The sequence below is a fragment of the Pteronotus mesoamericanus genome, unplaced genomic scaffold, assembly GCF_021234165.1.
Source record: "Pteronotus mesoamericanus isolate MK-2021 breed Mesoamerican mustached bat unplaced genomic scaffold, CSHL_Meso_final contig_1018, whole genome shotgun sequence".
Classification (NCBI taxonomy): Eukaryota; Metazoa; Chordata; class Mammalia; order Chiroptera; family Mormoopidae; genus Pteronotus; species Pteronotus mesoamericanus.
Window position 1 is genome coordinate 1,063,403 of NW_026555002.1, and position 138,928 is coordinate 1,202,330.

General features: G+C 59.2%; 1 protein-coding gene across 1 annotated transcript; it reads left to right on the forward strand.

Annotated features, from left to right (window-relative positions):
• The first annotated feature begins 4,673 nt into the window (after window positions 1-4,673).
• COL6A3 (collagen type VI alpha 3 chain) lies at window positions 4,674-75,196 on the forward strand. Its single transcript, XM_054571233.1, has 44 exons — window positions 4,674-4,873; window positions 16,177-16,294; window positions 17,700-18,317; window positions 22,848-23,450; window positions 26,798-27,382; window positions 29,075-29,674; window positions 30,862-31,434; window positions 32,764-33,366; window positions 35,253-35,861; window positions 37,237-37,851; window positions 38,706-39,305; window positions 39,921-40,258; window positions 40,849-40,927; window positions 41,811-41,956; window positions 43,462-43,554; window positions 44,079-44,132; window positions 44,990-45,061; window positions 45,763-45,789; window positions 45,897-45,941; window positions 46,059-46,112; window positions 46,568-46,630; window positions 47,217-47,282; window positions 47,710-47,763; window positions 50,057-50,092; window positions 50,704-50,766; window positions 51,435-51,497; window positions 52,748-52,810; window positions 53,518-53,580; window positions 55,102-55,152; window positions 55,352-55,387; window positions 55,833-55,895; window positions 56,933-56,995; window positions 58,016-58,048; window positions 58,132-58,168; window positions 58,269-58,280; window positions 58,372-58,865; window positions 60,283-60,379; window positions 61,031-61,729; window positions 63,017-63,119; window positions 65,121-65,466; window positions 66,644-66,902; window positions 68,162-68,260; window positions 74,040-74,204; window positions 74,960-75,196. Exons 2-44 carry the CDS (start codon window positions 16,207-16,209, stop codon window positions 74,998-75,000), a joined length of 9,471 nt encoding a protein of 3,156 aa, XP_054427208.1. The 5' UTR covers window positions 4,674-4,873; window positions 16,177-16,206; the 3' UTR covers window positions 75,001-75,196.
• The last annotated feature ends 63,732 nt before the right edge of the window (window positions 75,197-138,928 follow it).

Consider the following 138,928-nt stretch of genomic DNA (forward strand, 5'->3'; position numbering starts at 1 on the left):
CTGCCGGCGCACACGGGGCGGCCAGGGCCAGCCGGCTCGGCCCTTGTGTGTCGCGTGCGCACCCCGGGGGCTCTGCGGGCAGCTGGCAGCTCTCTGGAGAAGCACATGGTGAAGTTAGGGGAAGGGCTTTTCCTCTAGGAAGGGAAGCGCGGTCTAGACACATGACAGCACAGATGTCCCCGGCCGGCACTGCACGTTCCTTTGTAGCCAGCTGTGCTTCGGTAATTGGAGATGACGTGTCATTGAGCTTTAGACTCTCAGGAAATGGCTGCGACAGCATCCTTTGAGCAGTGGACGAGCCCAGTGTGGGGGCTGCAGCCGAACTGTGTACCAAGTGCAGGGCGGGGCAGGGGCAGCGAGCCCCCTCCCCCTCCAGCCTCGGCCCGAGGCCGGGCCGGGCGGGCAGTCAGGGGCCAGAGCGAGCAGCCTGTGGCTGGAGGTCAGGCCGAGGCCACCGCCGTGGATACAGCCTGACTCCCTGGGCCAGCGTGGGTCGGTCCTGATGTCGTCAGGACAGCAAACGCGCTCTGCAGATGAGGAAGGCTCACTCCTGGAAGCTGACTTGCCGCAGGCCCATGGTTTGTTAGTAGCAAGAAGGCCTTGTCCCCTCTTCCCACTGAAGGAGGCAGACAGCGGCCCCGGGGGGCTGAGGAGCCCCAGCTGCCCCCAGCTGCCCCCAGCTGCCCCCAGCTGCGGGCCGGAGGACCGCTCCGCTCCTTCGTGGCTGTGCTCGCACCCCTTCTCTTGAAATAGCAGGGTTGCTGCTTTGGAGCATTTCCCTGTAAGCTGGCTTTGGAATCTCACATACTGTGCCTCCCCCCTCCAAAGTAAGGTGCACCTCCAGCCTCACAACAAGCACCTCCGCGACCCTCACTGAAGACGCTGGCCCTGCTCCGGGCTCTGAAGGCGGAGCTCCGCTGGCAAGCCCCGCCCCAGCACTCCCCAGGCTCCGCCTCCTCGGGAACTTGACTTTCATCTCAGAGGCGGAAATGCGCCTCGACTTCCCTTGTCTGCCTCGCTCAGTGTTTCCTCAGCGCCGGCAAGTGTGTGAGCACTGGGGACTCCTGCACCCGATCGGCGAATGCAGGGCCACCCCTGGGTGATTCCGATGGGATATGCTCTCTGACCCTGCGCCCCAACTTTATTTATTTTTAAAAATATGTTTATTGATTTTAGGGAGAAAAGGAGAGAGAGAGAGAGAGAGAAACGTCGACAGGTTGCCTCCCGTACGCGTCCCGACCGGGACTTGGACCCGAAGCCTTTCGGTGGACAGCGTGATGCTCCAACCAGCTGAGCCGCACCCAGCTTTAGAACCCCCGCCCCCCGCCCCCAGGGGGATGCGCGGCCATTGCCCCTTCAGCCGACGCCACTGAGGAAACCGAAGTGCGGCTTTTCTTGTTTTAGGAATAGCATGATCTTTCAAGATTGGGGCATAATTATGGAGAACCGGGATTTTTCTTTACCCATAATGCTGTAGTCTTTGCATCTGCTTGTTATTTGCTGACGTTTTTGATGCCTGTTGGGAATATCCTTCCGGTCTCAAGCAGCATCCTTGGGGTGTGGCTGTGACCCCGAAAAACCATGTCCAGTGCGGGGAGCGGTGAGGCACCTCTTGCCTCATCCTGGGACTGTGAGCTTTGACTGGGGACCACGGTCACAGAGGTGGGCTCCCGGGTCCCATCCACTCCGTGAATGCTGCCAGAGCTTGTTATGGGGTGCTGGTTGTTAGGGTGACGGGGCCGGCGCCGTCGTCGGGGGCTGTTCCGGGGCGGATTGTTCCGGGTGTGGAGCGGCAAAGGTTTCGCCCGCGCGGACGTCGGGAAGCTCACTCCTGGACGCTGGCTGTGCATGCACAATCCCCGCCCCCCAGGGCGTCTGCAGCGGCTCTTCTGAAGACCCCACATGCGCACGGGGTCTCCGTCTCCACCGATGGGCCACGCACAAGGTCAGGTCGTGTGAGTCGTTCTACCTCCAGTGTCTTCTCTGTCAGCATCCGCTTCCCTTGGGGAAATGAAAGGAAAAGATGAAATTAGCGGAGAAAGCATTTCACATCTCTCCCAAAAATGAATCCAAACACTTCCACACTGTGTTCTGGTGCCGATGACACATTGCAACGCGCTGCGAGGGGCTGTTTCTACATCTGTCCCAGAGAAAGGGCGCAAAGGCGGGGAAACGCCTGTGCAGGCCCGAGCGAGGGGCGCATCCAACGCAGCCGCGCAGCCAGGCCCTGCTGCGGCCTGGTGGCCCCCTTCCTTCCTTCCCTCCCTCCCTTCCTTCCCTCCTTCCTTCCTCTGCCCAGCACAACCTTTCCGACCAGCACAGGCTTTCAGAACTGCAGGACCCCGAGGCTGTCGGAACGCGTGCGCCTGCATCAGCTGGGGTCCACGCAGGAGAGGTGGCCCCATCAGGCTGCTGCGAAGGGGTCCCCAGCCAGGAACTATCAGGGAGAGCCCGAGGGGCGGGCTGGGGGGCCGGGCCATCCCGGCTCGGCCCTCTGGCCCTTCCTGGGGGGCGGGGACCCGGCCGCGCGGCAGGGCCTGTGCTGAGGCCCATGTGCTCAGCCAAGGTCAGTCACAACTCCCTTTCAGCCGCCGGGAGCCAGTGGTCGGACCTGGGCTTTGGGCCCGGCCGCCGCCCCGCCCTCGCCCCCCCGCACTGGGGAAGCCAGAGCCGCCTATAGAACTCTGCCTACCCCACGTGGAGGTGTGGGGGCATCTCCAGGGGGCGCAGCTGGCTCCCAGGGCCACGGGCAGTTCTCCCCAAAGGGTGCAGCTGTGAGCTGTTGGTGGCCGACACCCACAGTGGCTGCTGCAGCGGGTGCCCCGGCCCGGGAAGCGGCCTGGGAGAGGCTCCCACTGGGCCTGCCAGCGTCGTGAAGACCAGTCAGGGCAGCAGAGGACTTGCTGGTGCCTCTGCCCACCTTCCCTACATCAAAGATGTGCACCTAAGGGAGATCCAAGCCCCCCAGAGGGCGCCTGGGAGACGGGAGGGAGACTTCCGAGCTGTGCAGAGGGAGACGAGAAATGCACAGAGCAAGTCACCCTCACACTGAAGGGGCACTGAGCCGAGAGGCCCTGAGGCCAATGAGGCCCCCCGGGTGGCCGGGCAGACCCAGGACCCTCGACGTCTGGGTCAGTGCTGACCGAAGTTGAGCCGGTGCCCCGGGGCCAGCGGGCGGAGAGGGGCGGGACATCGCAGGAAGGACCCCGCACCCCAGGAGCAAGCGAGGGAACCGCAGGAGCCCAGATGCTCTGTCGGGGGGCGCCAGGGAGGACACCGGAGGTGTGTCACCGAGGGCCACCCGCCTCGGCAGTTTCCAGAGCCACGGGAGGTGTTGGAGAGTCTGGGTCACCCATGAGCAGCGACCGTTAAATGCCACAGAGTGCGGTGCCCGGCTGAATCATCTCTCTCACTCACCCTGGTTCTGCGCCTGCGGAAGGGCTGCTCTCGGTGGTTGTAGATGCTGTCTTCCCACATCTCACACGGGGGACGTGGTGCCTCCTCGGAGCCTCCGCTCCTTTTCCCACTGACAGGTGCCGAGCAGGCCCACCACACTCCACCCGTCCCCTGGCCTGACATCCCGCGAGCCGAGCCCTAGGGGGCCCCGGGGCTGCGGGAGGGGCGGGGCCCGGACCCTCAGCGGCTGTCCTCCCTCATCCCTTGGGCCTGAAGGGGACGTTCCGCAGAAACGGAGGCCAAGTGTCCTTCAGGGGTCCCCTAATACTTCACACTGACCGGGTTGTGTGGGGGCCGCGGGACAGGGGAGCAGCAAGAAGCTGGGGGGTGTCCGAGGCCGACGCCCCGCTCTGAGCTCTGCTGCGGACCCAGGTTTTCCTCATCTGTAAAATGGGACCCTCCCCTCCCCTCACAGAAAACGACACGCATCCATCAGAAAGGACTTGGGGCGCTGCTGTGCATGACCCGCGAGAGAATGTGTATCGAAGGGCCGGGAACTGCGCAAAGCTTTGTAGAAACCTGAGTCCTTTCTCAAGGATCTTCTGGAATCTCTGAGCAGGCCAGCTGTATTTCCTTCCCCTTCGATGTGTCCCGGGACGGGGTCCCAGCCTCAGGCTCAGAATCACTACGTACAGAACCGCAAGAAGGAGGCAGTCTCCCGAGGCAGCCTCCCTCGCCCGGCTCTTCGCTGGCGAACAGAGCTTCGGTTAGTGGAAAGTCGGCGGGCGGGGGAGGGGGGGCGCTGTAATTGCAGTATTAATATTTGAAAGGGGAGGCTAATAGGAGGAGTCCCTATTCAGAAACTTCAAGAAGAAGCGGGCGGGCGTGGTGAGGGTGGAGGGGCGACTGCATTTCCTGTTTTCCTTTCCGACCAGCATTGGAAAACATCGCAGGAACGCTATGGAGACCCACGAAAAAATTCCAAAATTTATTCTCTCTGCCGCCGCTGGGGCCCAGCCCGAAAGGTGGCGCAGAGAAGGGGCGAGTTTCTTTTTCAAGGGTTGGGGTTTGCAGGAGCCCAGCCCCGTGCATGTCGGGCGAAGACAGTCCTCAGAGGGTGACCTCAGCAGCGGCAGGGGCCAGGCGGCCGGGCAGAGTCTGGTTTTCATTTACAGTGGGGGCCGGCCGGCCGTGGGGAGGGGCGGGAGGGGGAGGGGGAGGAGGAGGGGCTGGAGGAGGCCCTGACTGTAACCCTGGACCCCGGCCAGTGTGCAGCTCAATCTTCCACCGAAGGCGCTGCGCTCTCCTCTGCTCCAGCCTCCTGCAGGGACCGCCGGGGAGCGTTCCTCCTCCGCTCGGGTCCCCTCTCCTGCGGAAAGAAAGGGACGCGTCACCGGGAGCGGGAAAACCATGCGCCAGGTCCAGCGTCACTGAACGCAGAAGCCCAGGGACACCCACTTCTTCAGGTTTGCTCAGGGTGAGTGTGGCTTTCCCTCGTGGTCCCAAGCCTGCGCCCAAGGAGCAAAGGCTTTCGAGCGGGTGACCATGCCGAGGCGGCTCTCAGGGGTCCCGCCCTTAGGGTCCGTTTCCTTGGCAAGTTGCAGGTCTCCGGGAGATTCGGCTGAGTTTTCCTTCTCGGCCCGTGGCCGCTGGGCTTCCCTGACTCGGCCAAGGCCGTGGGCTGCCCACAGGGGTACCTGGGCTGCCCACGGGGGTACCTGGGCTGCCGCCGCGGGGCTCACAGTGCGCGGGACGCTGCCTGCTCCTTCCCAGACTCGGTGGGAGCTGCTTTGTTAGCAGGAGCGCCCTTGGGAGAATCAAAGAGCTACCTGCTGCCTGCTCCCTGGGGAGGCGTCTCTGAGTTCTCCCAGGTGCGCCAGGCGGGTTTTCCGCCACGGGCTTCGCACGGGGCGCGGCGCGTGGAGCACATCTGTGGCCTTTGGGGGGCTGTGGTGACTTGGGTGTCTAGACTCGGGGCCAAGCCATCGGGGCTTCATCTTTTCAGGAACCTCCGCTGAAGCCTTTGTCCCCTGGGATTGCTTAGAGGCTCTGCAGGGTCAGGCGAGGAGAACGCATCCGGGGTCTGGGCCGCACGCCCAGTGGATAAGGCAGGGGCCTCCGGGCCACGGGCGGCCTGCGCTGCCCGGATGGGGGCGGGCGCCAAGCTGGGAGGCCCAGGCTGCTCCCCGGCCGGGAGGGTGGGGCTCGGCCCTCTCGCCCAGGATGGAAAGTGTTCTCTGACAGTTGCCAGCCTGCCTTGGGGACCTCGTTCAAGGGCTTACTGTGTTAGGAAATCCGTGTGGGTTGGAGCGGGGTGGGGTCCTGGGCAGGGCCCCGTGGAGTGCTGGGGACTCCAAAAATGGGCCCTCCCCAGCCGGCCCAAGGGTTCGCGGCCGGCCTGCACCCCAGGCACCAGGCGCTCCGAGCACAGGGGAGTGCCCTGCGCCCAGCGGGGCTGCAAGACTGGCGCCCCTTCCCAGGCAGGTCCTCGAGGACGGTGGGGTCCGAGGGCTCCCAGCGTGCTCAGGGCTCAGAGGATAGATCATGCCCAAACAGGGGTCCCCCGGTCCCCCCGGGGACCTGCTCTTAACACTTCAGAGACAGATGGCTTTAACTCCAAGTGGTCTTTGTTTCTAGCCAAAGTTCCACTGAGAAGCGGTTGGCTCTTGGTCATTATTGGCGCTTCCGGGGCCTTTGTGGGCCACCGATCAGGGGCGGGGTGTCTGGGGGAGCCTCTGAGGCGCGGCCCCGCGGTTTTGAAGAGGAAGGACGGGGCGGTCCCAGATGCCGGCCGGCTTGCTGAGGCCACAGGGGCCGCAGGTGGCTGAGAGGCAGGGGAGCCCTGACCGGGCCGGAGGGGCTCCTGAGCTGAGGCGCCCCTCGGCGAGCAGCGCCGCCTGCTCCGTTCCCCCAGCGGTGGTCTGTTAGAAGTGGTGGGAAACCCGGCTGCGCCCCGAGTCCCTACCAGCGGGCGAAGAGAAACCTGCTGGGCAGGTGAGCCGGCCACAGTGACCGCGCGGCTCTGTGCTCTGGCCACGCGGGCAGCGCCCTCTCTCCGGCTGCCTTGCGTGGGCCTGCTGTGGAGGGTGCCGGTGCGGGGGGTGGTGGCGAGGGGCTCTGGCGGGAGTTCAAGACCTCAGCGTGGTCACGTGGCCTTGAGAGCTTCTTGGTTGAGAGGCACGTTTTCCCTCATGGGGTCCAGATCTCCTTCCCGGCTCCCGCTCCGGGCAGCGAGACAAGCGCCAGGAGGGCGTGAGACGTGGGGTGGGCTGGAGGGGACGACTTGGGGAGGGGCCAGGGCAGGGCGGTGCCGCGGGCCGCGCCGCCTGGTTCCCAGCGGGGACCTGGAGGGTGTGGCCGCCCTACCTTCTTGGGAGGTGACGGGGCAAGCCTCTGGGACATCTGTCCCAGGCTCTTCCGACTCTTCGGAGGGTGCGTGCGTGCGTGCCACCTCCCCACGCCTGTGGCCCTGCAGGGAGCGGGTCTGCGGCGCGTGCTCGCCTGTGGGTCTAGAGGGCATTTCTGATGGAAGAAAACCATCCCTCCTGCTGAGTAGGAATTATCCTTTGTCTGCACCCCCTTTATTTCCACGGTGGAGGACTCACCGTCTCTCCTTCTGTCACTGCAGTGTCTCTGTGCCTCACACCTTAGAACCTGACACGTAGGTGGTGACACAGTGGGAGGTGGCCCTCTAGTCACCTGTGGCTCCCTGGGGCTCCTCATCTGACCTCAGCTGGAGGCGGGGAGGCCGCCGCGCGCCCCCGCGCCGCCTCCGACGCCCGTCCCCTTAGGGAGCAGGCAGCGTCTTTGCCTTTGGGGGTCAGGTCTCCCCGCGCGGTGTTCGGGCAGCGGGGGAATGGAGCCTGGTCTTCACCAGCAGGGCGCGCCAGCACCCCTTTTCCTGAGAAATTCCACACGGGGGTCTAACATTCCACGGCAGGTCGTGGACCCTGTGGCCTGCGACTGTCCTGCCGGCGGGTCGGCTGCTTCGGCCAAAAGCTTCATGTGAAAATTGGCTCTTGTCACTGTTCTCCTCGGGAGGGTTTGCCGTCTCTCAGAGAAGAGTTGGACGCGAACTCGGACGTCCTTGCTGAGTGGGGCGTCGTGGCCCAGGTGGCTTCCCCGCGTGACCTGAGGGAGCAGAGACTTCCTGGTGTCACAGCCGGGGGCCCGCCCGGCAGGAGCTGTGGGCTGCTGCAGGAGCCACCTGACACGTACAGCATTTTATTAGGAGCTGTGGCCAAGGAGGGGAAAACCCCAGCGCTTCACATTTTAGAGCTGTAACAAGTTCCTGCAAATTCAGACAGCTTTGAACTAGATGTTTGCACATAGGGTTTCTCTCTTTCCAAAGTAAGAATTCTTGGGGTAATCCTACCCTTCGCAGAAAGGACGCCCTTTGTCCTCTCTGAACCTGGGGTAATGGCGGCTTCCCACTCAGCATGCCTGGCGTCCTGACTAATTTCCCTCAGAAATTAGTTATGTAAATGCTCAGAAATAGAACTTTTGAGACCTTCTGGTCTCACAGGTCTATTTGGGAAGGAGGTGAAATTTTGAGTTGGAGCCTTGTGGCTGAAAGTGCAGTTTGGTGTCCTTTCCTCTAGAGGGCGGTGTGTCCCCCCCAGCGCCAGAAAAAATCTCAAGGGGGCGCGGGAGCCCTTAGGGTGGGGTTTCCGGGTCTGCGAGGAGCGTGGGGGCTGCTGCCTCAGCAGAGCTGGGGAAGCTTCAGGAACCACTGAGAGGTGGTTCCAATATATAACTTTTAGAAAATGTGAACGCAGCATCCGAAGTAGATGTACATTTAGAATTTTTTTTCCCTAGCTCAGGCAGGAGCGTAGGGAGGTGAAACGAGGCTTTGAAAGGAGGCCTTCTGCAGGCGGACGCAACGTCACCCCAGGGCTCGAGCCGCGTGAGAGCGTCTAACGGGAGCGTTTGCCTGCACCCCCTAAGGAACGTTTGGCTTACCTGCAGGTGTTTCGGAACCAAAGCACGTTTGCACGTTCCTGCCACGCCCTACCTGGGCAGAAGTTTTGAAATTTATTTATTTTTTAATTTACATTGTGCAGCAATTTTATTTTATTTTTAAAGTCTATTTCATTGATGAGGCTATTACAGTTGTCCCAGTGTTCCCCCCTTCGCCTCCCTCTCCCTCGTAACCCGCCTCCCTCCAGCATTCCTCCCTTAGCTCATGTCCACGGGTTGTGCAAAGACGTTCTCTGGCTTCTCCCTCTCCTGCGCTGTTCCTAACCTCCCCCTATTTTGTACCTACCGGTGATGCTTCTTAATCCCCGCACCTTTCCCCTATTCTCCCCCTTCCCCCTTCCCGCTGAGAACCCTCCACGTGATCTCCATTTCTGTGATTTTGTTCCCGTTCTGCTTCTTTGCTGAGTTTGTTTTTTAGATTCCGTTGTTGATAATTGTGAATTTATTGCCATTTTAGTGTTCGTAGTTTTGCTCTTCTTTTTCTTGTATCGTTCCCTTTAACATTTCTTATAATAATGGCGTGGTGGGGCCGAACTCCTTTAGCTTTCCCTTGTCTGGGAAGCACCTCATCTGCCCTTCCATTCCAAACGGTCGCTTCGCTGGAGAGAGTGATCTGGTTGGAGGTCCTTGCGTTTCATCCCTTTGAACGCTTCTTGCCAGCCCCTTCTTGCCTGCGAAGTCCTTTTTGAGAAACCAGCCAACGGTCGTGCGAGAGCTGGTGGGATGTTAAGAGACGCTGACCCTCTAACTCAAACTTTTCATCACCTGCCCTTGCTAGTTCCTCCCCCTAGGCAACTGTTTGAACATCTTGTAAAGAACGCACACAAACGGCACTTGTGAATGTCGCACGTAAATAGTTGTTCATGAAAAGTAGATCGCGGACGGTCAGGCGCCGGGTCTCGGCTCTGCCGTCCTCTACGCCCGGTGAGCCCGTGTGCTCCACGGCAGGCGCTCGCGGTCCAGTGAGGGGACGCGAACGACCAACCATCGGCCCTTCGTTCCGGTCGGTGAGTATGGTTTCCGTCTGGCTATTTAAAATATCAGAAAACGACCGCCTTGGTGGGTGCTTTCTCCACCCCCTTGACACCTCAGATGATGCAAGGGTGCCTCAGTGGCCTGAGGTCACAGGGCTGGTGGCAAAGCCAAGTCCCACTTCCCCGGGTGCTCCCTCCTGCTGGCGTGTCCCCCGGCCAGGTGGCTGGGACCAGGGCAGCGAGGGGGCGCAGGTCTCTGGGAGGACAGCTTTGAGCGTCATGTGAAGAAAGGCCCTTCTTGGCATTGATCAGTCTTCTGTAGAGGAGCACATTTTAAGTTTATTTAGCAAAGAGGTAATTGTTAAAAAAAAAAAATCTGGAAAGGAAAAGGGAGAAGAAAAATAAGACAAATACGCAAAGTTCTGCCAAACCCTCTCCCAAAGGCAAATTGTTAGTCTTTTGAAGGGGTCTGGCTGCAGTTAGCAGAGCATAATCCAGCTGTTCTCCCAAAGCGAAGACTCCGGAAATGCAGAGAAACATTTTTGAGTCAGGAGAGGCCAGGGAAATAGCAGTGGACGTATCTCTGCCTCCCCCGCCCCTCCCCCGGTTTGCGCTATACATGCAGTTTCCATGGGTTCAGAGCGCGGAGAGCTGGCTGCCACGAGGAAGAGCTCACAGACTGGTTGAATTTCAAAATCCAAAACTGAACCGCAGCTGGACATGACTCAGGTCTCCAGGGAAGCCATTCCAGGAAACCGGTTTGTCTCCCTTCTGGAACCTTCATCAGTTGATTCAGCAGCTCGGGGCCAGAGCCAGCGCGGCTGGGCCCACAACGTGGAGTGGAGCTCTGTGCCGGGGTTGGTGGGGGTGGGGGGTGCAGCCAGGAACCTGCCAGGGGCCGGGGCCCAGGGGGGCGGCTGCAGAACCCCTGCCGTCGAGGTCCTCGGCCGCTGGCATATTTCACATGCAGGCGAGGCTCAGAGAGGCTCACGGGGCCGTGCCGAGGAGACCGGCCTGGGGTATTGTTCCCGGCTGCTACTCCTGGTCCAGAGTCAGGGATGTTTTATCAGGTGTTTCGACGCAATTATTGAAAAGGCTCATTTTAAATAAGTTTCTCTTCTAGATGTGGTCATGAATCAGGCCAGAAAACAAACCGAAATGTGTGATTTCCCTTAAGATGTGAGCATATTTTAGCCACCTTGCGAGACTGCATGATGGAGCACCGTGGTCTGGGGGAGGCCAGGAGCCCCCCAGTTCGGGGCCGGGAAAGGAAGTGAGGGGACAGTCACCAAGCCTTGATTCAGAGCCACCAGCATCCCGGGTCCCCGGGCTGGGATGCAACCGGGGCGGGTGCCATTGTTTGAAGCGTTTCTAAGGCAGCCCAACCTCCGTGTGCATCCGAACTAGCTCTGATGCTTCCACTCGGCAGTATAAATGCAGAAAGCCTTGTCCGGCCAGCCCGCGTGCCAGAGGGGAAACGGTTTTCACGTTCGCACGGCGGTATCGGGCTCTCTCAGCTTCTGCAGACACGGAGACTTCTGCTCAAAGGTCCTTGTCTTGGACCCTGGGGTGGAGTCTTTGAATGAATTTCCGAATACGTGGGCAGTGGCTCTGGAGGCTCTTGAAGCGGCCTTTATGGGAGAAGGAAGCTAAGCCCGTGTGCTCAGCACACCCTCCCGCGTGACCTCGTTCAGCGGGGAGGCTGCCTTGGAGGGGCGTCCCAGCCTCATTGTCTGGACGGCTCTCTTCCAGTCCCGGCTGCTAAACAGGGGTTGTTTTACTTGATGTTACCAGGAAGAGCTGAAGACTTGGGTCAGCCACTCAGTGTCCAGCAAGGACCCCAGAGAGTGGCCGCGAGGCTGGGCCAGAGCCCACAGGGTGAGAAGAGCCAGAAGTCTGCTTCACAGGAACCTCATTCAGAGTCTGGGCCAAACCCATCCCTGCTACAGACACACTCTTGTGGCTGATACTTTGTGTCCGGTGAATTTTCCTGGAGTGGAAGTGTGAGCTTCTCCTGTGTTTCTTTGAAGGGCTTTTTCTCAGGGTTGTCCCCAGTCATTTGCTTTCGAGGGTCCCCCCAAAGCTCTTCCAAATGACAACAACATATTAAGCCCTGCTCTCCTCCTAATGGGTGGCCCTCAAAAGCCCCCTCTTTGCTTCCTCCCCGGGGCTAAGAACGGGGCTCCTTGCGCAGGGTTCAGGCAGAAGGGGAAGAGGAGCCAGGAAAAGACAGAGGAGGAGGGGCCGCGAGCTCAGGGCGCCTCGGGGTTCCTGAAACGGGGCTGTCCACGTCACAGCAGGCGGCAGATCTCTGGGCCGTGGTCTCCAGCTCTCTCTGTAGCTCTGGGGTCTGCTGGGACAGCGAGGAGTTAACAGAAGTCCTGCCTGGCTTTCAAAGGCGGTGCTTGGAGGAGACCCCATCTAAATGACTTCAAAATGGGAGCTCTGGATGTACTTAAGCCTTTGTTTCCAAATTATTTCCTTGTGTGCGTGTGTGTGTGTGTGTGTGTGTGTGTGTCTTTCTTAAAAAAAGATTTCCAGACGTGGAAAATGAAAAAGGTTTTGAGTAGACTTCATGAAAACTAAATGCACAGCATTGCAAGACAGCTTGGGGAAGCCTTCGGGATGTGACCGAAGCGAAGGTCAAGGCGGACGGCTGCATTCAGCCCGCTTGGTAAGAGAGGTGTCTTCTTGAGTTTCAGGGCGCCTCGAATCCTTTTGAAAAGGAGACAGATTAACAAAAAGAACAATTCCTAGTGCTAAGCAGGAAGAATACAGATGTATTGAACTTCTGTTATTAAATCTGTTGCCTTTAGGACCGAGCCTGTGGCACGAAGCGGCACCCCAGCCCACCCCAGGGTCTCAAGCAGCCCATTTCCCCCCCATATTTGAAAGAGCAGCAGTGAACAAACGGATTCTGTTGACACTGAATCTGCGGTTTGTCACTATCAAAGAAGTCCATGGGGGGGTTCCCCGAGCGGGGCCAAGTCTGCCACAGCCGCCGAGGGCTCCATAGACGCCCCCACGGGCCCCGGAAACACAGACCTTTGTCAGGGCCCTGGGCGGGGCTCCGGCTCTGTGTGACTGGGTAGCCTTGGCCAAAGAACTTCCTCTCACCTGGTTTTAGCTTCCCAGCTGCGAAGGGGGGCGGGGCAGGCAGCCGTTGGGTTGTTGGCATGAAATCCCACCCAGCAGAGAGGAGCCCAGCAAATATTCCTCGTGTGTCGCCTCTGTTTCCGGGGGGGGGAGGGGCAGCATTGAGGGAGCGTAAACCGGGCGGGGGGGGGGCGGTGACTGCCTCCTTCCCCTAATTTAAAGGAGCAAGCCAGGCGACCACTTGGGATGGTGATGTTGACATCTTTTAATAATGTAAGTCAGCAGTGCCCAACCGTTTTGGCACCGGGGCCTCGTTTTGAGGGAGACGGGGTGCGGGGGCTGCAGGCAGTGGAGCTCAGGCGAGCGCAGCTGGCTGGCCCGCCCTGGGCGGGTGGGGGCAGAGACAGGAGGTGGCGCTCCAGGGAGCTTTTGGTGGCCCTGTTCCTAACCGGCCGCTGAGCGGTGCCGGTCCGGGGACCGGGGTTGGGGACCCCTGATCTAAAGGAGAGCATTTCTCCGAGTTACCAGGATCTTCAGTTCTAAAAATTAGTCTCCATGATGAGGTAAACGATAGACTAGATTTAACTGCAAACAAGAACGTGAACAAATAGTTCACGTGTGGGCTGCGAGTGGTCCCGCCCCACAGCCGGCGCCAGGGTGGGATGGGGGAAAGGTATGGTGGAGCCGACGGCGGTTCCCCCGCCCCCGCCCCCCGAGCCCGGTCACGTGAGCTCCTCGGTCACCGGCAGAGCCTGGACAGCGAATGAGTCAAAAGCGTCTCTCCGGTCCTTCCTTTTCAGAGCTGGAAGGCCTTCTCCCCACCCCTCTCTCCAATATCTGTGTAGATTTTGGAAAAAACCACTCCTGTGCATTGTATAGTTATTCCGTTCCTTTGTGACCCAATGGGAGGCACTTCGCTTAGGGAGTCGCTCCTTAAAGGCCAACTTCTCAGAAATAAAAATCTTTACCTATAATGTTCAACCAACTTCAGGTTCATTTCCCTTAGAAAACAGTTGCAGGAAGTGATGCCTTGGCACGACGTGGCCGATTTCACCTGAGCACGCTGCAGGTTTTCTTGCGCTGTGGCACCGACCGCAGAATTATTTTGGAACGCTGCTTAAAGTCCTGCATCTTGGCGTGGATGGACATTCACGCCAGCTGCACTGGACCCCATGGGAGACTTGCACCGAAGCGTTCGCTGAAGCGGCGGCGTTTACATAGGATGGGGAGCTAGAATCACAGGCGAACCCCAGGAAACAGCAGCCGCACGTACAGTTTTGCGTGCATTTGAGGGAGGCTGCCAGATATGGATTCCATGATAAAAAATGTTCTTGGCCGGCCCTGGCCGGTGTGACTCTGTTGGCTGCAGTGTTGGCCCGTAGCTGAAAGGTTGCTGGTTTGATTTCCAGGGAGGGCACATTCCTAGGTTGCGGGTTCAATCCCTGGTCGAGCACGTATGATCCTGGCTTTGGGTGCATATGGGAGCCAACTGGTTGACGTTTCTCTCTCCCTTACTCTCTTTTTAGAAACCATGAAAAAATGTCCTCAGGTGAGGACAAAAAAATATACTTGATCAACGATAATATTATAGGTTGTTTTGGAAAGGACAAGCTATAGTTCTAGAAAAGATCTAGTAAAATTTAGATCACGTGGACAGGCAATTTTCCCATTTTTTAGTAAGATGCTTTTTGCTAATAAAAATTCCAAAATTTAGTTTTAAAAGAAAGAATTAGGAAGCGCCTGTGCACCTTGTCCTCCCACCTGCGCTGAGGTGCGTGTCCTCAGCTATTGGGAGACAGACAGGTGTCACAGACATTGTACTTGCTTGCCTTTTTTTCCAAAAAAACCCTACCCAAACCCAAAACAATAAATAAATCCCCAGGAAGAGGTCAAGCAGAGTGGGGGGAAGGAAGGTATGAGAGGATAGAAAGGTCTGGAACCTCCTCCTTGTTTTGCTGGACCATTTCATGGGATGAGGGTTCCCTGGAACACACTTCGAGAAATGCCGGCAATGCCTACCCTGGAAGAAAATGGTGGTTAGAACTCACTTCCTATCCGTTCTGTGTTGGGCTTTGAACAAGCAGCCTGCTACCCAGCCTGCACAGGCCGCTGGTAAGAGGGGTGCTGTTGTTATTGCCCCCTGTTATGGATGAGGAGGCGGGGCCAGTGAAATGGCCCGCCCACGGTGGGCTGGGCTGGACCCAGGGGCCAGGCTGGCCGACTCCAAGCACACGCCTTTCCTCCTGCCCCTGGCTCCTTATTTCTTCCTAAAAACTCCAAATTCAGGTGGTCGAATTCGACTGACAAGTTGTCATAGAGTATAAAAATGTTTTTTTCTCTTATCGTCTTACAAACCTTCAGAGTCAGGGGCCCCTGGGAGGATCCAGGCGTCCCTTCAGAGAGGTGTGACGTAGGCCGATTGCTCTCTGAACCCCGATTTCTTCCTGATAAGCCCGGGGGTTGACAGGTGCCTAGAAAGACAATGGGAGGATACACGAGACACTTGGCAAAAAGCCACGCGCGGTGCGTTGTCAGTGCCAGGTACCGTTTGGTGTCATGATGTCAGAAAGAGAGGGTTGGTCACACCACAGGCGCAGGCCGATGTCCCTCCTCTCCCCTGGTGTGCCGCGCCCTCACCGGGGGTCCCCGGGCAGTCTGGGGAGACGTGAGGGGGGCCGTCGGGACACCAGGGCCAGCTCCTCATGTGTGGTGTTACTGCAAAGTGTGAGCGAAGGGCCCTGGTTCAGAAGTTACTCCGAGTTTCCTGACAGCGAGCGGTAAACCAAACACGGACCCTTCAACATGGGGGCTTCGGGGGGGTCCCAGGTCGTATACCTGTGACCCGGGAAAAAGTTGGGAGGAACCAGAGCCTTGGGCGAAGCCGGGGAGAAAAGCGGTGCAGCGTCGGATAGGGGGACATGAGCCTGGACAGAGGAGACCGGGCCCGCGTCCTGGAGGGGCCTTGCAGACGAGCCCCGGCTCCCGGGCTGACCTCGCCGACGGGGACCGGAGGGTGAAGAGGTGGCATGAAGGTCTGGTGCAGGTGGGGCTGTTTTCTGGCTTGGGGTGGGGACAGGATGAGTTGTTTGTGGGGACACAAGCGAGTGAGCCCCTCTGAGCACGCGTGGGGCGGGAAGTCTCGTCTGCAGCCACCAGCCGGTGCGTGGGTACGGGGACTGCGTGACCAGGCGGCCAGCCCTCGGGCCCGGCTCTCCGTCTCGTTGACTCAGGCGCCTGGGCGCGTCCGCTCTGAGACTGCAGGGGGCGCACAGCAGGTTTTTGTTGGAGGAAGTGCTGAATGTTCGTAGAGAATAAGGGGAAGGTTGGAAGGGGCGCGGGCCGCCATGGCTGCGTTTGCACGCACCGTGATCCGGGCCGAGCCCGCTCCCTCCCTGGCCTGGAGCTCTCGGGTGGGCTGCCCCCGGACGTGACGGCCGGGCCACGCTGGGTGTCACGGTCCCGCCACGGCCGTGCCCGCGGGTGCCGTTCCTCGGGGCTCTTCTCCCGGCTGCTGTTGCCTTGGCGGCACGCTGTCGCTGCCTGCGCCGGCGCGAGAGGAAGACAGGTGTCGATGCACAGTTCTCACCTGTGAATATGACCGCTCGATTCAAAGAGTCTCACTTATATGTTCAGTCAAAACGGTCTGTCATAGAAGGGGTGGCTCCTTCACCCCCTGGGCGGCCATCTCAGAGCCACACACGTGTCATTCTCTGCCTGTTTTCTTTTCCAGGTTCACACGTGGTGCTTAGACAAATCCAAAATGAGGAAGCATCGGCATTTGCCCCTGGTGGCCATCCTTTGCCTTTTGCTTTCAGGCCTTTCGTTGACTCACGCTCAACAGCAACGAGGTAAGGTCCAGAGATGTCTCTTAATGCTCCTTAGAGGGAACCGCGCTCTCCGCTTCCAGGTCTGAGGTGTCCCGCGGCCACCGGAGAGCTTGCAGCTGCGTTTGGGAGCCAGCTGAGCCGATCACTGCAGAGGGTCCGCCTGGTCCACCATGTTCTCAGGTGCTCGGTGCCCATGAGAGATGGCTCGCTTTCACTAGGACGTGGGTTTAATGTCTTGGAGTTGGTGCGCAGACGGTTGGTTTTTACACTGGGTGTGAGCAGAACTTTAGTACCATCTGAACAGCTTTCTGGCACCTATTGGTCTCTAAGCACTTAAAATCAGGAGAAGATATTATTTTCCTTGGAAATAAAACACAGTTCTGGACACAGAAACCTTTGTCATCTAGAATTGCCAAATCTTTCAGAAACTAGTTTCCCCAAACTATTTTAAAAAATGGATCCTAATGAACCCTGTTAAGAATCTGCTTGCAGAGTGTTAGAAAACCGAGAAATGCTTCATGCATGGTGAGTTCCAAGGGTGACTAGAGTGTCCTGTCCTTGGCCAAGAGAGCTGGGCCCCTGGCGGGGACCCTCCCACCCGGCCCGATAGTTGTTAGACGGCAGGCGGTGAGCGCCAGCTGGGGGAAGGGGGCCGCTGGTTGGGCACTGGGCCGGCGCGAGGTAAGTGGAGCCCGGGAGCCAGCCGCGGTCAGCCAGCTGGCCGCTGCTGCGGAACGGCCATCCCCGCCCCTCCGCCGCCCCAGCCTCCGGCTTCCACTGCTGAGCACCCACTGGATCCCTCTTTGCACCAGAGAAACTCTATCCAACACCGCTAACGGCTTTTCTGGCCCTGAAAAATATGTAGTAAGTTGTCAACGTACCTTTCTCCATGCTAAACAGTCTGAGAACCATGAGACTTTGCCTTTCTGGGCAGTAATGCGAGTCATCTTCACTTAAGGAAGCCTTCTTCGTTACATCTATTTTTCTTGAAATTACCCAAAGCCTTAGGTGAGTTAAGGTCAAGGAGCAGTCGCTTTCGCTGTTCCTTCTCGTCAGGGCCCTGGGTCCCGTCCGAAAACCACAGGGTGCACTTATAAAATGGTGCTTGGCCCCCTGCAGTAGGCTCTCCTTCTGGTCTGATCAGGTGGGTCTTGGGGTTCAAAGTTAAACGGCAGCGCGGGGGGTGTTCCCCCATTCCGGACCCTGCCCTTAACGGTGCGCAATCACGAGGATTGCGTGGGGACCTCGGGCCGCCGACCGGCGCCAGGAGCTCTGAGCCATGCGCCCCCGCCCCGCAGGTAAGCCGGCCCAGCTGCCCGTGTGGCCAGCGCGGTGCGCGCCCGGAGTTAGGCTAGGAGGGCTTAGCGCTGCTGGGACGCGACTGCCGGAACAGGAGGAAAATCTAAACCAATGTCTTTTTTTAAAGATGTCAAAAGTGGTGCCGCTGCCGATATAATATTTCTAGCGGATCCCTCTTGGAGCATTGGAAAGGACCGTTTCCAACTCGTCCGAGAGTTTCTGTGTGATGTTATAAAGTCTTTAGCGGTGGGAGAGAATGATTTCCGTTTTGCTCTGGCCCAGTTCGACGGCAACCCACATACCGAGTTCCTGTTAAACACGTACCGTTCCACACAAGAGGTCCTCTCCCACATTTCCAACATGTCTTACACTGGGGGAAGCAATCAGACCGGAAAAGGATTAGCACACGTAATGCAAAGCCACCTCACTGAGGCCGCTGGGAGCCGGGCCCGGGACGGAGTCCCTCAGGTTATCGTAGTGTTAACCGATGGACGCTCGGACCGCCGCCCCGTGCTGTCCTCCGCGGAGCTTAAGTCTGCTGACGTTAACGTCTTTGCGATTGGCGTCGAGGACGCGGACGAAGGAGCCTTAAGAGAAATAGCCAGCAAGCCGTTCCAAATGCATGTTTTCCACCTAGAGAATGCCACCTCACTTCATGACATAGTAGGCCACTTAGTGTCCTCTGTGCGCTCGTCCGTGGCTCCAGAAAGGCCTGGAGACACAGGGACCCTTAAAGACATCACAGGTAATGGCCACGCTATCACGCTGCTGCCCGCCTCGCGCTCCTTCGCAGATGAGCTTGGCGCCTGCTGGCCTGAGAGCGCCGCGCTGGCTGACCTGCGGCGGGGGGGCTGGGGAGAGATGGACGTTCACACGTTTAAAAACAAAGGTTTTCCTTCTCTCTAGCCTCCTTTTGAGAGGGAACAGTCACCCACATCCAAGAGAGTGTTTTTTTGAAACCATTACACTTGAACTCAAAAGAACACCACATCCCACAGAAGGCGCTTCTAGGGTCCTTAGGAAAGAAAGCCCCAGCGCGGCCATTCGTGGTCGCACTGGAGGGTCCTTCCTGGAAGGACGCGCGTGTCCGACAGCGCGGGGACGGGCGCCGAGAGCGCGCCCGCCTTGGTGTCCAGGGGAGAAACGGCGTGAGCTCCTTTCTCCTGCTCGATGGAGTTTATTTCAGAGACTGGGAGGAGTTAGGGTTGTAGGAAGCCTTAGGTGTGAAGCGCCCGGGTCTGCGGGGCAGGGAGGAGCCCAGACCCCGGTGCTGAATGCCGGCAAGGCCGACCCGGAAGGAGCCTGCCGAGGCCTGTGTGCAAAGCTAGTTCGCGCAGGGATTCTGAGCGACGCCCACGGTGAGGCGTCCTCGGCAGCGATGGGCGCGGGGAGGGGCCCCTTCTGCCCGGAAGCTCGTCCGGGGCGCCAGGTGCCAATGGCGAACGGAGGCTCTTAGGAGCCCGGGCCGGGAGCGAAGGTGGAATCGAGGGTCTCAGGGAGACAGACAGGCGCTCGTCTTCCGAGACGGAGGGCAGCGGGGAGGAAGGGAAGCCGGAGGCCCCGGGGTGAGGGGAGAGGACCCAGCGGGCCCGGGCAGGCAGAGCCTGAACCCACCCCCGGTGTTTCATTAGGTTGTTCATAACAACGGCTCCCCGACAGGCTCCCCGAGGCTTCGGCCTCGGTGGGGTGAGAGAGCTAAGGCCCGCCCCCCGATAGAGGGGGCGAGGGCAGGCTGGGTTACTTATGTTTCACACTGAAAAGCGTCCCCTCTTTCGAATGACATGCTTCTCTTCGGTGCGGGTGTCGATCCTGCCAGATCTCAGGAAGAGAGCGTGGCACCCCATACCACGCACTCCGGGCGACAAGGCCGTGACAAGAGGTCGGCTCTCCTGACCTCCGTGGGCTGCGTGTCCTCAGCATCAGTAATTCACTGAGCATCGCTTCTCTGAATGTAGGGAAAACAACTAATTCATGTCAAAAGTAATGCAGGGGATCAGTAGCGGACAGGATGTCTTTTCTTTAGTGATGTTTTGGCCAAATCAGGAAAAAGGGTGCGTGAGTTTGCCTCTGTGTTTAATCATTATATAGATGGACAGATAATTAGAATATGAATACTAAGTGAGCCTATCAGCCTAGGATGTTTCCAAGCCAGTGGTAAAACCTTTGTTTTTATGCTGAGAAGACATCTCCGTCTTCTAGAGTCTGTGCCGCTAGCAGCGCGGGGTGGACTGTTAACCCATTTACGCTGCCTTTCCTGATTAACTCCACTCGGCAGTTGATCTGGAACCATGTCCCGCTGCATGTTCCACAGAAAAAACAGTAATAACCCTCTGCTTATGGTTTTTGGGGAAAGGCAGTTCCGATAGAGAGTAATTCTACTGAGTCAGGGTGACTTCTTCCTACCACCTGTCCACCATGTAGCTTTTCTCCATAAATATATACATATATTTATTCTGATGTAAATATATATATATTTATGTAAATAAACATGTATATTTATGTAAATAAACATATATTTATGTAAATAAATATATGTATAAACGTTAGTGATCACCACTGTTCTAAATGAACTCTACTCAATCTCTGAAAGTTGTGTTTTTTAAAATCCCTTTTATAAATGGGTGTAAGACACAAAAGCTTTAAACTAAAGCAAAAGCTAACGGTGACCTATAGTCAGTGAGGGTTCAGTATGAGCCCTCTTTGCTCTGCAAAACATAAAGGTTCAAGAACTCAGGAAGCCTACGGACCACTTTGTATTTGCATAGGAAGTGCAAGTGTGGACCACTTTGTATTTGCACAGGAAGTGCAAGTGGGATCTTTTAAATTGGCCTTAAAAAAAAGGAAGTGCCCCGTGAGCTAAGGAAGGCGCTGTGCCCACACCAAGTCCTCAGGAAACTAGTGTTTCCAACAGCGTCGAAGGAGCCTCCAGTTTTTCCGTGGACCTTGTGAAATTTTCCCATAGCAAAAGCCGCAGAGGGGGAGAGGCGTGAGCCATGAAGCAGAAAACCAACGAGGCTCCTAGTTTTAATTCTAAGCAGATCCGATTACCATCCATGTGTCCCTCGATTGTTGGCGTGCCCCGTGGGACACAAGGCCCCGGGGCCCGCGTGCCCCCCGAGGTTTCGCTCTTCTCGATAACACAGCATGCCCCTTGTGTGTCCCATCACATGCGCGTAAGAGGACAATGTTGTTGATTCAGTGATGACAAATTATCCAACGTGTTTCTATGACCTGCAGCTGTTTGGCCTTTGAGAAGAGAAAGGCTCAAGGGTTTTCCCTCAGGGTTCATTTAACTTACTTATGCTATTGTAAATTGCCATAAAAAAATAGGTCATACGTGAATAAGAAAGGTGCCATCCTGCGATGTTGCCTGTTATTGACCCTGGGATCATTGTTAATTCTTCTTTTAAATGACTTGCTGTGCTAAGTGGGGGGCAGACCTTCCTCGGTCCCTCAGGGTCATTGCTTTAGGCCTGAGAAATGTTGAGGAATTCTGCAGCATGATTGGCAGAACCTCTGGTCATGTGATGACACAAGCCATTTCATTGGCTGGCTGGGTGGTCACACTGCTGGCACCGCCCTCCCGCAGATCCTTCAGGAATCCCACGTTTTGGCTAAAGGGTGGCTGCTTTGGAATTCTTAGCAAAGGCCCAGTCTTATGTAATTCTTTTGTGTGGCAATTACTAAAAACACAAGAAAAGTTATGTTCATTAGATCTTATATTTCCAAGTTAATCTTTTAAGATATTTCCAAGTTAATACCTTTCCCTAGGCAAGGGATTCATCTTCCCTTGGTCAGGGGTTGTGTGTATTTTAGGAAAAAAAGAGAGGGGATCTGAGCTCCTAGCGACCCCTGCTCAGCCCACGCAACAAGAGGGCTTGGGTGCGCACATATTTCCCCTGTAGCAGCAGAACCTTCTGATTTCAAGAAAACAAGATTTGTATCCTGTCTCCACAGTGAAAAGAAAAGCAATTTTGTTGGCACAAAGAAAAAGACCTTTAAATATAAAACATTCACTGTCATTAAAAAGATCAGATGAGTGGTCTTATATGTAACATTATAATTATACACCAAACACCTGAAATCTCAGAATGTAGCGATCCCATACGTACATGTGAAAACTATTCCTGCTCTACCATGCCCTGAAGTGATTATTCAAACACTGGAATAATTTTACTTTCTCCGTAGTTTCAACCAGTCTGATTTAAATGTTCTAGCAGAGCCTTTAAAATATTCTACTCAGATTTATGGATTTATGATTGCTCAGTGCTTCTCGGAAATCCCAGTTCCTAGTGTCGGAGTGGACGTTTCACGGTGGCCCTCGGGGGGCGGGACAGGAGAATTCTGGGCCAGCCCCCCATGTTTGTGCCCATCTGCACAGACCCAGAGCTAATGCAGGTTCAGTGTGTGTCAGAAGCGCGCGGTCCCAGGAGGCAAACAGTTTAGGGTGTCATAGAAACAAAGCTGGATAATTATGTCATGACTGGTTTCATATCACCCTGCTTCACGTTGCTCTGCATTATGTTCCTGAATAAGTGGCGGTGGCCTCGTCCCAGACCTGCACTTGAGTTTCATGCAACTAGGTATCGTGTGAGACAAGAGAATCGAGCCAAAATTTTATCCGTGTTTTTAAAATTAAAACTTTCAGTGCCATTTGAGTCCTTCCTTTCAAGCGCACAAAGTTGTGTGTATGTAGTCATGTTGTTTTTTAAAGGAAAAAAAAGGAGGCACAAGTTGCTCAAGGAATCAAGTGTTTAATGTGCTGGGTGATGAGCCACCAGACCTGAAACTGATATTTTCTTCTGTAGCTGTGAGTTTGGACAAAGAAAATTCTTACAATCACATGAGGATAATAAGAGAAAGGTCTAACTCATCTTCGGACCTTTGTTAACATCCTCCTTTATTTTCTTCCACGGATGTGGTAATGCGCAATTCCACGAAATTTCACTGTGTTCCAAATTTAGTAGAAATTTCTAGAACAGCTACCCATGATTTTTGCCCACAGAAGAGTGAATCTGAGCCCTACAAACATGGCACATGTGAAACTGAGATGGAAAGTTCCCTATTTTACACCGTTATTTCTAAGGAGTTGCCTCTTATCCATTCATAATGCAGAACGAAAAGAGAATTTCACATTCTTTAATCAACATGTGTTGTGTTTGTCTGTATTTCGTGTTTCTTATTGGTTTCCAAAGAAACATGTCAGAACACTGAACGATGCATGTGGTCACTTGTTCTAACGCTTTCACATTTTTTGCATTTCTTTCTTTTAAAGCACAAGACTCTGCTGACATTATTTTCCTTATTGATGGATCAGACAACACCGGAAGTGTCAATTTCACAGTCATTCGGGACTTCCTTGTAAATCTCCTTGAGAGACTGTCAATCGGAACTCAGCAGATCCGAGTGGGGGTGGTCCAGTATAGCGATGAGCCCAGAACCATGTTCTCCTTGGACACCTACCCCACCAGGGCTCAGGTCCTGGACGCGGTCAAGGCCCTCGGGTTCATGGGCGGGGAGCTGGCCAACGTCGGCTTTGCCCTTGATTTTGTGGTGGAGCGCCACTTCACCCGGGCAGGGGGCAGCCGACTGGAAGAAGGGGTTCCCCAGGTGCTGGTCCTCATAAGCGCCGGCCCTTCTAGTGACGAGATCCGCGACGGGGTGGTGGCGCTGAAGCAGGCCGGCGTGTTCTGCTTCGCGCTCGGAGCCGAGGCCGCGCCCCAGGCCGAGCTCCAGTACATAGCTACCAATGACAACCTGGTGTTTACTGTCCCGGAATTCCGTAGCTTTGGGGACCTCCAGGAGCAATTACTGTCGTACATTGTTGGCGTGGCCCAAAGGCTCATTGTCTTGCAACCGCCAACCATTGTCACACAAGGTACGTATGCTCTTCTCGCCGTCTGAGGGGGAGCGGGTGCTGGGCGGGCTGGCCTTTGCGGAAGGAAGGCGGGCACTTCCCTGAACGATCCGCCTGGGAGAAGCTGTAAGTACCACAGCCGAGTCCCCTCGAGGTGCGCCAGCTCTTGGACGTGACGTCTCTGAGGGTGTGGTTCCTAAGACACGAACGACCCGGGAGAGAGTGGAGAGTTCTGGTCAGATGGTGAGTGGTCAGGAAGCTGCTGTGAAGGCCGGTCCCGCCGAGCCTTCCGACCCTGTGAGACGTCAGACTGAATCACCATGTCATCTCCTTAGGATGCAGTCGTGCTAAAAATGGGTCCCAGGGGCTCCTTGCCGTCATGAGAAAGCCACTCCAGGGCAATGGCACGGGCCCCTGAAAGTCAGCCCCAGGGGAGCGTGCTCACAGACACGCGAGGGCGTCTCCCCACAGCCCTTTGTGTGCCCGGAATTGAGGGGTGCGCTTCTGAAGGTGAGACGCAATGGACCCCGGGCTTGGCGCAGCGCTTAGGAGAAGCTCTCCCCTCTGCCTGACGCATTTGGGGGGCAGTCCTTCCGAGTGGAGAGGTTACCACACACAGTCCAATGAGGGTCTTCGGTGAAAAGACCACCTGGAGTCATTTAAAAACACAGACACCTAATTGCATCCCGTGAACGTGTGGGTAACAGCTGCGCGCGGCGGGGAGAGGGCTCCGACATCTCGATGTGGGTGCAGTTGTGCTGGGGGCAGTGGCAGCGCAAGGGCGGCAGAGAGGCGCCCCGCGGGATGCAAACAGGGGGCCCCACCTGCCGGCGGAGACCTCGCCAGAGGTGGCGGGCGCGCTGCTGGCCCGCTAAGTGGGCATCGGTGAGGCACGACAGCCTGAAGCTTCTCTTGTTAGGTCGAGGCGTCCTCGCCTGGCCCGCAGCCCACTGAGCCTGCTTCGGGAAGCGCACCGTGCCCGCAGGTTTTGTGAGCGCTGAGCGTGTGCCATGGCTGCCGTGGCTGTGGCGGGGGGCTGGCCTTTGGGCCCGGGTCCCACATTCACCTGCTGTGTGACGCTGGGCTGGCCACACGGCCTTTCTTGCTCCAGTGTCTTGAATTTGCGATTCTAGGGGAAGATGTAGGTCCCATCCGGGAGGCGTTGCCAGTTCTTTTTCAGCTGGGGCAGCGCATGGCCCACACTTCAGTTTTCCCCCACGCACTAGGGAATGGAAGTGTTAGCTCCTGGTGTACAAACATCCGCTCCAATCGGCGTGACTGGTTTGTCAGGGCTCCGCAGGGGGGCCTGGCTCTCTGGTAGGAGCCGCACAGGAAGCCAAGCCCGGGAGTTGCAGGGCTGGGGGACAAGGCGACGGAGTATGATGGGGCGACGGGTAACGAGACTATAACCCAGTGTCCCTACGCTGAATGTCCCCGCAGAGTGGCAGGTTCGAGGAGGACACCACAGGGGGCTGCCATGGAAGGCGCGCTTCAGAGGGGCGGCCAGGGAAGGCCGGCCTGGGAGGCCTGGGCTGGGGGGGGAAGGGGCGGGGTGTCCCCCATGGCGTGCGGGGTGTCCCCCTTGGCGTACGGGGTGGGGCTGGCACTCGCTGGGCTTGGGGCACTGGAGGGGCGCAAGCAGCTTCATGTGGGCAGGGAGGACGGGCCTGGGGGTGGGCGGGGAGAGAGGGCCCAGGGGCCGAGCTGCAGGGCCTGCGCTGGCCCAGCTGCGGAGGGAGGGACACCCGGCCCAGGAGCCTGGGGGGCGGTCAGCGACCGGGGCCAGAGCGTGGGGTGCTGGCAGCCCGGCGGGGGCCGTGTGTCTCCTGGGCAGGGGATCCCCCGGGCCCGGAGCTGCCGAGGAGCCGAGTAGGATGCAGTTCAAGGGGCTCCGCTGCTGTGCCAGCGTGGAGGCCACTGGAGTGGGTGCAGCAGGAGCCGGGGCCACGCCCACCCGCAGGGCTGCCCTGTGGCCACGCGGGCGAGTCGGCCTTGAGCGGAGAGCAGGGCCTGCCAGGGCCGCCCTGGGGGAGGGGAGCAAAGCTTGCGGGGCAGGGTCGGGTGGCGTGGCTCTCTCCAGACTGTCCTGGGGCAGAGAAAGGGGCGGATGGTGGCTCTGTCAGGGGCATCTGACCGGGGCGGGGAGCAGAGGGCCAGGCCCTGAAGCGGATGAGAGGGAAGGGGGGTCAGCCCTGGGAGCAGGGCGGGCGAGGGAGGGGGAGAGGGCGGGCTGTGGGGCACACAGAGTTTCAGCCGCACGCGCGCCAGAACCCCGCGTGCCTGCAGAGCTGAGGGCGTGGCATTTATTGTTTACACCACAGCTGGACGCCTGCACCGTGGTCCCCGCGGGCCTGTCCTGGGGTGCTTTGTGCCCCTGCGTGTTTCCGTGTATCCTCCTAAAGAGAGTGAGGGCCGCTAAGCGTCCGTATAGTGGACTCAGTCAAGTGAGTCCCAGCGTGGCCCGAGCGCACAGCGGAGCCTGTCAGCCGTCTGGCCACGTGCAATGACGGCGGCCCCTCCTGGCCAGATAACTGCTTGATAAACGGAGGCCTCCGGCTGCAGCCTTGACCGCCTGTGTCCCTGTGAGTCTGGGAGGCCCGGCCACCTTCTGGACGGGGGCTGATTCCAAGGCTCCGCTCCTGGGACCCAGGCGGGCTGCCGACGCGGAGGCTCGGCGCGGGCGCAGGGGTCTCGCTTCGTGGTTTGTCCCTGAGATGTCCCACTCGTGCCACGTGGAGCCCTCACCACACAGGGCTCGAACAGAAAATCCGTCGGTGCCCCTGACTGGCTTTGACGTGGGTTTCCTCTTCATAAGTTGCGTGATGCCCAGGAAGTGGCGTTTTTCTTTCTCTGCCTGGAAAGTCAAGGCCTGGAGGCTAGGACGGAAGGCGGGGGGTGTTCGCGCTCTCGGCATTTGCCCTTGGCCGCGGGTGTCCACGAGGCCCCAGACGGGAGCACCAAGGGCCCTCCGAGAGGACGCTGATGGCCTCTTCAGTGACCGGAGCCGTGGCCGCAGCCTGGCCTCCAAGGCCACGCTCCAGATTCATGGCAGAAAGGAGCTTCCTGACTTTCTTAGTGACAACACGCTAGCTAACCGGGTGGCCACTGACACTAAATCTGTTTTTGGGTGACTGTCTTGTAAAAAAGGGCCGAGTGGGTGGGGGATGGGTGGGGAGCCCGAGCTGCCACCCCGTAGGGAAGGACCCAGCTGCCACCACTCCCGTGCGCGCGATGACAAGCTCCCCACTGACGCCGTGTTGGCCAGAGCCAAAGGGAGCGTCCCGTGGACGGGATTAGCCGTGTGAGGGTCGCGGTCGCGTGTGCTTGGTAAGACTGTTCCACTCACCTTCTCACGTTGCCACCTACAGTCGTCGAGGTCAACAAGCGAGACATAGTTTTCCTGGTGGACGGCTCGTCGGCACTGCCCCAGACCAACTTCAACGCCATCCGCGAGTTCATTATCAAGGTCATCCAGAGGCTGGAGGTCGGGCCGGACCTCGTCCAGGTGTCGGTGGCCCAGTACGCGGACACCGTGAAGCCCGAGTTTTATTTCAGCACCTACCCCAGCAAGAAGGAGGCCGTCCAAGCCGTGCGGAAGATGAAGCCCCTCGGGGGCTCGGTGCTGTACACGGGCTCCGCTCTGGACTTCGTCCGCAACAGCCTGTTCACGGAAGCAGCCGGCCACCGGGCCGCCGAGGGCGTCCCGAAGCTCTTGGTGCTGATGACGGGCGGTAAGTCCCTGGACGACGTCCGCCAGCCGGCCCAGGAGCTGAAGAGCAGCGGCATCCTGTGCTTTGCCGTCGGGAGCAGGGCCGCCGACCAGGGCGAGCTGGCGGACATGGCCTTTGATTCGTCCCTGGTGTTCACCCCGGCTGAGTTCCAAACCGCCCCCCTGCAGGCCACGCTGCCCAGCCTGCTGGCGCCGCTCAGAACCCTCTCCGGAACCACCGAAGGTATGGCGGGGCTGCGGGGGGCAGGGGGCGGCCGGTGCACCAGTGGGGGGCCTCGGGGCAGGGCCTTCGAGCAGCAGGGCAAACGGCCGCCTCCTGCGCGCCGGTCAGGAAGGAGGCGGCCCTTACTTGGTGGAGGCACGAGGGACAGACAAGACCTATTTCTGGCTTCTGTTGACCCTCAGCGGGGGCTTGTAGGCCTTTGATGTCCTATAATACAACTTCTTGTCTTCCGATGTCACACGAGCACTGTACGCCTTCCCAGGTCATGAAATAAGAACTGTGTGGCTTGAGCTATAGGATCGGGCCCTGCCTGTGTCCGGAGCTTCTGGCCGAGACAGTCCCCTCTCAGCTCCTGCCTCTCGACAGGTCCCAGTGCTCTGTGTCTGCTGGGGACCCCTGTCCAGCCTCGTTCTCCCCCGCCTGCCCGCACCCCGAGGCGTGGCCTGGGCCTTCCTCTCCGGAGCGGGCAGCCCACTCCTCGGTGACCAGAGCAGAGTGCTGGCCTGCTGTCCCCTCTCTCTACGGCATGTCCTGTCTCTCCGTGGGAAGCCTAGGGAACGAATGGGCGCCAAGAGACAAACCGAGCAATTGTTCAGCTCCCTTATTTAATGTGGCTGTTGGTGGGAAGCTATTTAAAAAAAGACCCCCGGCAGTTTGCGTGCTTATGAGCAAGGGGGCTTTGCCACCCCTGGTGAGGATGGATGTCGCAGAGGCCAGCTTTCTGCCTCCGGACCCTTCCCGCCCTGCCTTCCCTGCACTGCGTGAGTGCCCGCTTTCTGCTCCGGCACTCGCGCGCGCTCTCTCTCTCTCTCTCTCTCGTTTTCTTAAAAATTCTAATCCACACTCATAGCCAAAGTGCAACTTGACAGAACATAGGATAAAAGGAGTTGCTAGGTTTAAATTTTCACGACACCAGGGGACAGATGGGAGAGAATTTTTTCAAAAGGCACGCACTTGCATGGCGGGGAAAGACAGTCTCGGTGGAGCACCGCACTTTTGGTCTCCCCTGTGCGCGGCCCCAGCCCGGCCCAGCCAGCAGACCCTTTCCGTTCCCCCTGCTCCCCTGGCCCCGGGCTCGCACTCCGGAAGGACTCCCGCGGGCACCCTGTTAGGCAGAGGGAACAGCGGGGAAGAATGAGCGGGCTCTCCCAGGGGAGCCTCGAGATGAGGGCAGGCCTGTCCCTGTAGGTGTTTTCAGCCCGGAGCGGCTCACGCTCTTGGGTCACCCTGGGAGAGCGCTTCCCGTCTGCCTGTCAGTGGGCGCGCCCGAGCGCGCGCGGGGGCGAACCCGGAGGGCCCCGTCTCGGGCGGGCACCCTGGCTGGGACTGGGTCCCCAGCCAGCGGTGAGCCCCCCCGCCCCCCCCGCCCCACAGAGCTCAGTCCCAGGGAAGGGGGTCCCGTTTCAAGGCCCCAGTCGTTTCTGCCGGTTGAAAACACCGCACCTTTGGCGTCGTGTCCGTGAGTCAGCTTGGCCTCTCACTCGGCTATCGACATGTGTCGCAAACGCCGGCCCCCGCTGGAGGGACATGGGCAGCCCCCTGCCACGTTCCACGGGCCGGACGCGCTTTGCCTCCCCGTGTGTCCCCCGTGTCCTGCGTGTTGGCATGTGTGTACCTGCGGCGGGCACACATGCGAAAACCCTCCGCGGGCGTGTATGTCTGTCTCACCTTGTTCTCTGTGCTTCACTGCAGTTCACGTAAATCCAAGGGATATCATCTTTCTTTTGGATGGATCGCTCCACGTCGGAAAGACCAACTTCCCCTATGTGCGGGACTTTGTAATGAACGTAGTTAACAGCCTCGATGTTGGAAGCGACAGGATTCGTGTGGGGGTAGTGCAGTTTAGCGACACTCCGGTCACGGAGTTCTCCCTGAACACGTACCAGACCAAGCCAGACATGCTCGCTCACCTGCGGCGGCTGCAGCTCCTGGGGGGGTCGGGCCGGAACACGGGCGCGGCGCTGCGCTACGTCCGGGCGCACCACTTCACCGAGGCCGGCGGCAGCCGGATCCGCGCACGCGTCCCGCAGCTGCTGCTCCTGCTCACGGCCGGGCGGTCCGAGGACTCCTACCTGCACGCTGCTAATGCGCTGGCCCGCGAGGGCGTCCTGACCTTTTGTGTGGGAGCCAAGCAGGCGGATAAGGCCGAGCTTGAGCAGATTGCTTTTAACCCGAGCCTGGTGTATCTCATGGACGATTTCAGCTCCCTGCCGGCTTTGCCCCAGCAGCTGATTCAGCCCCTAACCACATATGTTAGTGGAGGTGTGGAGGAAGTCCCACTCGCCCAGCCAGGTAAAGCTCCCCCGCTGCGCGGGGCTCCCTCCCCCAGCACCCCCGGCGGGCCGGTGGCCCCGTACAAACTCCACAACACGGTGACCCGCAGGGAGCTCGAGGGGGGCTCGAGACACTGTTCCAGCCGCTGTCGGCGCCCCGTCTGAAGGGGGTCTTGGGTGACGGCACGTGTGGGGGTCGGCTTCTGCTCCTCACACCACAGCCCGCCTTCCACCCAGAAGCTGCTTCCCCCGGTGCCTGTGAAGGTTCTGGGGTGTGAGCCGAGGTGGAAGCGAGAGGGTGCCTGCAGATAGAGACGTATCCCTGCCCCACGCGAGGCTGCCTTGGGATCAGTGGGGGGTCGCAGTTCTTTTCTTTAGGTGACATTTCTTTATGCTCACAATCCGCTGTATCTGGACCAGAGGCTGTAGCTTTAAGTGGCGGTAACGCGATTTCCAAAGGCAGCCCCGGGCACGGCCCTTCCTGCAGAGGAACACGGCCGAGGGCAAGGGGTGCCGAGCCCCCCAGCTTGCTGACACCGCGCAGACGGGCAGCGAGACGGAGGCGCCAGGACCCGAAGCCGGGGGTCCTGGGCAGTGTTCACACTGAACATCGCGTTTGCGTGACTCGCTGGAGCCCCCGCGGCGGCTGTCCCCCTTTTCCGGGTGCCTAGATACGGCAGATTGGGGCGCCGTGACCCACAGAGCAGAGAGGGACACTATCCTGCCTGCTGACCTGTGACCCCCGTTTGAATGAAAAGGCGATCCTGTTAGGACAGATAGGTGTGGGCCAACTCGGTTATCCCCGGGGAGCGGCACCATCCGCCTCTGTCACTGGAGGTCGGTCACCTTTCACGGAGGACAATAAGGACCCCGTGTTTGATCATTCGGTTTATAATTTGGAAACACAGTCTGCTCTGGAGCGACAGCCCCCTGGGCCTCTCATTGTCTTGCTCTGTGGGAGAAGCCGCGATGCTAGGTTGGGTAGGCCGGCCTTGTTCTTCTAGTCCTTCGTCTGCACTCACTCCTGGCAACAGCGTGGGCACGTTAAGACCGCTGGTGGGGGTCCGTCTCCCCTTGCCGGGGCGGCGGCCGTCAGACGCACCGTCTGGACTCCCAGGGCCGAACGAGGGCGCTGCGCGGCGGAAGCCCGGCTGGTGCCCGCCAGGCTCTTGACCCTCACTGTGTCCTCACCTCCTTGTTTCGTAGAGAGCAAGCTAGACATCCTCTTCCTCTTCGACGGCTCAGCTAACGTCGTGGGCCAGTGGCAAGCCATCCGCGACTTCCTCTACAAGATGATCGACGAGCTCGACGTGAAGCCGGATAGGACCCGAGTGGCCGTGGCTCAGTACAGCGACGACGTCAGGCTGGAGTCTCGCTTCGACGAGCACCAGAATAAGCCCGAACTCCTGAGTCTGGTGAAGAGGATGAAGCTCAAGACCGGCAGGCCCCTCAACTTGGGCTACGCCCTGGAGTACGCGCACAGGTCCATTTTCGTGAAGTCAGCTGGGAGCCGCATCGAAGAGGGCGTGCCGCAGCTCCTGGTGCTGCTGGTGGCAGGGAGGTCGGCCGATCGCGTGGAAGAGGCCGCACGGGAGCTGAGGCAGAGCAGGGTGGTGACGTTCGCGCTGCAGGTCAAGAACGCAGACCGCGCCCAGCTCGAGCTCATAGTGCTGTCCCCCGCCTTCATCCTGGCTGCCGAGTCGCTCCCCAAGATCGGAGACCTTCAGCCACAAATTGTGAACCTCTTTAAAACAGTGCAGACTGGGCTGCCAGCGCCAGGTATGACGGTGGGGCGCCGACCGCGTCTGCCGCTCGGCTCTGCAGCGCGGGGGCCTCGGCGGGCGGCGGCTGCGGGGGCCCGGGGAAGGTGCAGGAGTGATGGCGGTTTGTGCAGGGGCAATGAAATGCGGCTTTTCTTCCCCGGCTCGGACCCTCTGGCTGTTCTACAGGGCAAAACGGGAGGATCAGGGTGGTGATTTTTAAGGACATTGACGTCTTTCACAATAAGATACGTGCTAAAGATTTAGACCTATTAGTGGTTAGAAATCCTTTTAGGAAACATGATTTTACTACATGCATAATAAAAGCCACATGGCATGGTTACAGTGAGCTAAGCCAGTCTTCCTCCTCATACGCCCCCGCGCCCTGTGTTCGGGGGGTGCCGCTGTGTTAGCACCCCTCCGCCCATTCACTAAGGACACATGGCAGAGGAGCGCGGACACGCTCCCACCACAGGCGCTGCAGGACAATTTTTCACGAGAGCACCATGCCTTTGCGTTTAGCCGCTTTCCGGTTGCTGATACAAATGCAGTGGAAAGAGTAATTAATTTCACGAGCAACCCTTTCGATGGGCTGCTGAGAATCGAGAGTTCCCGCTCTCGATGGCGGGGCCCACAGGCGGTCGGTTCTGGATCGTAGCCCGGGCCCTGGGCCGCATTTCCCCGCCCCGCCCCGCGGTGGCTCGCAGCGAACCATGTGAACCTGCCCGCCTCCAGCAGGGCGGCGGTTCAGCAGGCTCCGCTGCCGCCTCTCTGCAGTGCCTCGTGTCCTCCTGGAGCGTGCCTTTGCAAGTTCACCGTACTGCCCACGCGTTGGACAGCTCTAAAATAAAAGTGCTACCTCTATACACGGGTGCATGTTCCCCCACGGCTGCTGTGGCAAATGACCACAAACTGGGTGGCATAACACAGAAGTGAATTCATCACCTCACCCTTGCAGCAGTGCCAGATGCACGCCCAGGCCCCCAGGCTGACTTCAAGGCGTCGGTCAGACCGACCATGTTCCTCGGGAGGTGCGGGTGGGTTCCCCTTCCCTGGCCTTTTCAGCTCCCAGAGGGGCCCGCAGCTTCTGGCTAGTGGCCCCTTCCTCCACCCTCAGTGCCAGCAGCATAGTATCTCCTCTCTCCCTGTACCTCTGTTTCCACTCCCCTCTCGTCTCCCTCTAGACTGGATCCTCTCGTCCCCTCGTATAAGAACACCCCCAAAGTCACGTTCTCTTCTGGGGATTCAAAACCAGACATGTCTGTGGGGCCGTTATTCGGCCTCCCAGAGCTGGCACGAAACGGTCCCTCGCACGTCCTGTTTGAGTCACCAGGCTTTCTTCCTCCAGTTTCAGAGGCGAAGGACGTGGTATTTCTGCTCGATGGCTCGGACGGTGTCCGGAGCGGCTTCTCTCTGTTGAAAGATTTTGTCCAGAGCATGGTGGAGAGCCTGGACGTGGGCCCGGACCGCGTGCGCGTGGCCGTGGTGCAGTACAGCGACCGTACCCGGCCCGAGTTCTACCTGAACTCCTACATGGACCAGCAGAGCGTGGTCAACGCCGTCCGCGGCCTGGCCCTGCTGGGAGGGCCAGCCCCCAACACGGGGGCCGCCCTGGGCTTCGTCCTGAACAACATCCTGGTCGGCTCGGCCGGAAGCAGGATCGCGGATGGTGTCCCGCAGCTCCTGGTCGTCCTCACAGCCAGCAAGTCCGGGGACGACGTGGGCGGCCCCTCGGGGCTCTTGAAGAGGGGCGGTGCGGTGCCCATCGGCATCGGCGTCGGCAACGCCGACATCACAGAGCTGCAGACCATCTCCTACATCCCTGACTTCGCTGTGGCTGTCCCCGCCTTCGAGAAGCTGGCGGACGTCCGGCAGCAGCTCTCCCAGCGGGTGATCCAGCTCAGCAGCGAGGAGCTGAAGAAGCAGCCGCCGGTTTTTCCAACAAGGCTGGGTAAGGAGGGGGCTCCTCGGGTCGCCGTTCCCTAAAACAACTGGGGTGACGTGTTGGGACTGCAGGCTACAGCGTGTTCTCCGCTTCGCCTCTGCTGCCGCGTGGGGTGTGAGCTAGAATGCCGGGAAGGGGTAGGAGCCACCTGTGTTTGGTCTCGGGGGCCACAGTGGCTGAGGCCTGGGCAGATGATTTTGGCCACATTGAAGTCTGATGGAAGGGCATCATGTGGGCTATTCCAGCCCGGCAGGGAGTCTTTTGGGTGGGAACCCGCGGGGTGGGGCCGTCTCCCCAACGACAGCGGCCCTTCTCAGCTGCCCCTGGAAGGTCCAGCTGGCAGCCTTCCGTGACCAGGGCCAGGGGTTTGACCCTAGGTGCTGTGTCGAGCTGGAGCACGGTCTCTGAAATAATTGGTTTTTCCAGAGCCGGAGTGTGAAGGTGGCTTTTGAATCGGCTTGGTGCTGCGAAGTGTCTTAGCTGGCAGGAAGGCCTCCCGGCCCTGAGGCTGTCCCAGGCCCATGTTCTCCTTCCCGCCCGCTTTCCCGCGCCTGCGTGCAGCACGCTGGAAGACGGTGGGAGCCCGGCCACTGGGCAGGAGGGGGCCCGGGCGGGGCGGTCCCCACGGGGAAGAGGCAGCTGCGTCTTCTCCTTGCGGCTCATGTTCCCGAGAACACCGCCTGCAGCCTCGCGGCAGGGAGCAGGGGAGGGAAGGGAGGAGAAAAAGCCAGGGAGGAAAGCCAGATGCAGGACATGGGCCCGGGGGATGCGGGAGGTGAGGGGGACAGCCATGGCGTGACTGTGGGGGTCCGCTTCCCCCCTCACGTCCCCCAAACAGCTTCTGTGGGATGTTCCAAAGGGCTTGTCACCAAACAAATGTGGGAAACAGGGAGACACAATGGGAAGGAGCCCCGCGAACTGACTTGCTTCGCGCATCTCCAGCTCTGCGGGGGCGGCGGCAGCGCTTCCGAGCTCCCTTCCCGCCCGAGCCCTCTCCTGCCCCATGGCTGTGCGGCCCGCGCCCCGAGCGCGCCCCGGGGACCACCCCCGTGGGGAGCGGGCTGCTTCTGTGCCGGGCGCGCAGGCACGTATCCCCGCAGTGACAGGACTCCTGCCCGTTCACGCCCGCCCGGCCTCGCCCGTGCCCGCTCCCCCGGCCTGGGCCGAGGCGGTCTCCTGGAACCCCCTGCTCCTGGCAGACAGCAGGGGATTGGAGGAGGGCTTCCGGAAGCACCCGGGGGCCTCGCCCAGCGCGGTGTCCGTGCCTCAGCTCCCTGCACCCCCGTGATGCCGGTGACCTCTCCCCATCCCGGGCCCCCTGCTCACCTACGCAGGGATGTCCTCCGCTCTTTCTCTCTCCGGATCATCCGCGCCCGCCGCGCGTGGGAGGGGCAAGGTCCTCCACGCTGCTGACGCATTGCTCTCCTCCTTAGTCCCCCCACGCCCCGCACCCCTCCAGCAGCGCCTCAGTCCCTGTTCAGATCGCACAGCCCCTATGTCTCCGCTCCGAACCCCCCAGTGGGCCCCCCTCACGCCGCCGCACCCAGAGCGCCCCTCGCGAGGGTCCCCCATCTGGCCGAACCCAGCGGTCGGCTCTCCAGGGCCATCTGGTCAACTCACGAGCAGCATCTGCCGCCGCTGAGGTCCCCACGCCGTCCACCTGTGGCTCTGGTGACCAGTCTCCGCCCTGCGCACAGCGGCCCCTCCTTAGCCTTGCAGGCCCCTCCCTTCACCCTGACCTGTAGTCGCTGTGCAGGGGATGCAGGCGTTTTACCCAGAACTGTTGGAATGAGGCCGCGTTGCTGGTTACATGACACATCGGGAGGTGGTTTGCTCAGGCTAAGAACCGGGTCCTGGTGAAGGCGAAACCCATGATGTCGTTGGGTTCCCAGGTGCTGGTGGCAAGAAGGACGTGGTCTTCCTCATCGACGGGTCCCAGCCCGCCGGCCCCGAGTTTCACAACATCCGCGGGTTCATCGAGAGGCTGGTGGACTCGTTGGACGTGGGCTTCGACACCACGCGGGTGGCGGTCATCCAGTTCAGCGAGGGCGACCCCAGGGTGGATTTCCCGCTCAACGCCTACTCCAGCAAGGAGGAGGTGAAGAGCATCGTGCGGCGGCTGTCCCCCAAGGGCGGGAGTCGGGCCAACATCGGTGGCGCCCTGGAGTACGTGTCCCGGAACATCTTCAAGCGGCCCCTGGGGAGTCGGATTGAGGAGGGCGTCCCTCAGTTCCTGGTCCTCGTTTCATCCGGGAAGTCCAGCGACGAGGTGGGAGACCCGGCTGCGGAGCTCAAGCTGGCCGGCGTGGCGCCGCTGGTGGTGGGCCGCAATGCGGACCCGGAGGAGCTGGCGAGGATCTCCCTGAGCCCCGAGTATGTGTTCTCGGTGAGAACCTTCCGGGAGCTGCCCAGCCTGGATCAGAAGCTGCTGACGCCCATCACGACCCTCACCTCCCAGCAGATAGAGCGGCTGCTGGCCAGCGCGCGCCACCCTCCGCCAGGTGAAGGCGCGGGCTTGCTGCGGCTGCTGTTCTGGGCGGGGGCCGGGGGAGGTTTGACGCCAAAAAGGAACAGGCTCCGATGTCCGTGGTGCTCGTGGTGAGTACAGTTAAAATACAGGCGCAGCTGCAACTCAGCCAGGCGGCCCCTGACCCGTTGCAGGTGGGAGGTGGGCCGCGGGCCGGCCCCTGCGGGGAAGGACGCCTGCCGGGACTTGAGCCTGTGGCAGGGGAAGCTGCGCGAGGCTCAAGGACATGGGACTTGGCCCAGGTCCGGCGTGGTCAAGGCAGGGAGGGGCCTGCGGCAGGGCGCCTCGCTGGGTCCCGTGGCCGAAGCGGCGACGGGTGAAGCGGCAACGTCGCTCCCTCAGCCAGGACCGAGGCGGGTTCGGTTATTCTTGTCTTCTTTCGTCAGCGCCCACACATGGTGACGGTGTGGCCTCATTTTGGCCTTGATGCGGCGTGGTCACTGTGCGGCTTCCCCCGCCGTGGGGGTCCCCTGCGACCTTTTGTGCTCCACAGGAGAGCCGGCGCCTGCTGTGTGTGGGGGGACAGAGTTTCTGTTTCTCAGCGTAAACGGCTCGGGGGCATGACTCGCTCAGCTTTGGCTGTGCGGTTCCCACCATGGCAGCGCGGTGATGTGGGAGGCAAAAGACACATTGCATTTGTCGAGTGGAAACATAGGACTCGTTTAAAACGTGGCGTCCCCGAAGTACCTAGGATTCTAACTGAGGGGCAAACAGGACTTTTGGGTTAAGTTGTAGTTAAACAATGGACTTATAGAAAGAGCTAGGAGAGGTAATATTGAAAATAAAAACTTTGTGTAAATGTTGGAGACGTGTGAGCAAAAAGACACACACGCCTGTCGCCCCGGGGGTCGGCAGCGGCCCTGCGGGGGGCAGCGGACGTCCCCTGGGCGTTCAGCAGCTACGTGGCCTCGGATGAGGAGAGGACCTTTGACCTCGGCTGTCTCCCTCCTCTGGTGCCACAGAGATGTTGGTCCGGGGACCCCCGTGCCTCTGGTAGTAACAGTTCACGGTTCTGTAGGCGATAGTTCCCAGGACTTGTTTCTAAGTATTGCTTTTATTTTTAAAATTAGTGGTAACCCAGACCACACAGCCGATATTAAAATTGAGTAAACGCACAAAAATTTGGGAGAACTTAAAATATTTCAAGAAGTGGATACGATTTGAGTGAAAAAGCCCCAATTTTAATGATTACTTAAAGACATGAGCACATGGGACGCGGACCGTAGTTTCAACGTTGCCGTTGTGGTGCAGTACACCGCAAAATTCAGAGTAACATACAAAGGGCCGGCACAGAAGCAGATGACCGCCTGCCGTGTCCTGAGCTTTCCTCCTTTTTTCTTTTGCCCCAGCTTTTGAGAGCGACGCCGCCGACATCGTCTTCCTCATCGACAGCTCAGACAGCGTGAGGCCCGAAGGCATCGCGCACATTCGAGACTTTATCCTCAGGATCGTCCGAAAGCTCCACGTTGGCCCCAATAAAGTGAGAATTGGGGTTGTGCAGTTCAGCAATGAGGTCTTCCCTGAGTTCTACCTGAAGACCCATAAGTCCCCAGCTGCTATCATCAGCGCCATACGCGAGCTGGGGTTCAAAGGCGGGTCTCCGCTCAACACGGGCAGAGCTCTGGAGTTTGTGGCGAGAAATCTCTTCGTCAAGTCCGCCGGGAGCCGGATAGAAGACGGAGTGCCCCAGCACCTGGTCCTGGTTCTGGGGGGCAATTCCCAGGACGACGTTTCCAGGTTTTCCAAGGTGATGCGCTCCTCAGGGATTGTGAGTTTAGGGGTCGGAAACCAGCACGTTGACAGGGCAGAGCTGCAGACCATCACTGACAACCCCAGGCTGGTCTTCACGGTGCCAGAGTTCAGAGACCTCCGCAACGTGGACGACAGGGTCCTGAGCTCCATCGGCCCCTCTGGGGTCACGCCTGCGCCTCCGGGAGCGCAGATGACCCCCCCGCCGCGGACAGGTACGAGCCGTGGGCCCGGCCGGCAGGGTGGGACAGCCGGTTGTTTCCAGCTGGAAAATGTAATTAGCATTCATGTGAATGGTTTTCATCTCATAGGGTTGTTGCTCAGATAATATTAGAAATTAAATACTGGAATAATAATGTAGTTGAAATTGTAGAAGGAAATATCCCAGAAGGCATAGCGTTACCAATTCCGCCACGAGAGGTCCACGAGCGTCTCTGGGGTCGATGTGGCCCCACCGAAAGGTTCCGCGAAGGTGCACTGAGGGGCAGCTGCCGGCGCTGCCTTTCGGAACGGGACGGCCTCGTGGAAGCTGGCCAATCCATGACCCCCTCTGCTCCGGTCTTGACTGCTTGATGGGACTAGGAAATGGCCCCAAGCGCCTCTGGTTTTCAGCAGTGTCCCGCAAAGCTTTCGGCATGTTGGCAGGCAGCCCCCCGGAGGCGTGTGGGGTCTGCTTTGCATTTCGCAGCCGGCTCCCGCCAGCCTCCCCTTGCTCTGTCTGCGGCACAGGTCCCGCATTCCTGCCAGGCAACACCCTGTGTTTGGATGGGAGGAAAGTGTTTGGTGGCATTTCCTAAAGCACCTGAAGTCGGGGACACCACCGCAGGAGGGGGCGCCGAGTTCCCGTGTTTCCTTTCCTTTTTGTTTCAACGCGGTCTCGTTGAGCTCGTTTTCGGTGTCACGTTTTGAGGGCTGTGAATCTGGAAACTACCGCGGCATGGGGTGGGGCCCAGGCGCCCCCTGTGAATAAGTTACAGGAACGTCTTGTTTCGATTATTTTGTCTTCTGCGTATTGACGTGTGGCTGTGGACGCTACCGTTCTCCTTATTTTCATTTTGGTCACTTTCAGACAAAAAGAAAGCAGACATCGTGTTCCTGTTGGACGGCTCCATCAATTTCCAAAGGAACAGCTTCCAGGAGGTGCTCCACTTCGTGTCTGACATTGTGGACACAGTCTCCGGGCAGGACGACTCCATCCAGGTGGGGCTGGTCCAGTACAACTCCGACCCCACCGACGAGTTCTTCCTGAAGGACTTCGCCACCAAGCAGCAGGTCATCGACGCCATCAACAAGGTGGTCTACAAAGGGGGGAGGCACGCCAACACCAAGGTGGGCCTCGAGCACCTGCGGGTGCATCACTTCGTGCCGGAGGCGGGCAGCCGCCTCGACCAGCAGGTCCGCCAGATCGCGTTTGTGATCACGGGAGGGAAGTCCATAGAGGACGCGCAGGAGGCCAGCCTGGCACTCACCCAGAGGGGGGTCAAGGTGTTCGCGGTGGGCGTGGGGAACGCCGACTCCGTGGAGACCGGGAAGATCGCGTCCAACAGCGCCATGGCCTTCCGCGTGGGGAACACCCAGGAGCTGTCGGAACTGAAGGAGCAGGTGCTGGAAACCCTGGATGATGCCATGTACAAGATCTTGTGTCCGGGGCTCACGGACGAGTCCAAAGGTAACCCCTCCGCGGGCGCCCTTGCAGGCCTGTCCTGCTGCCGCGCATGGCAGACTCAGCTACCTAGATTTGCCTTGATCTCCAGCGCGGGCCCAGGGATTCCTTACGCATGTGCTTCCTCAGGCATCGATGGACTCATATCCTTGGGGGTTGGTCCTGGGGGTCACCTTGCCCGTTACGGGACCTTCTTTGAGTACAGTAGAGGAAGCCTGTCTCTCTTGCCTTTATAAGACTGTCTCTCCTTATTCTGTAATCCTCCAATAATTCCAATTTACCGACCCCTGTTTCTGTTCATAGATTTACTAGATCAATGGTATGGGGGATCAGAATATTTGAGTTCTCAGGTGTGTTTAGTCTAAAGCACGGAACTTGGGAGGCGCCTGAATAGCAACTGAACGTCACACCGGCACTGACGAACACCCTGAAAAACACACACACGGTGTGCGCCAGGGCCGCAGGGCGCGGGCCGATCTGACCGCTGCTCAGGGCTCGCCCCCAGAGGGGCCCATTCCACCCTTCGCGTGAGGCGCCCTGGCCCCGCCCCGGGGTCGTGCCTGCACGCAGGGCTGGTCTCTGCAGCCACACCTAGGGCTCACCGCCTGCTTCCCCCCGCAGCCTGCAGCCTGGATGTGATTCTGGGGTTCGACGGTTCACGAGATCAGAATGTCTTTGTGGCTCAGAAGGGCCTCGAGTCCAAGGTGGATGCCATCTTGAATCGGATCAGCCAGATACAAAGGCTCAGCTGCAGCGGGGGTCAGATGCCCACCGTCCGGGTGTCCGTGATGGGCAACACGCCTTCGGGCCCTGTGGAGGCCTTCGATTTTGCCGAGTACCAGCCGGAGCTGCTCGACAAGTTCCGGAACATGCGCAGCCAGCACCCCTACGTCCTCACCGCGGACACGCTGAAGGCCTACCAGAGCAAGTTCCGGCAGGCCTCGCCGGCCAGTGTGAAGGTGAACAGGGCCTCCGCCGGGCCTCCGGGGGGACCCCGGTGTCCCGCAAGCGCTCTTCCCGTTCCGCGGCCTTGGTGACGCCCGAGCGTGAGCCCTTCATGCGACCTGCTGTAATACTCCAAAATGCACCATTGTCCTTGTTTTACTCATGCTCTCTAAAAACAAAACAAAACAAAACAAACCCCCCCGCCCCAGAAATCACTAATTAGGCTTGAATGAGTTGCATTTGTGATTAATTCATGCTTTTAGTCCTACCTATGAAATAGTTCCGTTCTCTGTACATGGCTCTCTCCCTCCATGTGTTTATTGTGTGTACACGCACACACACTGTTTCCAGAAACAACTACTCACAAATAGGAGAGTGAGGCAAGCCGTCTTCGTTCTCATTGCTGCTTGCGTTTTTGGGTAAATCAAATGCCACCACACGCCCCTTCATTTCCCACCGGATTAACTGCACGACAGCTGAGTGCTGGGGCCACGGGGCCACGGGTGTGAGCTGTACACGGGTGTAAGCGGAGGCATGGGGACAGCTGAGCCCCCTCGCTGGAGTGTCAGCTTCAGCTGGAGTTTGACTTGTCTTCTATTTTCAGGTGGTCATTCATTTTACTGATGGGGCGGATGGAGACATGGCTGCTTTACAAAAGGCTTCGGAGGAGCTCCGACGAGAAGGTACGTTCCGGAGCTTTCTAAATGGGGGACGGAGGCAGGCGGGCCGCCGAACTGGAGAGAAAGGACCCGCGGATGGGTCCTCGGGTTTTGCCTGGGGCGAGGGGGTGGGGCGGCCAGGGGCCAGCTGTGCCCAGACCGAGTCCTGGCACAGGCCCCGCCGTCTCAGACCCACCCAGGGGGCGCGATCCTGGAAAGCATCACGCTTTTGCAAAGAGACAGGAAGATTCACGTAGCGAGATCACATAAACTAGGAATAATTTTGTAGCAAAAAATATTGCTCTATTCTCAGTTACCACAGCTCAAGAATACAACCACATTAAACAAACGTAGACTTTAATATAACCTAAATAAAGGCATGCTTTCCAAATTCAAGGGGACTGGAGGAGCCACGGTGCCTGCTGTCAGATGTGACGCCTGCCTGTCACGGCTTTGGCCTCCGGTCCCCCTGACTGTCAGGGCGTGGACGCCAGCACCGGGGGTTAAGAGGGGTGTAGGGAACCGTTAAGTTGTCACCAGAAGGTTCTGTTTATTGCTTGTTTTTCCCGAGCAGTGGAGACGAGGGTGCGCTCACCTGGCTTCGGGGGTGTGGTGCGTTACTTTTTCCACAGCAAACCTGTGTCAGGCAGGGCCAGTTGGGGATTTTATGTATGAAGATACATCAGTGTCGCTACCTGTATTTACATGAAGCGGTTTAGTTACCGACATACCTGAGACCATGGAAGGGGCTCGAAGCCGCAGGACCTCAGCTCTAGGGAGTGGCAAACTAGCTGGACCCCCCGAGTGTCAGGGGAGGGCCGAAGGGCGCACTGACGCCGCCCTTAAAGACGGGCGGCGTGGCTCTCCAGCACCGCCGTGGGCCTCAGCGCGCGTGCCGTCCTCGCAGGTGTCCGCGCGCTGATCCTGGTGGGCCTCGAGCGCGCCCCCAACTTGGAGCAGCTGATGCAGCTGGAGTTCGGCCGAGGGTTCATGTACAACAGGCCCTTGCGGCTCAACTTGCTGGACCTGGACTACGAGCTCGCGGAGCAGCTGGTGCGTGTTCTTTGTCTCCACACACCGACCGCGGTGTTTGGCTTCTCGGGGCGATGCAGTCAGGCCCTGGCTGGCGCAGTGGCTCAGTGCATTGAGTGCCGGCCTGGGCGCCAGCCTGCGAAGGGTCGCCAGTTAGGCTCCCAGGCAGAGCGCAGGCCTCCAGTTGGGGCTGCGCGAGAGGCGACCACACATGGATGGTTCTCTCCCTCTCTTTCTCCCTCCCTTCCCGTCTCTCTAAAAATAAATAAGTAAAATCTTAGGGGGGAAAAAGATAATGAAGTCACTGATCACCAGGCAGCAGGGGAGGGGCCGCTGGGTGGGTGACTTCACCCACTGACCACACGTGGGACCGGCCTTGTTGCCACAACATTGCGTGAGTCTTGGACATCGGGAGACGCAGAGCGGGAGGGCTGGCGAGCTGGGACACGGTCCCCCGGCGTGCCGAAGCTGTGGCCTCAGGATCCCCTTGCTCCCTTCTGTGGCGGCCTGTTCATTCCTAAGGTTGCTGAGAAGGCCAACCATCGAGACTGACCTTCCCACACAGAAACCGTGCCTGCGGCCGCGGAAAGCCGGCACGAGGAGAACAAGGATGTGCAGGGAGGGGAAGGCCGTTTCAGGGCAGAGAAGGGCTTCCCCTGCCTTCCCTTCGGGCTTCCTCGGAGCGCGGGAAGGCGCCCGGGGCTCACTCGCCCTCGAGCGTCGGCCCCTCTCAGCCGGAGGTGTGCGAGCCGGAGTGGGGCCGAGCAGCCCACTCCGAGGCCCTGGGGATGGGCCGGTTCTGCCCCGGCCACCGCTGCCTGCTGCCCAGCACTGGAATGAGGATTTTAAAAGACTGGCTGGAAGGCCGTTGAGTCAGCCGACGAATCTGGGGTGCGGGAGAGAGGGGAGCTCTGGGGGGCTCGCTGCCAGGAAACACACCGACCGCCGCGCGTTCCGCGGGCGGAGATGTGCTTTGGGGGTGGCTCCTGTGTGCCAGGGCAGGAAGGGACTGTCAGAGCGTGAGAGGGGCCGCAGAGGCACTGGTGGCCCGGCGGGGGCGCCGTGGCTGGGAGGCAGGGGCCGGGCTGTCTGTCCCACACCAGGCCTCCTCCAGGCCGCTGCCCCGTCCCGGGCCCTGACCCCGGGTCTTGGTTTTGAAGCCGCCTTCTGTTCTGACCATCGGCAATCTGTTCGCTACGGTTGCTCTTTGGAGCTTAAAAATACATAAATTACGCCTCACATCTGAAACTTGAGTATCTGTGTTGGAAACTTCTAGAAATAAGGCCTCGCCTGAGGGGACATTGGGAACAGGGTTTGTTTTCCTTTGCTCTTTGGTCTCCTGTTACTGACCCCTCCCCCACCCTGACGGTGAAGCCACGAAGCTGGTCCCTGTGTGAGTGCCACATGGGGGGGGACTTCCTCTCTCTCTGCGGAATCCTCACAGTCCAGATCTTGACCTCTAGGGCGTACCTGTGCTTCTTTGGGAGGCCTGCTGACACTCGAACTTTCTTGCTACAATTTGACAGGACAACATTGCCGAGAAAGCTTGCTGTGGGGTGCCCTGCAAATGCTCCGGAGAGAGGGGAGACCGCGGACCCATCGGCAGCATCGGGCCGAAGGTATGGCGGCTTCGCCCCTTCTCCTGCCTGAGGCTGCTCTCGGAAGCCTGTCATGCCTGGGCTGGAGATGGGGGGAGCGGAGGGGCCCCCAGGTTGCAGGACAGAGGACTGGAGGAGTGGATGCATGTTCAAAAGTCCACTCCCTTCCCCCAGTCCCTGGGGCGACGCGACCGAGCTGTCCCTTGGCCCATCGGCTCTGCATGTTATAAAAGGACGTTAGAACCAGCGGGTGTCCTGGGCCGCTCAGTGCGGACCGTCGTCAACAGGGATGCTTAGCATCTGTTCCCCGAGTCACAGGAGACAGACGGGGTCTCGTGACAGATCGGGAGCCCTAGGGATCCTGACGGAAAGAACAATCACACTGAAATAATGAGTAGAAAATGTGACGTTCAAGGGCGCAGCTAAAGCGGGGCCGAACTGGAGCCCGGCTCTGCCTCACGCTGGGGGCCAGGGAGGCGGTCCGCACAGAACAGAGACCCCCGAGCCCCACGGTGTAACCCGGGAACCCATGTGCTTTGTCCTAGGGCATATCCGGAGAAGACGGCTACCGAGGTTATCCCGGTGACGAGGGGGGACCCGTAAGTGAAGCTGTTTATTCCCGACGTTGTCACTTCCTCCTTGCTCTGTGTCGGGGCTGAACGGCGGGGTTCCCACTCCGCTCAGTGTCCGAGGCCTCTCCCTCTGGGAAACACCGACGTGGCACTTCCTCGGCACCTGCCGGATAGCCACGCGATGGAAAACGGCGCGGCGCCCTTCGTGTGACAAGCGTGGTTCTGGGGGCGGGGCTCGCCCGCCTGTGTCCCGAGGAGGGCTCGCTGTGCCTGGGGCCCAGGGCCGCCACGTTGGGCTCTGCTCAGGGCAGGTCCCCAAGCAGAGATGGGAGTCAGCAGCGGCGGGGCCCTAATCAGGCTGCGACCGGGTCACGCCCTTCAGGGGAATCCCCCCGGGGAGGTCTGGCAGGTCAAAGGCCTCGGGGTCCAGTTGAGGGTGGGCAGAGCCTTCCGGAAGCAGTCCCAGGGACAGATGTGGTCGGAGAGGCTGGGAGGCGCTAGAAGAAGGCCCGGCCCTGGGATTAAAGGACCCTTCGGGGAGTAGGCGAGGTCCCAGTCTCCCAGGTGGTAGTGCCAGCGTCGGGGTGGGGCACAGCCTCGTTGGAGAGCTGGGGATGCGGGGCCACCCAGAGGAGCGTTCAGGCCGGGGTCCTCCGCAGGAGCCCCCAGGCGGCGTCCTCTGCGCTGCAGGCCTCCCGACGCCCTCCCTTTGGGGTGCTGTGCCCTGGGCCTGCGGGGCAGGGATGCTGGGGCCCGTGGGCTGCGTCAGCATCCCTGGCAGCAGAACCGGCTTCCTACGGCACGCCTTCCACAGAGTGGCAGAGCCAGTGGGGACGGAGGACAAGGAGCTGCGGCTTGCAAAATGGCTTTGTCTTTCCTGACAGGGTGAACGGGGTCCTCCCGGGGTGAATGGCACTCAAGGCTTCCAGGGCTGCCCCGGCCAGAGAGGAATAAAGGTACCGTGTGGGGGATTCCCCCGGTGCAGTGGGGCCACGGCCCTGGCCTGGTGGGGAGGGGGGGCAGCAGCCCAGGCAGAAGTGGCGGTCCCTTCCGGTGTGCCCTGGGGGAGGGCGGCTGCGGCGGGGGTCCCAGGGCGCAGGCCACGCTGGGAAGGGAGGCGGAGAAGCAGAAGTAGTTTCCTGTGGAGACAGGGAACCGCTGGGAACCCGTCACGAGGACAGACAGGCTGCGGGCCAGGGCGGAGGGCAGGCCAGCGCCCGTGGCTTCAGTGCAGGACCCCGAGAGGAGCCAGGGAGGCGGGGGAGCGAGGGGAGGGCAGAGACCGCTGCGCCCGCGGGTCCTCTGCAGGAAATACTTGGATTCAGGGGCTGATGAGCTGTCTCCGCCACGGGCTAACGTTGGAGAGCGAGTGCGGAAGGACGGGCCACCGTCCTGCACTGTCCCAGGGCGGCCTGGGAGCCCTGTCCCTGGCGTTCCGCCCCCTTCCCTGCCCAGAAAGTCAAAACCACCCAAGGGCTCAGGTCCAGGAAAATCAGCGTTGTCACCCTGCTGTGACGCGAGATAGCAATCCCAACAAATGCGTCTCTCGTAGTGAATCCTCAGCCGGCCTCTGGCGGGGGCGGGGCAGCCCCCGTGCGGTGGCTGCGGGGCCGGCTTCCAGGATGGAGGTAACGTTTCCCTTTCCCTTCCTTTCTAGGGCTCTCGTGGGTTCCCAGGAGAGAAGGTATAAAGCTCGGTTTTCTTTTTATGTTGAAAACTTTGGTGGAATTTCTCACTGCTCCTTCGCCCAAAGGACTCCGACACTCACCCATGTGTCCTGTCCTCTCACAGGGCGAACTAGGGGAAATCGGGCTAGACGGACTCAACGGCGAGGATGTAAGTAAACGCGCGCTCTCAGTCCCGGCCGCCTTGGTCCTGACGATTCCAGCGACCAGCACGCAGTCTCCGGCAGCGACTGTGCCAGGAATGACGTTTTGTCCTTGTCTTTGGCAGGGAGACAAGGGATTGCCTGGTCTTTCTGGAGAGGCAGGAAGTCCCGGGAGAAGGGTAGGTGCACGTCCGCTCTTGCCGTGATGGAAAACATGCCCGCGGTGATTCTTGGGACTGTTACTTTCACTCGTGCGTGTTAACACTGCTTGTTCCGCGCAGCCTCCCCTGGCCTCCCCTGGGGGTGTGTCCTTGGCGCCTCCCTGTCCCCCCGCAGCTGCAGCAGGTGGCATTATAGGGTCTTGTTTGGAGGCTGTGTCCCGTAGTGTAGGGACTGCGTTTGTCTTGTCGTGGATGAACTGTAGCATCTGCATGGAGTAGGCCCCCAACAAATGTCTGTGGGCTCCCTGAGCAAAGCAGAAATACTAGGAAGTAATTTGATCTCCATGGCGAATGAGTAAAGGCTTAACATTGGTCCATTTAAGATTTGTGAACTGAAGAATGCGATTTTAAGGGTGAGACAAAAATGTGCAATTCTCTCAAATGTTTAGTCTCCGCTTGCATTTTGTGTTTAGGGTGACAAAGGCCCTCCAGGAACAAAAGGAGAAAGAGGAGATGTTGGAATTCGAGGCGACTCGGTGAGGAGAATCCCTTATGGACAATTTGAGACCTGAGTCTGCGGGAAGAGAGGGTTGACTGAAAGGGGGAATTTTACTTTTGATGTGGCTTGAAAACATGTTGATAAAACACATGGTTTATCTGTTGCCTTCATTTTGGGGGTGGCTGGCGACATGTGTGCTGCAGAGATACATGATTGCAGGCCTGGGCCTGGGACGACCCGAGAGGTTTCTCTGAAATGTGGTCTTTGGGCGCCTGAATGCAGGCGTGCGGGGCGTCAGGAAAAGTACGCGTGAGGGTGTGGGCGCGAGGCTCCGCAGCCTGTCCCTCCAGACACGCCCCATGCAGACAACATCCCTCCCGCCCTCGCTGGGCCTGACCCTGGGGCTGGCCAGGAACCCTGGGCCGCAGGGAGCGCGGGGCCCGGGCTCCCTCCTGCCTCGTCCCGGCCAGGACAGGCGGCTGGCCCGCTGACGGTCCTTTTCTAACAGGCTTCATGGAGCCAGAGGCAAGAGAGACCACAGCCGCTTTCCTTTCCCCAAAGCAAACTTCCGGTGTCCTTCTCCTGCCTGCGTGGCTCATTCCCCTGACCTGTGTTGTTTTCAGGGTGACCCGGGACGGGACAACCTGCAGAAAGGACCCAAAGGGGAGACCGGAGACGTTGGGCCCATGGTACGATGCTCCGCGTTCCCAGACTCCCCGGGCCGGGAGGACCAAGGAGATAAAGCTCATGCTGGCTCGTCTGCAGCCCAGAGGCCGAGGAGGTGGCCCCCAGGGCTGTGGACATGTGAGGTCGTGGGCAGAGGGTCCCCCGAAGCCGCCGGCGGGCCCCCGTGCAGGAAGCCTCTGCTGGGGAGCAGAAACAGCCTGTCCAAGGGGGGATTCTCAGCGGAACTGGGGCCCCTTAGACATAGGCGGACAGTGCCTGCGAAGACGAGGCCGGTGTGCCTGGGATGGCTCCCCAGTGGGATGCGCCCACACGGGGCCCAGCCGCCCTGGGTGTCGATTCGGTGTCCCCTGGTGTCCTGGGCACTGTCGCCAGCTTAAACTTTCTTCTCTCTACGTGAGAATCTCATGCCGACTTTCTCTCCTGCACCAGGGTCTCCCTGGGAGAGATGGGGTGCCTGGCAGCCCTGGGGAGCCTGGGAAGGACGTGAGTACCTCTGGGGGCTTGGGGGGCTCCGCGTGACGTTAACTCCATTGAGGTCCCAGACACTGAAGGCAGCGGGGTGGGGGGGGGGCGAGGAGCAGTTACTCAGAGACTTCCTGTTAGGGAACTTAAGGGAATTTCTGAAACTACTGTCACCCAAATCTTGCTTCCTAGCTCTCCCATTAGCTCTGTGCTCCGTCTCTTCTTCCTCCCCCAGAACTGTTTCCTTCCCCTCCCGAAAACATGCTGAACAGACGCTTTAAAAAGTCCTACCCTTACCACTTTCGAAAATTTGGCCAGGTTCCATCTCACTACCTCTGTGAAAAATCCAAATGAAAGATGAATCCGGTGGGAGAGAGGGAACGAGGGGCAGGAAGGCCGATGGGGTTGGTCTAGACTTGCTATTGGGCTATTGGGTTTATAACTGTGGCGTGTGCGCGCATGCCTGCGTGAGTGCATGCGTGCGCGTGCGTGCGTGCGCACCTGGAGCTCAAGCAATGAAACGAGATCCCATCTTTCTAGGGAGCGGCATCTCGCAATGGCTTTTAAAGACATTTCAGAAGCGTCAGCTGCAGAATAGCTGCCTGCAGAATAGTACCCTTTTGGGTACGCGTTAGTACCCAAAGCCAGGCACACGGAAGTCGCCGGGCAGCTTCCAGGGCCCAGGGGCGCTCGGAGCTCGGAGCACACGGTCTGTGCGCGGGCAGGAGGGGCCTGGGATTTGTCATCCTCACGGGGCCGTCCCGGATGCTGTGGTGCCCAGGACAGGCCTCTGCTCAGAAACTGGAGGGGCTCTACAGCCCTCTCCCTGGGGACCGCGGCATGTTAGGGGGGCAGGCACTGGATGGGCAGGGAGGGAGCCTGCCGACGGGACATTGCCGATGGCTTTTAGAAGAAATGACTCTCCTTCGTAATCAGGTGACATGCTGAGGGTGTAATTTTGCTTTTAAAATTCAGACGGAAACGTTAATATTCGAAAATGCCCTCCGAAGTGCTGAGTGTTATTTTTGGACAGCAGCGCCGAGCGATAGAATCAGAATCTAGAATGCAGAGGGAGCGACGCGGGGGCCCTGCGACTCAGTGTGTGGGCGGGGCCTAACTTGTTTCCCTGACGTGCAGTCACGCGTTCCATTCGTTTCTATTCAAGGCACACGTGGAAACCTGGGTTTGAATGTGATGCAGCCGAGGGCTCTGTGGCCCCCGTTGCCCCTTTGTAGCCTCCTGCCTCGCGCCCTCGCTGTGCCAGGCTCCCCACTTCTGCCGGGCTCCTTTCCTCTGATTTCACCCCACCAGGCCCAGGCCCCCCCAGCCCCGTCAGGGCCCCCGCAGGCTGCCTGTGGCCCGAGCAATGACTCCATGAGCGCCGGTGACCTCTGGCTGGACTCGAGGCTGTTCCCTTTGGGAGGGGCCAGCCAGCCTGTCACTCTGTGGAGGAATGAATGACCTGGCCCCACCCCCTGGTCCTGTGTCGTCCATGGAAGGAGGCCAAAGTCTTCCCTTAAAGAAGCTGCCACTGCAGCGAATAACAGCCAAATGGTCGCCCCGGAGGCCCCTGGCTGGCCCCCTGGGAGTAAGGTCCTGGTCCTTGGGTTCACGCAGCGGGGGCCAGCCCAGTCGCCACCGGCTGTCCCAGCTTCCGAGTGCCAGCTCCTGACCCTGCGGAGAGGCACCCAGGACGTTCCGCGGCCCCGCCCCAGCCCCTCCCACGGGAGAGGAAACAGCCCCGCGAGGGAGCTAGTGGGCCACTCACGTGGCGAGCCCCCTGTATGTGAAGTGGGGTCACCTCTGGGGCGCAGCAGGGGGCGGTGCCCGGCCGCGGGCGCAGACCGAGTGTTCCTGGGCCGTCAGGCTCCCGCGCGCCCTTGGACGCTTGCTGAACGGCGGGTGTGTCACGTTTGGCAGCAGGACTTGGAGAGCCTGGGGCTCCCTTCGAGTGCATCCCATGACTCTCCCCCCTCCCCCGCCCCCGCAGTCGGGGGGAAGGTAGAGTCCTAGACGGCTGACATTCCCCTTTCACATTCCTCTTTGAAAATTGGCCGGGACAGGGCAGCCAGGAGCCGCTGTTTGGCTTGGCAGGTCTGGGGCGGTTCTCACCGCGTCCATCCGGGTGACGCCCGGGCGGCGCGGAGGGGAACTGGACTGCGATGAGGCGGGGAGGGGGTCGTTCTGGGGGCCTGTCCTCAGGGCGGACAGGGCCTGGCACACACGGGGGGCAGACGAGTGTGAGGCCATGTCACACCAAGTCCCCCGGCTCCCTGCCCTCCCCTCGCCCCTCACTGTGTGACGTCTTCCGCAGGGCGACGCTGGCCGGAGAGGACCAGTGGGAGCTAAGGTAAGCCTCTGAGCGGCGCCTCTCCTCTGTCCCCGCAGTGTGACTTGCCGCGGGCTCTCAGGGACGGCCCTGGTGCCCACCGCCCGCACACGGAGGCCCCCCCCCTTTGCGCTCAAGGCTCGCAGCTCAGTCAGCAGCGGCCTCATCCTGTCCCCTCTGATGTGGCCTCTTCCAGGACTGGTGACGATGATTAAGTGTGGGGACAGGGCGGGGAGGGGAGTGAGGGGAAAAGATCGAAGGGGCGTTCCGCGGCATCCCTGGTCCGCCAGGTACCCGCTTCTCTGGGCATTAGCAAGTCACCGCGTCCCGGTGGCTCAGGCTTCTCCCCTGTGCAGAGCAGATTTGGGTCCCCAGACATCCGTGTTTCCCAGAGCTGTAGCGAAGCAACGAGGAGGCCAGGGTGGGAAACAACTGTAACAGTGCCAAGTGACCGCTGGCGTCATGTGTTAGTTAAATGTGTCATCTTGGACTTACCGGGTCAGTGGCTCCGCGCCCCCTCCAAAGGCCGGGGTCACTGCCTGGTCCCCTCGTCCTGACGTGACCGCGGAGCAGAGAGCTGACTCTGGTGGAAGCCGTCCTGACCCTCCCTCCACGCCCCCCCTTCTTTCTAGGGCAGCCAGGGGGGTCCCGGCCAGGCGGGCTCCGCGGGGGAACCGGGCACCAGAGGTGCACAGGTCAGTACCCGCCTCCCCAGACGCTGTGGCATGTATTTTACATGGAGGTGACGGTCCGCTTTACAGAACGGAACATGGACGAATCATTTAAAGGGAGCAGTGCGGCGGCATCGCGTACCTAGGCCGCCCTGTCTAGTTTCCAGACGTTTTCGTGAGCCCCGGCGCACACCCTGTGCTCCGTACGTTGTCGGTCCTCGCGTCCCCGCCCCAAGCTCCTGGAGACACTCGTTTCCTTCCCGTCTTTCTGGACTTGCCACTCTGGACGTTTCAGAGAAGCCGCGTCATGAGGGAGGTGGCGCTCTGTGTCCGCTTCGCTCCTGCGGCGCCGCGTTTCGGGGGCCCCTGCGCCGTAGGACGTGGCGGGTTTCTCTGCTTCTCACGTCCGGGTAACACTCCGTCGGCAGGGGGACCCTTGGGTGGTTCCTGCCTTTTGGAGATTGTGACTTTTGCTGCTGGGAACATGGCGGGCACGTGGGTTTCGTCAAAGTGACTTCCCGTTTGTGCTCTGGGATGGGCCGCTGTCCCCAAAGCAGAGGCCGGGGTGCGGCCGCAGGGGGCCTCTTGGGCAGCTCGTGGGGGCTCGGGCTCCGTGAACAGCGCAGATCTCAGCCCGGGCTTCCTCCTGGAGCATCACCGCGACGCATGCTGACCTTAGCCTTTCCCCTCAGGGTCCATCTGGCCCCCCGGGCCCCCCGGGCCAGATCGGCGAACAAGGCATCCCTGGACCCCGGGTAAGTTCCTCGCATCCCTCCCCTTGCGTGGCTGTGCCCACAGCACAGGGCCCGAGCGGGTGGAGACTTCGCGGGGGGCGTTGCCGAGGACCCGCCTTCCCCTAGAGCAGCCCTTCGGCGACGCCAACCCTGGGTCAGCCTCCGTGCCTGCCGCCACTCGTGCGAGGACACGAGAGCCCTTCTTCTTGGGGCTCCAGCGGCTTGCAGGTCCAGGGCCACTCCTCCCGAGCCCCAGGTGGCCGGGCTCGGCCCAGGCCGGACACGCCTTGTCCCCGAGGGCTCCGCGTGGAGCTGCGTGAACTCCAACTCTGGCGGAATTCTCAGACCAGGGCAGATTGTCTCGTAATCGAGCCCTGGGGGCTGGCTCTGAGCTTTGCTATTTTGTGTAAGGATTTCCCCGTCCTGAAGGTCACAACGAAGATGGTCGTTAAACCTGCTGTGACCACAGAATCCCCGTCTCGGCTGTGACTGACGAGGAGCGGACGTGTGGCACAGCCGAGCCGGGGGCCAGGTGTCCGCGGTCCCACGTGAGAGTGTGCGGCCACTCAGACCACTTGTTACAGAAAAGAGCAACGACTAGCCCTGGGCGGGGAGCTGGCCTGCTGCCGCCTAAAGGCGCACACGGGCTGTGCGGCGGAAGCGGGGCCCAGTGAGAGCCGTGGCTCACTCAGGAAGTGCTCCCTGAGTTTGAACCCCGATAAAAGCCTGTTTTGAAGCTTTTGTTCCCCCCAACATTTAGTTTAGCTCCGATTAACCAAGAATTTAAGATGGAACAAGAACGGGGCAGAGCTCTTGAAAGGGGGACCAGGAGGAACACCAGGAGCCGCCGCCGCCCGGCTTTGCTGTATTCGTGAGGGGCCGCCCCGGGCCCGCAGGCTGAACCATGGGCTGGGGCGCCGGTCCCCTCGTGCACTCAGTGGGAAGCGTGCGCGGCCTCCGCACCTGCACAGCCGGTGCCACTGGGGATGTGGGCAAGAGCCACGTAAAATCTGGGTGTTGTCCTCTAGTTAGGGACTCGGGGTAAGGGTGGACGTGGGACACTGCGTCGCGGGACGTTCGCGCACACTGGCCTGGGAGTCCTGCTAGGATCCTGGTGGCACAAACTGTGCACGTTTGCCATGGGCTCTGTGGCACCACGTGCGACGCTGAGCCTGCCACTCTGATCTCCGGAGTGTGGGGGACGCGGGAGGGTCGGACACTGGGGCTCAGGGGGCGGACACGTCACTGACACTGCTCTCCTCTCGCCCCAGGGGAGCGGAGGGCCCGCCGGAGCTCCCGGAGAACGCGGCAGAGGCGGTCCCCAGGGGAGAAAGGTTTGTCTTGACGAAGGAGGAGCCTGCGCCCTGAGGCCAGGGACGGCCAGCCCCGGGGGGGCCTGTCCCGCGTTTGCCAGCCTGTCTGCCCGCCTCGCTGGCACATCCTCTCGCCTGCCCTTCGGCCTTTCCCGCCCCAGCCTCCCCTGTCGAGAGCCAGCTTGGCCAGTGGGACCCCCGACCCCTCCCGGAGGGAGCGCATGCTCGTGCCCAGTGGCCTGGCTCTCTCGTAGCCGGGACCCGGCGGCCGCGGCGGCTCCGATCTGCTCACACCTGGCGCATGGCCATGGTTCAGTGTCCTCACCTCAGTCCGAGCAGATCGGGGGCGCCGGGCTCAACATCAGCATCATGCTGAACGCATTGCGTGTGAATGTGAACCAGAAAGGGCAGCGCTTCCTCCGTAAAGGAAGTGTGTTCCTGGGAACCCGGAATTTTCTCTGGGCCCGTTGTTGGTGTGGTTGGGTTTTCCTGCTGCATTCGGCACCCACCGACCCGCTCAGCTTCTCCCCTGCCTCCCCCGCCACCCAGCGTGCCCCCCGCCGTGCTCACGAAGAGAGCAGGCGCCGGCCTCCCGGGGCTCTTTGCCCGGGCTCCACACAGGAGCTGGTGGTCGAAGAAATCATAAGAAAATAAGTCAGGATAACCTAAAAACTGTATGAGCCTCGGGGTCTCAGCCTCGGGGTCTCAGCCTTGTTTCTCACGTGCAGGGTGAACCCGGAGACCCAGGACCAAAGGGAGGCATCGGGAGCCGGGGGCCCCGTGGGGAGATGGTAAGATCACTGCTGGTCGCCGACTCTGCTGAAGGGGAGGCTCAGGACGCAGGGGTCCCGGTCCCTGGGCTGGGCCGGCCTCTCTCGCTGCAGACTAGGTTCCATCCAGGGGGCGGGAACTGGATCCGACCGCTTCTCCTGTCGTTGGGGATGTGATCGAAAGTAGGGAAACCTGCTGCTTATGGTCAGCAAATAAATGTCACGATAAGTTTTGTTTCGGCCTTGGGGGCGGGGCGGGGGCGGGCGCAGTAAGTGGTAAAGGCTTTTTTCCTGTGTGTCCGGGGCGTGCGGGCGTGCTGGCTTATTGCAGCTGGAACCACGTTGTTTCCCGGTCTTACGAGTGCGCTGTCAACGCGGGCCCCCCCCCCACCCCCCCGCCGGTGTCTGCACAGGCGGATGAATGTCCGTGGGTTAGAATCGGGGTGGGGTTGACGGGCCCTCAGTCCGGATTGGAACTGCTTCCTTTGAGTGAGACACCCCCGGAATAGAAGTGATTAGCTTGATAACTCGTTTTTCTTTTTTTATCCTTTTTAAAATTGTTGTTTAAAGTAATCTGACTGCTCACTCACAATACTGTTGTAGGATGTATTCTTATCTAAGAAAAAGAAATCTACAAAACATTGGGAATTAAAAAAAAAATAGGTCAGGATAAGCTAAAAACTATATAAATCGACCAGGTTGATCTGACTTACGACGCTGAAACTTTTAAATGTGTGTGTGTGTGTGTGTGTGTGTGTGTAACTTCTCTACAGTTAACTGAAGTTTAAAAAACATCCATTTCTGTTGCTCTTAGCTTCAGAAACAGAGGGAAAAAGTGTTAAACAGCCTGATTCTGTTTCCGTAAAGTTCTTATTGCTGTTGACACCCACTTAAAACTGTAAACCAACTACGGAGCAGGCGGCCTGTCTGAGATATTAACGTACATTTCACACAAACTCTTCTGCTTCTTTCGAAGTAACCGGGTCCTGTTCCGAAAGCCCGCCCGGGGCAGGGACAGGGGCAGATCTGAGCGTCCCGCGAGGACGCGTGCGGGCAGGAGGCGGTCTAGTGGCATGGCCTGGGAGGGAGGGAAGGCAAGTGGGGGCGCGGAGGCGGCCTGAGCCCCGACCCCTCAGGAGGGGCTGAGAGACTGAGCCCCGTGCTTTCGCTCTGAAGTGGAATCCCAGACTCACAGACGCGCAGGGTCAAAGCGACCTTCCCGAGTCCTTTCACCTCTCAGCTTCCCAGGTTCAGTGAATCTGATTCCACCTGCAGCGCCATCTGCGCCCACCGCTGGCAGTAGTTCTTTCAATTCCTTGTCCACCAGCTCCTTCTGCCAAAGGAGTCTTGTAAGGCCACCCTCCTACAGACTTGGTCTTGTGCAGACGTGGGGGATGGCGTAGGGACAGAGGCACGTCCTGGAGCTGCACCCCGACCTGCGACGTCCCAGGGGCTCCAGGGCCCTCTGCCAGGGCGTCAGACGGAGGCGGGCGCGGTGTGCCCAGCGAGGCGACCTGCAGTAACGCTGTCTTTCCGCGGCAGGGGGAAGACGGCCGAGATGGGATCGGTGACGAAGGGCGCAAAGGCAGGAAAGTACGTACCCTTGTCGGGTGGTGGTTTTACAGAATTGTTTCCAAAACTTTATTGTAATATAGTGAATTTTTTCTCTGGATGACTATAGGGGTGTGTGTGTGTGTGTGTGTGTGTGTGTGTGTATTTCTGCTCAAGAATAATTTATTTTAGGTGAATTTAAATTGAGACCAAATATCTGTCATTTATTTTTCTCTCACAGGGAGAAAGAGGATTCCCCGGATACCCAGGCCCGAAGGTAGAGTCCCCTGGCGGGAAAACGTCACCGCTGTCTGAGGGTGCGCCTGGCGCGCCCACGGGCCACAGACAACATCCTCGCTCTTGGCTTTGGGCCAGGCACTTAGGAACCGAGTGGCCTTGGGGAGCCCCCAGCCCCCACGCTCTCTGTGCCGCTCGCTCCTCTGTCCCACGGAGGTGGCAACAGGCATGTGAGGATGAGATGCAACGACACTGAGATTAAAAACTCTGCTGCTCTCACAGCACCACAGCTACGTGAGGCTGTTGCTGTGGACTCGCTACGCTAAGGCTGCATCTGCCAGAGACGGCGCGCACGAGCAGCCCCAGGGGAAGGCGGATGGCAGCGAGCCGTTTGGCGGCCCGGGGGGTGTGGTCCAGGAGCCCCAGGGCCCCCGGGGCACCTCCTGTTCCAGAGCTTCATGCGCTGCTCGCTGGATCTCTTCCAGGGCATCCCGGGCGAGCCAGGAACAGGGGGATTGCCGGGCCCCAAAGGCATCAGAGGCCGAAGGGTAAGTGAGCCTGCGCCCGGGCTGCCAAGCTGCGTTGGGCGTGAGCACACGTGGGAAGCGGTCGGCCTGGGCGTCTCCCCAGCCCCCTGCCCTCCCCTCTGGCTCTGTGGACACTCTCCTTCCTCACCCGCCACCTGGCCCGTGACAGCTTCGGGTGGAAGGCGAGGACCCCCGAGCCGAAGACCGGTGTTTTCAGATGCCCCATGGTTGTGTCTGTGTTTCCTTCTTTGGGGGCGGCCCTGGGAGCCCCTTCCTCTGACACGTCTCGAGCAAGGGTCACCCGTCCACGGGCCGCTCGCAGCATGGCGCCCAGGGGACTCGGTCCCAGACGAGTTGCATCAGAAGCCTGTGTGGCCCGATGGGGCCTTGCCCATGCGGTGGCGAGTCAGCAGGGCGTCGCGGGGTGCGTGCGTGCTTGCGAGGGTCCGGGCTCCGAGGCCAGCCGGGCTGAGGCTGCATGCTCCCGCCCGCCCTGCCGGGACCCCGCTCCTTTTGGCTGCTTTGGGGTCTGCGTCACTCCCTCCAGACGTTCGCGCATCGTCTTAAGGTTGCGCCGAGTCTTGCATTAGCAAATAGTCTGGATACGGACAAAGGTTTCTAATAGTTTTTTTTTTTAGCTGAAACTATAGTTTAACTCACCGTAACTGTCCTGTTGCTTTGCTCAGCAAAGACAGTCAAATTCCATCAGTCACCACGTGAGACGGGGTTTGAAAACATCGGGTTGGTTGTCTGCGCCACAGAGCGGTCTGACTGGTGGTCAGTTACTGATCTCTCGGGCATTCGGGGACAGTCTCATCAGTGGGTCACAGGCAAGCACCTGTCCTACCTAGACCTGCCAGAGAACACCCACCAGTGCTGTGAAAGCCTCTTGTCCTTACATGTGAATCTGGAGACACGAGAACCCTCGAAAGAGAGGGCTTTTGGGCAGGGACAGGGGACAAGGCATTACGCCACCTTCGCCGCCCTTTCCAGCTGGGGCAGTTGCGGATTTCCCTTCTTCTGACACAGCTGAGCATTGCTGGCTCTGCCCCTTGCAGGGAAATTCGGGACCTCCAGGGGCGATTGGACAGAAGGGAGACCCCGGTTACCCAGGACCATCTGTAAGTACCTACCCCTTCCGATCAAGTGGCCTGCGGGCTGGATGCCTTACACCCGGACCCCAAACAATCCCCCATCCCCATTCCACAAAGACGGTGCACTGCACTCTTGCTGCTATCGCTGTGCGGGTGTTTTTCTACCACTTTCCTTCCAATACCACCGTGGGGGGAAGAGCTCCCCGGCATGCGGCGTCCCGCACCTGGGGCTTGTTGCAACCTGCTTCTTCGACTTCCTGGTGCGGTTTCCTAGTTCGAGGCTCCCGTAGAGGACAGACCGACAAAAGACAATGCAGAGAAACGCCTCTTGCGGGCGGGCTCTCGTTGTGTCAGACCTCAGTTTGGGGGAACCCTTCCTTTGGTCTGTAAACCCCGACCCCCAGCGCACTCCCGGTTGATGATTCACAGTGGGAGCCCATTCGTTACCTGGCTGCCGGAGCCAGGGGGGCGCCCCAACCTCCCCAGCACTAGGCTCTCTGTCTCCTTGCTTGAATATCCCCCCGTACTGTCTCCCCACGTTGAAACCGATGAGGTTCGCCGCAGAGTGAAAACTTACCAATGGGAAGCCACCTGGGAAAAGGTGAAGGGGCGAGACGGGACGGGCCCGTGTGGCGTTCAAGCGAGCGGGGCATATCATGGGAGGTCCCCGTCGCCGTGGCAGGGAGGCTCCCTCCCCGAGCAGAATCCGCCGGCATCCTTCCTTCCTGGAGGGACGGGCACTAGGCGACTTCGCCCTGTCCTCCTGGGAACGGGGCAGGTGAACTAGCAGACGCGAGGGGAGAGTCGCGTGGGACGCGGGCTCCGACGTGTGGGTTCGTGATGAGCGTCCGGTGTTTTGGGTGCGGAGCGTTTCTCCTCACGGGGAACCCCGTGTTGTCCTCAAAGTCTTCCCTCCATTGCTCTTTGGGCGGTCAAGCCGCATTCATAGGGAGAGGCTGAACGTGGCCCGGGGCAGCTGCCGCCGGGCTGAGCCTGTCCCTCCGGCCCCGTGTCTCACACATCAGCCTCTCCTTCCTTGTTTTCCAGGGACCCAAAGGCAACAGAGGCGACTCGATCGATGTAAGTTGCGTGCGTGCAGCCTGAGCCAGCGCCCGTGGGTCTTTTGTCTGCTCTCCTTACACCTTCTTTCTTTCCTTTTAAAGAAATGCGCCCTTGTCCAGAGCATCAAAGACAAATGCCGTGAGTACAGGACCTTCTCTGTCAGCAGCCCCGTTCATTTGCACACATGTGTGCCTCCCACGGTGGGTGTGACCGTCCCTCTTCTCTGTTCCCTCTCTAGCCTGCTGCTACGGTAAGTCGGCTTCCGCGGCGCGACTCCCTCCTGAGGAGCGAGGACCCCCTTCCGTGAGTGAGGCCCGTCTCTGACACCCCCCGCTCCCCAGGGCCCCTGGAATGCCCCGTCTTCCCGACCGAGCTGGCCTTTGCTCTGGACACCTCGGAGGGGGTCACCCAGGACGCGTTCAGCCGGATGCGGGACGTGCTGCTGAGGGCTGTGGGCGATCTGACCATCGCGGAGAGCAACTGTCCACGGGGGGCGCGCGTGGCCGTGGTCACCTACAACAATGAGGTGACCACGGAGATCCGCTTTGCCGACTCCAAGAAGAAGTCCGTACTCCTGGACAGGATCAGGAACCTCCAGGTGGCTCTGACGTCCAAGCAGCAGAGCCTGGAGACCGCCATGTCGTTCGTGGCCAGAAACACGTTTAAGCGCATGAGGAATGGGCCCCTGATGAGGAGAGTGGCCGTCTTCTTCAGCAACAAGCCCGCACGGGCGTCCCCGCAGCTCAGGGAGGCGGTGCTGAAGCTGTGGGACGCGGACATCACGCCCCTGTTCCTCACCAGCCAGGAGGACCGGCAGCTGGCCAACGCTCTGCAGGTCTGTGCCGGGGGCGCCGGCGGCCCTCCCGCTTCTCCCCGGGCTCGGGGGGGGGGGGCTCCCAGGCGTGCCTGCGCCCTCCAGGGTGTCCCCATGACCCATGGTTTCTAGAAGGCCCTGGAGGAGGCCGGTCTGACTGAGAACGCCCCACCGGGGTTTCCAGGACAGCTTCTGGCTCCGGTCCTGGATCCAAGGCCCCCCATCCCAGGCTGGAAGCGGGCCTCCCTGGGTGCCCCGGGAGGGCTGCCAGCTCCCGGCTGCCAGCTCCCAAACAGCGGGGACTCCGGGTCCCCAGGGTGCCGCACTGCTCACCCCTCGCCTCAGCCAGGCTGGCACCCGAGATCAGCCTGTGATGCAGACAAGCGCTGCCTTGCTGTTGCTTAAACAACGTGTTTCATTGTTATACTTAATCGGTTCATATGGAGTCGGCCTGAATTCCGGGCACACGGCTCGAGGGGAGTGGGTGACAGGCGTGAACCCAGGCCGGGGCCCGGGGTGGGGGAGGCCGGGGCCAGCTGTCCCCGTCCCCACCACCTGGCTGTCCGGCTCATTCCCTCGCCTCCCCGTGGCTTAGACGTCTCAGCTGCAAAAGACGAGACGAGGTTGGGGCGGGCTCCATGCTTCTCCTTCCGTACCGGATACCCCGCGGGCTTCCCACTGCCCACATCAGTGGGGGGCAGCCGGGGCGCTGCCGCCAATCCTCGGGGTTTATTCTAATAGCCCAGCCGCCGGCAGGCAGAGTGCAGAGCGCTGGGCCACCGGCCGCACGCCCTGTCGGGGGCACACAGTGGACTGAGAGACGCAGACCCACCTGTGCGTCTTACCGGCGGCAGTTTCAGCACGTTTGGGAAGGGGATGATTCATTCGTTCGTGGAATTTCATTACTCACTAAATAAACAGCGAGTGATGGTGTGCTGGCGTGGGCAGGGGTTTCAAATGTTCTGGAAATGACTTAATAGCTTGCTTTGTCATTAAATCCCTTTCTAGACCCAGGAGAGGGAGAAAGGAATGGCGTTCATTGCTGAAAATAGCGATATTATTTAAACCCCTGCTGTCTGGTAGAGGCTCTAGCAGACACTTTGCATGGGCTATCTAACTTAATCCTTCAGATAACTTGTTGAGAATGTACCATTCTCCCCTTTGACAGCTGGGGAAACTGAACCCTGGAGAGGAGACATAATTTTGCTTCGGATCCAGCAGGAAGGGCCGGGGGGATTTGAACTGCGGCTCGCCCCCGCAGAGGAAAGCCCACGTTTTCCTGTTACACTCAGCGCCTCCTCTGACCCTCCCTCTAAAAAACGAGAAGCTGTTGATCTGCTGGGCAGTTGGTGTTATTGGTGTGGCTTAATTCAGTCTATTTTGCAAGTAGCTGCAGATCACGAATGTTCCTCCCAAGCATTTCGTTTTGTTTGAACAGGTCAATAACACCAAAGTGGGGCACGCGCTTGTGCTGCCTGCCAGGGGGGACCTCACGAACTTCCTCAAGAACGTCCTGACCTGCCACATTTGCCTGGGTAAGGGGTTCCTGCAGCGCGCACATCCGTCCGGCTGCGGCCGCAGAGCGTGCCGTCCACGGACGGACGCCTGGGGGAACCGTCGTCCCCTATGAAATGGGCACGCGTCGGCTGAGTCACGGAGCCTGGTATTTGCCGGTGTGGACGCTATGTAGGAGTTTATGTATTTACAGTAGAGCCCCCAAACGGAACTTGTCTGAGGGAAGGAATGACTCGCTTATAGGTAATAAAGGAGGAAGCAGATGCTGCTTACATCTTGAGGTTGGAACCCAGATTTTAGGATCTGGCTTTGGGACTTTCTAGAGCACATTTCTTCAAAGAGTGGCAAAAAAGTGGGGGCCCTTCCTTCCCCTCCCCTCCCCTTCCCCCTCCCCTCCTTTCCCCTCCCTTTTCCTTTTTCTTCCCCATTTCTTCCTTCCCTCCCTCCCTCTCTAACACCAGTGCCACGGCGCACTAACAGATTTTGGCTGACTGGCTGGGTTACGGAGTCAGCGTTCCGTGGTGAAGTCGGAAGTGCAGCCACCATGGTGGGCGCGGCGAACCGGCGCCTGAGCCCTCGGGCGGCTTCGGCCACCCGGGCTCCCTGCGGCCTGAGGCTCTGTGTCTCGCGGCGGGAGCCCCACACAAACGGGCCCCTGCACTTCCTTCTAGACATCTGCAACATCGACCCGTCCTGCGACTTGGGCAGCTGGAGGCCGGCCTTCAGGGATAGGCGGGCGGCAGGCAGCGACGTGGACATGGACGTGGCGTTCCTCGTAGACAGCGCCGAGCCCACCACTCTGTCCCAGTTCAACGAGATGAAGAAGTACATCGGGCACCTGGTCCGGCAGCTGGACCTGAGCCCTGACCCCCGGGCCTCCCAGCACTTCGCCCGGGTGGCGGTGGTGCAGCTCGCGTCCCACGAGTCCGCGGGCCACGCCAGCGTGGCCCCCGTGAAGGTGGCCATCTCCCTGACTGACTACGGCTCCAAGGACAAGCTACTGGACGCCCTGGGCGCCAGGGTGACGCAGCTGCAGGGGACCCAGGCCTTGGGCCCCGCCATCGACTACACCGTACAGCACGTCTTTGAAAGCGCGCCCCACCCGCGGGACCTCAAAGTCCTGGTCCTGATGCTGACGGGCGCGGTGCAGGGGCAGCAGCTGCTGGAGGCCCAGAGAGCCGTCCTGCGGGCCAAGTGCCAGGGCTACTTCTTCGTGATCCTGGGCGTTGGCGAGAAGGTCAACGTCAAGGAGGTGTACAGCTTCGCCAGCGAGCCGAACGACGTCTTCTTCAAACTGGTGGCGAAGCACGCGGAGCTCAGCGAGGAGCCCCTCCTGCGCTTCGGGAGGCTGCTGCCGTCCTTCATCAGCAGTAAGTCCTGCGTCAGGCCTCGGGGTCCCCGGGGGCGGCTCTGCCAGGCCGCACCCTCGGGCTCTTGGGCGGGGGACACAGGCGTGGGAAAGGCCCCTCACGCGAAGATGCCGACTTGCTCATTCATTCGACAGGTAGGTGTCAACACCCACCGGGCCCCGGGCACGCCTTCAGCTGCCGGGGTGGCAGCGAACGCAGGCAGGGACCCTGCCATGTTCACTTGCTTATTGATCCAAATGGGACTGGGCTCCTCCCGGCATATGGGCAGGGTCCCTGAGGATGCGTAGTCCGGGCAGGCAGATGGGTCATGCATGATGTAATATGCTGGCATGTCACAGACGTGTTTCCTGGTGCGGCATCGTGGAAGCTTCTAGAAGGAGTTGCATGGCTCAGCCGCCAGCCTCACACCCGGAAACCTCTGGGTCCTCGCCGGCGTGGCTCCACAGCACGCTCTCCACTTCTGCTTTGGCAGCGAGCCCACGTTCGCCCCCAACTCTTAACTGCGGTCACCTCGCGCGCCACGGATGCTCCCTGGCCCCCGGCGGGCCTGTCAGTAGCCCGGGTGCTGTGCTTGCCGCGTCTGTGACGTGGCCCGTGGCTCATCCGTCAAGGCCTGTGGGCCGAGCGGGCTGCGTGGTCCTAGAGAAAGGGTGTCCCTGACCCCTGCGCAGCCCCGAGCCTGGCCCCGCGCTAGGCCTGGAGTTGTCACAGGAAGGCATTTAACACATGGGAGAGCGTATGAAGCATGAGTCAACACGCATGTATGGGCAGCTTCTTATGCAGGGGAAGGTCAGCGCCGTGCAAACGACGTGCGCACGGGGAAGCCCGCGCCCCGAACGTTTTAGGGCAGAAAATGGGGAACGAAGGTCAGGCAGCAGCTTCCCCAGGGCCCTTGTCCCTGCTTTCAGAAGACCTAGGACAAGCACAGCACTGGGAAAATACTAAGAGTAATTTGATTATCATCGGATGTTCAAGAGCTTGGAGGGTGCTAAACTCTGCTCCTGAGTTTTCTTTCATTCCTACCTTCCCATTCCCGCTGAGTAAATATTATCTTTAACCGAATTGCGCAAATATTGCCAAAGAGGAGATATTGGCTTGAAATGTTTTATGGATCAAGTACTTAATGTTTAAAATTACTGGACTTAGCTTGTCTACAAGAATTAACTATTTAACAAATATTTACAGACCACCTACTATGCGATTCATTTAATCCGTGAGCAGATTAATTTTAATTTGCAAGGGATTCACATACACTTAAAATGTATATATTTTTCTATTTCTTTCTAGGTGAAAATGCGTTTTACTTGTCCCCAGACATGAGGAAACAGTGTGATTGGTTCCAAGGGGACCAGCCGGCAAAGAATCCCATGAAATTTGGTCACAAGCAAGTGTAAGTGATTATAACAATTGTCCCCCAAATTCCAGGGCTGGAGGGGACGCCAGTGCCTGACCTTACGGGGTGAGGGCTTGAACTGCAGAACATGTGACCTCCCAAAGGTCACATGAGACGTTCTTTTAGAAGAACCTGTTGTATCCACTGTTCGTTGTGTAACAAATGACCCCAAACGTAGCGCCTTAAAACGACTGTTTGTTTAATTTGCAATCCTGTAGGTGGGCAGCCTTTGCTGGGGCCCCACCGGGGCCCACTGGGCTCCCTTCAGCCGCTCGTCCGCGGCGGGCGGGCGGCCAGGACGCCCTCCGCCGACGGCCCACCTCTGCCCCGCGTGGCCCCTCACCCTCGGTAGGCGAGCCTGGCTGCGCCCGCTGGTGGCCCGGCGGGGCTCCCTGAGAAGGCAGGCGGAGGCGGCAAGGCCTCTTGGGGCCTAGGCCAGGACCGGCCCGCTGTGACCTCCGCCCCTGCTGTCGGTCAGAGCATGTCCCAAGGCCAGCCTAGCGAGAGTCAAGGGAGCCGCCCTTGGCGGGCGGACCTGTCACATCACACGAGGGCATGGGGACGGTGAGGCCCTCTGTCCAAAACGTCTGCCATCCCTGAGGTGACATGATTTCATATAGAGGATTGGATGCGTTCAGCAAAAAGTGGACTCCACATCTTCCTAAAAGAAGCAACGCTGCAACCGCGCAGGGGACGGTGGTAGCACACGCGGCCACGTGCCTGTCCGGCCCGGGGGACTCGTGAGAGGGAGGCAGGGACTGCGGTGCCCACGGTGGCGCCGGCGCCCTGGCGCGTGCTCAGTGGCCGCGTGCCAGGCTGCATGTGTGGTGTCCACTCCGCTGCGGGCGGGACAGCAGCGTGGCCGTGTGACAGAGAGCCAGGCGAGGGGCGAGGTGGCAGGAACAGGGAGCGGGCCACGCGCCGTCAGTCTGCGCCCCTCTAGAGGGTGCCAGGGCGCGCCCTGCGGGGGGCGGTGAGGGTTCTGCCTGTGGCCCTAAGGTGACGGGCGGGTGGCAGTCATCCTTGGAAAGTAACAGTGTGACTCCCTCCCGGCCGACCTCCGGGGCGGGGGCGGCGCCATCTCTTCCTCCCACACGCCCTCCTCGCCCACCCCCCGGGAAGCCCTTCAGCTCTGGCCTTCGTCTTCTGCGTGGGCGCCCCAGGCCTCAGCCTCGCCGGCGGAGGACCGCTCCGGGGGCAGCGTGGCCCTTTTCCGGCCGCGACGCCAGTCCCAGCCCCTCTTCTCTGGCCCTGAATTATCTTTGTAATTCCTCTAGAACATTCCCTAAAGTTGGCGCCGCCCGACCTAGGAAGACAGGATAACCAAACCTCGTGTCTGGATTTGTAGGCTAGCAACTTGAAAATACGCTGCGTCCGACACGTAGCATGGTAGAGCTACAGAATAACCCATGTTCATGTGAGGGCACAAATGAACAAGGGCTGGGCCTGTGCCCTTGCAAAGAAATTGTAAACAAAAATACCCCAAACCCCTAAAACAAAACCACACACACAAAAATGAACACAAACAAAAATATACCGTGCGCCCCAGGAGCGAAAGTGCAGACTGACTTTGCACTTTAGCAGCTCAACACAGCATTTCGCTGCGGGGACCCTTTCTTTCCATGAGAGTTGTCCTTAACTGAAGGTTCTCGTTAACCATAAGAATAATGGTCATCATTTCAGTATTTATTGTCTCTGTGCCCTCTCTGCTTTTATTTTATAACTGAAGATAAGGCGTCAGATGTATTTCTAGTGTGGCATCAGCTTCATTTCAAAGATCCTATTATTGTTGATGCTGTTTAATGTACTTCCTGCAGCACAGAGGCTGTGACGAAGGAACGCAGTGCACGCAGCACCACGTGCGATACATAAAAACTGCGGCGTGCATTTTGCAAAGACAGCAGATTCTGCCAAGTTCATTAGGCCGCGCGTTTGTCCGTCTGAGATGGCGGGCAAAAACAGAGATGGGCTGGAGCCATATTTAATTTGTTTTAACAGAAACACTCCGAATAACGTTACGTCAAGTCCTACATCCAAAACAGTGATCGCCGCAAAGCCGGCAGCGGCCGGCACCAGCAAACCCGCGGCCGCAGCAAACCTGCCCGCTTCGAAGCCGGCCGCCCCGAGACCCGCGCCGGCAAGGCCCGCGCCCGCCAGGCCCGAGGCCCCAAAGACGGCCACGGCCAGACCCCCCGTGGCCGCGAAGCCCGTCGCCGCGGTGAAGCCAGCGCCTGCAAGACCCCCCACCGCTGCCAGGCTGGCCCCCGCCAAGCCCGAGGCCCCCAAGTCCCCAGCAGCCAGGACGGCCGCCGCCAAGCCCGTGGGTAAGAAAGCGGCCGCCAGGGCTGCTGCCTTGTGACATCCTTGTTTGTTGTGGCCCGGGTGTCTCTCCAAGCCGGTGTCTGAGGCAACAGACTTAGTCATTGGTCTGGGATGCAGAGCTCTGGACGGTTTGGGCGTCTGAAAGGTGCGGTTCAGAGCAGAGACTTGTCAAAGCGCCACCTTTTCTCTACGTGAGGAAGCGGCCTGTCTCTTCCCCCATGGGAGGCCGGCGAGCTGGGGACGAAGAGGGGGCGAGAGGGTCCCTCCCCTCCCCCACTCCCCACCCGAGCCCCGCTCCCCATATTTGCTCTGGGACGTCCACGGGCGGGCGCGACCCTTCTCTCCTGGGGACCCAGGGTCATGAGTGAAAGGGACGAGTTCTAAGTAGGAGCAGGGTTCTAGCCCCGCTGTGGGCAGGGAGAGGGGTAGGAAAGGCTTGTTGGCGCCTGGGCCACGGGCCCTGCTCGGGTTGCGGGGCTGGACCCGCCTCGCTTAGGGTGTGACTGCAGGCGTTCGGTCCGGACGGGGCCTTGTCGTTGCAGCCTTTGTCCGGCTAGAAGCGCGAGGAAAAGAGGCCCCACGCGGCGCGCTGCGGCGATGCCTTATGCCAGTCCCCGCAGGCCGGTCCACGTGCCGGCCCCGCCCGAGGGGAAACAGGCTCCAGGCGGAGTTAGAGCCCAGGGCTGGGTGGCTTCGTGAGATGCGTTAGTTCAGACTTCCCTCAAAGCAGGTGCTGGGAGGTGCTAGGGAAGGTGAAGGCAGAGGCTCCTTTAAAAGAATTTCATGTCACGTCCTAACGTGTCGTGACTTAATATATTTTAAGTTACGGGGCTCACTCTGTATTGAACACTTCGCTGGAGATTAGCACACCCGACCGTGGATTTTCCAAGTATCTCCTTCATAAGGGAGATTTTCGGGAGGAAAAAGAGCGCGTTGTGTCTCCTTTTTCCTCCCGAGGGATGAGTAACAGGAGCTCTAATCACCGTGCCTCATTTCACATGCCATCCGCCCGGGCCGGTAGGTAGAAGGCCCACATTCCCTGGGAACTCGAGCAAGGACCGGTCCCCGGCTTCCCCTGAGCTTTCCCTCAGCTGCCCACGGACGCCGCCTCTCAGCTCTCCCCTCCCGCCAGCCTGTCTCAGTCATGTGGGGTTCTGCTTTTCGCCCCACGCAGCGCTTTGATCTCTCTTCCAGCCAAGGCCCCCCGAGAAGTGCAGGTGTCCGAGATCACCGAGACCAGCGCCAGGCTCCACTGGGAGGGGCCGGAGCCCCCCAGCCCTTATTTTTACGACCTCACCGTCACCTCAGCCCACGACCAGTCCCTGGTTCTGAAGCAGAACCTCACGGCCACGGACCGCATCCTGGGGGGCCTGCAGGCCGGGCAGACGTACCACGTGACGGTGGTCTGCTACCTGAGGTCGCAGGTCCGGGCCACCTACCGCGGAACTTTCAATACAAGTGAGTACATGGTCTGTTTAAGTAAAAGGTCCATGGAATAGTGACAGGACATAGAGGGAACTCTTCTTCGTTGTCGTCTTTTTATTCCTCACCTGGGGACATGCTTATTGATTTTAGAGAGAGAGGAAGGGAGGGCAAGAGAGGGAGAGAAACATCCATGTGAGAGAGAAACGCAACCGAACCCACAACCCAGGCGTGTGCCCTGACTGGGAGTCGAACCTGCGACCTTTCGGTTTACAGGTAGACGCTCCGACCAACGGAGCCACAGCAGCCAGGGCCAGAGGGGACAGTTCCCACTCACCAAATCGGTTCTGAAATACCAAGGTTAAAACAAAACCCCGGGCGTTTTAGTTGTACCCAACTTCACAAGTGAACCAAAGGGAGGACAGGGTTCCCCATGAACTGTCGCCCTCCCTTTGGGCCCTGGGGCCACTTCACGGAGGAAACCAGATCCATTGGCCCGGGTGCTGCCCTGGCCCCCAGGGAGGAAGTAAGCCCCCTGGAACCCGGCCGGGGCGCAGCGCCCCCACCCCGTTCAGCAGGCAGAGCGCGCGCCGAGAGCCGCTGGCTCCTTTGGGAGCAGCCGCAGTGCCCACGAGTCTCATCGCTGCCCTGGTGCCACGGGGCACCCATGGCCGTGCAGAAAGTGCCTCAGACTCTCCCTCCCCGCCCCCGGGCTCGGGCCCTGGCCTCGGCCCTGGCCCTCGGCCCTCGGCTGTTCTCCCGGCTCCTCTGCGACGCCCATGCCCGGCCCCGCGCGCCTCCCAGCCTCGCTTAGGATGCCCGTGCCTCTGCTCCTTTCTAAGTTTCCCTGACCCTCCCCTGTTCCTCTTGAGCCCCTTCCCTGGGGTGTGGAGGGGGAGGCTCACATTCTTGGCTCCCTGGGCCAGGCCGTTCAGATGCAGGAACTGGGCCTGAGGAAAGGAAATCCCTGAGGCTCCATGTAATCCGCGCAGACAAGGGTCCAAAGAACCTTCAGCCCCCAGGACTTGGCTTCATGGTGGGGAACAGGGGAGGTCCCGTGGGAAAAGGGGAAGGTCTGTGCCCCGCCCGGAGGTTTGCCCGCTTGCCCTGTGAGGCGCGTTGACCTAGCAGATAGCAGGTGCAGGGGGTGTACGCGGAGGCCTCTCGCGCCCCTGCGACCACGGCCCCCCCCTTATCTAAGGCTTGATCAGTGGGGAGAGCTTGCCTCGTCCCCAGGGTTCCCGGCCCTTCCGTTTCCCAGTTACCTTCTCGCTGCACGTATGTTTCTTTTATAGAGAAAACTCAGTCTCCACCTCCGCAACCCGCAAGATTGCCTGCCAGTTCAACCGTCAACCTCATGGTGAGCACGGAGCCGCTGGCCGGAAGTGAAGGAGGTGAGTGGCGAGAGCGTGAGGGCCGTTAGCGGCCCAGCCTGGCTGCGGCTCGGACCCCAGGGCCGGCGCGGCTCTGCGGCAGGCTCCAGTCGCGCCGGCCGCTCCCAGGCTGCGTGCTCCGAGCTGTGCCTGCTGGCCGACCTCCCCCGGGCGCTGTGGCCGGGAACCTGCGTCTCGCCTGTCAGTTCTCCTCACGTCAGGACTGGCGTGGGTGCCTGTCATCTGCTGTGAAGACAGGGCGTCGCCCACTTGGAAATCCGATCTCATGGAAACCGCTCCGAAGGACGCGAGGCCACCCAGATGGGGACCCAGGGGGGACGCGGGGTTGGACGGGACCTGTGGCGTGCCCGCTCTGGTCCCGGTTCTCTGAGCCCACCTGCGACGCGGTCTGTTCCACCACCCACTTGGGCCTGAGCAGGCCAGTGCTCGGTTTACCTTTAGCCGGGGACCAGTGGGACGTGTTTCTGGACTGACTGCCGTGAACCCTCGTCCCGCGGGTGTGAGCTCGGGCCGCTCACCCGCGGGGAGCTGATGTGAGCGACGGCCGGTGGGCTTTGTTTGAGAGGGTTCTGCCAACGATATTGGCGCTGATATCCGAAGTCCAAATTCCATGGGCGTTTAGACAGGTCGTTGTTTTATAGATGCCCTAGCACAAGGTGTCGCCTACGTGTGGGGACAGCTCATTAGCTCCGGGGGAGCTGGCCGCCTGCGGGAGCGGGGCGGGAGAGGCGTGCTACTCTCTGCAGTGCTTCTTCCTGCGCTTGGCTGGGACGCAGGCACGGCTGGGGCCCGCGGCTTTCGTCTGTGCTGGGCTGAGCCACAGCCGCGCCTCCTCCGTGCGGCGTGGGGCGTGCGGCGCCAGCGGCCGAAACACGTTGTTTTTTGCGTTACCCCGAGGCTCCTCGCCGTGCTCTTTTGAAGACGTTATTCTGTTTTTCCATCGCACCCTTTCTGTAGAGTCTGCACCCTGTCTCGTCTGCGTTTAAAGAATATTAGACGGTTTCTGACTCCACACTTGGGAGTAGAGGCCCCTCGATCCTGTTAGTTGTTTCTAGGGGCCCTCTCCTCTGTCACTAGGATAGTCCATCAACGGGCTTTCCCTCTGCCCACGGGTACGTGTCTCTGTCTGTGTCTGTGACCCATATCTAGATCTACAGTCACGGCGACGCCTGTCCGTCTACATTTCCCTGTCTGTCCTCGTCCCTCAGTACAGGTGCCGCCCGCACTGACCCGTAGCCTCAGGCATCATAAGAAGGAAGGGAACCGAGACAGCGCAGCCGTGGGGAAGCTGTGCGGCACGCAGAGGTATCGCAGGGTAGATAACTGAGCTGCGTCTCCGACCGAGCACTGGTCACGTCGTTTGCCTGTGGAAACAAGTTTCAGAATTGGTCTGGGTGAGAGAGAGCCCGTATTTTTCAAACCCCTCCGCTTACTAATGGGCAGATCAACAGAAAAACAAGAAGTTGTGTCCTTCTGATGTAAGTTTACGGGTGCGACGCAGGAGCTCACGGCAGCTTTTGTGCAGTCTGTCCCGTGTACAGTCCCTTCGCAGGAGCACGGAGTGCGGGGCGGAGGGGACAAGAGAACCGAAGCCCTAGCCCCTTTTGTTTCTGCTCAAGAGCCGTTTTCTGGGTCCAGCAAAAGCCTTTGTTGCCCGCACTGGGTCCTGGGGCTCCTACCCATCCCCCCGGTCCCCTTTGGAGTCACCTCCATTGGGCGTCCCAACCAGGAGCTTGAGCTGGGAGAAGCCACAAAGAACTCACAGGAATTTCCCAAAGACACGGATCAGGGCGGATGAACTGATAGCTTCTGCGTCACTGAAACCTCTGTCTGCTGTCTCGCACTCGCGGGTAACCTCACCCCTGGAAGGGGAGGTGAAATGTGAAATTTCCAGCCAAGTCAGGGCCTGTGCGAGGGGACGTGCGAGGAACACACAGTGCAGCACGTCTGGGATACCTTTGGCCTCCTACGTGTGGTCCGAAGGGACAAGAATCTATAAACAGTGTTTAGTTAACATAAACAGCACAGTCTTTAAACAGGAATCTGGCTGGGCTGGTCTTTTTTTTTTCTTTTTTTTCCCTTTTAAGACCGAGTCCCAGATTCAGAAGGAGGGAGCTGTTTTAAATCCAGACTGTTGTCGCTTTGGTCTCCTCTTGGCATGTGACAGAAAGGAAGTTTTTGAAACGGGGGCAGTGCGTCCTTCAAGTCTCGGGGAGTTGGTCGGACATGTCAGAGCCTTGCCCCTCATTCTGACGAGTGTGTGGCCCTCAGACACAGGGCTCGAATGCTCGGTCCCCATCTCGCGTGTAAGCGTTCCCCGCCAAGTGACCCCGGTCAGTGTGAAGACCCGGGGCCTGCGTCGGGCCTGCGTCTCACCTGCGCTCAGGGCCCGTGCCGTGGACCCACACGGTCACAAAGCTGCACTTTGCCTGGAGGAGACGCTCAGTGCACATTTGCTCGCTTAGTGCACATTTGCTCGTGGACCAACTGTCGGAGCACATGCACACTTGCGCCATTTTTGAGAGCTCTCTCGGGTTGAAATTAATTATGTGTTTACACTGCAACATTAAAAACTCAAAATGGGTAAACAGAATTAGGAAACGAAAGCTCCTCTTCCCTGCTCCCCCCACCGCCTCCCCCCCCTTCAATAACGAAGTTGTCGTAGACACGTTCCCCGGGGGCAAACGTTGGAATGAAGCCTGTATTTTTGAAGATCACAAAAGGAACAATGTATCCATGGATTAAGTAACTTCTAAAAACTATAGTAACTGTATTCTTGGAGCCCCTCAGTGCTCAGACTGTAGAGGCAGGGACGTGCTTTCATTCAGAAATATTGTACCTGCTTCTGAGGCTTGAGGCCCCGGCCCCCAATAGGCCGCGGTGGCCGGCCTCCTGGGGTGCGCGGGCGCCGAGCCCCTCGGGGGCAGGGGGTGGTGCTCTGTGCGACCGTATTCAGTCGCGGCGGAAACCCCGTCCACTGCCCCCGCCCAATTGCTCAAGGAAGCAGAGGCACACTGAGGGTTTGCTGCTCAGGAAAACGTCCACGCGAGGGCCTTTAACAATGCTGCTTTTAGGCACTATTAGAAATCTCAACGTACAAAAAAGGCATGATTTTCCAACTCAACATATTTTTTGTTCCCAAGAGTAACATCTTTTCACTCTTAGTAAAAAGTAAAATAATGGCTACGTATGGTGAAGATGCACAGGAAAGCGCATGGAACGATGGCTCCCGCAGTCGCCGCGCCGAAGATCGCCCGTGAGCGGTACTCACGACCCAGGCACCTGCTTTGGGCTTGTTCCGTGAACGTCCCACGCAGGTGCACGCATGCGCACACATCTTTCTTACAGACGTGGACGAGTTTCCAGGGTGGCCTCCGCCCCGTGGTGGCTGTCCTGGGGCGTCCCCAGTTGCCTCTTGGCTGCGGTGACCAGATGGGGCTCCTGGACAGGGTTTCCCCGGACATTCCTCTTGCACCCACGTCCTCGCATGCGTGGACGCTCACCGGAGCCCCGCAGCCGACCCCTCCCTGCCTCAGCGGAAGGCGATCCCATCCGAATCAGGCAGCCCTGCAGGCGTTTCCTTTCAAATGTCGTTGTTGTCGGAGGTTGTTGCCCGCATTGTCTTTTCGGCTCCCACTGGGTTCTCGGGAGAAGGCGGAGAAGATGGGTGGACGAGCAGCCAGACCCGCTGCTCAGACCCAGGCAGGGGCTGCCGCTCCCTGCAGGTCCGTGCAGGAGGGAAACAGGGACGCTGTCGTGTCCCGAGGCTTGTGCCCGGGGAGCTCCGTGAGGGCCGGCCATCACCCCTCTTGGGGCACCGAGACATTTTAATTTACCTGTTGTCTTTAAAGGGTCATGTTGGCACGTGCAGACATAGCTCGGGCTTCCTGAGAACATGAAACCTCCCAGTTTTCTGCTTAAAAAACGGAGAATCCCGGGGTTTTGTCTTGGCAGGGGAACGCGTTTTCCCTCATTACTTGATTTCTCTTGGTTTCCTGAACACCTGTGCGCCTGCAGGAACGGCGGCCATGATCCCCGAGCGCACCAGCCAGGGCGCTCGCCGCGCCTCTCGCTGAGATAAGGGCTGTAGATGCAAGCGTGCGAGTTCGGCGCCGGGCGCCACGGTGCAAATCGAGAGAAGCTAGAAGGCCAGCCAGTCAGGGAGCAGTCAGCTGCGGCGTCCTCCGGGCTGGTGACCTCAGGCCCAGGGACAGTTCCCGTCTGCTGCAGCAGGCGCAGGCGAGCGGACGCAACAGCTGGACACAGGTGGCTGGGACTGGGGGTGCCGGGCGCAAAGAGAATGGACAAGCGCAGCCGTCCGGGAGAGGAAAGGAGAGGGGACGAGGCAGCCGCTTGTCCTGGGCCCCATGCTGGGAGGGGTCCCGCCAGGAACGCGGGCTGTGTTTGGATGGCTGCATTACCTTGCCTTGCCCAGGCCCCTAATGACATCCCAAGCTTTTCCCTGCAGCCATTGGCACGTTTGAGAGAAAGCAAGCTGTTCTCCTGAGATGTTGCCATTTTATTTTGCCTCCATTGGGACCAACCATCTTCATGCCGGGTGGCAGCTGGCCCCGCTTCGCCGGCGAGGGTTTCAAGGCCGCTCTGGGCCTCCACCCTGTGAGCCGCGGGCCTGGAGCATTCGGTGGACCCGCTCTGCTTCTGCACCTGGGTCCCAGGCTTTCGCCTCCCTGCCCGTCTCCATCAGAGCTGCGCCCGCTCTGCCGCAGGGGGGCACCCCGCTAGCTGAGGATCGAGGCCCCGGGTGTCAGCCCTGCGCGGTGCGGGCTGGCGACGCAGGCATGTTAGCCATGCACGTGAACACGTGGCACCGCCTGGGCCATGCAGTTCTGTTGGAAGGTTCACGTTCTCCAGACTCCAACAGCGGCTGACGTGAACGCTACCCTCCCCCAGCGCCCTCTGCAGTTCGCCAGGGAGCCTGGGAACTGGGGCTTCGCTGAGGGCGAGCGGTCGGCTCCCCTCCCGGGCGCCGTGCGGGACGCCCCCTCGGTCTGCAGCCGGGCTGCCTCCGACGTGCGTGTCTCCAACAGAAACTTCCTTAACTGGGCAAAGAATGCATCTCTGTCTCTATCTCAGGACAGCGTTGCTGCGTGACGTTTTTGCTGCTGTGAATTTCACACCAGTGTTAGCACTTCCTTCTCCTACTTGTTTGACTCGGGGGGTCACGAAGGCCCTGGCTGCACCCACAGACATGCACTGGCGTGGAGATGCACGTGCACACATGTGTATACACACTCGTATGGATACACACGCACACACACACACACGCACATCCACACACACAGAAAAGATTTTTCCACTTTAATTTTTATTATCAATATAGCTGGCTTGTAGTGCAATGTTCAGGCTTATTTTTGAACTCTGTTCTGACAGCATGAGTTGCTGTTTTGCCAAGGAGTAGAAAATTCCAAGGTTTTAAAGTTCAGCGTCTTCTCTGGGGACTTGGCAGTGAAGGGGTGGGAGAGGCGGTGGCCCAGGGACTGGAGAGGGAAGCACCGGTCACTGTACCTTCAGTCTCCCGTGATGGAGGAGAGCCGGCGTCGGGGCTGGAGTGCACGGCATCCGTCCTCCCGCGGTCCGGTTGTGTCGGTGCTCACGGAGCCCGGGGCAGCCACGACGCCCGTTTGCGGAGTGGGGAGGGTGCGGGGGTCCCCGCTCCCCTCTTTCGGCCCCCGATGGCCTGCGCCCGGACCTCCAGCCCCGGTGCCGGGGGCAGAGGGACTGCGGCTCTAACGGGCGGCCCCGCCCCCCTCACCCGTAGACATCTGCAAGCTGCCCAAGGAGGAAGGCACGTGCAGGAAGTTTGTGCTCAAGTGGTACTATGACGCGGAGACCAGGAGCTGCGCCCGGTTCTGGTACGGCGGCTGCGGCGGGAACGAGAACAGGTTCGACTCCCAGCCAGACTGCGAGAAGGTCTGTGGGCCCGGTGAGTGAGACTTCTCCTGTGTCCGTGACGTTTGGAAACAAGGCCAGGGAGACCCAGGTCTGTAATGCTCCTGTTTAAGACATTTCTATTGCCGTGCTCATGGCAGGCATGAGGCAGAAAATAGATGGCATCTTCAGGCAAGGCAGATAGTCACATCAGGCCCGTGAGAGGGATTTTCTGAATGAGTATTGTTTCTTAAAAACATACTTGTGTCCTTGAGTGTTTGCCGACGACACAGGGCCGACGGCTCCTCACTATTGAGTCACGCAAATCCCTGTTATTCATACAATATTGTTAACACACAGGATGCTCAGGGAAATGCCGAGCTCTTGCAGGCCACATCAAAGACGACTAACCCCGTCCATTCATCTTTAAGTAGCTTCGCTTCTTCTGAGGGACAGTGTTGGTCTGGGGCCCCCCACTGTTGTCGGGCAGCTTGACTGGTGGCAAAGCAAACCGGCTGCCCCGGCAGCTGGGGCCCGTGCCGGGCCCGAGGCTCCATTTGCACGAGGACCCGGCGGGGGTGCAGGTGAAAGAGGCCTGGACGGCAGGAGACCCCCACCCCCAGCCTTGCTCCCCGAGGCCAAGACGCTCCGAGAGCCAGGAAGGTTCTGAGCAGGGAAGTGAGAGGCGGCCGAGGGGGCCAGAGGCCACGGGGCCATTTCACGGGGAGCACGGTGTCCCTTTCCCTCAGTAATGTGACCTCTCCTCTGCTCTCTCCGCCCGCCCGCCCGCCCCATCCCATCGATGCCCAGCGCTCGTCAAACCTGGCGTCATCGCGGCCATCGGGACCTAGCGTGGCTGGCCAGGGACGCGCGCCTCTGGAAGAAGGAGCCAGCGCCGACAAGTCGTTTTCCTAGAAGCTCTGGGCACGGGCTCCCCGGCACTGTGCCGCCCCATGCTTTGATTTACACTCGAACTTGGGAGGAACCGCCTGCCGCATGACCTATCAATATGGTGCTACGGTGTCTGTGGACCCCGCGCCCTCGTCTCCAGGCAGTTGCAGCGTGCACGGCAGACGCCGCGCAGCGCTTCCCGCCCTGGTGTCTCTGTGGACCTTTCTGCCCGTTCGGATTCCCTCCGCAGTGTCCCACCCTGCCTGTTCTGGGAGCGGAGGGTCTGGAAGGGAATCCGCCCCTCCCTGCCCTCCAGCTCTGCGCTCTCCGGGCTCTCTCCTCGGCTTGGTTCGTCCTTCCCTCCCAGGTAGCGTGGCTTTAGATGGAGACCCTGTTATGGCGCATAAACACGTGTCCAACTTTTCTGCTTTTCTCCCAGTATTCCGGGTTAGATGTCGAGAGAATGCTCTTTTTCTAAAGCCTCTAACCAACGACCTTGTTGGAAGGAAGCAAAATCTCGTAATCCCTGTGCCCCATAACGGGACCAACGTTTTAATTAAAGGATGAAAAGAAAGTCATGAGAGACTATTTCTGGCATTCCTCTAATGTGTGTGGGGTTTTTTTTTTTGCGGGGGTGGGGGGACCTAATTTTAATTTTAAAATTTTTAGGAAATTTATACAAAGAAACTTTTTAATAAAGTATATGGAAAGTGTCTTGGGTTTGGCGTTATTGGCTGTCCTGTGGTCAGAAGGCCTCCCCATCCCGGGCCGGGGGGCCTGGGCCTGGGTGCCACCCCCTTATCTCCAGCGGAGGGGGCTGCAGAGCTCCCTCAGGAGGCACCCGAGGACAGCGGCCGCAGCCCGCGCCCCAGAACAGCACGGCCACCCGGCCCACGGCCCTGGCTGAGGGCCGCAGGGGCCTCCCCGGCCGCCTCTCGCCGTCCCCTCTGGCTGCTGGCTGCGCCCGGCGCCTTGGCCTCCCTCTCTACCGCTTTCAAGGACTGGTTCCTGGGGTTTCGTTTGCGCCCCGCACTGTGGCGGAGAGGTGACGTGCGGGTGGCCCGGGGCTCCCCATCCCTTTCTGGGGCCTCAAAGACAAAGCAGAGAGTCTTTTCATTTCTCCCTTAAAGACCTCGGTCTCCTGCCTTCAGAAATAACACAAAAGGCAAACGAGCGCATCTTCCGGTGGCCCCTGAGCCCCGCCTCGGCGGGACCCTGGGTTTGCAGGACAGAGCGCACCTGCCCTGCAGGCTCCCGGAGCCCTGCCTGGGGCAGAGCTGTTGAACGTGAGGTCAGGGGTGAGTCTGAGGGTCTGTTGAGAGGGGAGCGAGGAGCGGAGAGGGTGACTCACCCCGGTCCGAGAGGGCAATGACTCACTTGTCACCCTGCTCCCACAGGGAGGGCTCGGGGCCTGGCAGAAAATCCGGGCTTCCTGCCCCGCTGGACATGGGAGAGAGTCCAGGCGCACGGCCCCGTGGGGGGCGGGGTGGGGAGTGACACCGCGTGGGGCGTCAGCAGGGGTCAGGGAGGGGTCAGGGCTCCGCGTCTGCTGCGACGCTGGGGGTCTGAGTTTGCCAGCGACGCCTGACGACAGAGAGGCCCTCGTTCGGCCTCAGGGCAGCCTCAGGGGAACCCAAGCTCTGGGGGCGCCTCGGGGGCTCGCGTGGCCGGGGCCCTGGACCACCACCGCCCTCTAGGTGATGCCGACCCCTCCGTGCCTGCCTTTGTAGCGTGAGGCCACCCTGGGGGACCCGCAGAGAGCCCAGCGAGGTCACGACTTCCCTCCAAGTGGCTTTGCAGCCTGGGTGGGACGTGTGCGTGCTGTGCCGCTCTCGGGGACGGCCCCCACAGCCTGCAGCCGCACGAGGACCGTCCCCTTCCTTGCACCCGTGCCTGTCCGCCTCCTCCCCTCAGGCTGGGTGTTCAGGCCAAGTTCATCCCAGCGGAGCTAGGACTCGCTTGTACAGGGGCCAGGAGCGTCCGGTGTGCTGGGCGGGGCAGTGGCGTAGTCAGGAAACTGCCTGTCCGCTCGGGCTCCGTGACCGACGCTCACTGACGGAGCGTCAGACAGCAGAGGTGTCTTCCTTCCCGCTCCTGGAGGCTGGAAGCCCAGAGGCAGGTGCCAGCCGGGCCCCGCTGCCCTAAGCCTTGGGAGGGGGTTCCTCCTGGCCGCTTCCCACCTCTTGGCGACTTCTCGGCTCTTGGCCACGCGACTCCAGTCTCTGCCTGTGTCTTCACGTGGCTTCGTCCTGTGTGGCCGCTCATCATCTTGTACTGGCTTGGGGGTCCGGTGATATCGGGTTGGGGCCCACCCTACTCCAGCCTGACCTACCTTAACCAAGTGCGTCTGCAGGGACCCTGTTTTCAAGCAAGGCCACATCCTGAGGTCCTGGGGGCGAGACCGTCGGCACGAGCCCTCCCCCGCATTGATCTCAGATCCCCCCCTCCCCGCCCCTCGCCCGCTGCTTGAATCCCCCGCCCACTCTCACGGCATCGGCCGTGCCCTGGACAGGGGTCCTGGAGGCAGCGGGATGGCGGGCACCTCGCTTCCTGCCCCGCTCACGTAAGACATATTCCCTCGTCCCGTTAGATCAATGGACGGTGCCCGCGGTAAAGCACGTCCGTATACGCCTGTCGTTTGGGGAGTGTGGGCCCTCGCAGCCTCCCACTCACGGCGCAGCCTGTCAGTGCGCCCGCGGCAGCCGGAGACGCACCAAGGTTTACGTTAAGGGCTTTGGACCGGTCATCGTTTCCAATGACAAGGAGCATTAGAGTCCATGAAAATGACCGACGGGAGGTGGTGCTTAAATACATTGTGCTTCACCCGTGAGAGAAAAAGGCAGGCAGCCATTTCCTACCCCCGAATGTTGGCCCCCGACCCACGGGGACGCCCGCCAAGGCCCCCGCCGGATGCCGGGAACCGCGGAGAGTGCCAAGCTCCAGGAATACTACGTTTTTCCCGCTACATACACATCTACAATAAAGTTCAATCTATAAGCTGAGCACAGTAAGAGATTGGCAACAGTAAGTGATAATAAAATAGAACGATTATAATACTACCTGGTGGAAATGTGCTGCACGTGTGGCCTTTCCCTTTTGCAGTGTCTCCGGGGCTGGGCCCGCCCCTCTCGAAGAGGCGAGGGGATACGGTGTCCCCGTGACGCGCCGCGGTGAGGCCCTCAGAACAGCCTGCAGCTTCGAACTGCAGGCTCTGTTTATTTCTGGAATGTTCCATTTCATATTTTTGGACCGCGGTCACCACTCACGGGTCACTGGAACTGCGGACGGGGACTGCAGATGGTGAGAGACCCCTGCACTCGGTCAGTGTTTATGAGAGGGTGTTAAAAAACTACAACGTTCTGTATTTATCGTGGCAATTCCACCCACGCGTGTGTGCGCACACACGCACACATGTGTTTCTCTTCTGTAAAAGCAAACAGCAAAATTCGGGCCGTGCCTATCTCTGTTGTGGGGATTTTAAATGTTCTTGAAGTGTTCCCACACTTAATTTTTTTTGAAGACAAACATGTTACCTTTATCAACCGCTGTTTGAAACTTGGCAGTATTTTCATACACGAATGGCAGTGCGGGCACATTGAAATGACGTCACAGTATGTGCTGCGTGGAGGTCCTCAGCCATCCGTTCACTCACTCACTCGTTCCTCCGTCCTCACGTGTTTGTTGTGCAGTTATCACGTGCCAGACACGGGCCCAGGCCCCGGAAATTCAGCGGTCCTGGAGCCGACCTCCGCGGGTGCGCGGGACGGCGCCAACACACCTGTGAACACTGGCGGGGGGCGGGGGCGGGGGCTGCGGAGCACGCGGCCCCGGCTGCCTTTCCCGCGCTCGCCCCGGTCGCACATGGACGTCCCCAGGGAGAGCAGGCCCGGATGCGGGAGGGCCCCGGGGCACCCGCGCCTCCTGCAGCCTCACCTGGAACCCGCCCCCAGGGCGCTGGGGCGAGCAGGCCGGGCACCGCAGGAGGGAGGTCGTTTGTCCTCAGCTCCCCCTCGGTCTCAAGGACACGCCTGTGGGGGCTTCCCTGGCAGCTACAGTGCTCTCGCGCTCTGCATGCAGAGACCTTTAAAAGTCTGCCTGTGACCCCAATATTGGCCATAAAATGGAGTGGAGCAGGAATAGATGTATCCTGAGCCCCAGATTTTCAGTTGTACCCAAAGATCCTGTTTCCACGCAGGTCTGTTTGTTCAACAGATGCAGCCAGTGATGTTAACTTGAGCGGCAGAGACTGAGCGCCTTGTATGTGCTGCCGTGGGCCTTTGGGACGAGTTAGTGAATGAATGGGGCTGGATTCCTGCCAGGGAGGGTCTTATGTTGGGACAAGGAGCAATGGTGTGTGGCTCTGGGCAGGGACAGCGGCTGTGGGCGGGGAAGGCCGGCTGACGGTGGCTTGGTCGGCGGCCACCCCGTTTCAATGGGGCGGCCTGACCCCTCTTGTTGAGAAGACGACTTTGGAAAACAGATGGAGAAGGTGCGGGGCAGCCAGGCCGACGGTGAGAAGCAGGGAGAGCCGCGGTCAGGCAGGGCCCGAGGGCAAGGAGCGCGCCCGAGGGAGGAGGGGCACGGGGTGGGGGGCCCGGGGCCGGAGGGAACGCTGGTGGCCCGGGGAGGCGGCCATTGCTGGCGGCTGGGTCAAGGGGCTGACGTGCTCCTCCGCGAGTTAGAAGGCATCCCCTGGCCGCTGCGCGGGAGCCGATGCCCGAGCAGCCAGGCGGGGCGCCGGCCATGAGGCCGCGGCAGAAGTTTGGGAGAGAGGGGACAGCGGCCGAGCCCAAGGCAACAGCAGAAAATGCGAAGTGTGGGCTCTGGGTGCGTTTTGATCCAAAGTATGCAAGAACCAATACCATTTCTGTGCCCTGCTCAGCTTTCCCCATTTATTCCCACAAAGAAATGAAAAGCGAACCCCGTTCTGCGGCCCTGACTCCGTGTTCCACCACGTGCGGTCTGCGCGGCCAGCCTCCTGCCCTGAAAGCGTGGCTTCCCGAGACCCGACCTTGCCGGTCCCGGCCAGGGACTCCGCGTCCTTCCCCAGACCTGGCACACCCCGGACCCCGAGGTCCGCCCAGTTCTTTCTGGGGAAGGCTCAGAGGGCGTCCAGCCTGGCTGGTGTGGAGAGTCGCTTGCCAGCAAAGCACACCCGTTTGGATTCTGTGAGCAGGAACTGAACTTCTCCAGGGCTAAGGCGTTGCGGTTCGGGCCTGCTGCGGGAGCCATGTGACCGTGGATAGCACATTCACCTTTATCCAGTAGCAGCTGCGGGCTGGGCGCTGCGTTAGGTGATTTACACGCATGCTCTCTGGGAGCGGCCATCTCCTAGTTTTACAGACGGTGACACAGGGTCAGCGTGGTCCAGCTCATCCAGCTGTGACCTCTTGGAGGCTGTGTCCGAGCAACGTGCCATGACGTGGAAGCCCTCCCAGGGCTCCAAGGATGAGCTGGTTCCTGTGGGACCCTCGCTGCCGTTCCCCAGGGGCTGTGGGTTGTTCCCTGGGAGTCAGATGTGAGCATCAGCCTGTCTTCCCTCAGCGCAAAGCGCGCCCAGCTCAGCACCTCCGTTGCTCTCAGTGCTCAGTGCCTCTCTCCCCGCCCCCTCCCTTTGTCCTGCTTTCCCCATCTCTTCTTCATTATCCAGAGAAGCCAGACGTCCTGGCTCATGTTTCAGGCTGGGCGGAGGGTGGCCCCTTGGGTCTGCTTCAGGGGGACATCCGTTTGGACTCCACCGTGAGCCCATTTCAGCCCTTCCGTTGCCTTCTCTGCTGGATTCGTGCATATGAGGTGCTCTGCTCCCCTCCCCTCCCCACCGCCCTTTACAATGTTCTGCATAATTTTTAAAAATTCTAGCGAACGTGAAAGGAAGCCAGTACCACAAACCCTCAAGGTCAGTTTTGCGCTCCTTCCCAGTGACTCATTTTTAGGGACGGCTCGGATTTCCTGCCAAGCCTCCCTCGCCGTGGGGCTCCCAGCTGGACCTGGCTGTCCTTCGGGGGAGTCAGGCTCCCTGGGTTCACCCGGAGAAGCAGGGGCTGCTCGGCGTGGAGCCGCGAGGCCCGTCCGCGGGCTGACCGGGGCCCGCTCCTTCTCGACCGTGGTCAGTTCCCTGCCCTGAGCTTCGGTGCTGCCTGTGTGCCCGCCTTCCCCGGGGCCGCAGCGCGGGTGCTGCCGGGCAGCGCCCAGCGCCGTCGGCCGGGGCTCCCGCGGGTCTTCCCGCGGGTCGGGAGCCACGGCTCCAGAGCTGGACCGCCCCTCAGAGGCCCCGAGGCGCGGCGTGCGACCAGGTCAGGGATTCTTTCCACACGGTTCCGGATCCTGTGACCCAGGGGCGGGCATGCAGCCGCCAACGAGTAAAACACCGGAGAAGGCGCATTTTCGAATCCAGCGGTTACAGCCCAAACGAGGTGCAGCAGGCCCCGCCGCGGACGGGGCGGGGCGTGGGGCGGCCCTGTATACACACAGAGGAGGCGTGGGCGCCCGTGGTTCGCACACTTCCCGGGAGACGTCAGACACGAACGGCACAACACAAAGGCTGCTGAGCCTCTGTCCTCGAGAGACAGGGGTGCCCTGTCCTCTGGAGACTCACACTAGGGCAGTTGTGTCTGACGGGGCTCTGGTTCGAGGAGCGGCCTGGCTGTCTGTCACCCAGTCTTCATGCGGGTCCCCCTAAAAGCAGGCGCCAGCCGAGTTTTGGTTGTGGGGAGTTTGTGTAGGCAGGAATGTGGGAAGCCCAGAAGAGGGACTTGGGGAGCAGGACGGAGAAAAGCCAACGGCAGGTGCGAAAAGCCAACCGCAGGTGCGTTGGCGCGGAACAGCCCACCAGCCTAGCAGTGGGGCGGGGCCGTGGGGCGGGGCGGGGCGGGGTGCGGTGTGGTGGGGAAGGGACCCGGGCGCTTCTCTCGACTCTCACCTACCGGGGGTGTTAAGTCCCCACGCTCTGGCCTCCCTGCCCGCTCTGTTGTTAGAGAAGGTCCTTATGTCAAGAAGCAGGGAGCCAGGGGCCCTGGCGGCGGGAAGCTGTTGGCACCCCAGAGCCGCCCCCGGAGGCCGCCGGCGAACTCTCAGGCGTGCTGAGGAGCAGGGTGTAGAAAGACTGACTTCTAGCCTCCTTGGACGTGAATACATCGGCTTGAAGTGGAGACGTAAGATCAAGCTCAGGCGAGAGGGTGGTCTAGAGAGGTCGGGAACAGCCCCACACCCCTCGCCACCCTGGGGGCAGAAACGAGGAGACTCGCGGACTGAGCAGGCGTCGGAGCTCTGCCGTGGCCCACGGTGGGCCCAGCATCCCACCTGCTGGGGGGCGGCAAGCCGCTTTGATGAAGGACAGTCCCCAGACGCAGGTCCGGCCGCCTGCCGCTAGGAAAGCCAATACTCAGAGGCAGGTGCCGATGTAAAGGAAAGCGGTTTATTTTGAGATGCCAGCCACCTGGAAGGTGGGGGACTCACGTCTCAGAACCCATCTCCCCGCTCAGTGCAGGCGGAGGGAGAGGGGAACCGGACGAAGAGATCGGGGAGGGGGCTGCAAAGCTCTCCACGTGCAGACGGCCCGGTCCCTTCCGTGGAGGCCGGTGACAGTCCCGCCTGCGTCATCCTGGCTCCTCGTCATCCCGGCTGCACGGCTGAAGGTCAGCACACCTCCCGGAGCTGGGATGCCTGAAGGTCGGGTCTGGATCTTTTCAGGGCAGTTCCCCGGATCCTTCCACACACGCGGCTCGCCCACAAGCTGCCTGTCAGTCAGAGCCCGCGCCTGCAGGAACAGCGTCAGGGGGCCGGTGGGGCGGGCTCCGAGTCCCTGCCGTGCCAGGGCCCCTGGCGCCCAGCAGTCCAGGGCCCCACAGAAGGCCCCGGCGCCCGGGCCCTGGCCGTGGCGTGAGTTCGGGCCGTGGCTGTGGCCGCTCCGCGCCCGGGCCCTGTCTACTTTTGGAAACAAACCTGGTTTCTAATCTTACCAGCGTGGCCACAAGCTACTCAATATCCTTCCAATAAGTAATTTTCCAGGCATGTTAACCAGAGCAATGTCTGTCACTTGCAACCTGGACCCTTGACTGGCACAGCCTGCGGTTTTCAGTCACTCACCAATCAACAGGCACGTGCAGGGCGTTCCCCGGTGCCGGGCGAGGGTGGTGGGGGCTGGTCTGCGGCGTGAGCAGGGCACGTTCCCTACGCTCACGGGCCTTCCCTGGCAGAACAGGTGGGTGCCGAACATGCAGCCCACACGGTGGCCGAGGACGCTTCGGGGGCCGGAGAGCGTCCCATGAGCTTCTGGTGGTTAAGGAAAGCCCTTCCGAAGACCCACAAGGGTCCTCCAACCCCCACGGCAAACCCACAAGGCACGAGAGACCAGCCGTGGGACGACCTGTGGGAAGGGGACCCCAGGGAAGAGGAGTCGGGGTGCCGCTCCTGCCACGTCGGAGGAAGGGCAGGGCGGCTCGTGTGGCTGGTGCGGGGGGTTGGGGACCGCAGCCCTGGCCGGAGGCGGCAGAGGTGAGAGCCCGGGGCTGGCCACGCAGCTGCGGGAGGCGGGCGGGCTTGCGCTTTGGAGCTGGGCTCCTAGGCCTTGCTCCTGAACCAGACGGGCGGTGAGGGAGAGCGACGTGGCTGGTGGCGCCTTCTACTGAGACGGGAAAAATGGGGGGGGGATAGTGCTGTGTGCCGATGGCTTATTTTTCGTCGTGGGCGGCGTCATCAGACTCTCGTGAGCTTCTGGATTGGGACGCCTGTGACCTTCCCCGTGGGGAGGTGGGAGGGCAGTTGAAGGTCGGGGGCGGGGCGGGGGCTGTGAACTTGGCCGTGGGGCAGAGAGTGCAGCGGAGACACCTCACTGGCGAGCGCGGATGAAGAAGAGAGGAAGGGGCTCAGGGGCGGACTCTGGGCGCGGTGACCGCGGAAGGGGCCGAGGTGCAGCAGCTGCAGCGTGGGGACAGGCGGCAGGGAACGTGTGCCCGAAAGCAGGGCGAGGGGCCGCTCTGGAGAACAGAGCGCCCGGCTGCGTCGGGCTGCCGAGCCGGGTAGGGACGCCCACAGGGGTGGGGCGAAGTCGTCAGGGCAGCGGGGCTCTCGGCGGCCAGGAACGGAAGCCCTGCCTGGTCTGGCTCGGCCACCTCCCAGGGCATCCGGTGCAGGGGCGGCTGGAGGGCGCCCTCGGGCGCGGGCGGGGTCCGCCGCCGCCGCCACCACTGTCCGCGTGGGGCCTCCCCTGGGAGGGTAGCAAGCTGTCGCGCGACACGGCCACGTTTAGAGAAGGAAAGCCGCCTGTGGAACGTCTCGCAGTTGCTCCCCGGCCACACGCCCTGGCTTCCCAGGCGCCTGCGGGCTCCCGGCCTGTCCTGAGCCTGTCACCGGCCGGGGGCCTGAGGGTCAGCGGGGCCTGGCCAGGAGGCTGTGGGCTGACCAGGTCCACGGCTGCGGCGCTGGTTTGCACGTGTGTCCGTCCGTGACACATGTTGGCGCGTGACAGTTAACAAGGTGCCTGTAGCTCCCCTGACGGTGTAAGCTTCATGCATCCCGATGAGCCCTCACGATATTTTCCAAAAAAAATGCAGAACAACAGAAGGAAGCTCTGTAGCTTTTGTGAGAGGGAAGCTGCTGAGCTCGTGGGACTTCCTGACATTTCCAGCCTGTTGTCCTTTGGGGGCCAGGATTCCGGGCCCGGGGCACCGCTCAGACCAACCCCCCTCCCCAGGCCCCGCTTGCGGCCTCTCTTGATTTGCACGTCGCGCCTCTGCCCAACCCCCCAGCCCACACCTGCCTCCCCGCCCTCTTGATTTTCCGGTGGACTTCACTGCTTTCTGGGCCAGGCCGAGGGCTGTGACCCCTGACAACGTTTTGGAAAACAGTATAATGTGAGCGTGCGTTCAGGGCCGCGGGAAAAAGACTTCGCCAACGTCTCCATCTGCGCTGCCCCACACTGAGTGGGCCGAAGGGGGATTCAGCAGTGGCTGCTGGGCCTTTCGTTGGACGCAATCAATAGTTTGTTGAATTTCCCACCTCATCAAGGGAGCGAAGGTCACTCACGATCATAACACACAACTTCGCCAGCCCTGGCCGGGCCGCTCAGGTGGTTGGAGCGCCGTCCTGACAGGCCACGGCTGCGGGTTTGAGCTCCGGTCAGGGCACGTGTAAGAATCAACCAGTGAGTACACCAATAAGTGGAACAACAAATTGATGCTTCCCTCCCTCTCTCTCTCTCTCTCTGTCCCTTCCTCTCTCCCTTTCTCTCTCTCAAATCAATCAATAAGATACTTTTTAAAAAAGACAAAACTTCAGGAGAAGAAAGCAAATATCAACCATTTCCAGAAACAAAAACATACGCACGTTTCATACCGTTCAGAATAAAGGTCCTCAAAGGGAGTATATTCTAACTCAGCCCTGGCCTGTTCTCTCTCCTCCTCTCCACGTAGGAGACATTCAGAAGCCACCCTCCCCCCGCCAGGCTGCCCTGGGAAGGGTCTGGCTGAGGGCAGGGTCTGTTTAGCCTCAAACACCAGCCAGTCGGCTCAGCAGCTTCGGTTTGTAAACTAAATGTCTGGAAGGAATTTATGCAAGTGAGTCACCCAGGGATTCTCGTTCCCGGGAGGACTGGATGGCCGCCTCTCTGCCCGCTCGGAGCCCTGCCCTTATTAGAGTTTTGAAGTGAAGCTGCATTTACCCTGGAAGGATGCGCCCACGCAGGTTCTTGCCCCTCCCCCCAGGGCCCTCCAGGGCGGAGATGCCTCCTCTGTGGGGTGCGGGCTGCAGCAGCCATCTGAGGGGCTCTGCCGTGCCTTTTAAGGAACGCACCAGGCCGAGGGGCGTGGCGGCCTGCGCCCTCCAGCTGCACACTTGGAACCCACTGCCTGCCACCAGCAGGAGCATCTGCCAGCGTGGCAGGGAAGAGGCTAAAAATAGCGGGGAGCACGCTCCAGGCTCAGCCGTGGCCGCCCGTTTTCATCGGCTGCGCAAACATAGGCGCTGTCTGCCAGGCCCCCCGGGACCGATCCTTCCCGTGCCTGGCCGAGGCTCTTGCTCCGACCCCACCCCAAAGTAATGCTTGGTTTTTGGAGAAGCGCTCTACCCGCAGGGACCCCTCAGGCTCCCTGCCTTGTTATCACCCCAAGTGGGAGTCTCCCGCTTCATAGGCGCCTGGGCCCCCTCCTTCCTCACTACAACCGCCACAGGGCTCGAGGGGACCGTGGCTCTCCGGGGCGCAGCCCGCTCGGTCCTTCCTCCCCGCTCGGAGCGCGCTCGAGCCTCATGGTGCAGACAGGCGGCGGGGGCTTGGGACGCCTGTCCCTGTCCTGTGTCACATGGCAGCTAAGCGAACAAACTGGCTTTTGGGTTGAACACAGTCTGAATGCCCGTTTTTCTTGCCAGCACACTATTTCTCTTCTGGGTGTGTTTATTTTTCTATTTTAAAGATTTCTTTACTCATTGAGTGACTTTCCCAGATACGGCCCCTCTTTAAAGTATGTACCATTTTTTTCTTTTATTTATGGGGCTTTACATTTTTATAAACTCACACTCATTTTTTCTCTTCCCCTTACACACTTCATCTCTGCTGCCACGCTCGTCGATGCCACCTCTGGCCTGTCCTGAGCCTGTCACCGGCCAGGGGCCTGAGGGTCAGCGGGGCCTGGCCAGGAGGCTGTGGGCTGACCGGGTCCACGGCTGCGGCGCTGGCTTTGGGCTCCAAAATGGGGCGGCATCTGCTGTGTGGGCATCTTCCGGGGCCCTGGGCCCTGGGCCCTTCGCTGACACCTGCCCCACGGCCCCACCGCCTGTGTCAGAGCCTCTGTTGTTCTCAAGGCACCGCAGCAAAGAGCAGCACCCTGGGCACAAGGCAAGGCAGGGCGAAGCGCCAGCTCACCACTGCGAACTACGTGGGTTCCACGGGCACGTCAGGCGGCTGGGGGTAGTGCGGCTGACTCCGCGGTGCCAGGCCCTGGCTCAGACGCTGTGGGTCCCGTCTCAGGGAACCCCCCACGGCCTCGGCCTGTCAGGTCACCCGGGCCCCACAGCCAGGGGGCAACCTCAGCTCCAAGTGCCCTGCCTGGGGAGACAGGCAGAGGGCCCGAGGACAGGCAAGGACGGCGGGGCCGGGTTCCCAGCGTCGCCCCCTCTGCTGCGGACGCCCGGACCAGGGGCCTGTCTCCTGTCCTCGGCGGGGACACGGGAGTTGCCTTCGGTGCCACTCCTGTCTTTTGTTTCTTGGTTCCCACGCCCCAGAACTTAGGTTCCTTTCCCTTTGGTTGGGATCCGGCCGTATTTGGATGAAATGCGCGGGGGCCAGGGGTTCGGAGTCAGCGGCTTGCCAGCCCCGCAAGTGGGCAGAAGTGACGCACAGAGGCCCCAGGCCGGTCACGGGAGGCAGGTCCCACCCCTCGCTCCGGAGGCGTCCCTTCCATCAGTGCCCGAGTCTGCGGCTCCCCGTTGGCCCTGTGCCCACTTCCTCCCTCCCTCCCAAACCTCCCCACGGTGCCCTCTGCCGCCGCTTCCATCAGCAGAGCCCCCACTACACGGCCCCAGAGGGGCTTCCCCTTTGCCCCCATCACCACCTCCCAGAGCTGCTGCCGCCCCTCCCCCAACCGCAGGCAAACCGCTCTCTTCTGTCCCCTTCCTGCCTCCTGCCACTTCCCTTCCTGCTGTCTCCTGCACCCCAATGGCTGTGACCCCCCTTCATGGCAGCGTTGACCCTGCCGGCACTTCCCAGTGCCTTTCCGCTGCAGACCTCCACCTCGGACCCGGGCCTGGGCCCCCGGCCTGTGCTGTAAGGAGGCACCCGCTGGCGGGGTGCCCGGACAGAGAGCTCGTGCGACGGCGTCATATGGGGACCGCTCCAGCGACACGATCCCAGTGCAAAGTATCGCCTCCGAGGAGCCCACAGATTTTTGAGTAAAACTATAAATAAGCAACCCTGTAACACTGATCAGTTCAAAGTTGGGGCAGAGCCAAAGCCACCTGGAGTCCGGCGGGGGGCGGCCGCGGGGGCTCAGTGGTTTTCACACGAGATTTCTGTTCCTCACTCTTATTGCACGGGCCTTTGGGAGCCGGGGTGCGGTGGTCCGTGTGTCTGTCCCTCCCAGTCCCGTGGAGCCTGGGGCTCCCGCAGGCGCACGGAGCGGCGAGGGAAGGCGTGCACGGTGGCCCCCAGGTGCTGAAGGGCAGTAGGACATCCCCAGGGTCACTTGGGGCTACGTGACAGAGTGCTTCTGAGGACAAGCTTGCCTCAACTGCAAAGGATGTCGGCTTCCAGATCCTTCCCGGAGGGAGGCAGGAAGCCAGGTATCTGATTGGACGCCACCTTGAGGATTGTGCCAGATCTTCTCGCGAAGCTGGAGGTTGGAGGGGTCGTGTACCTGTTTGGACGAACTTTTTCATCATTTTCAAGCGCAGCGTTGGCGGTGGAGCTGCCATCTTATTTGGAGACAGGGTCCTCGTGCTTTTCAGCTGTGTTCCACGACGACCAGCTGTTCATGGCTCTTACTTATTTCTCTTGAATCATTTGAAAGCTTTACTCGGGAAGCCTCAAATCCTTTTTAATGGCACCCCGATCGTTGGTAACTTCAGTTTCTGTTACTTCATTTTGCCTCTCTAGATTTACACACTTTTCAGGTTCTTTACTTCTTTTGATTTCCTTGCAAATTAACTTTGTGAACTTCGGGGCTTGTATCTTTTCCATTTATTTGTACGGCTCTTAGCTTATTTTCTTTACAGGCTTTTTAGCTGATCGTAAGATGGACACATGGAGGTGGCATATGGGGCCCAGCTGGGAGGCCGTGCCGCGTCCCTTCGGTCAGGCACAGCGGTCCTCCCCGCACCGTGGGTGTGAGCGCGCCGCGAGCAGCCGGCGACGAGCAAGCCTGGGCGAGAGGGCCCCAGCCGCGGCCCTGGGAGGTGGGAGCCCTCCTTTGGCAGCAGCTGCTCTCATACCCGTGGGCGACAGGCGGCCATGCCTCTCACTGTCCCGGCCACGAACCAGAGGTCCCCCAGCCCCCCGGCCACGCAGCCAGGTGTGGCGCTGAGGGAGCCTCCTGACCTCTGAGCTTCTGCAGCCGCATCTGCACATGCTGGCCACTGAGCTAATGCCTGTGGAATGTTCTCTGTGCTGCACAGCTCAATGCAACTTCTATTTTAAGCCTTTAGTGACTATTTGCCTTTGCGATTATCAAATGCTATTTTTTCTCCTTATCAAAAGTTATTATAAATGTTGCCATTAAAGCCGAAGCTACTTTGCATTTCAGTTCATTCACATCTTAGCTGAGAGTGAAGGGCCTCACTGCACTCTACTTCTTTAAAACGTTATTTTGTGTTCTTCAATTACAGTTGGCGTTTGATATTGCATCAGTTTCAGGCGTACAGCATGGTGGTTAGACGTTCGTATTCCTTCTGAAGCGATCACACCGCTGCGTCTAGTACCCTCCCTCCCACCCCCCGCCAGGCACCGCAGTGTCACCGGCTGTTTTCTGTGTGCTGTCCTGGACGTCTCTGTGGCTGTTTTTCCAGCTGGAAATCTGTCCTTCTCAATCCCTTCCCCCTTGTCCCGCATCTTGCCACCATCAATTTGTTCTCTGTATCTACGAGTGTGTTTCTGTTTTGTTTGTTTGTTTTCTACGTTCCAACTATAGCTGAAACCGCATGGTATCTGCCTGTCTCTGTCTGACTTATTTCCTTCAGCATTTTACCCTCTAAGTCTACCCGTGTTGTCTCAAATTACTGAAGTTTGCAGATTTCGTCGCCACAATGCAGACATGCGCAGTCCATGCCGAAGCGCTCATACATCACAGAAGGTTCTAGGGTGACCGACGAAGAGTCGGTCTGCGAGGGGCTGCGGCCCAGCGACAGGGCGCTCCGACAGCACGACGAGTGCGAGCGTCAGATCGAAGGCGCCGCGCGCTCGTCTGCAGAAGCTGGTCTTGTGTGAATTAGCCGTGATTCATCTGAGGGAAAGCATTTGTGGCTGTGCTAGTCACGGAAAGCCCTGTGGTCTAGCCCGGCTGTAGAGTTGGCTACTTCACATACACTGTTTCACGTCACTGTCACCCCAGGCTCACGGAGACGCTGCCACGTGGAGGAGACACCATGCTGGGGAAGGTACAGAGGTAGACAAGGTGCCACGGCGACGGAGGTAGGAGACAGAGCCGGCACCGTGGCGGGCGAGGGGCGGAGGTAGAGTGGGGAGGAGCCCCCGGTGGAGACTGGGGAACGGCGAGGGAGGCGCTGTGACGAGGAAGTTGACATGGACGGAAGGGACCACGGACCCGCTGTAGAGACGGGGAAATTAGGCGTTGAGACTTGGAGCGGCCAGGCCTAGGTCAGAGGCCTGGTGAATGAAAGGGCCGGTCTTTTGCCCGGGAGCCTGGCCTCCCTGTGTTTCGCACGCCCCCAGCGGGCGGCCCTGTGTGCGCGGGGGGGGGGGGCGAGAACACGCACTCCGGTCCTCCCCGCAGGCTGTCTCCGCGGTTATGGAATGGCACCGACGAGCGCTTGTGACAGAATGCGCCCGAGGCGCGTCCTTTCCGAGTGACTGGCCAGCGCCTTGCTTCGGACGAACCACCCCCGAGAGGCCAAGGCTCTGGCTCGAGCCCTCTCGTCAGCACCAGCGGGGTTTGGAGTCACTTCCCTGTTGTTCTTATTAAGACAAAGCGACGTTAACTCTCTCTCGGGAGCTGTACTCGTAATGGTCTCAGCCACACGGATGGTTCTTCGCCGCCAGGCTGCCCCTGGGTGGTAGGTGCCTTTTGAAGAAAGTTGTTGCAACCAGACTGCCCTGAGCTGCGTGGCTGGCTGCACGGCCTTCCTCGGGCCCACGACAGCCAGGCAGCCGCGGCCGGCGTGCTTGGGCGAGGTCAAGGTCGCTTCAAAGGCACAGCCCCAGCGGGCGTGGCTGCGTAGCCCACGCTCGCTCTCTCAGCTGAAGTGACTCTCACCGCAGCCCAGAGAGGCAGGAAGAGCCAGTACTGTGTTTACCGCATCGGCAGGACGCCGTGGGTGTTCTGGGGCACGTCCAAAGGCACAGAGAGCAGACCTGGTTCCGTGACCACCTGGGGGAAGCACGTTGATTCCTTCTGTTCCCACAATATTAAAGACGATCGTTGTCCTTGTGTGTAGGGTGACTAGTGTGCAGTCATTTCTATCGCTGCATTTTGCTGAGTGGAAGGTTTGGGGAAAACGATGTGCTAATTCCAGCGGCCTCTGCCCACGGAGCTCGCTTCCTGCTCTCACAGGGATTAGCTGGGAGACGCGGCCGCTGCTGCGCATCGGCTGTTCCTCATCAGGGCCCTTGACAAGCTTTTCCTGGCCCGCTTGCGGACAGGCTGCAGGAACGTGGGCGGAAGCTGGTCTGACGAGGTGAATTACTAACAGGCTGATGGGCCAGAGGAATTGTTGACTCACTGACCCCAAGGTTTTGATCTCTGTCCCAGGTTATAAACGGCTCAGCATTTTTATCAGTCCAGGGACAGAAACACATGAGTTTCAAATTTATGGATGGCATGAAACCGGGGGGAGGGGGTCAGGCCGCGGTTGAAGGGGGCCGACTCTGCAAAAATACACCCGGCTATGCGTGAATGCAAGGCCCTTTGTTCGGTCTGCTCGCCCAAGTCCACAAACAAACGACCTCTCGATAGGCGACCAAAAAAATAGTGTTTTAGTGGTGGCGTATTGCACATATCTTCATGATGCTAACTTGTGAGCAGCAGTCCAATTTGAATAAACACAGCGACGGGCCCTCTGAAGAGCCAGCTTGTTGGACCTCCCGTGAGTTTACAGAAACGCGGAATCTGGGTGGAGGGTTGAGTAGCCCACACCTGAGGAGTTGCCGCCTGTCGAGGCCCCTGGAAACGGCAGTGCATGTGGGGAGCGTGGTCTGGCCTTGCGGACCGTTGGAGGAGCCCAAGCTCTTCCGCGTGGCAGAGAGGGGATGTGGGGACGAGGTCATCAGTCACTTCCTTCACAGGCATGAGAAGCCGTCCCACAGGAGGAAGACTGTACGTGTCCTCTTTGTGGTCCCTACGGTTTAAGCCCAGATGGGAAGATGGCCGTCAATGAGGGGGCCCCAGGGCTGGGATTGGTGCCTCACCGCAGACTCTGCCCTCGCCGGGAAGACTGCAGCGGGGTCTGAGTGTGCCGCACGGCGACCAGAGGAGCGTTTACTCAGGAAATGCTCCGCCGCAGAGGGAAGTCTCGCTGAGCTTTGGAGAAGGAGGGGGCTTCGGATGCAGGGTGCTCAAGGGTCTCAAGAGGTGGCTCCGAGGGCAGAAAGAGCAGCGTGGTTTTCAGGGGAGAGGCCGGAGAACGTGGCGGTTTGACCGCGGGTTTTGCACTCAGGCTCGTGTGGGAATCGAGCCCCTGCCGGCTATGCAGCCTCCATGTTACAGGCAGAGCGAGGGCCTCCCGTGGCCTGCGTCCTGGCCCCCCAAACCTGGACTGTGTCCCACGACATAGCACAGGGGGTAGGTCAGCGAAACAGCAGAGAGGGAGGCTGTCTCGGATCGTCTGGGTGGACCCACCATAATCACAAGGGCCCTAAACGTGGAAGAAGGAGGCAGCAGTGGCCAGGCGGCCGGCGGCCCGGCGGGGCGAGGACCTGGAGGGCCGGGCACTGGGTGACGGCGCAGGGGGCGGGGCCGTGAGCCTGGGACCGCGGAGGCCCCCAGGGGCGCGGGGGGCGGGGACAGGGCGGCTCTCCTGGCGCGGCAGGAGGGACTCGGCTGGGCAGCACCTCCACTCTCACCCTGCGGCCCCCTATGACCTTCTGACCTCCAGAGCTGTGAGAGAGTAAATCTGTGTTGTCTTAAGCCGCTACCTTCGTGCTGTTTGTTACCGCGTCGATATAAAATTTGGGTTCGTTTAGCCTCTATGAGCCACTTTCTTCATGCGCGAAGGGGACATATGAATAGTACCCATTTCTAGAGTTTTGCAGGTATCTACCACCCCACTCGACAGCCTGTGAGTGTTCGGTAAAAACACAGCTGTCCGCGTGATTCTGATTCTGATTCTGAATGACAGGCTCTACGTGTGGGCTGCCCCCCGCCCCATTTAGCGCCACAAAACCCATAACGGTAGCCATTGCCCCCGCGCCCCACCCCTGTGGAGCCTCTAAATACCCTGCTTGGTTTAACGCATCAGAACGTTTCACGACGAGGGTATCTGTGTATCCACAGCCGCCTGACTCCCTCACTCCGGGTTTCCCCAAAGGGGCCCGGCTGCCTGGTGCAGGGCAGGCGCTGACTTACCCTCTCCTAGGACAACCCGCTGCAGGGACAACAGGAAAGTATGACTTGCTGTCGGATGGTCTCAGGAGGCACGTGGGCCGAGCCCTGGGAGAGACCAGCGGCGGCCGGATTCCCTTCCCAGGACGGGGAGAGCCTGGGGACTGTCCCCCAGCCCCGCCGTGCAGCCCTGCCCACGGAAGTTCTCATTTCTCTTAGTTACACATATTTTGCTTAGGAGTAACAGAAATCACGAAGCCCTAGAGGGATTTTGATGAGTCTTGAGTTGGTTTATGAAATTAGAAGACTAGATTTATAGATGAAAGCCAGCTGGGTACTGTCTTTCTGTATAAATAATTAAAAAATAATTCCCTGCTCTGTTCTGCATGCATCCCCGATACCCCGATGCCTGCCCCCCTCGGAGCACAGGACAAGGGGCATGGGCAGCATTAAAGAGCCAACCCACCGAAGACGGCATTTTGCAAAGCAAGAGAGAGACCGAAGACATAAAGATGAGGATGGAGGCATCCACCGAATTCTGGGCCACACACAGAAGAGGAAAGTGGGGGAATAGTTGTTAATACAGCAACGCGCCCAGCCTTGAGCGCTACCTTCTTTACCCTGCGCCGGTGGCTTTCAGCGGCGCGGCGCGCGAGGGCACAGCGCAGGCTCCGGAGCCCGCTGACGCTGTTCCCAGGCCGGGTGTACCGTGGGTGACCTGTGCGTCCTTCCCCGGGCACAATGTTGAACTTCGGGGACTTATTGTGAGGATTTCAAAATGCAAGGCTTATAATGTACGCGTCCAAGGGCTTGGGATTTACAAGCAATATAACTAATGGCCATGTGTTTTAGAATCAATATCTCCATTGCATTATTCCTCACAGGGCATCGGTCTCTTAACTGTCCCTGTCCCTATAGGCCCTTTATCTCTGACCGCCCCCCGCCCCCGGGAGGGGAGGAATGAGGAGGCGCGGGAACGGGCCGCCACTTTCCTTCCTCAGAGCCTTGGCGTCCCTCCCGTGGGCGCCCAGCGGGGTTCACCGCCCTGCAGGCTGTGGACGCACACGGTGCGTTCCGGCCACGGGAGCGGACGGCACGCTCTGCGGCTGAGGCAGTGGGGAGCACACCGCTTCCTCTGGTCTCCCTGTGGTGCGCACGAGGGCCTGTATTCTGGAGGTGCAGCCACAGAGTTGTGGGGGGTCCGTCAGCCGGGTCCCCAGGGGGCCGTGTGGAGCAGGGGCCCCTGATGCCCCACGCAGGACAGGCCACGGGAGCAAAGAGTCCGTGTTCGTGGTCCTAAAGCTCCTGAGATTTTGGAGCGGTTGGGTACCAAGCGCAGCCTAACCTTTCCGTGTCCTACACCCACGGCCCCACTAATTTGCCACGTGAAAAATGATGGAGAAAGACTCGCCGATCCCTCCCAGTCAGAGCATCTGCATTTGTGCACAATGCTGTGGTCGACAAGAGTCTTGGGCAATCTCCCTCCGCGCCCAGGCCCCGCTCTCCGCAGGGGGCGCGCTAGCCGCTGTCCTTCCCCTCGGCGCCTGGCCAGTGTCCCGCCCCTAGTGACCACCTGCAGCGGCCACTGGGAGCCCCTACGCGGTGACCCGAGGGCTCCCCGGGACCTGGAGCCCTTCGCCTTAACTGACATGTTCATTCTCCTACTTAAATTCTCCCGCCGTCAGACAGTATGACCGCAGGAAAATTGTCAGCTTGATGCGGTCACATTTTTTTATGAAAGTGTCGTGACCTATTTATTTCTCCCACGAGAGCCGTTGGCTAAGAGAAACACATGCAAGTCACACGATTCTGTGAACAACGGAGAAGTGGGAGTCGCTGCAAATGGACGCAGGGCAGCGTCCAGACGCGCCGGAGGCGCTGAGACACGGGCCATGTTGGGGAACACTTGGAAACAGTCGTCACGGTTTTGCTAACTTTTCTGTGCCTCGATTTCCCCGTTTGTGAAATGGGAATCAGCTCGTGGACTCTGGGCCCAGGCTGCCTGGTTCTCCTCACGGGACGGCCACGCGCCGGCTGTGCGGGCCGGTTGTTTTTCTCTGCCTCAGTTTCTTCATCGGCTCAGAGAGCGGTCCGCAGCGGGGCGTGAGGAGGAAGCGCGCTAACGTTTCCAGCGTGGCCCGCACAGGCCGCATCAACTGCCACCGCTTCGGCGAAGTTTATTTAAAATATCAAGTATCACATCGTCTTAGCACACTACGGGCACGTGCAGTTTCTTCACCACTTTTATTTTATAAACGCTTGTGTTTTACCCAACTCTAATTTTTACACAATTTTTCAAGTGTGTTATCTCAAGGAAATTCCCCTTTTGTCCACTTCTCAAAGCTAAACACCGAGAAAATGAGCAACTCGGAAGATGGCAGCCCCCTTGAAAGGCCCACGGAGGGAAGCAGTTCCTCTGAAAAAGGAGGGACGCGGAGGAGAGCCCCAGGGCGCTCCAGCTGAGCGGTGACTCATGGGCAGGAAATGTGGGTGGGCCGGGCCTCGGTGAGGCAGCAGGGATGGAAACCAGATGTCGGCCGCCCCAGCTCAGCCCGCAGAGCGGGCAGCGCAGGGAGGCGGCGCGCGGAGGGGCCGGCAGCTGGGGGACAGGAGGCGCGCATGTGACCGGTGGGGGGTGGGGGGACACACAGAGAGAGCACGGAGGATGGGGGGGCCCGGAGCGGGGCAGAGTCAGCCAGGCCGGCACTAATGGAAATAAAACACCTTCCAAAGTCAACTCGTAAAACGTTTCATCGGCCAGAAACCTGGTGCGGTTGAGAATATACATTTTGTTTTAACATTTGTTCCCAGGGAAACGGGCCGAAAAAGGTCAGATGTTCTTATTCGCTTCGAATACTGAAACCATATGTGCGCGAGTGTGTGTAAGGATACACAATGTTCTTCAAAATGTATTTCAATGAAATACCTCTTCTCTTCCGGTGAAACCTCTGCAAGGGCCCCGTTTCCTGCAGGCTGAAAACAAGCCTGACTCTTAATGTGCTTCTGGCAAGGACAGGAGCATTTATGTGTGCGTCCTGCTCACCGCCAAGCTGTCGAACACAGAGGAAGTTGGGACCTGCAACAGGGGTCCCGAGACTGTCGCCTGGGGCCAGTTGTGGCTCTGACGCTGTTCTCAGGCCGACCGCGGGTTAAGAGCTAATGTTATATTGTTGAAGGGTCGTAGGGAAAAAAGAAAAAGGAAAAGAGTACAAAGCAGCTCGCTCTCATCCTCCGTAGGAGGGTTCGCTGATCCCTGATCCTGAGCAGAGCGCCATGCAGGGAGCTGGGCGCGTAACTGGCCACTTGACAATAATCGCTACAAACAAAACAATAGTTAGATTTCGTTTACAGACCCACAGGGTGCTGGGGGAGGGGAGAGAAAGCTCACTTGATCGCCTCCTGCTAATCCACTGTACTTGGTCCCCAGACATGGGCAAGGCCAATAAGCAGCACCCGTGGAGAGGCGCGGGGCAGAGGTCTCTCTGGCTGCATCCCAGGAGAGCCCGTGCTATTCTGAGTTGTGCAGAGCTGCCCCCCTCCCCATGTGCAGAGCTGGCCCCCCTCCCCATGTGCAGAGCTGTGCCCTCCCCATGTGCAGAGGCTGGCCTGCCCCATGTGCAGAGCTGGCCCTCCCCACGTGCAGAGGCTGGCCCGCCCCATGTGCAGAGCTGGCCCGCCCCATGTGCAGAGCTGTGTCCTCCCCATGTGCAGAGCTGGCCCGCCCCATGTGCAGAGCTGTGCCCTCCCCATGTACAGAGCTGTGTCCTCCCCATGTGCAGAGGCTGGCCCGCCCCATGTGCAGTGCTGGCCCGCCCCATGTGCAGAGGCTGGCCTGCCCCATGTGCAGAGCTGGCCCTCCCCATGTGCAGAGCTGGCCCTCCCCATGTGCAGAGCTGGCCCACGCCATGTGCAGAGGCTGGCCCGCCCCATGTACAGAGGCTGGCCCGCCCCATGTGCAGAGGCTGGCCCTCCCCATGTGCAGAGGCTGGCCTGCCCCATGTGCAGAGCTGTGCCCTCCCCATGTGCAGAGCTGGCCCGCCCCATGTGCAGAGCTGGCCCACCCCATGTGCAGAGCTGTGCCCTCCCCATGTGCAGAGCTGGCCCACCCCATGTGCAGAGCTGGCCCGCCCCATGTGCAGAGCTGGCCCGCCCCATGTGCAGAGCTGTGCCCTCCCCATGTACAGAGCTGGCCCACGCCATGTGCAGAGGCTGGCCCGCCCCATGTGCAGAGGCTGGCCCTCCCCATGTGCAGAGGCTGGCCCGCCCCATGTGCAGAGCTGTGCCCTCCCCATGTACAGAGCTGGCCCGCCCCATGTGCAGAGCTGGCCCGCCCCATGTGCAGAGCTGTGCCCTCCCCATGTGCAGAGGCTGGCCCTCCCCATGTGCAGAGCTGGCCCGCCCCATGAGCAGAGCTGTGCCCTCCCCATGTGCAGAGCTGTGCCCGCCCCATGTGCAGAGGCTGGCCCGCCCCATGTGCAGAGCTGTGCCCACCCCATGTGCAGAGCTGTGCCCTCCCCATGTGCAGAGCAGTGCCCACCCCATGTTCAGAGGCTGGCCCGCCCCATGTGCAGAGCTGTGCCCTCCCCATGTGCAGAGCTGTGCCCTCCCCACAGCTGCAGGTTCTGAGCCAGTACTCGCCTTTCCAGGCTCATAAAGGAGAATGAGCAGTGAGCCCCGAAGTCACAGGAGGACATACCCTGGGCTTTGGACAGACCCAATGATAAGGCCCCCAAGGAGAGGCAGTTGCCAGATTGTACCCTTGCTAAGATGAAAGTAACTGATCAAATAATGATGAGGACAACAGCGTAATGCACAAACACAATACTTAGGCTAATGGCAACTGAAACTGGTAGGGTGCCTATGGTGTGTGAGGCGTTGGGCTAAACGCTTCCCCTGAATTGTCATGTTTAAGTCCCGTCATGACCTGGTGAGGAGGAAGAAACAGGCTGAGAGGCAAAGCAACACCTCCAGCGTCAACCAGCCACTCGGACAGAGCCGCGGCCGGAGAACAGGGCTCGGCCCCCGTCTTCACTGCTCCTTACGGGGAGAAAAGCTCCGTGCAAAGCGTTCGCATGTGACTATGCAGGGTGCAGATGGGACGGAAAATAAATCTTCATGATCTGTATTTTATCTCCCTTTTCCTAAAACCACGAGAATAAAACCACAAGCGTCGAGGTGTGTCCCATAATTTTATTCCAGGTTTTCTTTTCCGTGGAACCCGAAATGGGCGGTGTCAGCCGTTGTCCCCTTTCTGGGCTGAAGCAGCCACCTCCTCCTCTGGGACCAGGATCTTGCGCTTTACCTGCTGAGTCTGCTCCCTGGTGACCGCGCCGTGTGTCTCGGCGGCGCTTGGAAATGAAATCTGTTTATCAACATACGCCTTTGCTTCTGCAACGGCTTCCGAAAAGTCCGTTTCAAGTAGGTGTGCAAAGGGCAAAGGCGTGGCTCCGCAGAGGCTCCGCACGGGAGATGAGACTGCGCGGGGGGCGGGGGCACACGCTGTCACCCGGCCTCGGGAGTGAGTTGGTTTGACACACACAGCTTGGCCCCGACAGGGCACAGCGGGCAGCTGGGGCCACGGCGGCCGTTTCTCTCCCGGGGATGAGCTTGTGCATGTTTAAACAAGATGTGTCTACAGCTTCTTATCTTTGCTCTGATGTTGGTAACATGTCTGACACCTACCAGGCTTTTTTCTTTACGTTTATTTTAACAAGGTTAGAATAAAATGTGTCTGGCTGTGTCTTTTCTTCAGTGTTTATCCTGTTCTGTTGCATCTGTGGTCTCATCTCTTCCATTGCTTTCATGAATTCTTGTCCATTTTTACCTCAACTGTTTTTTGATCCCCCTCCCCATTCATCTGTCTGGGATGCCAATTACACGCATGTTAGACATCTTTGACATCATCCTACAGCACTGGGCTCCCTGGTCAGTGTCCCTGTTGCTTTTCCTCTTTGGGTGTTGTGTCAAGGTTTGGTTCCTTCCGCTGAGCGGCCTGCATGTCCCGTGATTCCTGGGCTGCATTGAGCAATGAGGCTGGGAGAGCTTTCTTCACACCTATTTTTATTTCCAGAATATCCATGTGACTCTTTTCTAAATAGCTCCTCTCTGCTGACACCGTCCATCCGCTCACGCGTGGGGCGGTTTTGTTCACTCGCTCATCTCTTCACTCGCCCCTTGGGCGGGTTTTTTATTAAGAGCTCCTGAGTCCAGATTCTCTCCTGGGCGCTGAGAATGCCCCAGTGACCGAGCAGACGCAACACTCGCCCTGATGGGACTCACGCTCTCACTGGGCAAACAGATATTAAAACAAGTAAAAAAAATGAAACGTCCAACGAGTGTTACCTAGAAAGAGCGCTGGGTGCTGCATGGGCCCAGCTACAGGGCCCGGAGCCGGCGTGGACGTCTCCCTGGGGACCCGCAGGCTGTGGGGGCTGTGGAAACGCGCCTCTTAGACTGCGCCTGCGGGGCCTGGGTGGACGGGTGTCTGGCTGTTGCTTCTGGGACACACTGTGTTGGCACGGTCACCACGCTGCCTGACCACCGGGCACGGCCAAGACACCGAGGCGTACTGCCCGGGCGACGCCTGACTCTCCCTTTCTGTGACTCGCTTCCCCAAATTTTCCTCAGCGGCACTGCCGTCTGCAGTTCTTCCGCCGGCCGCCTGGCCTTTCCCCTGCCGTTGACAAGGAGCCCGACCTGCTGCGTGGTCTGCGGCTCCCCGGCGTCGCGGGCTCCCTCCCTGCGCCCCCTTGCAGCGTTTCCCCAGTCACCCTCCTGCCGTCCAGTCCCCGCTTCTCAGAGGACACAGGCTAACGCGAGGGCAGCCCCTGGCGGAGGAGCAGGCGTGAGCCCAGTGACGAGGAGGGGCCAGCGGCGCGCACGTCAGGCCGAGGGGCAGTGTGTCCAGCGGCCGGGGGGGAGGACTCTCCTGAGCTTTCGAGGACTAAATGCCGCTCTGCACCCATGAGAATGGTCCCGATGCGGAACACCAACGACCCCTCGTGCTGGTGAGGACGTGGAGCAGCAGGATCTCACTCATCGCTGGTGGGAATGACAAATGGCAGAGACACTCTGAAAGTCAACTTAACACACCTGCCCAAACTCAACACATGCTTAGCATACAACCCAGCAACTGCGCTCTGTGGCGTTCGCCCAACGGAGCCGAAAATCCGGGTCACCCGGAAACAGGCACCTGCGTGTTTACAGCAGCTTTATTGGCAGCGGCGAACACTTGGGCAGTAGCCGAGCTGTCCCTCAGTGGGCGATGGGCAGTAAACAGTGGCCCATTCGGACAGTGGACTATGATTCAGCACTGAAAAGAAACGAGCTCTCAAGCCAGGAAAAGACCTGGAGGACGTTTAAATGCACGTTACGAAGGGGAAGAAGCCAAGACTGTCCACTGTGTGATTCCAACTTAAGGCATTCTGGGGAAAAAGGGAAGAAGGTGACGGGGTGGAAGCCCCTGGTCATCATCAGAGGCTCCGCCTGCACAGCTGCTCCAGCGCGGACAGGCCCTGCGTCCCTTCCCCGCGGACCCGCGCCGCAGCTGTGCAGTTCGTCCGTGCCTCCCACCGGAGCAGCGGCCGCCATCGGCAGGGTCCCTCACTCCGGAACTCGGGGCGTTGCTGCAACTCCATGTCGACGCTCTTAACTAAGTGGGCCTTCCTTCCTTCCTTCCTTCCTTCCTTCCTTCCTTCCTTCCTTCCTTCCTTCCTTCCTTCCTCCTTCCTTCTTTCCTGTCTTCCCCCATCCCTCCCACAAACATTTGAACATCTTATATCTCAAGTACCAAGGATACATCAATGACCAAACAGACAGAAATCCCTGCCCTCAAGGAATTCATATTCTGCTGTGGGAGATGATCTCATGTGGTCACTGGGTGAATTAAATTTAGATGTTTTCGCCTCCCGGTGGACCCTGAGGCGCTGCATTTGAATCTTCGCTCTGGCCACTTTCTGTAGGGTTGAAGGCACTTCGCGTCGCTGAGCTTTATTTCACAACACGCCCGGTAGGATGAAGTGTTCTTCACCTAGTGTGCGCTGCTGCACAAGCTACTATGTTATTATCTGTGTAGATGCAGCCAAAACTGCGGATCACGTGAGCTGTGTGGCATCTAAGTGGTGGCTGAATTTCTAAACCCTACAATCCAGTGCCGTGTGTGTGGGCTCCCATCTGTGACGAGAGACGTGGGTGATTTCCAAACCGAGGTTAAGGGACTTGGAAACGCACTTCCTGAGCACCCCCCTCACCCCCCGCCGCGCGCCCTGAGCCCGCCCGCCTTTGGGAATCTGAGCTGCTGCCCTGGGGCCTCCTTGCGGAAGGGGCCCCGGACTCGGCCACAGCCGGTCATCTGTGGTTGCTGCTGCTCTCGGTGAGTCAGAGGGTTTGGAAGCAGAAGGACATTGCCTTTCACACTGACGCCTGTTAGTAAAAGGACATTTAGGGGGCCCTGGTGCCACGGCGGGACCCCTTTGACACGTGTGCGAAGGGCGACGTTCCCGCTGCCTGGCTCCGCTGTCTCCACGCTAAGGGAATTCCACGGTGGCTGGGACTGCGCGATACTGCAGGCGCAGACCGTTTCCTTGAGGCCTCCGGGCGGCCCTCCGAGGAACGGCCTCCATCCCGGCCTCAGCCCGTCCTCTCCGCCCCCCACACCCACGGCCGGCGCGTGTCCCCCGCCCGCTCTTCCCCACGGGGCACCCACCCGCCGGCCGGACGACGGGCCTCGGGGCACGACCGCCATCGCGCCCGACCTCAGGCTCCGTGGCTTTAAGTTCTTAATCCACTTCATGCTTTGATTGACACGGGCGGAGCCATCGATGGTCGTTCTCCGACGTTCTGATTTCCACTTGAAAGTTATTAATTTGTGAAGGTGGCAAGAACCTAAATTATTTCAACCAATTAGAGTATCAATGTTATTAATTGTTCTCTACTTGGGAAGAAAAACAAAAACAAAATTAACATCAGGAGCTTCTTTACGTAACACACATTTATCGGGCACGTGCTGAAGGGAAGCCGTGGTGGGCGCTGAGGGTCCCGCCTTCGCGGGGCCTGTGTTGGTGACACCGAGGTCCCCAGCTCAGCGCCAGGCGTCCGCAGCTCACACCCGCTCCTGTGGGCACCCACGCAGTGAAGGGCGGTCAGAGCCGCCCGCACGTGCTGTTGCCACGCACCGCGAGAGGCAAGCGTTTTAGGTGCCTTGAAGCATAGGTCGAAACACAAAGGTTATTTGATGAACTCCCAAATTGAATGAACCAGAAACCCATTCCTATTTATTCTAGTTCGTTGAGGCCCCACCCAGGCCATCCAAAAGGGCTAAATATACCTTCTGGGGAGCTCCGCAGTTTGCAGCGCCCTCAGTAGTCATTTCCTTCGCACCCCTGGTAACCTGAGGAGTGGGTAACACGGGAACTGCTGGTTTTATCACGCGGTTGAGCAGCACCACGGCTTTGAGTACACACCGTGTGAAGGCCCTGTTCTGTCCGCCACGGGGGCTAAAAATGAAATCGAGACGGACGTTGCTGAAGGAGTGAGCTGGGCGGTGCTGTTACGACGGGGCAGTGGGGGTGAACTCAAGTGCACAGGGTGCGGGGCGCTCAGAGGCTGACCTCATCCAGAGACTGGGGGGCAGCTGGCTTCCTAGGGCCCGCCTCTCATCCCAAGCTCTCGGTGTCGGGGACCACAGGGTTTCCTGCAGGATGCAGAGAGTGGGTGACTCTCCCCGTTTGTTTTGGGTGCTGCCGAAGGTGTCGCCCTTCTGGAGGGTTCTTTGGGGGCATTTAATCCAACAGGGGGAGGAAAACAACAGGGGGGTCCCTGGGGTTTTCACGTACTGGAGCTTCCCAGCTAGATCAGTGTCCCCAGATGCGGTAAGAGTTTCCTCTGGTTCCAAAGGTGAACAGAGCTCTACGTAAATTTCTAACTCAAGGGCAGATGTTTACATCCATCCCTTTGAATACCACCTAGGAAGCCTGGGCCCAGTTTTCCGTGGAGCGGAGGGTCCACGTGCGCGCGGCTCAGAGAGGGCCTGGGGGCCCGGCAGCTCGAGTCCCTCTGGCGCCGTGTCCCTAGGCCCTGCCACCACCCCAGCTGCGCTGTGCGAGGCCGTGGGAAACGCAGAGGAGGCCCTGCTGGGGGTCGCCCTCTGGATCCACCCCTGAGTGAGGACAGCTTCACCTCAGGGTGTTTGCATCACTGTGAGTTCACGGTTCTGGCTCAGACCAAATGTATGTGTCCACAGCTGTCTCTGGACAGACTCTGCAGCCGGCGTCTGGGACGAGAGGCCAACCCCGCCCGAGGCGCTGCGTCACGGCTCACCGCCCTCCAGGCCCCCGCGGCCCCCACCCCTCGCCCGCCGTGGCCCCCACAACGTGGAGCCCGGGCCTGGGCTCTGCACCCTCTCTCCCTCCTCCGGGACCTGAAGTCTCTCTCTGGCCTCGTCAGTTCGCACTTCCGCCCTATCATTCCCTCGGCGGCGTGAGCTCCACGCTCTGCTGTCCTGGCACATGACCAAGACCGACACCCCGCGGCGCGTTCCTGGGACTCCCGCACCTCTCCCACGCCCCCCCCCCAACTCCACAGCTCTGCCCTGAGGACCTGCTGTCCTCAGGCTTCTGTGCCCACCGAGGTGGCTCTTGCCCCGGCCGCCTGCGCCCGCCATGTGCCTCGTTCCGCGGATGTGACTCTGCTGTCATCTCACCCTCCCTGCCGGAGGCTCATCTGGCCCTTGACCTCCCTGAAGACCTTCTCCCTCAGCTGCCGCGACGCGGCTCTCTCCTGCCTTCTCCCGTCACGCCCGGCCCGGCCCGGATTTGCTCCGCGGTCTCCTCCTGCTCTCCTCCTTCCCCCCGGGGACGGGGCGCGTGCCACCGCTGGGGGCTCCGGGCTGACGGTGGAGCCGGAACCAGCCCGCGGACCTGAGAGGCAGTCAGAGGTAGAAGGGAGGGGGTCTCACCTCCCATTTGAAGTCTAAGTGCCCTAGCGAGGGAGCAGGGCCTCGCATGCAGCCACAGATTCCAAATGCGACACATGCTGAGAAGCCAAGGCCCATCCAGGATTGAGACACGCGGCAAAACCGTTCTCAGGCAACGCACAGGAACGGACAAAGGGGTACGCAGTCGGCACACCTCTGCCTACGGAATCGTCCTCCTGAGGGCAGGTCGCACATGAACACACGTCAGCAAGTCGGGGACCGCCCGGGGAGACGCCGCTGGGCCCCAGAGGGACGGGCCCCCCTGTGTGGTGAAGGGAAGAGGAGGGCCCTTCCTGAGCTGGTCCCTTCCTTGGAGTCCTCGGGGTCCCCTGCCGCCTGTGGGACTCCGGCTCCTCCTGGACTCGAATGCAGACAGAGAGGGGCTCGCAGGCCTGGGAGCCCGACCGCTGGCGGGGGCCCGCGCGCGCCCCCTCCGCTCCCAGCTGGACGCCGTGGCCTCGGGATTGGCCGGCTGGCATCGGGGATGACTCCTTCCCTGGCTGGCAGCGAAGCGCCCAGTGTGGAAAGAGAGGCGAACTTCAATTTGCAGCTTGGCAACCAGGTTTTACAGATGGAAAAGCAAGAGGCGGACCTCAGGGCGCTCAGCAGCCCCTTGGCCTGTGTGTGCGGGGAGCGGGGAGCGGAGAACCCTCCCTCCCCACGACCTATACATCCTGTGGCCCCCGTGGGCGCCTGAAACCGAAGGCAGCACTGAGCCCTGCGTGTACTGTGCCTTTTCCCATCCGTACATACCTGCGATAAAGTCTAATTTATAATTAAGGCCCGGCGAGAGGTGAACAGCAGTAACGAATAATGAAGTGGAACAGTTATGACAATATACCATAATAAAGGTTACGTGAGTGTGGTCTCGCGCTCTCCCTCCTGGTGGCTGATCTGATAACCAAGACGGCGCCTCAGCGCCGCGGGGCCAGCAGCGGTGGGAACGCCGGGGGCCGGCGCGTGGCTCCCGTCCCGGGCGGGGCGGGGCGGGGCGGGGCGGGGCGGCCCCAGATTTCATCATGCCCCTCAGAACAGGGAGCAACTTGAAACTTATGAATTATTTATTTATGGACTTTTCTACTTAATATGTTCAGACCATGGCTGACTCCAGGGAAGCGAAACCTCGCCGAAGGGAAGTGCGGAGACAGGGGGCGGCCGCACGTGCCCCTTCCAGCTACAGCCCCAGGTGCCGTTTCCTCGTGGCTGCACTTGCCTCTTCATTAATTGTTTTTTTTTAGAAAAATACAACTATGATTATTTAGCAGCCGAGTAGAGAAATACTTCAGATCAAAGCGCCGCATCACGTAGCCCTCGCACCCAGCTGGCCGATGGTTATGGTGTTCGATTGCACCTGACCGCGCGGGGGGCCGTCCTGGGTGGGCGCCGACGCCGCTGCGGGTGCTGAAGGGCTCCGAGGAGCAGCGCGCGGCGCTGGAGTGCGGAGTGTCTGGGGTCCCCTGAGTCCTGGTCACCGGATCCTCTCTGAGCCTCGGTCTTACTACATACAGTGTGTCAAGAACACACACTTCAGGGGAGTTTTGTAGGAACGATCTACGAGGCACAGGGAAGGGGAGTGGGAGCCCGGTGAACGCTGGCCGCTGTGCTCTCCTCGGCCGCCGCAGGGCGTGTGCGTCCTCTGCAGACCCCAGGGCTTCCTTGTCTTTGCAGAGCAGGGGTCCCCACTCCAGAGAAGCGGAGGGACTTCCCCGAGACCCCGCAGCCACCGAGGGGCTGAGCCGGGCCCAAACCCAGCGTCCCAGCTCTTGGCTTTCTCAGGAGCTCACGCCAACAAGGGGTCTGGTGGTGACGGACCGTGCAACCAGCTGGAAGGACCTCGCATGGGGACGCAGTGGTCAAGGGCCAAAGGAAGACAGGGAGGGAGGCGGTGCTCGGGGAGGAAGAGGGGGCGTCCGGCGCGACAAGGTCCCCCGTTCCTGCTCACAGAGCAGCCTGCCAGGCCGAAGCTTGATCGGGGTGTCAGAACAGCAGTTACTTCAAGGGTTGTCTCTGATAAGTAAGAGAGGAGGTCTGGAAACTTCTAGAAGAGGCAACCGCCTTGCCCCGTGCGACAGCTTCTGACTTACTGTCTTTGGCAGACGATACTTTGTAGCTGATCCAAACGCACCATCATTCATTCCTAACGATTCCAAAAAGAGCACCAGGTTTGAACCTTGGGCAGCCCCAGTGTTCGCTGAGGGAGCGGTTTCTATAGAAACAGGCTCTTTACCAAAGAAACTGCCCAAGGCCACTTGGGACAGAAATAGAGTTCTTCTTACCTTATTTTTTTCTCAAACAAAGGGGCTTGCGGGCGTTTCTGAGAGTTACAAGAAGAATAAAAGATGTTCTGTATGTATAAGGATCAAGTATATAAATTCTCATTACACTTAAGTATCTGAACGATCTTCCCAAAGAAAGTGGTTAACTGTCTTATTGCGTAGATGAGGCATAAAGACTGAATAGCAAAGAAAAATGAGTCATGATTTAGAGGCTGAACAACAACATATTTATCACTCGTTGGATGAAAAGAAAGCTTATTGACGTATGAACAGCGGGGTTTGTTTCCCACAGTCAGGCAGACGTTGTCTGTGCCCTTTCCCGGCTGTTTCCTTCCTTTCATGAAGACGTGGAGGCAAAACGCCTTCTTACCAACTCACAGAGGATCCCTTGAAGAAGAAAGAACGTGAAGGAGGAAATGAAAGCAGCCGAGGCTGCACAGCTTGCCCCGACGCCAGGTGCCAGCCTGATGCCCTCCCTCAGCTCAGTCTGTGCTGGTTTTTGTAAAAACCTGTAGCAGTTTCTATGTTTTGCTTTTCTTCTCTTAAGATAATACTCAGGATCTTGCTGTTGTGACTATTCTTAGTTCCGTTTTTAAACAAAGCGATAACACTTGCATACCTCTGAACAACACTGGAGTATTATTATATTAAAATGAGTTCTAAATTCTGTGCTTTTCTTCACAGAACGTGTGGTTGAATTGGCCACAGCCTGTCTCCTCTCCATAACTGTCATCTGCACGCGGGGAAAACCTTCAGGAGTTTTTGTTCGCACACGGATGTGTTTGGAATGAACTGCTTTACCGCCGTTGTTTTTTTTGTTTTGTTTTTTTTTAAACTTAAAGTTGGAAGGAAAGTTTTGCCTGGAACCGCAGGTGTTTCTCTGCATAATTCGTATGACGTTGCGCGGAACCTCATTGCTTGCCCTGCAAAGATTTTTCGTTTTGGTCATGTGGCTCGCTCCTGGTTTTTCCTTATGATACCAGTGGGGCGGCGAACAACCTCATCTGCGCGACTGATTGCCCCGGAGAATAATGTCCAGGAGGCTTCGCGTGCCCCCGGGCATGCGGCCAGATCGTAGTCTGAAAATTTGCGCCGCGCTGTTTCCCAGGAAAGGGCGGCTGCCGCCTGCTTTTCTGTCTCCGTGCCCGTGAGGCGTTCCACTGATCTCCTTTCCGCTTTCCACCTAGTATTGCAATATTTTGGAAGCGATCACTTTAAACTATTTTAAATTGAGCCTGGTAATGTATTTATCAGCCCCTTGTATTTCTTCTTTGTAATGGCTCAATCAAATGGTCTTTTTCTCAGTTTCTCAGTATGTATTTACCCTTTTGCAAGTGATTTGTAAAAGCTTCTCTTTCTGTGACAGTGAGGAAATCACACGTTTTTCATTTATCTCGGGACGATTTCCTTCCACTCGTTGTCCCTGACGACGCGCCTCCTGGTGCCCTTGGACTGGGTGCATCTCTCTCCCCCGGGGAAGGCGGGGAGCGGGAGGCGGGGGCTGAGTCTGGGACCAGCGCCCGCTTGGGAAGGGATCCGGTTTCCACTATACTTCCCACAAGCCGTGCGGCTTTGGGTAAGTTGCCTCCTTTTTCTCAGGTCCAGACCTCTCATCTGCCAAGACGAGGGGCCGCCACTGAGACGCCTCAGTTCCCTGTGGCCCTAAGACCCGGGACGCTGATCCCCAGCCGCCCGGCAGTGTGGGTGTGGGACTCAGCATGGTGCCAGGTCCCGGGAGGGGGGCGGGGGAGCCTCCCAGTGAGTCAGTGCTGGGGTGTGGATGCCAAATGCAGTGGCCGCACAGGCTGGTGTGAGAGCCTGCTCTGAGCATGCGCCTGTGGGGGGCGGGAACCCCGTGAGACAGGCTGGTGGCCTGCCGTGCCTGGCTCTGGCCCACCTGAGCGCTCACTTGCTTCCAGTGCCCTTCTTCTAAGACAGGGTCTCTAGCAGGGGCCTGTGGGTCACCCTGGCCGCAAGAAGTTGTGTTTATTCTGCCCAGAGTGGGGAGTTTGGTTTGTTGAATGTACCATTCAATTAGTTGCCAAGGTGTAAAAATCACAAAAGTCCTGATTTCACATTTCTCTTTAAAACTCGCAGCGTTCTGCAGACACGCGGAGCCCTGCACCGGCACAGACGCGGCTGTCGCTCGGGTGCTGCCGGGAGCCGGCCCCTGGCTGCTCCCCACCCCGCCCCGCGGCTCCCCAGCGCGCGGTGGCCAGTTGCCGCCTGTCATGGTTCCTATGCTGTTTCTCCGGGAGTAAAGCGGGGAGTGAGAGAATGTTTCAGAAATCCTCTCGTGCCCTATTAAAGATGCAAGAACAAAAGAATGAGAAGACCGTAGGTTCCAAGAAGAAAAATTAGAGCAAACCAAGGGATGTGCAAACATGCAAAGAAGTCTGTGTTCGCTTTGCAAACAAAGTGTGTTTGGGCAAAATGAATTCAAATGAAGATATTATACAAGGAATGGTAGTGATAAGACCTCTGATCAATGTTAGAAAGAGATGTAGGGTGGAAATTTTAAGAAGTTATAACTAAGAAAAATTTCTAGAGGCCTTTCCACTTTAATTGCATAACCGCCGTGGCTGAGACGTGCGCCTACGAATTGAGTGGGAAAAAATTGCCCAGACGAGGTGGCAGCTCACAGGAGCGTGGCTGGGCTGCAGCGGAAGGGTGTCCTGAGTAGAGGAAATGATTTAGGAATGTAAGTCCAAGTAGAAATACTGCCGTGCAGGCGGGAGAATCCTAACAACTCACAGGCCAGCTTGTGAGAAAAGGGAAGGAACCGTTTTAAGTTGTTATATTATTTTGCAGTAACTGGGGAGGGTCCAGATACAATAATGCTCCCATCAGTCCCGTGTATTCCCGGGCCGGGGAGGGTTTCTGTGAGGACAGAACTTCGGGTCACGTGTCCGAGAAGGCCCAGGTCTCTGGCAGAAGTGACTTGGTCTGAAATATTGAGAAGAGTCTTCAACTGGTCAAATGTAATATATGGGACCACAGGGGGGGCTCCCCCCATAGCTCTCCAATCGCTGGGCTTGTTCTCCGGTTTAAAATGCGCAAGCGTGACCTGTAAAGTCCGTTGTTCTGTGACCTCTGCTGTAGAAACAGGCGTGCGCAAGCGGGGTTGGCGGCTCCCTGGCCACGGAAGGCCCCGCCGTGCTCCCTGCCCACGCCGCCCCGCCCAGGACTGCGCGTCCCGGCGGGGGTGGCTGCAGACAGCCCGGAGCCCCTGCTCTGGGCCGCAGGCCCGCTGGACGCCCGACCACCCTCACTCCTCCTCCGCTACACACGACACACGCCTCCCGACGGGGCACAAGCGGGTCGTTAGTTACTCCCGAGGGCTCCGGTGGCCTCCGCTTCCAAGGGTCCTTGTGCGGAGTAGGGGCCTGACCTGCCGTTTTGTGAAACAGAAGGATTCTGTTTCTCGTGGAAGGACAGACTCGTGACGGGCGTTAGGATCCTGCTCCTCACCGGGGGGGGCCGGCTCCTGCGGGGCTGCCCCCCGGGACGTGAGACGCATCTTTTCTGTCCCCTGCTGCAGTCCCTCCACGCGGGGTCCTGGAACGAGCGCTGGCTTTTCTCCCCTTGGCTTGCTGCCAGGCCCCGCAGGGCGCAAAGCCACACTGCCCGTAGTGGACCCGCCTGCGAGCGGCTCATCCCTTTGCCTGTCCGCTTCACATGACGCTCGCGAGTCATCGCTTGACCGAAAGCCGCCCTGGAAGCGCCACAGCGCCGAGCTGCGTGGGGACTCCCTGGGAAGCACGGTGCAGACCCCAGGATGTGGGCCGGGAACCAGCTCCCCACCCAGCCGAGCCACCGGCTGGCGGATGGGAACAGCTTTGGTCTCGGACACGCGGGAGCCTGCGACTCTCTAGCTCTGCCCCTCCCCGGAAGTGATGCAGCCTCTGGGGCACGGAATACTTAACAACCTGTGTGAAAATATATGACATCCCGCAAACCTGCTTCCCGGCCTCCTACCTTCTTTCTTTCTTCTTCCCCTTCCTCCTGACTTTCTCCTCCTCTGTCTTTGAAGGGAAGAGAATGAGAAGCACCTTTCTCTAGGCAACCCCTGGGTTTTGGTGATATGATACCTCAGGGGTCCGTGGAAGCTGGGCCCGCCGATGTTTTACCCAGACCCCTGCGGGTAAGACCGCTCCCACCAAAGGCAACGAAGGGGCACCGGCCAGAACCGTAAAGATGCTTCCAGAAGTCTGGAGCTGTTAAGCCAGATATTAAAGTCTGACCTCACTTTGCCTTTACTTATTTTTCCAAGTTGTGACATAAGTTATGATCACAGAAATAACGAGTTAATCGTAGAGCCTTTTACTTTTCTGCAAAACGGAGGCTAGTGCTCACCTGCCTGGACAGACCCGGACAATAAAACAGCCGCCGAAGGCGGTGCCATGCACAGAGCCTGGGACAGAGGCCCTCCAGCATCACACTCTATAGGCAATAGTGTGCAGGGGAGAAAAACATTTACAAGTTGGAAAATTTTAAAAATCAGCATTGTGTAAACAACATTGTGAATCTGACGCATTCCTGAGTGGTCTACGCCTGCGCTTCCTGTGAACCTTTGGCTCTGTTTGCGATCCTGAGGAGCTCCACCCACGGTATTTAAAGGCGGGGCCTTGCCTCATGTGCTTCACCACGTGCCAGAATCCGGGGCCACGCTCACCCCAACGCAGGCGTCTGAGAGCGACGCCGGCGTCCTGCACTTCAGACAAATGACAGAAGCAGGGACTGTAGAGGCTTCGAGTGTTTCCTAGTTGCTTATTATATGTCAGACTTTTTCGACGTTAACTCTTCCCCATTTTTATTTAAGGTACAAGTTGTTGGAAACTCATTGGATTATCTACGCACAACGCTCAGGGAGACCATGGCTGAACTTGAGAAAGGACTCACGGAGGCGACAACCGGCGTGACCGTCGGGATGACGGGCCGCCGCACACGGGGGCACGCGCTGCACAGCCGGAGTTGTTCTGTGGCTACGCTGTCGCGACAGTTGTGTGCAGGTGTGCGTGAAAGTGGAGCGGCCGAGAGGCGGGCTGTGTCAGCCGTCAGTCGGTGGCCTCTCGGCTCCAAATCTGCCCCGGCCGGGCCCTTTAAATACTTCTCCCTCCCTGGCATTTATCACAGTATTTGCCTGCAGAGGCGCCTGGGGAGACGTTGCTGGAAGAAGGGACTTTCCTTGCTGGTTATAGAGCGTCTGTCTCCTTGGCAGGCTCCCGCGGCGCGTGTGGCCTCCGGGCGCCCGGCTCCGCGTCGCACGGGGCCCTCCTGACCCCCTGCGGCGTGGCTTCCCGGCCCCGGCCCCCGCCCCGGCCCCGGGGTTTCGGTCCCACAGCACAGCACGTCCGCCAACAACCCCTGACGCTGAGAGAACACGTCCCCAGCCAGTTCTAGAGGCCTGGTTTCCAGCAAGTTCTACTGGTTCACAGCACAGCAGCCGCTCTGCCATCCAGGGAGAAGGGCCTGCGTCCTTGCTAAAGGGCCCAAACCTTCGCGGCCCCAGCGGGCGCGGGGCTCCCCTGAACCTGGGCCTCGGCCCTGGGCACAGAGCGGCCTCTCCATTGGCCAGTCCCAGAGTCCTTAGAGGTCCTTCTACTCCTCGCTAGCCAGTCCCTTGTTACCCCAACCCCCCATTTCACCTAATTCTTCAAACTCAACTTTTCCTGTCAAAACTGCTCTGCGGTCTCTGTCTCCTGGTTCTGCTCTCATTGGCACGTGACCATCCCCTTTTGAGGAGAAAAGAGACAAGTCTGAACGTCTTTAAAGCCAGTGCTGCTTGAACGAACAACGGGGGCTCCCAGGGCCGCCATCCTTCACTGGGCCGTGTGGCTGCTTCCTGCGCGTCCTTTGCTGCTGCTCTAGAACAGCACCCCAGAGTGGGATCGGAAGGCCGTCCGAGGTTCGCCTTCTCAGCGTCCGGCAGCGGGGCGCGGCTGGTCCCTGCGTGTCAGGGAAACGAGAGCACGGCCGGGCTCTCTCCCGGTGGACCTTGCACCCCTGGCCACGGGGGTGTTGAGGGTGTGTGCGTCTGTGAGGTCTCTGTGTCTTATTTTCTAACCTCAAGCTGTAATCCTAAATGAAGAAAGCAAGCCCAGGACTTCAAAGGAAAGCGGTCTTTTAGTTTCTTGGTGGAATGGCAGTTGAGAACAAAGTTCGGACAGCTGTCCCGGATATGGATCTGGACGGTCACCAGTCCCTGGTGCCAGGCCTCGGAGACCGACACCATCAGAACCACCGGCGGGGGGTGGGGGGAGGTCGCCTGTCTCCAGCTCCACGGCAGCCAGGCCGGGCACAGATGTCTGCTTTTGATTCCTGGGAATTGTTTTTCTCTCGGGAAGCCTGGCGTTACTTTCTCCCATCTGCTGAATGAAATATTATCTGTCACTGTTGTTATTTTGTTTTTAAAGGGAGCTGTGTGGCGTGCTGAACGCAGGGGCCTGAACCACCCCCGGTCCTCTCTGCCTCTCCCGATGGGCTCACAGCGCGGTCCGATCAGGAGCCAGACAGGGACGTGCGCACGTCTGTTCCCGAGCTTGGGGCTAGCTGCGCGGAACCGGCGAGCCCACTGACAGGGCAGCGCCTCCCGCGGGGAGGGCCGGGGACCCGCCCGTCGTGTGCCTTCTGCAGCCTTGTCGTTCCCCCCACCCCCCGAGCCTGGGACCCTTCTGGGAAGAAGAAGCTGCGGCGTGTCGGGAGGAAAACCCGAATCTGCCCCGTGGTGACCTCCGCGTGGGAGCTCAGCAAGCGAGCTGCCCGCCCGCCCTGGGCCATCTCCATGCTGGCGATGAGGCGGGCCAGGGCGCCTTCGAGCCAAGGGATGGCCTTACCCGATGTTCCTCCTGAATTCCTCGTAAAGAGCCCCGCCCTGGAAAGGCTGAGGCAGCGTGAGCCAAGGCTCCTGTGGCCGTGGGCCCGCGCGGCTGGCCTGCCGTGCGAGGCGCCACGTCCCTCCTGCGGCCAGAGGGAGGAAGGTGACTGCGTTTCCAAGGGACATCCCGCAGACGCCGGTCCCACAGGGTGGCCTGCACAAACGAAAAGGCGAGGGTGTGATGAAGGCTTCGGGAGTTTCGTTGGCAGGAAGCTCTGAGCAGGTGTCGGGGTGGGGGGGAACGGAGGGAAGCCGGCCCCCCGGCGTGAGTCCAGCGGGAGCTGGGGGGGAGCGCGGGCGCAGTGAGGTCTGCGCTATTCCCACGTGGACACGCGCAGCTCACGCGGGACGTGGAGAGCTCGCCGGAGCCCCGGCTGCGGCTGGTTCCGCAGACCCCGAGTATGCACGTCTTGGAAGTGCGCCAGCCTTCCTAGGAGACCGTGAGCCCCCCGTCCCTGGGGACGCTCACAATCTAGCCAGATCCCGCCATTTTCCGAAAACGGAACAGGCTGCCCAGCAAGGTGGCTGGGGAGAGGTGCCTCCCGCCGCCCAGTCGCGTGGGCAGCGGCTGCCTCTCCGCCAACCTCCTCGCCACCTTCCCACCCCCTTGGTCTCTGGCTCAGGTCGTGTCTTTTCGTAAGCTCCAGGCCCTGCGGGTGGGAAACACCAGTGGAACCAGGAGGTGTGTGGTCTTGTGGGGACGGTTCAGGTTGTGCCAACCCAGCCTCTTTGAGCGCCTGGCGCGGGGCTGGGTGTGTGACGTGCGGCGGTCGACCCGCCTTCTGGAGTCTCAGCGTTGTCACTCGCACAGAGGAGGCGACGCTAACTTCCCTTAGAGTGTTGTGGACATTCGTGAAGCAATGCACACGGGATTGAGGGGGTGACCTTGACACCGGCGCTGCAACATTGATCTGCGGATCTCACCGCTATTCCTCGGTCACTTACTATGCACTGGTGCTAGTTGCACTTCGGACACACAGCAGTAAGAAGGGAGGACGTGACGCCCATCCTCTTCAAATCCTTACACTCTGATGACGCTCATCGAAAGCAAAGGTACTCAAGCTCCCTGGACCACCGTGTCCCTTCTAACGGTATTTTCAGAGGCAACTATTTCAGAACCGGTTCTAGGACTAAAATTCAGGGTCATAGGATGCTAAGGACCCTCCATGTGTATTCGTGACTCTGTGGGCCCGCCTCCTGGCGCAGAGGATTCTGGGCTCCCACCCTCTGTCCGTCCGACTGGAGGAGGAAGCTTTACGTGGAGGGGACTTCCGATCTCTTGGTGTGCACTCTTTGCCATTATATTTTATCACACAAGGATCTGCTGGTTTTAAATGTTTGAATGTTTAGCCCTGGCCGGGTGGCTTAGCCGGTCCTGTACACCAGAAGGTTGTGGGTTCGAGTCCCCGCCCGGGTTGCAGGTTCGATCCCCAGTCGGCGCGCCTACAGGAGGCAACTGATGGATGCTTCTCTCTCACATCAATGCTTCCCCCCTCTTTCCCTTCTTCTCCCTCTAAAGTCAATAAGCGTATCCTCAGGTGAGGATTAAAAAATTCTTTAAAAATGTTCGAACATTTAGAAACAAACCAACCATTTAAGGTCAGTTGAGATTCAAACTAAATCTAAGGTTTTTATTTTCCTGCACCTGGTGCTCTGGGCGCAATGACCCGTTTGGCTGCGAACAAAAAGGCATCTCTTCCTGGTCAGCAAAGGCGACACGACCGCCAGAACACCAGGGCGCCTCATCAGCGTCCGTGGGCGGCAGAGCGCGTGGCCAGCTCCCCGCTGCTGTGTCGGGGCGCCGCGGCCCGGACAAGACGCAGGGAGCCTGGGCGGCTGCACGCGCCTTGCCTTTCCATTTTAAAAAAGGAGACTCAAGAATGCAGTTGGCTTGGAATTTTCTGGAAGAAGAAAGCCAGCACATCTTGTTTGGTGTTTGTGCCTTTGAACCAGGGCTCATTTCTGGCGGTGGTGATTCTTGGGAATCTTTTTGTCAAAATGAGACGACAACTCCCACTTAATCACATAACATTTATGTATTGTTAATCACGAGCCAAGTCATGGTATTTGGTTTAAAAATAGCAATGAATGTAATGGTGGATACCTTGGAAACAAACAAGACATTCAAATTTTAAAAAAGGAAACAGAATAAATGGTTTCTAGGACATTCAGGGTTTTAGAAGCAGAGTGCTTGACATTTGGTTAGGAACAATCAGCGAGTTATTCAAATGACTGTCGAAAATGGTCTATTTCCAGAGATTTCCTTTCATTCGATTAAGTCTATTTTTGGTGCGGACTCCCAGCGCAGCAGGCTCAGGGAGTATTCGCTCTCCTCCAGCGGTCTGCGCCGGCTCAGCCTGGGTAATGTCTGTGGGTTTCCCTTCCTAGAAGAAACGCCCCTGAGGACTTTGCTTCTTGCTCATTCCCACGTAGATATTGTTTCTGAAACTGTTTTGTCGTTCCAGTTTGTAATTGGGGGAAATAAGGACATTTGAATGATTATGGATAAGTTTGTTGCTGAAGCGCCGGTTTGATCATAGCTTACACGACCGTTTCCGTGAGCAGCAGAACTCCACAGCGCAGCTGGTCCGGGGGACGGGGGGGAACTGAGGGTGGTACCGGTGCTGTGGGTCACTTTTCGAGCAAACGTGTGACGTAGGTTGTCACCGAATTCTCACAACAACCCTATGACAGGCGCCTGCCCCCCGGCCCCCAACCCCCGTGCTTCTCTCAGTTCACGGGGCCCTCGGTGCCTCAGTAGATTTCCCCAGGGGCCTGACGGCTACGGACACACCGAACCGTTTCCTGTGCTTCGGTTTCAGGCGCCCTGATTGTCCAAGGCTGAGATCAGGGCCTGGGAACACCAGAGCCCTATGAGGACAGTCTGGCAGGACTTCCTCAAGCCCACACTGCGTCTGATGGACGCCTCCACGCTTCCCCGAGGAGCACAGCATCCACTGGAGCCTTCGCGAGCGTGCAGTGGCGTCTGGGGGGCCTTGGCACACAATTTGGGAACCATGGCCCCTTGAGGCGTGTCCTCTTTAATACGTCCGTTTTACCGAGGGGGGACCCGAGTCTGGGGAGGCGTAGGTGCTGGGCCAGGGTCGCGGCCAGTGAGAAGCGGTGGGGAAGGAGGCGGACGGGGGGCCGGATCCGGAATACTGCGTGGTCAGCCTCTGCCCACTGCCCCCAGGCTTCTCCCTGTGGGGGTTGCCGGGGTTCCGAAGTCTGAGGGGCATCAGGAGGAAGAAGGATTTGGGATGAACATCAGGGATGTCCGAGGCCAAAGGGCGATGAGGGCCAGTGCATTTTCCTTGTATCTTTCCTTCATTCATTCTCTCGCTGGTCACTGGGCGGTGTCCCACGGAGCCCACCGTCCACGGGGTGGCAAGAGCGACAGGGACCTGTTCCGAGGGCTCCCTGGGGGTGGGCGCAGGAAAGGGGGTCGACCCAGGCTCGGGGCGAGGGCCAGGCAGGCCTGCGAGCGGCAGGGACGGAGGAGGAAAGAGCAGACCAGCCTCTGGGAACGGCCCAGCCCTGGCAAGGCTCCGCGTGGATTTAATGACCAGTGGCCGGGCGCAGCTGACTCACGGCCATTGTCTTACCTTCTTTGGGCGGTTGCAATGACACACTCAGGAAGCTCGACCTCTAAGGTGCTCAAGCTTCTGTTCGCACTTGGCTCCACACGAAATTTGAAAATAGAAATTCGGTGCCTTAGCAACATTGGCTGACAGTTGCATGTGTATGTTTTTCCTTTTGGAGCCCGGTCAGCTGTGTGCGACTCCACCCGCTGATCAAACGGTGCGTGACCTCTCCCTGCTGCCAGCTCGAGCTTCCCTGGGGGGGCGGGGGGTGCACTTCACAGACGTGGCCGTTCAGCCGGCACTTCTTGAGCACCTGTGTGTTTGGGTGCTCAGAAGCGCCCCTCCCCGACCAGGGCTCAGTCTGGGGGAAGCCGTGGGCCTGCAGTGCAGGGTCCGTGACCTTGTCGGGGGCCGTGGGCAGGGTCTTGGGGGCGATGTAGAGGGCTGCCAGGCCAGGCACGGCGGCAGCTCTGGGACTCCGGGTTGCTTTCCTCCCACGTGCCCTCCGGCACCGTCTCACCAGGTGGGAGCTCTGTCTTGCTCCCGGACACCCCTGCCCGGCACATTCAGGCCCAAACGCCTCCCCACGGGCCTCCCTGGCTGTCGAAGCTGCCGTTGGAGGCCTCCTGGATGGCTTCCCGCACTTCCCCACAATCACCTTCCAACTCTGCCTGCGGGCGCCGCACCTGCCCCTCCGGCCAGCCCGCGGGCGCACGCCTGGGTCCTGGAGCCGAGCGCCACCGTGCCGCCCGCGCCGCCCACGTGTCTCCCGCCAGGGCACTGCTCGGACCAATGCTGTGGTTCTAGCACATCTCATTGATACATTCCACAAGGATTTATTGATTTCCCATCTTTCAGCAGCCGTGGAACGTGACAAAGCCTGAACTCCCTGGCTTCGTTCTCCCAGAGCGTTCAAAGCTGGCCCCTGTTTGCTTCTTTGCGGTCATTTCCAGCCTGTGCGCTGCGCACCACCCACCGCTCCGAGAGCTCGGGGTGACGACGGGGCTTTCTCGCCCAAAGGGGGAGAGAAGGAAGGGGCTCCTGGACCACTGTTATTCTCAGGCCTCAAACAACAGGCTTCGAAGGCAACAAACGGGGTCGCCATGGAAAAAACTCACTTTGGCTAAGGCGGAGGAGGGCAGCGCTTTAACCAAGAGGCTCGCGAGAGGGAAGGCTGAGCGTGACGTTGCGTCCCCCACACGGGGCCTGTCCACCTGTGCGCACCCCGATGTCTGACTACCTGGGCGTGTGGGGCTTCTCCGGGCCCCTTCTGTGCCTGATGTTGTAGCTGTTTTCCACTTCCGCGAGCCGCCCTGTGTGTGTCGGACAAACGTCTCTTCGGACTGAGGTGGCTGGTCAGATCCTGCTGCTTGTAATCAGAGAATTTGAAGTGAGGCAGCCCCTGTCTGCCTGTGACCCTCTGGGGTTTCAGGCTCCAGGACGTCACGAGGGAGGCGGAGGCCGTGCCACGGAGGGGTCCCCGCGCGGGGAACGCTGGAGGCGGGGTCTGCCTGGGCGGTGCTCCACCCCCCTCCCCCGTGTCCGGTCCCCGTCCGCTCCCTGGCGTCGGCTGCCCCAGGGACATTCCTGCCCCAGGGGTCCGACAACCGCAGTCTTCAGAGCCGTGGCTTAACATCTCTGCGTCCCTGCGGGTGCCCCTGGCTGACCTGGCTGGAAGGGCCAGGGGCCGATGGTCTCCACGCCTGTCTGCCACTGAGTCAGAAGGACCCCTCCTTCATCTGTTTTATGTATTTTCTTTAGAAAAATTTAGTTGCAAAATTGGCTCTCCTCCTTGAAAACAAAGTTTGAAAGTGGCAGCTTGGAGAGGTTTCCCAGATGGAAAGTCCCCGCAAGCCTGGCCGTACTCTGTCACGAGCACTGGCTCTCCCGCCGATGACTCTCCGCTGGCAGAAATGCGTGTAGGCACGGAAGCTGCTTTCCCAAGAGTCTGAGATAAAAGCCCAGCGACACCGGCACTGGCCTGCTCCGCAGTTCAGCGTGACTCCGCTGATGGATCCGGTTAACGGGGTGGAAATGGGCAAGCCCGTTGCCAAGGGAGCCCGTGAGAAGAAGCCACTTCTGGAAGGACACTCCGAGCCCGTCGGGGGAGCCGACATCCGAGGCTCCTGGGTGGGGTGCGTGGCCTGGGACAGCCACGCGAGGCTGGGCTGCTTGGGTCCCCCGGGGACAGGAGCCTGAGACAAGCCCGGCTGCCCCAGCACTGTCACTGGGAGGTGGCGCTGAGGACAAAGTCGAGGGACGGGAAAGCGCTTCAGGGAAGACGAGGCCGCCGGTGACGGACGTGCGTTCCGTTGATCTTCTCTAGAGAAGAGAAGATCACGGGCCCCCCACACCGTGACCCCTCAGAGAGGCAATGTGAGCGGAGGCGGCACCAGGGTCGGAGGTGGGCTGGGAAGGGTCCCACCTGTACCCGTTCAGAACGTTACCCGAGGGCGCAGCTAACACTGTTACAGGCTGAGTGTTTGCATCCCTCCCAGATTTCGTAGGTTGGGCCCAAATACCCAACGGGGTGGTGTTTGGGGTCGGGGGGGGGGTCTTTGGGAGGTGATCAGGCCGTGATCGATCATGAATAGGATCGATGCCCTCACTACACCAGACTGGTCCCTCATCCCTTCCGTCACAGGAGGACACAGCCCGAAGGTGACCGTCTGTGAACCAGGAAGCTCTTGCTTCTACCAGTGCCACGGTCTGGACTTCCCAGCCTCCAGAGCCGTGAGAAAAAACTAGAAGCCAACCATTCTATGGCGTTTTGTGATAGGAGCCCGGAGAGACTAAGAGAGCCGCTCCGCACGTCTGGGCTGCGCCCTGTGAGCACCAAGGGGTTGCCGCGGCCTCCCGTGGGGTCCCCGAGAGGCGCATGTGCAGGCTGAGCCCGTGCTGTGCTGTCGGTGACACCTGAGCGAAGCCGCTGGGAGCCCACCCACAGCCCCCACGGCGGGGCACCGCAGTGGCGCCCGGGTAGGAGCTGGGTGCATCGGTGGTGCCGAGAGCCCGAAGTCTGTTTCGAGCCATGCCAAACAGCCCGTCTGGCTCCAATTCTAAAAATCTCCTCTCACTAATTAGTAGGGCAAGACACTCTCACTCTGGCTTTGGAAAGAGGGAAGATCTGGCCTGTGCTGCGGCAGCATTTATTGAACGCGGTGGCCAGCCCCCGCCCCTGGAGACCGACGCCAGTGAGGGGTGTCGCCACAGCCACCGGTGCTGCAGGGGGCGAGCCACAGGTGACAACGCCGCTCCCGTCCCCGTTGCTCCGTCGGTACTGTCCTCGCCGGACGGAAGCGCTCTGTGGGCCAGTGCTGCTTTCCCGGGGGGCCTCGGCCCTCCGCAGACCTGCGCCTGTCAGGTGCGGCCCCGCCACGGTCCTCTCCCAGGGGCCTCCGGAGAGCGCCGGCAGCACAGGACGCGCCTGAGCGCGCACGCTCCCTTCCGCACGCGCCCGCTCCTCCTCTGCTGTGCCGAGCAGCGGTTCCCAAAGCGGGTCCGCGGGCCTCCGGGCCTCCCTCCGCGCCTTCCAGAGTTTCAAAAAGTTCAATCTGCGTTCAAAGCAACGCTCAGAAAATATCCTCTGTCAAAAGATTCCAAAAAGTATGTGTAGACACTTTGCCCTCAAAGAGCTGGCATGTGAGTCCCTCTGCTTCCGCGTGGGTTGCGCATGGTGACCTCTTTCGCCAGAGGGCGGCGTGGAAAGGGAGAAGCCTGAGAAATACGACCTCAGCCAGGTGACCAAGGTCAACGTCAGCAGCGGCAGCCATGTTGAAATGATGGAACGAGAACAGCGTTTTACCGATGTGGCCTTCCTCCCCGAACACCTGCAGACCCGGTCCATTTGAGAGAAAACATCAGCCCCGGCTGCTGTGGCTCAGTGGACTGAGCGCCGGCCTGCGGACTCCAGGGTGGCTCGTTCGAGTCCCAGTCAGGGCGCAGGCCTGGGCTGCGGGCCAGGTCCCCAGCGGGGGGCACGTGAGATGCAACTGCACATGGATGTTTCTCTCCCTCTCCCCGGCCTCTAAAAATTAATAAAATCTTTTTAAAAAGAAAGAAAGCATCAGACCCACCACAATGGAGGGAATTCCACAACACATCTGACCAGGATTCCTCAAAGCTGCCAAGGCCAGTAGACCAAGGAAAGCCCGAGAAACCGACAGAGTCAGGCAGAAGACATGGCGACCCAGCGCCACGTGGTGTCTTGGGTGGGCTCCTGGGGCAGAAATGGGACTCTCGGTAGCATCTAAGGACATCCGTGCGCAGAGTGGGAGTAAGGCAGCGCCCGTGTTTCCACGGCGGTTCCTCAGCCGTCAGAGACGCGCCTGCCAAAGCAGACGTCCCTGAGGAGGGAACGCGGTGGGGATCTCAGGAGAGCCCTCTGTCCTCACAAGGTTTCTGCAAATCTGAAGTGCTCTCAAACAAAAAGCCCACTTAAAAAAAACCCCAAGCCCCTTTCTGCCTTTCCCGCGGCGCTGCTGTTTTCCTTGATGTGCGGAGGCAACGCTGCCCGCGGCTGGGCGGGAGTCCCGCAGCGGCATCAGACTCTGCCAGGGGGCCCTGCTGGGCAGCAAAACGAGGAGCGCGCCTGCTGCCCTCAGCGCACCCACCTGGGAAGGCAGGTTACCCTGAACACTCGTGTGACTGAGGTGTGAGCTGAACTAATCTCTCTCTCTGTCTCTCCTTATATTAGATTTTATTTATTTATTTTTAGAGGGGGGGAGGGGGGAGAAAGTGAGGGAGAGAAACCTCCACGTGTGGTTGCCTCTTGAGCGCCCCCAACCGGGGACCTGGCCCGCAACCCAGGCCTGTGCCCTGACCGGGAACCTAACCGGCGACGCTTTGGTTCACAGGACGGCGCTCAGTCCACTGAGCCACACCAGCCAGGGCTTGCTCTCTCTCTTCTCTCTCTTTTTCATGGAACACCGTATTTACTTGAAAGAAAATTGGACAGAAAAATTGGGGTTATTCAGACTTAGGTATTTCGCCGGGTGTTGTTGAAAAATAAACGAGGTGAGCATGCCACTGCAAGGGACAGGTTTACAGTGTTTGTGGCCAAGGACAAAGCTCAAACTTTCAAGCACGCATTGGAATTTTATACAACGGTCATTGACGTGAGTGGCGCCCTGGAGCCTGGGTCTTTGCTCATTGGCCCATTTCTTTGTGGAATCTGGTTTTGACTCCCCACTTTCCATGGGTCTCAATAAATAAATTCCCTGCGTTATTACTCCCGGGAGGCATTTTAAAGGTCCAGGCGCTCTGTGGGGTATCTTCTTTCCCTGCCCCGCAGGTCTAATTAAGCCCTTTTACGGGGTCTGCAGGCTGACGGTGGTTCCCCCGCAGGGCAGCCAGTGAAGGGACAGCGGCTGTTCTGGTCTGGAGGGTGGACATGTTGTCAGTGCCGCTGCCAGTCCGAGGGCAGTTTGGTGGTCGGTACGGGAGGTGCTGGGTCGGTGCGGAGATGCGCGGAAAGCTGCGGGGTTTCCCCGGCAGAGCCGAGCGGGGGTCCCGGGAGAGGGCCGTGCGGAGGGGGCGCCGTCAGCAGGAGGGGGGAGGGCGGCTGGGGAGGCGGGGAAGGAACCGCACAGGGACCAGTGGTCCTGGCTGGGGCCCCGCTTCTGCACACCCCGCCGGAGCCCCGGACCATGAGTCCTGCATCACACGACGGACCTGGTCCCGCTCTGGGCGAGAGCCTGGCCTTTGGTGACACACGGGGACGGGCCTTTGCCTGCCTCGCATGTGGGCAGGAGCTTCTGGGCCAGGAAGCTGTCATTATTCTCAGGACACTTCTCTGGAAAAGGGCAGCTGGGCGTCCTCAGGGACCGACCTCACAGCAGCGTGTGGCGGGCGCCCAGACATCTGGCCGGGATGCAGAGAGTGTCCCCACAGGGGCTCTGGACGCCTCCGTTTGCTCTGACTCGAGGTCCGCAGAATCAGATGCGAGCGCGGCCGGCGTCGCTGGCGCCCGCGGCCGGTGCGCGCTTTCTCTCTGGGCAACCCCGGCGTGGCGCCGCGGGCTGTGGCTCTCAGCGGGGGCCGGGTCCCGGCGCCGGGCCATGAGACTGGCCCTGGGGACCCTGAGCTCCTTTGGACCCTTGTGCTTCAGTCACCCTGGAAATGCTGGCGTGCAGTGTGCGTGCCCATGCGTGCCCATGCGTGCCCACATGCACCTGCGTGCTCCGTGTGCAGATGTGCGTGTGAACAAGGCATGGGATGTGCACGTAGACAGCTTTTGGTCAATGCCAAACATTCGCGTGACTGTGTGGAGCTCTTCGGTCCTGGGCGGCCCGTCCGGTGTGGCCGGGCCTCTCACCGCAGAGCCCAGCGTTGGTCGTCCAGCTGTTGCCAGTTTGGACCTACCAGGCTGGTGGGTTGACAGCTGACTCTACTCACTGAACCGTCCATGTCCGGGCAGAGAGGTGCGAAACGGAACTTGCCCTGACTTCACACTGTCTCTCAAATGTTGAGTTCCAGGGAAACTGAGGAAGCAGTAGGAAATGGTAGCTTCAAGGGCAATTTGTTCTCTAATCAAAACCAGTCCCCCGAAGGGATGTCAGGCACTTCAGGGTTGAGAACCCTAATACTGGGGTGTTACCGTTTTGGCGAAACCGCCCTGACCGTAAATGAACTTGGCCTGCAAGGTTATGTTAAAACAGGACTTTTATTGTCTAGGGAATAATAGCGCATAGATGTTTAATCAATAGTTAGTCAAGCCAATCAGTCCTTCATCAGACAAAAATGTTCTAATAGTAAACTTCTGCCTCTGTAGTCTGTTATTTTCCCTTACCCAATTAGAGATAAAGAAAATATTTTCTCCATGAGCAAAACGCTCCCCAAGTGCACTGGCAGCAAGAAGCCCGTCCACGGCGCTTTTCTCCTCTTCAGGCAGCAAAGCTCCTGCGCCTGCAACTCAAGGGCCGCGTCCCCGTGATTTGGCCCCACGGGCTACGGGAAAGCGTGACTCTCGGGAAGTAGGGTGGGTTGGTTAAGAGCTGATGACAAGCATCCCAAATGCCAATGTCAATACTAAACAGAAAGAGATGTCTTCTAAAACAAACAACGTAAAGTCGACTGGGTAACAACGCTTCCACAGAATAAAGTTAGAAACATTACTCTTTACTTCTAACGTTCATGTATCGGCCCGTGCTGAGCGCCTTCATGGGTTAGGGCAAAGCATCATGACAAGATCTCTGTGAGTCCCACGCGCCTGCTGTTCTCATTTTCAAGAGGAGAGATGGAGGCACAGAGGGGCCTCCCCAAGTAGGAAGTGGCTGAGCTGGGATTTGAACTCGGGCAGGTGGAGTCCAGTGCCCAGGTTTGGGGAGTCCTATGGGAGGGGCCGGGAGCAGTGACTGATTCTCCAGCCAGGTGGACCTTTTCTCGTGGGACATGGCTTCCCAGGACAGAGCCCAGGAATCAGAACAAAGCCTTGTCTTCCACAGACGTCGGGAAGGAAGGGCCTCTGCCCCCCGGCTGGGTCTCTGCCCCTCCCCCGCACAGCGGGGGGTACCCGGGTGGGGAGTGCCCCCTCCCCGCCTCATGGGAAGCCTGGCTGGGAGGAGGTCCACTCAGGGAGAGAATGCGGTCCTGGGGTCAGGGGACGGACACGGCCCCACCCGAGCCCCACCCCACACCAGCTGTGTGACCGGGGACGGGGCCTTCCCTGAGCTTCACTGTCTTCACCGCCAGCGTGACGGCCGGCGGACAGACACAGGTGTAGATGTAAGCACGGGGGGGGGGGCGATCCCGCGCGGGGGAGACCCACCCGAACACGTGACGAAGTTGTCTCCACGGTCAGCGGGCGCGGGGGTGGCGGTGGAGGAGCTGCACAGCGTAGGCTGCCGGCAGGTAACGATTTGAAAGGGATTGTTTTGTTTTGTGCTTATACTTTAGGTCAAACCCCACGGTAGACTCTAAACGGAATAAAGAGCTCCATGTAAGAAATAATTCCTTTAAGGAACAAGGATTTCAAGCAAATGTTAATTTCAAATAAGGGAGAAACTTTATTCATAAAAGCAAAGGAAGGAATCATAATTATGAAGGCCAAAAATATGTAGTAACACCTAAATCCGAAATTTTAACCCTCTAGAAACTTAGGACATGTATTCAAGAGAAACAATTGAAGTCTCTTGCTAATTGTTCCAATTCTCATTAAATTAATAGTGTATTAAGGAAATTAATCATTTTCTATTATATGTTGCAATGATTTTTTTCTTAATGTATCATTGAGGATGAAACATGTTCAAGTGGAGCTTCCTTGTAACTGTTCTTTTTTGGCTAAATAACAATTTATATATTTGAATCCATTGCTTTTATAATTTTTTTGGTTTTGAAATCACTCTACTGACTATTATTAATGATTTCACTCAAAAATTATTCTTCATTCTTTCATGATTTTATATTTTGCTTTTAAATATTTTATCCATCTGGAACTTATTTTATTATTAAGAATGGTCCAAAAATCCAGCTTTTTTTTTTTTTTTTACAAATGTCCCAAAAGTGTTGCTTGAATAATCTGTTTTCCTTACTGATTTGAAATGACACTGTTATCATAATAACATACCAAGAATACAAAAAATGCACGTATTTATACTCTTGACTCACGTTTTATTCCATTGATCTGCCTTCTATTCAAGTTCAGTTCCAACTTCTCACTGTCACTTTATAATGAATTTGAGTATCTGATCGGGTGAGTATAGTTGCTCTCCTTTCTTCCTAAGCCAAAATGTTCTTAACTCTTCTTCCTTGTTTGCTCTGCCATGCTAGTATGCCAAATTCCCATTGAAGTTAAAAAAAAAAGTTTTAAATTTCACCTTAGGATATGTCTGCTGATTTTAGAGAGAGAAGAAAGAAAGGGGGAGAGAAAGAGAAAAACATTGATGTGTGAGAGAACATTGGCTGCCTCCCACATGCGCCCCAATTGGCTATCAAACCCACAACCTAGGCTTGTGCCCTGACTGGGAATTGAACCTGCAAAATTTTTGGTGTATAAAACAATGCTCCAACCAACTGAGCCACCTGGCTAGGGTGCCATTGGAATTTTATTGCACTACTTTGAATTTATGGATATATTTAGAGATCATTAATATTCATAATAGGTTCTTTTCTACAAAAACACAGCAGGCATATTATTTCACATTTGTCTTTAAAATGTTTTTTTTTTTTAAAGTTAAAACATACACACAGGTTAAAAAGAAAAATACCACTACAATATTCACAATGAAAACAATAAACCTTACTGTAATTACACGTGTATACTTAAATAGTATTTATACTTCTAAGTCTGTGGGCTTCTTACTATGGTAGATGAGGAGTGGACTATTTCAATAGAGGCAGAGAAAACACTTAAGAAAAGTCAGCACCCATCCATGATTTAAAAAACAAAACAAAAATAAACAACTAAGAAAAAAATTAAGGCTAAAAGGAGACTTTCTTATAATAAAGGACTACAAAATTAAAAATCTATAGTTTAGCGAGGCTGACCAAGAAAAAAAGAGAGACGTCTCAGAATACGAAAATAAAAAATGGGGATTGTTACTTCTGACCTTAACAAAATGTAAAAAAAATACATATTGTATTTTAAGAGAATCCTTTGACCTAAAGAAAATGGACAGATTCTTAGAAAGACACAAACTATTGAAGTAACATCAAGAATTAATATAAAGTTTCAACAGACCTCTATCAAATAAAGAGATGGAATTGTTCATCCAAAATCCTCCCACTAAGGAAACCCCAGGGCAAGATGGCCTGACTGGTGAATATAACAGAACCTTTTAAAAAATTAACACCAATCCTTCACAAACTCTTTAAAAAACAGAACACGACGGAACATCACCCAGTTCATTCTATGAGACCAGTGTCACCTGCCACTGTCAAAACCAGACGAAGTCGTCAGGAGAAAACTACAGACCAGAACACGGGCCGAAAGCCCTCCACGGACGGCGTGCGACACACTCCCAGCCACACGCAGGAAGGGTGACAGAGCGGGGCCAAGCGGGGCTCGTCCCAAGGACGGAATGTTGGCTCCATGCCGGACGTTTCCATCTGGGTCGCCTCTGTGTCTTCCGTTTCTTTCCCGAGACTTTGTGTTTCTCAGCATGTGTCTCGCACGTGTGCGCGATGGCTCCTTGGAACGTTTCCCCTGTGGCTGCTCTAGGAGCTTTGTCGGGTAGCCGTAATCTGTCGCCTAAGCGCGCTGCCTGCTTTTACTCAGTTTGCGGCCTTTCTTGGTCCCTGGGCGGCGTGTGGTTGGGGGGGGGGGGGCATCAGAATGGGGCGGGTACTGTTTTGTGGAAGGTGGCAGTGTCACGGCACCTTCATGCCGGGCACAGGTGGGAGTTCTAGCTTCCCATCCTGTCCCCACTGGTACCTTCTTGACGAGGAGAAATCGGGGTGCCCAGTTACCCCTCCCTGCAAGGGGCCCACTCACAGAACGAAGGAAGGGCGGCCTCCTTCCCTCATTCCAGGCAGTGTTGGAAGTCCCGGGTCTACACGAGGTCTCCCTGCTGGTGGTGGGGGGCCCCAGCTCCCTGCCCGGCCTCCTCCGGCTCCACCCCGTCAGAGCGCTGGAGAAGGGAAGCCTTGGCTGATGTGGGCTGCGGGGGTCCTGGTTTGTGAGTGTGTATGCGCTCCCGTTGCCTGAAGCAAGGTGATTACCGTCTAGGAGTTTTCTGTCTTCCGGGGCTGCCCCATTCTCTTGACTAGAGAGAACAGTATTTGGTGTGGTGGGGAGGGGGGGTTGTCAACCCCTGGCAGAGTTTCGGGGTTGCCAGCCCCGCCAGAGCCCAGTCGGGTATGAGACATAAAGAAAACCCAGAGAACTCACCTCTATGCAGTCTGTTGGGTCCCAAGGGCCCCAGCCATCGGTCCTCTTCTCTCCACCCCTCATGCCTTCCTATGTTTGTTTACCTATTGTCAGACGTGACACCAGGGGTTTGGGCTGGACTTAGGGGACCAGCGAGCAGTACGTGTGCTCTGCCCTCCTGCCACTGAAGTCCCCTTAGGTTTTCGCTGAGCATGAGGTGTGATTCCACGTTACTTCCTCTTGTGGTGAGTCATTTATACTTCCCTTAAATATAGTTCAGTGCTTTTGGGGGGCTTACAATATACATCTTTAAACAACCTACCACCGTCTTTGAATAACACTGTGCCATTTCACATGGAGCGCAGGGGCCTTCTGATGGAATATCTGCAATTCGCGCCCCCTGCAGCTGTCCTGTGTTTCTCTTACCCATATGATATAAAAACCCCTCAGTTTTTGTTTGTCTAAGGAAGTCTTTATTTGATCTTCACTTTTGAAGGATAGTTTTGCTGGGTATAGAATTCTCGATTTGTGTTTTTCTTCCAAGATTTTCCCAGAGTAGACTCCCAGCTCACCTGGGGTAGAGCTGCTGAGTGAGCCACAGGGTCTGCCTGCCATGAACTTTGACCTGCATTGCACGTAAAAGGTTCCATACTTCTGCCCAAAATATGTGAGTTCTGCTCCTGCAAACACCACCAAATCTTGTTCAGAACTTTGCCTTCTGATGGGGTGAAATTATATCTCATTAAATTAATTAGCACTTCCTCTAATTATTAGGAAGTTTGGAAATCTCTTCATCTGTCTAATGACCATGAGGGTTTCCTTTCCTCAGTCATTGCCTGATCACATCTGTAGCTCATTTTGGGGTCATTTTAGGTTGCTTATCATCTTTCCACTGATTTTTAAGATATCTATATACATTTTCCCAATCAATCCCCTCTCAATTATTTGCATTGCAAATATCTGATATTTCAGTTTGTAACTTGCCTTTTTACCTGGTTTTGGTGTCTGCCATTATACAATGTTTTTCATTTTTCTGATGTCTGATTGATCTTTTTCCCCCTTAATGGCTTATGCTTTACACCTTGTTTAAGAAATTATTTTCTCTGTAATGTATTCATTACATTTGTCATTATGGATTTTATCAACTTGCTTTGGGGGGTAATTTAGTTGTAATTTTAGTTGTTATTTAGTTGCTAAGCTTGATGCTAAATTTCTTTTTAGTCTGTCTTTACTTACAGCAAAATTTGTTTAGGAGGATTTTAAAAAATTTCCACGTAGCAAGGCTTTCAGTTTTTGTTTTTCTTTCTATTTTTTTCTGCTTAGGTTGTTGCATTAATTTCATTGTATTAGAGTCAGAGAACACAGAAAAACCTGTGTTTTTCATGTTTTTCTTTGAGCCTCAAGCTACCGCAAAGGATCTCAGCCCTTCTCTGCTACCCTTGGGGTAGAAGGCTCCCGGGGGCAACCAGCACGTGCATGTGTCTGACGTGGGGAGAGAACGGGCTCCGCCATTCGCCATTCTAGGGGAATCGCACCCAATTGAGAGGTCTTGCTGGACGGCATGAAAATGTGCCACGAATTTATTTGACCTCTGAATCCACAGGGACCCTGGCTGCTCCAAAACCCAGTTTGGGTCTGCCATTTAGCCAATCAGGTCAATGAACTGCCCCCTCCCCAAGAATCCATTTTTGTATCACCAGCCCAGGACAGTCCAGAGCAACGCCGCCTTGCTCCTGAAATGTCCCTGCGTAGGAGAGAGTAGGACATAATTCAGCGGCTGCGCGTTTACTCTGTCCTGCTGGAAACTCACGCCCACCCACTCCACCGCGGTGTGCGGGCCGGCCCCAGCAGGAAAGGGGCGCGCAGTCAGCGCCACCACGTGGCAGCCCTCAGTAATCTCAAGGCCAGAAGCAGGAAATGTCTCACATTTTAATAACGTGAGCTTTCTTCAGCCATTACGTTTCCCAGGAGAAATTAGAGCTTCAACCGCAAGCCCGCCCTCCCCGCTGGGATATAGATGTCCTCAAGTGAAATCAGGTGCCCTCTCCCATTAATCTCGAAGAAACGAAGGTGCACCCCAAGGCACGTCACTGATTTTCCTTTCCTGCACGGCCCCGGGCAGGCGGCCAGGCCAGGGCCGCGTCCTGTGGGAGTGGGGCCCCTCTCACGCGTCCCCAGACCAGCAGTCCCCAGCCAGCAGCACAGAGGGGCAGGCTCAGATGGCGCAGACCTGCCTGGGTCCTGCTTTGTGCCCACACTGTCCCCAGGACAGCGCCTGGTCCCAGAGCCCTGGGCCCCGCAGAGTGCTCTGTAGCGTGTTGCTTGATGCGCACTTTCCGAAAGTCACTGATGATAAGCAGCTGCTTTGTACGCCTGCCAAGGGATGTGCTCTCTTCTGTTCTGAAAAGCAGCAGATTCACCCAGAGCGGACGTGCAGATGGCAGCGATCGGAGCCCAGGCCCCTCGTGCTGTGAAAGCCCTGGGCTTCCGCCAGCTCTGCTTCCTCCCACTGTGCTCCCACGCCTCGTGCGTCTGCGTGGGCCGTGGGGCCTTCCGAGGACGCTTACCTCGCAAAGCAGAGGAAGGGACAGAGCTGCTCTTCACCCTCAGAAAGGGACTGTCGGCAACATTTCCCAGAGAGGTCTGCTGCTTCCCTGAGGGCCGCGCTCTCCTCTTGCTTGCTCCTCCCCGCACCTTGTCCCCACACGCACATGCGCGCGCTCCTAGCATTGCAGACACCTGGGCCCAGACTCGCCCCCCGCCCCCGCCCTGGGCCTAAACCGCGCCGGCCTCAGCCTTGCTCAGAGGAGCAGGCCTGGGCATGCGCGAGGCCCTTGACCAGCACCTGGAGCCACATCGGTGAGGGTTAGTTTCTGATCAGCTCGCAAAGATCCGTAACTACAAGACAGGATCTGTGCGCCTCGCTGAAGGCCAACTTGTTTTTTCACAGTGGGTTCATTCAGCATAGTTCCTTAATTTTCTAAGGCTGAGCAGTAATGATACAGAGGAGGCACAGCATGGAACACATCTGTCATTAAACACATGTGTCCTGTCCTGCCTGTGAAGAGAGGCGCTCACGCATTGAGATTAACATTGGGATATCGCCCTGGCGGCTGTGGCTCAGTGGATTGACCGCTGGCCTGTGAACCAAAGGGTCGCTGGTTCAATTCCCAGTGTAGGGCGCCTGCCTGGGTTGTAGGCCAGGTCCCCAGCAGGGGACATGCGAAATGCAACCATGCATTGATGCTTCTCTCCCTCTTTCTCTCCCTCCTTTCCCCTCTCTAAAGATAAATAAATAAAATCTTTAAAATACTAGCCTGGAAATCATTAAAAAACAAAACATTGGGATGCCCTATGGGGGATCGAGACCCACTGAGGGGCAACTACCCCCACTTCACCCTCGGTCGGGGGGCTGTGCCGTTCTGCTGTCCGGCGCAGGCGGACTCGATCAGAAACGCTCTCATCCGCGGACCTCGTGCAGGCCCTCGCGATGGCCACGTGTGAATAGGCGTGCGGTTTGGTTCATCTCTCCCTCGGCTCAGGTCGCCGGGGCCTCCATTTATTTTGCCGCAGAAGGAAGGTGGATGTTTGAGAAAAGTGTCTCCACCCCGTGATGCTCCGCCGTAAATGTCTAACCATGGCCCAGTTACATCTTCTATTCATTTCCTTTATTTTGTGGAGTGACTAGATCACCAAATAGGATATTCACTAGTGGCGAGAAGCGGCAGCGTGGACTTACTCCTGAGTATAGGGACCGCTGTTGTCACGGCCCCGGCCTTCTCAGCCCACCCTCAGCACCTGTGCCCACTCCCCTCTTCCCCAGGCGCCCCCTGTGCTCTGGGGGTCTTCTGGGATGTAGGCAGGTGCAGCTCTGAGGAGGGCAGAGAGCCGCGGACACGTGGGGGACAGGCATGGCTTGGTGAACGCTCTCCGCTCCTCAGCCTCCTCTGGGACCCTTCCAGGGAGGCCATCTCACGCGTGCGTGTGTATCTGTCCCTCTGGGACCTTCCGGCCTTTAATTCCTTTTTCTTGGCCTATTGCAATGGCTAAGACCTTCATTGCGGTTCTCAGTAGCGCTGGTGACAGAGGGTCCCCCTGCTGTGTTCTTCAACGCCCCTCTGGTGGGCTGCCCCTCCACGGGAGCCTTTCCTGACCCAGGCCTGCGCAGCCCGTCCTTGTCCAGCCTCAGGTCTGCAGAGGGCAGGGAAGACCTCGGCCTGTGAGAGCAGACATTTTACTCACACTTTCCACAGCACATTCCGGTGTGTCTTCTGCTTCCTGGACGGGGACCCCCTTCAGCCTGACAGGAGGCTGCATCAGGAAGACAGCCAACTGCTCTAGGCTCAAAGCCCTCCTTCGCTACTCGTGAGGCATGCAGATCAGTTAATCTCGCAGAGCTCCAGAGGTGTCTTTTATAAAACAAGAATAATAAAGAATGCCTTAAAGAGTATTTTTTAAACTTACCCCCAAGGACGTGGAGGCCTGGGAGGTGACCCCGCCAGGCACGGGGACTGCAGGCCTGCCCCGGGAAGGGCGCTGGGGGCGGCCGGCCGCCCGGTTCCTGCTGCCTGCCCCGGCCTCTGCTTCCCTGCCCCGAGCTGAGAGTGTGACAGCCAACAGCAACCACCGCCACAACACTGTTCACGGCTATAACCCCCGAACCGAGCCAGAGTCAGCCCTCACGGATGTTTGCTGAATGAATGAGCGCACTTTGGGACCCACCCCTGGCAAGGCCTGGACTGCAGAGGTGGTCGTGCTGGGGACCACGAACGGGGGTCTCAGCTGTCTCCTGGGTGGCGTTTGCTCACAGTGGCACTTGTGTGACAGGGAATGACAGACTCCACGCCTTTTTCCACGGAGCCTTTGGGCTCCGGCTTGAAGCATCTTTGGACGGCATTGTGGGATGAGTTGGGGCAGGAAGGGCTGCCAAGTGTGCAATAGGGACAAAATGGAGTTCTGAGCAACTAACTGGAAATGCCAAGGAAAACCTGTGCGTGTGTGTCCTTTGAGAAAATGGGCCGGGTCACGCCAGCGTTGTCCTCCCCATGCGGTGCCCTTCCGTGTCCAGCACCGTGCCCGGCACGTGGAAGCACCTCCCAGCGGAGTACTTAGAGTATTCGGGGTGGCATTAAGTCTAACGTTTGACCACGTGTGACCACACAATAGCCTGCGTGTCCTCTGCTCGTCTGCATTTGGAGCTCGCGGCTCGGCCGCCTGCCGATCTCAGTTGGCCCGCCGCGTAAATTAATTCGCGGGTCAAGGGTCACTGCTTAGAGCCCCTTGATTGGCCCTCCTGGAGGGCCCAGGCCCTGGTGCAGGCGGCGATAGGCTCCTTTGTCAACTTGGTCTGGGTGTCGTCCCTGCCAAGGATCTTCTGTCCCTTTGCACTGACCTTGCGCCCAGCCCGTGATGTGCCTGCCTCTTTACTACTGTGTTAGAAAAACGTGTCCCCTCCTGACATTGTTGTTTCATTGCTTCTCTCTAAGGACAATGGCCCTTTTGACTGAGTCAGTCCAGGTCAGAGAAAAGAGGGCCCAGGCGCCGAGAGCGTTCACCCTCCTCGGGAAGGAACCACCCTGAACGCAGCGCACCTCTTCCTGCGGCGCACGCTCCAGGGAGGCAGTCAGAGGGGGTCCCACCTGCCTGGGCTGTTTGCGTCGTGGGGTGTCCCGAGGGGCCCCCTCCACGCCTGCACCCCCTTCCAGTGGACCGCTGAGGGGCCTGCCATTTGTCCTCGGGCGTTGGGATGCGCGGTCCCACCCTGACGGTGCCCTGTGCCCCAGGCCGCGTGGGGTTTACGCACACCGAGGACTCAGCTGCTCGCACGGCAGTGTGTGTGCGGAGGCCTTGGGAGATTTGGGGGACACGTGAGGACCTTTGTCAAGGGCAGGCGGGGACGCAAGACAGGCCGGGCCACCCCGAGAGCCAGCACGCAGAGGCCTCTCTGCTCCCCGCCCCGCCCCCCAGGCCAGCTCTGCCGGAAGAACAAAGGCAAACCACCTCCAGGCCGGGCACTGAGATTTTTCCATAAAGGGAAAATCAAATCCAAAGCCGCAGATGGCACTGGGTTTGGAGCATGTGCGTCTGCTAAGCAAAGCCATATGCATGTGGAGCATGATTACAGCTGGAGAGGGGGAGGGGAGAGGGAGAGAGAAAACAGCTCTGCATCTGTTTGCAGATGCAAGCGGGGGGGCCCTGTGCGGTCCTGCGAGGGGGCGCAGGGGAGGGGGCGCAGCACACGGCTGGGTTGGCCTTGTTCGTCCATTTGCAATGGCCAGGGGTCATTTCCTCTGTCTTTGGGGGGAGCATTCCATCCGAGCCGCCTCTGACCAGGCTCATGTCTGCGTCTGAGTGAAAGATAAAACCAGAAACCTCCAACCAGACTCCTTATGGCTCTGGGAATGGAAAGCAGACCTCCCATTGCAGCCCCCGCTCCCCGCTCCCCGGTGCCAGGGGACAGAGCGGGGCTCCCTCTCATGCCTCTGCGAACGCCCTGCGGCTGCCACTGCATGGAGGGACGGGCGGGGACCCTCCTGTCTCCTTCTTGTGCGGCCCATGGCATTCCCCGGCCAACATATCCCACCAGGCAAGGGCGCCGTTCCAAGTTACCGACTTCATTTTGCAAGACGTCGCCTCTTCTCCCAGAGAAGAGCCTGGAACAGAGCGATCGCTCCGGCCTTACAAGGAGCGATTTTAGCTCCGTTTTACCCGGACCCCTGGGCCCGCGACCCCAGCCGTGCACGCACAGTGCGGGGGAGGGAGCCGTAGCACCACGGCTCAGTCCTGCTCGGCGGTGACTGGCACTTCATTCTGTGACCCTGAATCTTTGCAGGACGTCCCATGGCTCAGAGGAAACCGTCGTCCATTTTTCTGTCAGACTATAAAGGCTCACTTCAGTATGGAGGGCAGACAGCCTTTCATAGAAATGGGGCAGGATTTTACATACTGTTTTACCCTTTTTGATTCAAATGAATATTCTAGAAACATCTCTCTAGTGGAAAGGTGTGCTCTGCCTCCATCGCGTGCGGGGCGCCTGATGGCACCGCGTGGCGGCACCTTTCGCTCGTCCAAGCCGAGCTGAGTCTACAGCGGCTCGCAGAGCTGAGGGCTCGGGACCGGTCACTGCGTGGCCGCCCGCGGCCCTGTCCTCACTTCTGCGTGCCTCCTGTTACGTCGCTTTTCTGCAATGGGGGCCCTGAGCAGGCCCCAGCCTTGTGCCCCGCAACGGTGTTTTTAGGGCCCTTCTATGTGTGTTTGTTTCTACTGGTCCCTTTGTCAAGCACCTGTCAGCCCTGAGAGGCTCCCCCAGGGACACCTGAGGAGTCCCCCTGCCACCTGAACGTGTGCCTCCTGCAAATTCGCAGGCTGACACCCCAGCCCCTGCAGCGATGTCAGGTCGGGGGGCCTCGGGACAGCGGGCGCTCATGAGGGCCCCGCCCTCATCGGTGGGAATAGGGCCGAACAGAGGGGACCCGGAGGGCTGCCTGACACCGTCCACCCCCCGAGGACACGGCGACAGATGGCCAGCGTGGGGCACCAGCAGGCAGCGAACCCGCCGGCGCTCTGATCTCGGACTTGGGGCCTCCAGAGCAGTGAGCAGTCCGTGCTGTTTAAGGCCCTCGGCCAGGGGTGTTTTTGTTGCAGCAGCCTGAACGCACGGAGACCCCTCTTGACTCAAACACTCTTCACGTGTGAGGAGCAAGCTGTGCCCGCGGATGGGGGGCCCAGGACCCCGGCCCCCGAGGCTCGCCTGGGCGCTCTCAGGGGCGCCAAACCAGGCCTCGCCCCGGACCCAGTGAAGGAGAGCCGCTGGCCCGGGGCGCAGGCCTCGACTCCTGTAAACTCCCCAGATGACTCCCATGGTAACTGAGGCTGAGAACCTCCTCTGCATGAGCAGCGGCAGGGCAGGCGGTGCTCAGAGCCAAGCTATGCGACCCTGTCCCTGAGACGCGGCGGGGTTGGGGCGGGGGGACAAAGATCAGGGCCCCAGACCTGAATAACCTGCTCCGAACCCTCCCAAAGTTTTCTAAAAGGAAAGCCAAGGGCTGGGAGGGAGAGGAAGCCAGCCAGACGCTCTTCCTGCAGCCAGGCCGCGCTCTCCCGTGGGCTGTTACAACTTCGGAATTTTACGGGGTCTTATCGCCGCTCTTAATGCTGAGGAGAGTGGCGTTCCGCCCCAGGAGCAGCGGGCCTAGCCAGCCTCAGAGAGCGCGGCTGGTCCAAACCCGCTGGGCTTTCAATCAGCGAGAAACGCTCTCCCCTCCACCCACGTTGATGAGTTTCTTCCCTTTGCTACAATGATCAAAAGAGCTTCCGGTTTGTTTCCCTGTGGGTCTGAAGCTGGCCACCGCTCCAGGCCTTCCGTTGAGGATGATGCCGAGGCCGGGCGCACGTGGGGCGAAGTCTGGGGCACGGCCGCCGTCCCGTGGCGACCGCCTGTAACCAGGCGCGTGCGTGCTGGCGGGTCGTCCTCCGCCGGAACGTAGCTCTGTGGACGCGACGCTTGGATTTATCTTAGGATCGTGAAAAAATTAAATCAGAGAGAAATAAGCAAAATAAAGCAGGATTTTCTTTGAAAGAATGAGAATCCTTTAGGTATGGACTTTGACTTGCAAGTCGAACGCAGGATTGGGCTTTCGGCCTCTGTGGGCCGTGGCTGGGGTGCCAGCGCCGCCCCGCGGGAGAGGAGGGCCTGGAGCCCAGCGGGTCTGCGTGCGGGTCTCGCACATGGCAGAGGGCACAGCGGCCGGTTCTGGGACACCCAGCGCGTTTCCCTGAAAGCCCCCGTAGGAGTCCGAACGACCGGGGCAAAAGCCCCGTGGGTTTGGTGACAGGTCCCCCTCCGTCGTGTGTCCCGTTGGCAAAGAATCCGGAAGTAGGAACCAGGAAGTTCGACAGCAAACGTTTTGCTCCTGTGGAGGCAGAACGAGCAAAACGAGGCTTAATGGAAATAATTCTTCACTATTTCCGTCCGGAAGCCACCTTCGGTCCCTGTGGAAAGAGAGCGGCACCGGTCGGACGACGGCAGGGAGGCGGCGGCGGGGCTGCCCGGGCCGCCCTCTGCCGTGTGAACGCGGAGAGCTTCCTGCCACGGCCCGCGGCGGCTGTGGTGTCCTGAGGCTGCACCCCCGGGGCCGCCGCGGGCCGCGTCTCACACCGCCCTGTCCGCAGCCCTGTCCGCAGCCCTGTCCGCAGCCCGGGGCCTCTCCCACGCCCCTGCGCGCCTGGGCCACCCCTGCCCCGCCGGAGACTTCGTTTCCTGGCCAGGGGCTGAGCCAGTGGGGCCGCTGTCCCGACGTCACGGGCACTCACAGGAGTGGCTGGGCCCTGGTTTGCAGCCCCTGTGTCGAGGGCCCGCCACCGGGCCTGCGGCACCACGACCGGGAGGACACAGCAGGGAAGCAGGTGTCAGATCTGACAGGCGGGCCGGATGCCGCGCCCCCGGGGGGCAGGGGTGGGCTGTGGAAATTCAGGCCTGCCGTTCAATATAAGGGCCAAGGGGGAAGCTATGGATCTGGAATCTGGGGGACGTTGGCGAATGGTCCCCAAAAACACCTGCGTCCTCACCCCAGGGACCTGTGACTGCTGGCTGATGCAGCGTCTGGCAGGTGTGACCGAGTTAGGGCCCTGGCTCCGGGGACACTGTCCTGGACTGTGCGGGTGGGCCCCGTGCAGGCACATGGACCCTTGTGATGGAGAGGAGATGGAGGGACCACAGGAGCGTCACGGGCCAGGGGCTGCCGCCGCCCCAGGCCTGGAGGTGAACCCCGATCCGCCCTGCAGTCCCCAGAGGGAGCGCGGACCCGCCACCGCTGCACCTTACTTGGCTCAGGGACGCTGCTTTGGGCTCTGGCCTCCAGAACTATGAGAGAAGAAAGGTGTGTTATTCTAAGCCACCAAGAACATATGTGAGAATAGCAGCTACAGGACACAAATGCAGGGATCATACGGAATAAGGCCAAGGACAGAGCTTTGGAGAGGACTTGTATTTTGGAGGGGGGACATGGGGGGAAAGCTAGTGTCAGGCGTCAAGAGGTCAGGAAGGTAGACGGCTGACGGCCAAAGTCCTCCCCCCACGGGACCCAGCCCCACCCAGGGGGCCCCACGCAGCACACTCCCCCAGGTGGGCCCAGGAACCCGCTGACAGGGGCCCCGGCGTCTCATGGCCGCGGCTCAGCCCAGCCGCGTGCGCTGGGGTGGGCGGCACACCCTCCCCACGCCTCAGGTCCCGCGCCGGCAAGGACGCTGGGGACAGCAGCAGCCCGCGCGGGTCCTTGTGACAGCCTGGGTGGGTGCCACATGCATCAGGGGAAGCCGCCTCTCCCTCAGTCTCATGAGGTGGACGCCGCGAATGGCCCACGGATGGCAGGGCAGGTCATGTGCTGCCGGCTTGGTGTTTGCGGAGCAGGAGTGACAGCTGGGGCGTGGCCTTGGGGAGAGTGGCCACGGCCCTTCAATGCTCTCTAGAAAGTTCTACCCACTCCCCCACACGCCTGCCTCATACCCTGGGGACGGGAAGTCAGCGGACCCCTGCGCGGCCTCTACGGCCCCGTTCCGCCTCACCGCGCCGGCGTCTCTCACCAGGCCGCCGGACGGACCGCGGCCGAGGCTGGCCGCCCACGGAGGGCCACTGCTCTGGCGTTTCCTGCTGCGGCTCCCAGGCTTCCCGCAGCAAGACGTGGCTGGCCACTGGGGCCGACAGCGCGGACGCAAGGACGGTGGGTACGAGGGGAAGCCCCACCTGAGAACGTAGGCACCCACGGAAAGGGCGTTGCTGGCCTTTGACGTCTTCGAAGCAGACAGGGTCCCGCGCGGTGGGGCCTGTGAGCGTGGGCTCCAGGTCTAAGGCCTGCGACCTTGGCCTCCAAGGCAAAGCCGTGGGAGTCTGCTGCCCCTTCCACGTCCTCCTTCCCTGAAAATCAGGCACCTGGTCTTTGTCCCTCTGTCCCTGCGCCGAATGTCTTGGGAACCTTCCGCAAAGACGCCAAGAAGATACTGCCTGATCCCCCGAGTTCAGGGAATAACCCATAATGTCCCCAGAAGACTACTCATTCCTCAGTTCCAATGCCAAAACATAACTACTTCCATCCTCTGGGTTGAGAATCTTCAAAAGCAAAAATAGCTTCTCCTTGGGTCAGCAGTCCTCAGCCTGTGGTTCCCCCCCGCCCCCGGGGG

Bases quoted from the DNA above. Each gene is read 5' to 3' on its own strand.
- COL6A3 (XM_054571233.1), top strand. From the start codon at position 16,207: ATGAGGAAGCATCGGCATTTGCCCCTGGTGGCCATCCTTTGCCTTTTG. The intron at 45,790-45,896 runs GTATAAAGCTCG...GTCCTCTCACAG, and splicing joins GTGGGTTCCCAGGAGAGAAG to GGCGAACTAGGGGAAATCGG. The intron at 68,261-74,039 runs GTGAGTGGCGAG...CCTCACCCGTAG, and splicing joins GCTGGCCGGAAGTGAAGGAG to ACATCTGCAAGCTGCCCAAG.